Raw genomic sequence first — 105,745 nt, 5'->3', positions numbered from 1 at the left:
TAGTTGTAACATATCCTGGGGTGAAATGTAACACAATGAAATAAGGGTACTAACAAAACATTAACATGTAATCTTTGTTTATTCAACACATGAATGCACTTAGAGCCATTTATGTAGCTGTGTGTGTGTGTGTGTGTGTGTGTGTGTGTGTGTGTGTGTGTGTGTGTGTGTGTGTGTGTGTGTGTGTGTGGCAGAATGCAGAAATCTAGCTTTTGAACATATTCCAACCCCCCAAAAAAGACAAGTTATGGAATTTTCTGCAACTGAATATTTCATTAATTTTGGTTGGTTTTCCTCGAGGTTGGCCTCATTGGCTCAGTGGGCATTATAACCTACAACTCTTGCACCAATTTTGAACACAACAATGAAGCTGGAAAAATGTAGTTGTTCACCAGCATCGCAATTCCATTACTTTTTATCATGGCTTACCTTGGTGTGGTTTGCAAAGTGCTTCAGAAAGATGAGGAAATCTGTTTCTTGCACCCATCCTGATTTATTTCCACTACCAGTACTTCCTACTGGTCCATCTCTGTCACAGTGGTCTGCATAATGTATGTGTGGGAACACAAACAGTGGAGGAATTGTGTTGCCAATGGCATTAACCGCATATACAAATGTGACCAGTGAACCTCTCTCTGCTGATGTCGTTGCCCCAACTTGTTTAATATAAGTTAAAGTAATAGCGTGGTAAGTTGTAACATCTGCATTATTGTTACAACTAACCCAGACTGTTGCTGTTACAACTGACCCAGACTCCTATAGCCATGAACTAGCTAACATTACAGCCAACGGCTAAAACATTAGCACTAAAGACCTACACAGAATATATCCCCATAGACATACAAATAACACAATTTAAGTTTGATGAGTTTAACTGAAAAGCAGATAATGCTATTAGAAATTGAAATAAAGTAGAAAAACTTACTTTTTGCCATACAAATTACTTTTTTTCGTGTTAAATTGTCTGTGTTTGACAAAATGTGCTGATTTTTCACATGTGATAGCAGAACTGAATTGGGCATGCACAGGATGAGTCACATCATTTGAAACTTAGCCCTGACTGGAGAAATTGGAAGTGTTACAACTGACCCACGTTACAACTATCCCCGGTCTCCCCTACTTCAATGCCATGTCATGCTCACTGATGTGCAAACTAAACTATTTTACACGTTTTCACATTAGCGATCCGTACTACGAAGCAAGTGCAGCAGTCACCGACTCCGTTGTACTTATATGACTTAACTAAACCTAACAACCGTAATCACGATAAGGGCGGTAGTTATCAGCCCAGGTGTTCCGCATCAACCGCGTTTACATAAAGAGCGGTTTGGCGTCAGCTGACTAATCACAAACAAAGACAGATCTAGAGCTGCATATTTAACGCAAGGAGCAAAAACTGGGACGTTAGACGAGCATGAAGAATAAATTTTTTTTTAAATAAAATTCAATAAAAGCGACAAAAGCCAAGAGGAAAGTTGGCAAAATCCCCCACTTTGTAATCAATACCATTACATTAAGTCACAAATAGAGCTAACTCAATAAAACCATTACATTATTTAATTGCTTGAATTTATTATTTTGCGTGTAATTTTCACCTGTTTATTTATTCCTTCTTATTTCTGAATTAGAAAAACAATTCAATCCTGAAGTACAGGATTAAAACCACGGACAGGTCAAGGTGATCTATTAGGCAAAGTACAATAGTCTGTCTGCACTATTTGTATTAAAGAAGAGAGAGAGAGAGAGAGAGAGTCACTGGATCATTGCTTAAATTAATATATTCAAACAAAACAAAACAAAACAAAACACCTAACTAACAATGAATTTGGCGCTGCATAGCAGACACCAGATGTGTGCTTGAGATGGGTTTTCCTATGCAGAGAGCACTGTACATGACTCACGATCTCTGTAAACTCACATAAACTCAAGAGGCCTCCAAATCAACTACAAACACTTTAAATCTTAAAAGCCTAGTGTTTAAGCCTTTAGGTTAACTTTGAAAATTGTTGAATTAACAAACATGTTTCTTAATTTAAGCCATTTTTCCCATTGGAGCTATACATCCAGCTCCACTGAATATTTAGTGTCTTATAATTACAAGGTTCATAATTTGACATAATTGTTCCTTATTTAATTTACCAAACCTAGTTATTGATTAACTTGATTTTTAATTCGCTCTTATTGTACAATTGCCTTTTTTCAAAGCTACAGAAATATAGCCCACAGCCCAGTGAAAGGGAGACTGAAGCAAATTTTATTGCCACATAATTTTCTTCTGGTTTTTCCCCCTTTTTCATAGGTTACATTTAATTTCAGTTGCTCGAAAGTGGGCACATTTACTAAACCAAACCTTTACTCCCAAAAGTATTGATATAACTTTTTCTATTCCTCATATTTCCAAACTAAATATTTGTTACATTTATTTGAGTGAGGTGACCTTTCATTTTACGTTTAAAAAAATCTTACTTCCTAGGCTGCAGGCTATATACATAGTACTTTACTTATGATTTCCCTTAGCTTAATAACCATCTGCCACTTTCTTACAGTATTTCATCTAAATCGTGTCATATAAAAAGAAATCTGAAATTGAAAGGGCACCTTAACTCAAGTGGGCTGCCCATAGACATACAGTATGCTTGCATGCAGCCTGTTGCTTTGCTGCCACACAGCGTTTACCTTTCGGTTTGCATTTTCTTGAGCGCTGGAGCCAAAGCGTCATCAACCTGCGACTATGCACTCAAAGGAACAAGCGCCACACTTCTAGCGTTTTCAGCGTTGCGACATTACATCTAGAGTAGAAGGAAATTAGTGGTATGTATATCCCTGTAGGTATGAGAAGGCTTCAGTGACAGTGAAATGTTTAATTATGGTTGTTTAAAATTGTCACCAAACATGAAAATTTGTTTGGTTTTTTTTCCAACCCGGGAGGCACAGTGGTTTGTCAAGAGTTGCTTAGCTAATGTTAGCGAGCTCGTTTTTTTTTTCAAACGTATTTATTTTCACACACAGAAAGGTGTCATAATAGTGGCTTATAGGTTGAGCCCTATTTTGAATATCAATCGAAGTTAAATGACCATTTATCCTTTTATTAACGAGCCTGGTAGCGTGATTTAGTTAGCAGTGGCAAGTGATGTAGCTAGCATTTCCTTTAGCTGTCATGCTAAGTTTTGGTTATCCAGATGTGTGACTTCGTTATATCCTCAATAATAATAATAACAACGATAACTTGAGTGCAGTTATATATCGCTTGTAAGAAAAACTAATTTATTGTACTTGAATGGATGTCGTAATGTGTGCTATCCGGTGTTTCACACATGCAGTATTCACTTGTTTTCATCACCTGCTCAGTGGTTCATGGTATTGTTTGATGCACTGACAACTTTTGGCAGTTAGCGTGTTGTTTCATATAAAATCACTGTCTTTCTTTGTTCTCTCAGGGGTGGCTGACGTTAGTGCACTATGAGTTTGTTTGGAACAAGCTCGGGGTTTGGGACTGGAGGGACCGGGGTGTTTGGAAGCACGACTACAGACAGCCACAATCCCATGAAGGTAAAGCGGCCTACAAGAGCACAACATACACTATATGTCCAAAAGTATTGGACCACACCTCTTAATCTTTGAATTGAGGGGTTTAGTGCCATTCCATAGATATAAAATCTAACAGCTAGCCATTACAAACATTTTTGAAAGATTGAGTTGTTATAAAATACTCACTGAATTCAAGTACTGACTTGCAAGGAGTTCATTGACTTCTAGATATTACACGCTTGTGGCTTGCCTCCACCAGTGTGTGAATGTGAGAGTGAGTGAATAGTGGAATTGTACGGCGCTTTGAGGGCCCCGAAAAGCGCTATATAAATGCAATCTATTATTATTATTATTATTATTATTATTACAGTGGGTAAAAGTAGCCAATGATTTGCTGACCCACTTACTGCAGATGTCTTCTGACATTAACATCAACACAAAAACTGTGCATCAGGAACTTCACAGTATGGTTTCCATAGCTGTCGAGCTAACATCTTTTGGATTAACAACCCAGTCCCTCTCACCCAACATCAATGTTTAAACTCACAAATGTTCTTCTGGATGAATGGGCAAAAGCTGCAGTTGCACTCCAAATTTTGTTGAAAGCCTTCACAGAAAAATAGAATGTGTTACAGCTGCCTAGGGGGAACCAACTCCATGTTAATGAATGGGATCTCATCAAAGCTGCTGTAGCTAAAATGTATAGGTGGCCCAATAGTGTTGTCAATATGTTGTATGACATAAACTTTGTTAAATGTTAAAAGGAGTCGTTTAAAACTCTATCCTCATTTTGTCACTGGTCCTCCTCATACTTCTTGTTTTTTTTGTCTTGCCTTATAGGATGTCGAAGTGACTTCACCTCCAGATGACAGCATCAGCTGCCTGGCTTTCAGCCCACCCACCATGCCTGGAAACTTCCTCATTGGAGGATCCTGGGCTAATGATGTGAGTAATTTATTCACTCGTATTTATTGCCTATGGTGGAGTGAGTAAATGAAAGATTATTACTATAGATTTATTAATACTAATCGCTAAATCATGTTGCTTAGTCCTTATATAATGTGTAATTAGCCTATTTTAAAAAGAGTGACGCATAATGTATGAGCAGGATGTGAAATTCAACATTGTTCAATAAAGGCACTATGCCTAATATACACACTTCAATATTTGTTTATACTGGCCTGAAAAGGCCTAAATAATGGGTATAATGATGGTAGTTACCAACTGTCTCTGTTAAGCTCAGCGTTGTGCTTATTTTAAAACTCACTTCTGCAGTTATTTCTAATGTGATGGCCAAACATCAGAGCTCTGAAAATCTAAACTGGGTAGATTTAGACGCGAAAGGTTTCTGTCCTGTAACCTAATAAGAGAGATGTTATTTTTTTTATTGATTAAACCTGTATCTTTTGAGTGTGTTCTGTGTCCTTGTAGCTGCAGTTCCAGCAGTGTAAGAGTAAAGCAGCAGATTAGAATAGACTATGTGCACATTAGCATATGCTACTTCCGGTGCGGAAACTCCTGTGGGGAGCTTTGTTTCCGGTGTCCTATTCGCGCCTTGTTTACGGTCCAAAACAAGTTAAGCAAATGAATGAATCAAGCGGCGATTTACATTTCTATAGATGTCTTGGGCATTTACCCAATATATCTGTAAATGATAGTCATCGACTTGTCGATATTTTTCCCCCGCGCCTCAGAGCAAAACAGAAAAGGGATTCAAATGTTATATTTCTCAGCTGTCCCTTGTTTATTGCGGGTGTTATGTTCTAAAAATAACCAGCGATAGGTGAAATCAAGTAGCCACTTTTATTTTTTGACGGTGCAAAACGTTTCGTGGACATCGTGGACATACAGTACTGCACTTCAGAGTCACACTGCCAGCGATCGATGCAGCGATTCTGTACTGTACAGTAGAGACGTCACGGAGGAGATCGTCTGCAGCGATCAGGACGCAGGACACAATGTGATGTAAAAAAAAAAAAAAAGCATGCAAACTTGCACTAAAAAAATCCACGACACAGCGAGGTGAAAGGTGAACCGCGTTATAGCGAGGGACCACTGTAATTTTGAAGGTAAGTCACAACATACCCTTCGTAAATACTAATGTATAGAAACCGTTACCAGCAATCATTCATTTTTTTTCACGGTTTGTTAACATGCTGTGTGGGTGTGTACTTGACTAGCTGATCTCGACATAATGGGGGAAACATCTGGTTTGACTATTGTTCACCTGTAGCTTGAATGCTGAACATTTGCCTGTTTAAATCACAAGACCAGTCACTATACAGAGATGTGCTTCTGAATGTGGACGATGTGTCTTCTGCTGCAGTAATGCAGTTCTGCTTGTGTTGAGTGATGTAAACAACTGCTTGATCTAAACGTTTTAAACGTCAAAATTGATCATTAGATTTTTTTTTATGACACAACAGTGGTGAGTGTTCCCACCTTCTGCTCTTTGTAACTTAACGCGATCTTTCCGTTTTCGAGTTTTGGACATGATTTTGGAGTACATCTTCGCAGTAGCAATTGACTGCAAAGTAAAGCTACCCGAAATGTACAACCCCACATCCGGTCTCAAACCAGGAAGTTAGCATTTTCTCGTGCACAGGGTCTATTGTCACTTTGTCTTTCACATTCCAGCAGCAATGTGATGCACAGTTTGCACTGCTGTAACTTTACAGCAGGGCTTGTTTAATAGCTCGCACGTATAAAATGTATTCAACCAACAGAGTGTCTATATAACAATTAAAAATGGCTGTAAATAAAAGCATTGGTGAGAACAAAGTACTTCCAGCAGATTTGAAACAAGAATGCTGAACATAACCTGTTCCCAACAAGATTTGTGCTCATCGTAAGGTATCACAGTGATTTAGCCATGTAAAAAGAGAGCCACTTTTAATGACACAAAGTCTGACTTTAAGCTTGACGTAGCACACTTACCCATTAATGCTGCTTCATAGTATATCCCATTTGCTCTCTTCTGCTCTTTCTTTTTCCTCTTTGAGACTTTTATATACATCGTGCATATTTAACTTTTTGAAAATCTTAACAGTGGTTTATCGTCTGACTCTTAGGTCCGATGTTGGGAGGTGCAGGACAATGGACAGACTGTTCCCAAGGCCCAACAGATGCACACAGGTCCAGTGCTGGATGCCTGCTGGAGTGATGTAGGTTTAATGTCTAAAATGTAATCTTTGCAGTAGATGCTGTCTGGTTGTAGAGTAATTTATGATCTGCTTTTCTTTTTTTCTGTCCAGGATGGAAGCAAAGTCTTCACAGCTTCCTGTGACAAGACAGCCAAGATGTGGGATCTCAACAGCAACCAAGCCATCCAGATCGCACAGGTTGGAACAGAAGCCCAGAACAACTGTGTGGACACGAATGAAGCAGAATCCTGTTACAGTTCTCATTATTTCTCTCCATAGCACGATGGCCCAATTAAAGCAATCCACTGGATCAAGGCCCCAAACTACAGCTGTATCATGACTGGCAGTTGGGATAAAACACTGAAGGTAAAAGCAGCATCCATCACAGTAATACACAAACATGCCAAGTAGTTATATACAAACATAATAATAGAATTCCCCTAATCAAAATACAAGTGTCTGTAGTTAATTGCATCATAAGCCATCATTTAAATAAGATAAGATTCCACAAACAGAGTGTGGTCATCCAGTTCAGTCATTTAACATTACTGAGATAAAGCCTAGAAGACCACTTGGTTACATCTGTCTGTGTCAGAATCCACCTTTCATTAAAACCGGCCACTTTGAGCTAATGCAAATTTTATGTGATATTGGGTGTAAACAGAGTTTAAATGTTTCTGTTTTTATCCTGGCTGGCTCAATTTAGCTTTTGGGGGTCACCCTGAAGTGACCCTTTAACCAACCACATGTCTCATTAAGCATATACACACCTGTGGAGTGATTCCAAATAATTGAATTTGCTGAAATTTATTCAAAGACACAGATGTTAAATGTTGTTTGAGAAAATGATTAATTATAAACAACACTTAGAAAAAGCTCTCATTTTTCTATTTGTCTCTTTAGTTCTGGGATACTCGATCTCCCAATCCTATGATGTCACTGCAAATGCCTGAGAGATGCTACTGCGCAGATGTTGTAAGTGGTTTATGAGTATGACAAATTCTGATGCTCACAGAATAGACTGATTATTGATTGACTTTTTTATGTTTAATGTGCCCTGTGTAGGTGTACCCCATGGCAGTGGTTGCCACAGCTGAGAGAGGCCTGATAGTGTACCAACTAGAGAACCAGCCCTCTGAGTTTCGCCGAATAGAATCTCCTCTCAAACATCAGGTGATTTGTCTTTTCCAAATATGTGTATACCTTATGCCTCTCACTTTTGTAATTTTGTACACTGCTAAGATTCATTTTTAATCGGTGCTACATGCATGTCAAGATATTGGCATTACTACTCTTTAACCAACGTGACATCCTTGCAGCACCGCTGTGTGGCCATATTCAAGGACAAGCAGAACAAGCCTACGGGTTTTGCACTGGGAAGCATTGAGGGCCGAGTGGCAATCCACTATATCAATCCTCCAAACCCGTGAGTGACTAATACAATCCACTACTCGAATTCAAGTGTGCACCTTTTCCTTTCTTTCTTTTCTTTATAAAATTATTGTTCTGGTTCTATAATTGAAACTGAAATATGAATCGCTGTTCATTCGTTTCAGAGCCAAAGATAACTTCACCTTCAAGTGCCACAGGTCCAATGGAACCAACACAACCACTCCACAGGACATCTATGCAGTAAGTTGGTCTTAATTCTGGGCCAGTGCCGGCATTGTAGATAAATATATTTTGTGAGTTTGAGTCTGTTTGCTCTTAAAGGAGATATCATTTGATGAGACTATCCTAGTTTGTGGACTTTAGTAAAGCGCTTCAGTGTTAAATGAAGCTCTGATTTATTGTAAACATTATTCTTGTTAAAAGAGAAACATGGGATTCATTTTAGTAATGATATACTCTTGGTTAAACCAACTAAGATTTGTGTAAATTGGTGCAGTTTTTATGTTTGCTTTGTTTTCCATTTTGCACAAGTATAGGAGATTAAAATTTGGAATTTGTCTGCATTTCACAGAGTTAAACTTTGTAATTACAACATGCTAGTAAATAGGTGAATTTATTCAATTTATTATAAGTTCAACAGCAGGAGTGAGATCAATACAAAATTTAAAAGATACACTACAACCTGTCTTCATATAGTACAACTAAAATCCTTGCACAGTCCTCCCTTTCCTAATGATCTTAATAAGTAAGGTTTAAAAATGATGATGAAAGAACTGCAGTGTAATTTAAAATATTACATTCCATTATCTGCAATCGTTAGTGTTTTATTTAATGCTTTCTTTAGTCTTAATGTGGCTATGACTGATATCTCCATGCTTTGAGCTTTTAAATACAGTCATTATTATATAATTGCCTAATTATCTGTTGAATAAAGGCACAATTTTCTCTTGTTTTTTTGTTTTGTTTTGGGTTTTTTTCGGGGGGGGGGGGGGTCTAATATCTGTGAAATGAATCTCTTTCATTGTTACTTGTGTATAATTGTTCTTCCTATTTTATGTTTTCTCCCACCAGGTGAATGCCATTGCCTTCCATCCTGTCCATGGCACTCTGGCTACCGTGGGCTCAGACGGACGCTTCAGCTTCTGGGACAAAGATGCCCGCACAAAGTTGAAGACCTCAGAGCAGCTCGACCAGCCCATCACAGCTTGCTGCTTCAACCATAATGGCAACATCTTTGCGTATGCTTCCAGTTACGACTGGTCAAAGGTAGGCGCTAATAAATCGTTACAGTTGTTGGATCAGTACTCTAGTTAGCAAAGCTTGCCTTTTCACTCTGACTTCTACTCGTCATCATTCAGGGCCATGAGTACTACAACCCCCAGAAAAAGAACTACATCTTCCTGAGGAACGCCGCTGAGGAGCTGAAGCCTCGGAACAAGAAATGGTGAGAGAAGGGCAGTTAATGTCTATAAACCTGGAGACCGTGGTCACTGGACACGGCTGCCCTGTTTCCTCAGACTCTCACAGGGGCCTTTCAAGGGCATGCATGGATGTGTGAAGTAAGGATACTGATACGATTCAGATCTCAGCATCGTCATGTACTGCTTTAAGTAGCTTGTACAGACCATAAGTTTTGCTGAAGGTTTGCGTGGTTTCTGCTGTGATAATGTATTGAAGCAGCTTTTGCACCTGTACAATCAAAAAAGCACAGGATGAGGCCTGCTGGCTACTTTAGAGCACTGAGTTTGAAAGTCTTTAGACTTTGCAGTGTAATTCTCAGCACAAAAAAATGTATTTAAAGACAGATTTCATTAATTTATTAAATTATTGAGAGATTTATTAAATTATGGGCAGTGAAAAATGTATTTTTATAAATGGATTCATCAAAAGTTTCCATTAACTATGAATTGTAAATGTTGATTTATGCCTGTAGTGATGCATTTCTCTGCTGTATGGTGATGTATTTCTTGACTGTTATGTGCAAAAAGGAGCAAATTTTCAGAAATAAACAAAAAAAGACGAAAAGAAACCTCAGAATGTTCCCTGTCACTGACTGCTCCCTCCTGTCTCCAGATTCATCGTGCCAAGTCACATCTTTTGTGGAGAAATTCAGACGGCCTGCTGCTTTAGTGTGTATACGCTCGAGAAAGACTCCTTCCTTACGACAAACACCTGGACCAATGCCGTTGGGCTGTGTACTGTGCATGGACCAATCAGAAGGGCCTACCCATCCTGGCATTGATGACAGCTGCATGACAGTTGGTCTTAGAGGGAGAGGGCTTTATTTGGCATTCATCTGGATGTTATGGTTAATTTTTTTTTTTAATATGTCCAGCTTTTTATTTTTTACAGCTCTTCATTTTCTTGCGATTTGCTGTTACCCATGGTTTAGCTTCATTAATGAAACTCGGAAACTGTATAAATAAATATGTGTAAACACTTAGATTTGAACATGTTTATTCCAGCCTGAGGGAGAGCCCAGCTATTTTGCTGTCTCGATTGTTGAGAGTTTGGGGAACTGTACCCTGCATCTAAAAACATCACCTTCAAACATCACCACTGTCTCTAATACTTCAGCTGTTTATTTCTCTGTAGGTGTTGGGAATAATCATAAAGTTAAGATAAACTGAACATCTGGCTCACAGTGTCTCCTCCTCTCTGCCTATGTTAATCCAAGCTAACCAGCAGGTGGAGCATTTTGCCCTGTATGGTTTTAATTCCAGCTGTTACTTATAGAAAAGGCCAGGGAGCTTAAGCAGGACAAATGATATCAAAGTTAAACACTGAGGTTTTTGACTGAGGCACAAAGCTGGAAAAGGGAGGGATTTATCAAGAGGATATGAATGAGGTAGCAAGACGAGCTACAAAGGGCATGCGAGAAAAGTGAAGCAGTTCATAGGGGAGAAGGTGTGAATTAAATACCTTTTTTATTGAGGTCATTAGAGTATCATCTCACTGTCAGCCTGACCCTTGGTACTTAGCATTGGAACTCCAAGGCACTGAGGGCGGGAAGATGTGCTGCTGCAACAGTTCATCGGCTCACCTCGACTTTCATGACGTGATGCTTGTGACACTTCTCTGGGTCCTGGTTCCTCAGCAGTTCACCCGCTGCACCAAACTCTTTTGATTAGCTGAACAGAAAGTCCAAGTCAAATAAAGCGATTAACTGGAACTCCAAGGCAAAATGGCAATTTAAACTTATTGTATGAGGCCTGACCTGTTGCTTTCAGCACTTACAGCTGAAGGCATCACTGGGTCTGTTATTAGCAGTACATAGAGAATGCAACATCTGGCAAGACATTTTTACACTTGCCCCATTAATTTCTCAGTATACTATCAAAAAATACGGCTTAACCAGTCTGTTAACAGAATGCCCAACCATGTAAAGCTATTGGAGTCATGGCATCTGGCTCAAAAGAGTCAAAGACTATATATGGTAATATTATTAGGGGCTATTCCAGCCTTTTGAGATGTAAAAAAGTTTATAGTGATCATGAGACTGAAGCACTTTCTATGTGCTGTAGATGAGTGACTGTTTTATGTCGACTACATGATAAACATGGAAATCAGGAGCTTATCATGACCATGTAAGGCTCCAGAGTTTGTGTATGTGAGCTTAGCTGCTCTTTCAGCGGCCCCTTTTTTTCATGAGCATTGAGAGTTTAATCATTAGCAACTCTTTAACTTTTGCTATCTGCTCAGGCTATAGCTGCTACCTCACGATTCCAAAGTCAAACGAGAGTAAAATAAGCACTATTTTAAGCTCTGGGTTAGGTGTTTTAGGAAAGAAGCTGAATCCTTTACTTCCTCGTTACAGAACCATGTCTGCTACATGGTTCCGCGCTTTTTGCCGTAGTGTGCGGCTTTTTCTTTGTGTTTGTAAAAGACAAAAGCAGGTGCAGCACAGCGCCGGGAAAGGATGAAGGGGGAAACTAGCAGGAGTGAGCGCTGCCAAGGCCGGCACCTAGGCTGTAAGCCGATTGGCTGGCAGCGGAAGGGGGCGTGGCCCGGGTAACTGCACTATAAATGATCCCAGCGGTTCCTCTCAGCAGCGAAGCAGCAGGCATCCTCGACGCGAGTTCACGCGGACTGAGTCGTGGATATCATCAGGTTGCTGCAACTTTGAAAAAACATAAAAAAGAATTGGAGAAGCTCGAGTGAAACATAGCGAGACTGGGCTTGGTTTCTCTGATGCTGGGACTCTGTTAGCTCTAAGTCTTCCGCGTGCCAAGTACTGGTCTCCGGCTGATCCAATGCTTCTTCATCAGTATATGAACGGAGCCCTGGACGTCATGCATCCCACAGCGCTTCAGAAAGACACTACTTTTACCAAGATCTTTGTCGGCGGGCTGCCGTACCACACAAACGATGCCTCACTTAGAAAATACTTTGAGGCCTTTGGGGACATTGATGAGGCTGTGGTGATAACGGACCGACAGACCGGCAAATCCCGAGGATACGGCTTCGTAAGTAGAAGCAAAACTTTCACTATCATCCGCTCGCTTTCACGACATTTAGCGCAATCAAACCGTATCATCTATCAGCTAAATTCTGTTTGTGTCTACATAACAGCGATCTTTTTGTTTGCTGCTGTGTCTCTCTCTCTTTGAGTTTTGTGACTCCGCATAATACAGCATTCAGTCATTCAAATACATGTCAAATGCACCCCCACCACAACCCCCAACACACACACACACGCGCGCACACACACTGAGGCTTAACCGCACAATTGCGCAGCAGCATCTCCGTTTTTGCCTGGCTGGCTGTTATTTTAGCTTAATGAGGATGAGGGCTCACACAAGTTGATGGATAACTAAGAAGATTATAATTCAACATATGTCTGATGTTACCCCCCAAACCCACCCAATCAAGTCTCCCCCACCTCATTCACTCCTAAACAGCCTCGGCTTATGGCTCTTGGGTGTGTGTGTGTGTGTGTGTGTGTGTGTGTGTGTGTGTGTGTGTGTGTGTGTGTGTGTGTGTGTGTGTGTGTGTGTGTGTGTGTGTGTGTGTGTGTGTGTGTGTGTGTGTGTGTTCTTGCTGGCTTTATATGGTTATTTTGGAGCAGTGGGGAGGCTTACTTTGTACACCCTGCCCTCCATTGTCAAGGACCGGAGCACATGATTTACATCACATCTTGGCTGCTGAGAGAAATTCCAGCATCAGTAAATTTGGCTTTATCCCATTCCCCACATGTATGTTAAGTTTCCCTTTGATCGCATCATTCTGCAAGCTGAACTTGTTGACTTGTGCTTAAACCTGCTGTTTATGAGGTCATCGCATTGTGTTGATTGGAACTGTGTTTGGCCATAGTTGATTTACGCTGTGTTAGTGAGAAGTGTCAAAGAACCCCTGCAAAGCCCAGTGTAAAACTACATTAAGAGGTGAGTTGTCTTGTTCTCGCAAGACAAAGACCTGCACTCTTTCTGACACAAAGAACAGAAGCGCATAAGAAATGCAAATATTTACTAGAACTTGGAAAGCTGCATCAGCCCAAATAACGACCTCTCGGGCCAAAGAAGGAATGGAAAACGGTTATGTGTTCATGTTTACCTCTAACGGCACAATTGTAAGACAATTGCTCTCTTGTGTTTACACATCAGCCTTCTAACTGAGAAGAAAGCCCGTCCTGTGAGTCTAGCTGGTATCGAGCGGCTTCGCGAGGAGGCTGGTGTTTCAGGTTAGACAGGCTCAGGGTGATATGGGTGCTGCCGAGGATGATACACAGTGGCACGATGAGCACTTTATGCTGAGTTACATTTTTTTTTTTGTGTGTGGCATGAGGCAACCTGCTCACTCTATTTTTCTGAGGGTTTCAGTTGGAGCAGAGGTAGCTGGCAGCAGGGGAGTTGCCCAAAGCTGAGTACACCTCTTTTCTTTTTTTTTCTTTTTTTCCTAAACACACTTCAGAGGTGGATTAGTAGAACCCCCCCACAGCAAGGCTCTTCAGTGTAAACACGGCCTCGTTCCTTCCTGTGTGTTCACAACACAGGCCCTGAGTGGGCTTTGTTCCAGATCCTTCCACGATGAAGAGGCTTTTTTTTTTTTTTTTTTTTTTTAAATGGTCCACTTAAACAATGCAATCTGTGGCCTACATTCGCTGCTCGTTTCTCACACAGAGGTGACTCGGTGTTGGCAGAACATGGCAATCAAAACAGAAGGCCTCAACTAATGCCAGGAAGGGGTGGACTAATACCAATCTCCTTATTTTGGCCCTAATTGGATAAGCTCCTTGTTGCTCTCCCCAGATCCATATTTCAGCAGCTCTGCCCATGGCCGTGTGGCAGCTGAGTGGCCGGCTACTGCTGTTGTGGGCAGTTTTCAAAGATTATCATTGTGCTTTGTTTGTAGTTTCCCCTTCTTGAGAGAAACGGAATCATAACAGAAGAAAGCCTGTAGGGGTGGGGGGGCTTTCGTGAAGACCAAAACCTGTTTTGTTTTTTAATTTTTAAAGCGCGTTTTGGTTTTGTTTTGATTTGTCAGACCAAAGCCCTGAAGCTATTTGTAACATGACGCCTTTTTTCCCTCCGACTGTGCCACCAGGTGACTATGACAGATCGAGGAGCAGCAGAGAGGGCCTGCAAGGATCCCAACCCCATCATTGATGGCAGGAAGGCCAACGTCAACCTGGCTTACCTGGGTGCCAAGCCTCGTAGTTTACAGACCGGTAAGATGAGGTTTATTTCAAGACTTGTTGCAAGAAAACAAAAGTTATCAGTATCCATAAAACTGAAAGCGGGTGTGAGGTTCAAACTCCCATCAGAACTACAGATTGCTTGACAGAATGAGGTCACCATCATCAAAAGATTATTTAATACTTGTTTGAGTTCTTGGGAAGGCCTAGACGTCATCTTTACAAACTGATTAGCTAAAATACACCCCACCCCCATGAGGGCTAAAAACTATAATTAACTGTGCAACATGTGTTCTTAGCTTGCCACTATTTATGGGCCGAACGACACCCAGTTTCCCAAGTGCATACATGTTGGTACTGTTGCTCGCCACACATTTGAAATTGTTGTTCTGTGGCAGGATCGAAACAGGCGCTGCCTCTGTCTCCCCATGCCCTCTGTGTATTGTTCTCTAGCCCTCCTCTGTAAATGCAGATGTGTGTCTGACAGCCAGCCTCCTCTCTTGCAGGCATATCCATCGGAGTGCAGCCCATCCACCCAGCGCTCATCCAGAGGCAGTATGGGTAAGTGAGAGGGAGTGGGCGCTCGCTTAGCTCTGTTCGCTCGCATCACGCTCTGCGCAATGCCGCTAGGCTACCATTTCTTTGACAAACAGGGCCTCTGGGAAGCACACGTCAGTTTCTGTGTCCACATGCAACTCCACAAGTAGCCTATTAGCATATTTGAGTTTTGTAGGGTCGGGAGATGATTCGCATATCTGTGGTAATAGAAGTGCATTCCAGAGGTGAATGTGTGACTCACTTGTTAACTTCTGGCAGGAGCCTGTTGACTCGTGTACCTGCCTGACCGGGCTCTGTCACTGAGAAGACTTTCTCCAAGTGGCTTTGTTGTAGAAACAGCCTGGATAGCGTCTAGGAGCCACGGTCTGCTGGGCAGCTAATGAGCATTTCGCTAGAGTAATGACACCCCCCCGCCCCCCTACTCTAACCGACAGCTCTCAGATATCATCCTTAAAGCTACACCACTGCAAAACACTCAGCTGTCTGGAGGAAAATGCAAGAAACACAGGGACAGGTTTTGAAATAAATTTCTTATATATTAGAAAAAACAGTTCTTCCATGCTTTAGTCTTAAAAAGATGCAAAATTTTAAGCCCATCATTAACTAGCCTGATGCTTAGTTTTTTATTGTTAGGACTTTGTGGTGGTTTGAGAGTGATTTATCACAACTGTGTATGTGGTTTTTTGTTTGGGGGTTCTTTTTTTTTTTTTCTTTTTTTTTTTTTTATTGTTTTTGTTTGTTTTTTTTTACTTTGGATGTGCGTATTTTACTGGGTTTTATATGACCATTAACTACATATTTATGCTTTTAGATTTTGCTTTGTGGCTTTGGTTGGAGTTTGCTTCAGTTGTGATTGAACTCTTCTATAAAAAGGAACAAGAGCAACCATGACTTAGTAAAAAGCAGTGTGGATTAATATAGAAAAGTAATTTGTAAGTTGCTGCCCTATAAGGTATATGTGAGCTTCATGGAAATCCCAGGACAGTCCACAGGGACGATGACAAAGTAGGAAATATATTAGTGGTTATTGAGAACAGTGAAGCCGAAAGACTTAAGACTCTTATGAGGACTACTTATGAGCCATACAGCGTTCTGAAAGATATCACAAATTCTAAATTATAGGATTCCCATGGGGGGGGTGTCCTTTCATGTTCCAAGACCTTAAGAAGGCACAGAAAAGTCCCATGTCCACAGTCCTACTGCACAAAGCATGGATGGTACCAGACCCTGAGAGTTTGCCATATGCAGTGCTGGTTTGAGGCATGCATCTGACAGGTGCTGGTTCATGTTACAGTCTTGACACCCCCCTTAATTTCCCATGAACGCCACCCCAGAGACGTGGAAAGGCACACAGAGCACCTGTCCTCCTGAGTTTCTTCTGCATGGCACCCAGACTTCCCTAAGCTGCAGAGTGTACAAGTGGCTTTTCTTTCAGCCCCCCCCCCCCCCCCCCCCCCCCCCCACTTGACAACATATGGCACGAGGAGGACATGATCTGAAGTAGGATTTTTATACAGTACTCAGAGCGTCTCAGTGGCGGTGGTTACGGCTTGCTGCTCTGGATGTGTGTATAGCTGTGGTCAGCAGATGTGGAGGAGTGTGAAGCCCTGAGGGGGCCACTGAGGCCAGGGACATTGTTTTGATGGCGAGGAGATGAGTTGTCAATATGCTTGCTTCTCGTGCATCACACAATTTATATGTATATTCTTTTGCATTCTTTTTTTTTTTTTTTTTTTTTTTTTTTTAAACTTTCATTTCTCCCCTTACAGTGTTGCAACTGCCGGGGTGTCAAAAGGAGATATTGAAAACTGACACCTCTGTGAGACTGAGACGGGGTAAAAAGCGAATGAGGGGGAAGGGTATGGGAACCCTGGTGTTGTAGGCTTAATGCTTTAATGAGACTGTGCCTCCCTTGGAAACGCACCTCTACAGGTGTCAAACAAAACACGTTTGTTTTTTTGTTTTTCTTCGTCTGTCTGACTTCAAAGAACAACAGGTTCCTTTTAACAAAGAGTGGAGGCCCTCTTCAAGGTGCTGTAAATGGGTTGTTAATTTCTCGCCCTATCCAGTCCTGTCTGTTTCCCCACTCTGTGTTATGGTGAGTCACGCACTGAAACTTCACTTGTTATCATGTAGAAATATTTAGCTGCTCAGTGTGTGACGCGAGCGCAGGATTTTTCCCATCACATCGTTATGCAGCCTTCATTAATGACAGCGAGTTCAGCTGCTTATATTAGTAATGTTTACGGGCATCAAATGGTTTCTTGTAAGCTTGTCTCTCTGGTGTCTCAGCCTGCCATTCTCAGAGTGTCACTATGTGAGGTGCACACAGACTGGCTGTCAGCACAAAACCAGCTGACGGCCAGTCTGATAATCTTCGGGCCGTCATCAACATTCCCCCCACCACTTGGCATCTGTGGCCTCGTCCCTAACTTGCCTCGGTACCATCTTTTTTTTTTTTTTTTTTTTTCCCCCGCTCTCACTGTATGTCTATCCGTTCCTCTTCAGACACAAAAGATCTAATTCAGGACTTCTTTGTCTCTCATTTTTGTATTTCTCTTCACCTACACAAGGTCACTTGCCTGAGGCCAAAATCTGCCTCAGAACATGCGAACTCATTATGCACAAGGCGAGTGAAAGGGCATACATATGCCCCGCAGCATTAATGTATGGCTATCTTTGAAAGCTGTGTGCAGAGTGAATGTCTCTCTGTAGAATGCGCTCACGGGTGGGGGTTGCCCTCATTTGCTTATGCCTACTTGTTAAAAGCCACTGTTTTGTTTTGTGCTCAGACCACTGGCACTAGAACTCATTTCCCCTTCACTTGCCAGATGACTCATTTGTTGTTTGAATACAATACAAGTTTTATGGAGTTTGAATTTTCCATTTGAGATGATACCTGAAAAATGCTTCTCCCCCCCCTTTCTTTCTTCCCTGCATCTATTTAACCACACAATAGGACGTTAATGTTACTGCTGACAATAATCACTCTTATGCCATGGTTGCTTCCTGCTGCCAGCTGACCAGTGTGCCAGCAGAGGATGAGAGGATGCCCACAGTACTCGGACTAGTCCCGAGAAGGGATATGGCAGAAAATATCTACCCACCCGCCCCTCCTTCCTCCCTCAGCCAGCCTCTCTCCAAGGTGCCAGTGATGGCTTGAGAGTGAAGTGCCGTGTGCTGTGATGGACTGGAGTGCCTTTTTATCTTTACCCTTCTGTGTGATATGAAGTGAAGAGGTTATCCTGATTTGTACTGTGACTCTTTCCCTATTATGGCATGGTTTGGGGTTTGCAGTGGCAACGGGTGTTTGTGTTGGCGGGTGAATAAATGGGAAGGGCAGAAATATTGTGTGTGTGTGTGTGTGTGTGTGTGTGTGTGTGTGTGTGTGTGTGTGTGTGTGTGTGTGTGTGTGTGTGTGTGTGTGTGTGTAAATGAGTGTATGATGAAATCCCTATCCTGCATGCTTAAGTTTTTGTGTTTGTTTTTGGTTGCTTGATAGCTGTGTTTTAATACTAACCTTCATCTAATGCACTGAATCTGTGTGAGAGGGGAAAACGATAAGACTGAAACTTGAAAACAGTCCATGAGAGGAAGATTTTATTCAGCACTGAGATGTGGTTGAAGAGTGTAAGTCAATGTGACATTTTGTTGTTGCTATCTTGCCTTTGTCTGCGGATCCCCCCCCCCCGCCCGCCCCACCCTGCCCACCACACGACTGCAGGATCCGGGGTCAAGGCTCTCTCAATAGTCAGTTATATCACCATGTATATGAAAGAGGGGGGCTCTTTTGCTTGCTGCCATCACTAATCCCTTTATACAACAAACTCCAAAGATGTACTTCAAATCCTGAGTAAAAATAGACTAATCTAAAACCCTCTCCACTCCCATTTCTTTTGTGGATAAAGTGGCAAAGCAAAGACTGTACAGTCCCCAGACCCCACAGCTCTAATCAGCTACATCTGAGAGTCTGCCCATGTGGCCTGGCAGAGCCTCGCACCCAACCCTGATGAGCTCCCCTGCCACCATAATCCCCCTCCCCTCCCCAGCTAACATGTTCACCTGTTGTAGTGAGATTTTCAAACTAAGCCAGAACAAGAGCAACTGCAACTTCTGCCGTGTGTGTGTGTGTGTGTCTAGTAAGTGAAGTGCAGCAGCTGTTAAAACACTCTGCTGATGCCTGAGCTTGAAAACCTGCCAGTAACGGCTGACTCTATCATTCACCCCCTCCCTCCCCCGTCCTTCCAGGAGGGCCTATCCAACAGGTTCTGTAGCTTTTACTAACTGACACTGACGGAGGGTTGAGTCTGCCTCCCTCACCTCTTTTGTGTGATTATCCTTAATAACAGTGGATTTCTGTGGGAGTTCTCAAAGTTCTGGACACTAGAGTGTATATTTCTAACATGCTCGCCCTCTGGTCGCAGTGTAAACAATGGAGCCAGGTGTTGGATTTCTCTTGTAGTAGTTGTTTTAGTCCTCTGGTCTAACCCCCCCCCCCCCCCCCCCCCCCCCCCCCTTGTGTCTGTGTGCAGGTTGGCCCAGCCTTACATCTACCCGCAAGCATATGTGCAGCCCAGCCTGGTGCTGCCCACTCAGGTTTCTACTTCTGTCAGCACCAGCCCGTACCTGGACTACAGCGCAGCCTACACCCAGTACGCCCAGGCTGCCTTTGAGCAGCAGTACCCGTACGCCGCCTCCCCGGCTGGCTTCTTGGGCTACAGCTACACCGCCAGCCCCACAGCCACTGTTGGGCCTTCCACCGCCACCACAGCCCCACCTACCGTACATCCCACTCTCCCTTCTGCCACTGGCACTGGTGCAGCGTTCCTGCATTACGCCCCACAGCAGCACATCCAGCCAGACCGTATGCAATGAGCAGGTTGAGGAGCAGAGGAAGGGGTGCAGGAGGAGGAGATGGAGGTGGAGTGGTTGCAAGCCTTTGGACAGAGGATATTGAAAAATGCCCTACGGGGTGATCCTGCTGTTGCCAGAAGTAGCTTTCAGGAAAAAAGGGTGGGACTATTGCACTATATGATCAGGATGAGCTTTTGGCTCATTGGTTAAAGGGTAAAAGTAGTGGGAGGACTAAGGTTCAGGTTGAGAAGCTGAGCAGTATATGTGGCTGCTTCCGAGAGCTTCCAGAAGCTGACACTTCTTCTTTTTTCTTTTTTCTTTTTTTCTTTCTTTTTTAATTATTATTATTATTATTATTTTTTTTTTTATCCTTCTTTATTAATGTCCTTGTCCATGTTTTATTTCTATGCTATTATTATCAATGTTCGCATGTTTCTCTGCTCAATCAGTGGAAGTTGTATATGTCCATGGTACATGTTGATGTTTTGAGAGCTGTCGGGGACATGTTAAACCCCTGTTACCTCCAGATTCCCGTGGATCTGGGGTGGATATGAAGGGCAATGCTGCTTTAGGACACTGGGGGAACAGTCAGAGATGAGGGTGTACCCGGTGCTATACACAGTAAGGCAGAGCACTGCCCCATGAACAAACCTCCAGTGTTCAGCACCACACAGGAGGGACAACAAGAGAGTTCACCTCAAGAGGTAACAGAAAGTTTCAGTATAAGACTGTCGGAGCTCCATTGTCCCAAGATGATGTCAGGACTACACACTTATTTTATTTGAAGAGGCCTTAATTTAAAAACAATAACAACTCCCTCTTTGAAACTTAAGTGCCCCTCCCACACCAGAGAACCAAGTGCAGAGAGTTCCTTGAAACTGACCTGACTGTTTCCAGCAGTCACATTTATCTGACTTGGGTCTTGATAATTTCAGATGGATGTAGATAATCACAAGCAGTATGTGGCCGTACGGGGACCAGGAGCTTTGTATATCGATGTTTAAAGGTAGCTGACACTGAGCTCAAACACCAGTGTTGTTTCTTCTTTTGTCACTGAGATTGTCAAACTGTTGCTCTCAAAAAGGACATTCATGTACAGCATTTTAATGTTGTCTGTCATTAAGTACATTTACAATATTTATATGTAGGTATTTATAAGAGGTACTAAGTTAAAATAGCTTTTTTTTTTTTTTGTTTCGTTATGACTACAGTTATGGCACTTAGGTCATTTAACTTGCAGAGACACAGCTGCACCCCGTCAGTGGATTTGACAGCTGGCTCATTGATGCCCATTCATATTTTCTGGAAATGTTCTATTATTTTTTTTATTTTTTTCTCCAATAAGAATGTCTTTTACAGTTCCTTCAAAGAAGCCATACCAAAAAATAAAATAATTTGTACTTAAATATGCCTCCTGTTGTCTTCTGTCTTTATTATTAATGTGAAGTGTCAACGATGAAAACCAAAGAGCAAATTTATGTCATTGCATTTGTAACAAAATACACATCCTGGTGTGTGTGTGTGTGTGTGTGTGTGTGTGTGTGTGTGTGTGTGTGTGTGTGTGTGTGTGTGTGTGTGTGTGTGTGTGTGTGTGTGTGTGTGTGTGTGTGTGTGTGTGTGTGGGGTCAGGTCTTGCATATGAGTGTTGGGGGTGGGGGAGAGCAGGAGGCCCAGACTTTTATCAAGCAACAACAACACCTTCTCAGCAGAGCTGGGTGTTCCCTTGGACCATGCACTTTGCTTTCGTTCCCTTGCTGAGGCTTTAGTATGAAACTTAAATAAAAGGTGTTTGTCAGAAAGTGCTCTGAGGCCCATTATGCTGAGCTGCAAGTAACTTTTTTTTTTTTTTTTTTTTTTTTCCTGTCTCTGCTAAACAAGGCTGCCTAGCACTGTCTCCCAGCAGCATTTTTTTCCCCCTGTTTGTGCTTACATCAGCTTCTTTAGGGGATATGTCACTTCTAAAACCCCGCTAAGCCCGGGAAAACGAAATGCAGGCAGGGTTGTAAGAAACAAAAACACATCATTTTGTTCTCAACCTCAATTTTATCCATGCAACAATGATTTACAATATCATCCTGAGTTCAAGGGATGTTTTTATTTTTTTTTTTTAGGTGCTATTGTTTTTCATTGAAATCCATTCACACCTTATTCATGCTAGAGTTACACTTGGACATGTTTACCTTCAAGTTGTTTTGTATGAGTTTTATTGCATGTAATTATTTGCATACTTCTCTCTCGTGCCTAGGCTTTCTTTTCAAAAGCTACACCAAGTTTCTTTTAAATAATGCAGTGTAGTGTCATTCTTCCACCTTCTAGTAGATTAATGAATACAAAACAACTGTAACTGTATTAGGCTGACTGAGGCTGTAAAGAACTGCTAAAATGACTTAACGATGCTAACTCAGCACTGTTAAAATTTAACCCAAGCAAGAATCACAGAGCCACACAAAGTAGTGCAGTCTCTGTACCAAAACGGCCTTCAAGGCCACTCTAACCTAAAAGGGAATTAATCCCTACAGACATCTGTGTTAAAATACCCAACAGCATTAAAATCCATGTTTAACCTGTTATAAAAAAGTGTTGGTCTTTTCATAACACCTGTATAATGGCTCAATGAAGCATGGCTGCTTTGATTGACAGGTGTGCTGATAATGCTGTAGCCGGTCACTGCTAGGCCTCAGCTTTGGTGGTGCAGCCTGTTCAAGAAGCTTCAGTTTTGATTAGTAGGTGTAGTATTTTATTAGCATCGATTAGCAGGTATGGAGTGGGTTGCATGCATACAGTTCATAGATGCAGTTTGCTGAGCACTTACCCTAGCATGTCACCCTCGCATCTAAATATGGTAAATTATTATAAAGCCAAAACTTGAATGAGGAAGGTTTAAAATGCAGAAATCATGGGTAACATTTAAGTGGTTACATCTATCACTTTTTAAAATATGGTTAAAAAGCAGGATTTTTTTCCTATGGTCCCAGCTTATGAGCCAAGCTTGCTAGCATTAGCTGATAACTTAGCACTCCACTGTAGTGTCCAAACATATGGTCACATATGGCTCTAAAACACAACAAAAAAAATCAAAGATGGTAATGGTCACAAAGCGGTGGTGGTGACATCATAATAACCATTTCCATCTTGCTATTCTACACTTTGTGTTTTAACCGTATTCATCACCTTATCTTTGCAAGTTAGCATAATAGCATTTCAGTTAGCACCAGAGGATGAGCATTTTGTTTTTCACAACACTGGAGCAAGGGTGCTGTCAGGGACTAGAACATATTTCCCCCACACTGGCTCCCTGTTATATCCAGAATCAAATTTAAAATCCTTCTCATGCAAAGTCTTGAATAATCAGGACCTATTTTGCCTTAAATACCTCATATTAGCGCTTAGACTGCTGGGGGCTTCCTTATCACTCACCTCTTTTTACTTTCTATGTGTTTATACACCACTTTGCATTTAATCGTTACTTATGATTATTTTCTGGCTATTTTCCACAGTATGTATTTTGTTCCTCCCGTCATCCTCAACGGCAGATGTCCGCCCCTCCCTGAGCCTGGTTCTGCCGGAGGTTTCTTCCTGATAAAAGACAGTTTTTCCTTCCCACTCTCACCAAATGCTTGCTCATGTGGGGTCATCTGATTGTTGGGGTTTTTCTCCCTATTATCCTCGGGTCTTTACCTTATAATATAAAGCATCTTGAAGCAACTGTTAGTGTAATTTGGTGCTTTATGAAAGAATTAAATTGAATTGATGATAGCAAAATAAGTTTATGTTCAGGAATTGTGTTAAGGATCAAAATGTACCGACAGAGTAAGAAGCCATGCAATGTGTTTAGGACACACTGCAGACGATTCCAACACACAGAACAAGTTGCAGTTTTTATAGCTGCAACATGTCAGAGATTTTTAAACACTTGTGTTGAGCAGAATTATTATATCTGCTGTTGCTGTGTTTACTGGTTGCGACTGTAGTGAGGCAGCTCTGGTCCCACTCGTTTCTCTTTACTTCACTTTGTCACTATTAATCTTTCACTATCTCACCCCAGTCCTTCTGTGTTTGTGAACTCGCTCACACATTTGTTTACTCAACTTTTCTGCTTGTCATTTGTACTCCCCCCCCCCCCCCTTTCCTAACACCTCCCCATCTACCTCACTTCAGTGCTAGCAGTTCTGTTTCTCCTCACGTGCCGTTTTCCCCTTTTTCTGTCGCCCCTGTTTTCTCTCTCTGCCTTTCTCCTCGTCTGTTCTCATCCTTGCTTATCTTTTTCTCCTGGTCACATTCTTCTTTTGAATTACATGGCAGAAACAGAGCCTGGTGTCAGCTTGACGAACGAGGTCACGGAGGTCCAGCAGACCTCGTTATGCTGAGTCACCACGAGGCCTCTCTGTCTGTCTCTCGGCCTGTCTCTCTTTCACATGCACATACAAAATAAAAGGTTCAGTCAAATCTCGCTCTCCACTTGCTTCTCACTCTGCTGTGCCACTCTGACGTCAAGTGATTCCTCAGAAGAGTCATGAAAACAGTCCTATCTTATCATACCCCAGCTCAACTTTAATCACAAACTGCTCGCATCACCATGACTCTCAAATTAGACGCCCATATGAAAAAAAAGAACCTTTCTATAATTCAAGTCCTATGTGTGTATAGAATAAAATATCAATGGAAGGTGTAACAGCATGATTACTTGCACCTTATTAAAGAAAGGTAAGTGTTGTATTTTATTTAGAAACTATATGACAAGTGTGAGAATCAGGCAGCCCTGATTTGAAAGTTAATCTTTCATAGAGAGTCATAAATTACCCATTTTATGAGCGTGTTATTTAATATTTGGTGTATACTGTCTATAGAGCCTCCTGTGCCTGTGATGCTCGTCAGGGCGCAGCCCCGATGGGCCCATCTGGGCCTGGGGAGTGTTGGTGCAGTGGCGTCTGATAGGCTTCAGCTACTATATTTACCCTGCCTCTCATAAGAAAATACCAGACCCAAGAAACCCATCACATGTTCTCTCCTGTGGCCTTTTCCCACATCAACAACACATTGAGATAACATGGACAGGTCTGGAGAGAGTCAGGTTTAAATTAGAAGCAGAGACAGTCAGTAGGTCAGTGAGGGGTGGGGGACGAGTGATCGGTATTAAAGCATTAAAAGGCCAATCAACAGAACAGATGACTTAAACGGGAGAAGTGGAAAAACATCTCTGGACACTAACTTGTTTAAACAGGGTGTACTGACATTGTTTGTGTTGCACCCAAAATGAGAGACAGTCTAACTGTAACCAAGGGGAACAGAAGCTCATGACAACAGAATCCGATTGAGTGGATGAAGAATCTCCAGTTGGGACACCCGTGCTGTGCTTTAGCCGTACTTGAAGGTGACATTGTCAGAGCACAGTGCATAAAGGATCGCTTATCTCAGTAATGTGCTGGAGGTTGTTTTGCTTTTTAACCCAGTTTGCAATAGAAGAAGTGTGAAAGAAAACAACATGTATGATGCATGAAAACAAAAGAAACAGAAACCAGGAAATGAGAACTAAAAGCATTTCAACTGATTGAAAACTTGCCAGTAACCTCAAATTGTTCAAATAATTAAGGAAGGATTCAGCCTGCTGAACCTGTAAGACTGCACAGATAGCAGAGGTTTAAAGCAAAAGACTTCTATCTTCTAGATATAACAACGTTTTCTTCGAACTTTAAAAAGAATATTTGGAACTATAGCTGAACAGCAGTCAGTGTTATACATACATATTGTAACTAAATCCCAAGTTGAGAAGAATCAGCGATCTGAGGTTTACATAAGCTTGGAAATAGCGTTCATACTCTATTTCACTGTGCTTAAGTGATGATACCTGGATAGTGTAAGGTGGTGGGAAGTATGGTAATCTTTGAAAGTCAACAGTGTTTCTGGAAAGTGACTTGGAAAGTGTGCACACGGGGGCCGTGGTGTCTGTGGCTGATAAAGGCTGAGACATTTGTGGCTCAGTGTGAGTTTTCAGGGCTCTGGCAGAAAGTAGTGCTTATCCAACTGCAGGCCTGCGTCCTATCAGCTGCTTTTGGACGGCTGTACACGCCACTCTCACACCTGCTGATTCTTCTGGCACTTCCACAGAGGTCGGTGATAACGAGATGAGCCACACGAGATGGCCTTATGCAGGAGTCAAGCTTGTGCTGAAACTTCTTAAAGTCAAACAGGAGTAAATGATGAGGCAGAAAAAAACATACAGCTGGAAACAGCATGGTCCCCCATTGAAGGGAATTGGTTACATTCATGTCATAGTGCTGTGCTGTGCAATCGTGAACATGTGGATTGCAGTTTATTACCCTGCATGCATGTGTGTGTGTGTGTGTCTCCTCCTAGTAGTTGTTGCCCTCACTCGTGCTGTCTTCCCTCAGTTCTCAGGCCTGTAATGTGATCTGAGTGTGTCTTACTCAAGAAAGGGCCAAGGGGATACCCATCACAGCCGATCTGCAATCACAAGCTCAGGCACCCCCCCACTCTGCTCTCCCCCTCAACAACAACCACCCCCTGCCCACCCTCAACACATCTCACAACGCGAAGCAAGGGGCTGAGGCGCCACAGACGCTTCCAGCCTCACATCCCGTGTCCATTTCACACCACGCCAAACCACCAGTCTATAGAAGCGCTGGCATGCACACTCAGGGAAATGTTTTCACTCCCACTGAATGAGGAGCATGCTTTGCAGAGAGTGCCTGTTTGTTCTGTGCCTTTCTGCATGTGAGCACCTAATGTAGCATGGGTAACACCCTTCACGGGGTGAGAGAGAGAGAGAGAGAGAGAGAGAGAGAGACAGCAGCGGAGCCGAGCGCCAGAAGACAAGAGAGGAGGTGAACGGGCAAGAAATACTTAAAGTGCTGTGATGGTAATGCGGTAACAAGGTCCGGTCATCACGCCGCAAAATAACTACTTGTTTACTGCATATGTGTGTGCATATATGTATGTGTTTGTAACATGTTTAGCCCCCAGACGGGTAGGGCTGGCGGGGGGAGTGGAGGTGTTGGTTGTGTGCCATATTTCCTTATCTCTGGTCAACATGCTTGTGCTAAGGGAGCAGCGCCTCCACCTCGATCTCAAACCCAGCCTGCCACTGTTGGAGGGCAGAAAAGGGAAGGGAGAGTAAGAAAGAGAAGGGGGTTGAGGTTCTCTACAGCAGGAGCAGCAAATAAAGAGAGAGACAGACAGAGAGAGAGGCCCAGCACCTGACAGCTACTGACAGCTGAGCTTCCTCTCTCAGTGGGGCTTTCGTGACCACAAACTGACACACTCTCTCCCTCTCTCTCGCACACACACACACACAAAACACAATGATCGATCCACTTTAGCTTTAGACTGTCAGACTGTGCTTCTGACTGTGTGGCAGAAGCACACACACTATATGTGTGTGTGTGTGTGTGTAGAGGAGGAGCTCTTATATAACAAGTGTGTGACTGTATGAATGCAATGTTTTTGTGTGCTTGCCTTTCTGCGTATCAGCTCAGACGGTCCCTATGTCTGTAGGTTTAAAGTGTGTCCACCAGTGTCTTCCTGTGTGGTAACAGGCCACAAGAGGCAGGAAGCAACAGGTGTAAAAGAGGAATTAAGAAGAAAAGAAAAAAAAAAACAGGCCACTCCTTCCACCTCCACCCCTCCATCCTGTTTGCCTTTTGACCCTTTGCTGTCACTCCTGGCTTACTGTACCAGGGCAGCTGTGAAAATGACCTCTGCCTTAGCAGCGCACAGCAAAAACAAAACATCATACGTATCTCTCTCCTCGTGTCAAAAGTGAACTGTAAGTGTTCTGTTTCTGTGTCTCCCGTCCGCACGAACCAGCACATGACCTGCATCTCACTTGGGTTGTTATTTAATCAAAGGTGGGGGGTAGGAAGCAGCTGCTGATGTCACACCCAGGACAGGCCATTCCTGATAAGAGCGCTTCAGACAGACAGCAGCAGATATGGCAGTAAATCACATTAGTCACTTGCATCGGTGACACAGCTGTTGAATTTGTTAATTTGTCACAAGGGGAAAGGTCGCGTTTATGTTTGCTGGCTTCATCGTTTGCAAGCGGCGAGGCTTTTTCAAACAGTGGAGAGCTCCAGTTCTATTTTACATTTAAAAAAAAAACATCCTACCTTGTGCAACAGGTGTTTCTTGAAGTTCGGATGGATGGAGTCGTCAGTGAAACCGAGAGTTCAAGAAACATTTTAAAGGAATGTTTCTCATTGCCTTATTTTGAATTCTCTGCATTTGCTTCCATGCAGACTGTTAGCAATAAGGCAGGAAACAGGGAGAGGGCTTGGCTCTGCTTTTTCTTTTCTAAAGCCCACTAATTAATATGATTGTAGATGATGTGTGTTGTTCTCCATGGACAGAGCCCCAAAAGGTCAGGCGAGATCTTAGTATAAACTTTATAAAACGCAATGATTCTTAATGAGATCAAAAAATGGGCATCTTTTGATCGGAGGAAGGGAGATTGTGCTAACATAAGATGAAATATACAACCCGCCCTCTGAGATATTTTTAGCCACGAATTCATCTGTGGTTTCTTTCACAATCTCCTGCACGTGAACCGTCCCCCACCAGTTGCTCATTTCTCCCATCATTTCTTTTTGGTGGTTTCCTTAAACCTCTCCTATTTTAGTATGTTCCACCAAACTTGCCCTCTTGTGTAAAGACAAAAAAAATACCCCTCCAAGTTCCCCGTCCTCTGTCTCATAAAACAACATGGTCCTCTGTGTTTGCGCACACGAGTGTGTGTGTGTGTGTGTGTTTTCATGCACCGACGGTTATGTTCCCCATCCTGTAGGGAGTGATCTGAGCTCAGTACAGCGAGGAGGATAGCCTGCCTGGATTCACCAGCAGCTCTTTATAAGGACAAGGGGAAAAAGGCCCCGCTGTCTCTAAATTTAGATGGACTTTATTAGGCCTCTTGTCTTGTTTCCCCTGTCCCATCCCCTCCTCCTTTGCTGCTGTTAGAAATCTCTCACCAAAGCTATGTGGGAGGCCGACCCTCCTCTCCATCACAGTGAGGGGAGAGTTTGCCTGATAATGATCTGGGCTGATAATAATCACAGAGCAGAGGAAGCAAAAGAAACATGGGGAGAGGGTGACAAAGCAGCGGTGGGTGGTGACAGAAGCATTTTTCATTGTGTCTCCTTTGCTCCTCAACAACTATCATCGACACTGCCGGTGATGTCCTCTCGCTTAGAGTCTTAGAGGGAGACCCGTAGCAGGAAAGTGGTATGTTTATTTATCCAAGCCCAATAAGGAAGAGTGTGACAATTCTCCAAATCCCACATCTATAAGAGTGGTTTCCGTATTCCAGAAGCAGTTGCATTAAATCTCTGTGAAAATATGTGCATATTTATCAATACATAGCCCTCTACATACCTCTGCTATCAGGCCTTATCTCCACTGCAAAACATACTTCAAGAGCTTTGAATGCTGTTGTCCACATTTACTGCCAAAGATAAATAGCCTCCTAACAACTCCACACTCTGTCGTTCTTATCTCACTCATTGCCTAGGTGATTCAAACAAAGAACAGCCAAACACAAATTGTCACAGTGCTTAGGAAAATTCGCTACCAATGCAGAAGGGAATGAGAGAGATCATGGACCTGTAATGGCTTGAGTCTCTCAGAGGAGAGACTCTGTATGCAGAATTTAGCATCAGCACTTTATCGTGATTTATCTTGTAGGTCTTGGATCTAACAGAAGTTAAACCTCAGCTTATGTCATTTATTCTGATCGAAACCAGATATGCATTTTTTTTTACATTTCCAAAATACCACAAACACAATCTCTCATATACCCAAACTTAGACTACTCTGATAACAATTCTTCTTGTACACCTAAATAATGAGCAACACCCTCACAGTTTAATGTAAAAGCAGCGAGTCTGTGGTGCTCATATTCTACAAAATACACCAGAGGAATTACAACAGGGCTGGAAGAAGTAGCCCAAGAATATTTATTTCTACTTCACCAATGAGCAGACAGCCCAGGAGCCTGGACAGGTGGGGATGATCAGGGCAGAAGAGAGCGATTTGCATTTGAGCTGCCAAACTCCGGAGTCACAGAAGAAAGGCATCAACTGCCACGCAAATGGGAAGCAAATGAGATTCAAATCAGGGCGGGTTAAAGGAGTGGCCAAAAAGATGAGAGCATATGAGAGTTTTGTGTACTGGTATGCAGAACTATTTGCAGTGTGCACCATCCAGTCGCTTCTGGCCTTGTGCTAAAAAGCCTTTCCAGTTTTACCACAACAGCACCAGCAGCAGCAGCAGCAACCCTCTGGGGAAGGACAAACCATGACATCAGAACAGTGGAAGGAGCACTGGAGACAATAGTTCTCTGTGCAGGAGAAGGGCCGAGGCGTGGCCTGGCTGGACAGAGGGTCTTCTCAGTGGACCAGCCAGCCTCAGCAGCTGTCTCAACCTCTGTCTATATCTCTGTCACACACACAATTTCAATTCAGCATGAAAGCTGACATAGCATTAGGACAAAGAATCAACAGATTTATGTTGAAACCCTCCAGCTCTATGTATCTCTCCTTGTGCTTGTGCGTGCTTGTGTTTGTGTGTGTGTGTGTCAGCCTTTTATGCATGCTCAGTTCCAGCTAAGGAACGCAGGCACGGAGGTGGAGTAGGAGAGCCACAGAGAAAGAAATATGGTTGGTACACAGTGGCAAAACAAAGAGGCAATGGAGAGAACGCCCTCCTCTGATCTGGGGTGATAGTAGCATGGGATAACTGTGCGTGTGTGCACATGTAAACACACGTCGCCCCGCACAATGTCTGCTCACATAACAGAAATATATTTATTATAGTCTGTCTGTTGATGTGCAGCAGATGCATATCTCGTGCCAAACTTATTTACCCACACCCTCCAGTGGCGGGTCCTCTTCTTCAAACAGCCGTAAAACTTTACGGGCCATGGCAGAGAGGAGTGAAGAAGCTCACCACGTAGCTGAATTTCACACGGGGAGAGGGGACTGGAGATGGAGCCTCGCTGATCCGGTGAGCATCGGGGACACACGCACCACCTGGGTTGTCAAAAGGAGTCTAACTAGCCCTTTTTTCCTCTTTTCTTTCTTTCTTTCTTTCTTTTTTTTAAAAAAGAGGCTCAATATGTGATGAGCAAACAGAGGACGAGCATCATTGAGCATGTATGAGCAGTGTATTAACACAAAACCCACCTGCCCTTCAGTTTAGGTCTAATGACAACAAATGCAACAAAAGACCTGTGTGATACGCCCGGCCTCGAGGGGCCACCACAGCAATCTATTCAGCCTCTCATTCACCTGTGAGGAGGACTCAATAGGTTTGCATGTTATTAAAAGCTTTCATACACAAGGGCTGATGGCATTATGGATCTGCATAGAGGACACTCGCCTAAACTGAGGAGTTTTTAAAATAATGACTGTTTGCACCATTGTTAGAAACTCCAGCTTTCTGAGCATGAGGGGATTTTTTAAACAACATGCCAGTTCCTGATTTTATCTTCTGGGTTGTATTAATGTAGATTCAGTAAGTTTCCATTAACGGTCTTGCCATTACACACAAACACACGAGCAAAACACTCACACAATGTAATAAACAGGGCATTATTGCCACCCTCCCCCCCCCGACAGGCTGCTGTTAAATTCGTAATGATTCAGCCGAGTTTTAAGGTGTCGCAAGATGTAAGCTGATTTGTTCCTGACAAACCTGCACTGTGGAGCTCAAGGCTATTTAAAATACAAACAAGCGACCTGACTACATGTAGTTCAAAGCCTGAAATCTGTCATGTCAGCAATGCTTGGGGATCTGACGTCAACCTAAACATGTTGAGAGAAGAGGAGATTTTATCTGTGGGGTTTTCACATGCTTTGTAACAGATTTTCAACAGAGAGAGTTTCACTGCCTTGATCGTGACTTGACCGACTGACCAAGTTATAGCAGTTTCATCAGGAAATAGCTCTGTGTCATAAGATTGTACAGGCCTCACAGATTAAAAGAGGTAGCTTTAAATTAACCAACACTGTCTATTTTTTTTAGTAGTTTCATCTTAATGAAGGGAGACAGAATATAATCCAGAAAAAACACATTACCTAAAAGCTAGATTAAAGTTTCGAGTTGATTTGGATGTCATTGAGTGAAATAAGTACTTGATCCCAAAAACATGACTTAATACTTGGTGGAGAAACTCTTGTTGGCAACCACAGCGGTAAGACATTTTTTGTAGTTGTTCATCAGGTTTGTACACATCTCAGGAGGGATTTTTGCTCCCTCCTCTTTACAGAAACTTTCTAAATCCTTTAGGGATTTTTTTATTACTGCTTGGAAACCCAAACCTTCAGCTTCCTCCACAGACTTTCTATAGAGTTGGGGTCTGGAGACTAGCTAAACCACTCAATGACTTTAATGTGCTTCTTCTTTTGCCATGTCTTTGTTGCCTTGGCAGTATGTTTTGGGTCACTTTAATGCTGGAAGACCAAGCCATGACCCATATTTAGTGTTCTGGGTGAGGGAAGGAGGTTCTAGTCCAAGATTTTATGGTATATGGCCCGGTCTTTTGGCCACTCAGTGCTGTGAAGTCGTCCTGCACCCTTAGCAGAAAAACAGCTCCCATATCATAATGCTTCCACCTCCATGGTGACTGTTGGGATGGTGTTCTTTGGGTCATACACAGCATTTCTCTTCTTCCAAACACGACGGGTTAAGTTGATGCCAAAGAGCTTGAGTTTGGTTTTAAAATGACCACAGCATTTTCACTGGTAAACTTCAGACGAGCCTGTACATGTTTCTTCATGAGCAGGTGGAACTTGCAGACGCTGCTAAATTGCAGCGTCTGCAAGTTCTATTATGTGTGTTATAGTGGTGTTTTTGGTCACTGCTCTTCCCATGTTGTTCTGTGCTGCTTCACCGCCTTTCTCATGATCCTCTTCGTATCATCAGGCAAAATCTTGCATGAAGCTCCAGATTGAGGTGGATTGATGGTCATTTTGTATTTGTTCCATTTCTGAATAATTGCACCAGCAGTTGTCATCTTCTCATTAAGCTGATGGTCAATCTTGTCCCTGATGTCCTTTGACAAATCTTAGGTCTGATTCTGATTTGTCAAAGGACTGAAACTGATTCTGTGCGCAGGCGTGCTTTATATAGGTACGAAGTTGAGATTAGGAGAATCTATAATTGACTGACTGATTGTAATCTTGTGTTACATCTTGTCACACAGGCAATCTGTGGGAACCTGAATTTTGGCTGTGTTGTAGGGGATCAAATACTTATTTAATATTTTGCCTCTCTTCATTAAAATGAAACTACCACAAAAAAATTAGAGACAGCAATGATAGGACTTTGTACACATTTCTAATAAAGCGTCCTGAGTTTGAAAGTCACATGGACGAGTCTTTTCTTATCACACACATCAGGAGAAAGAATCACAGAAAAGCTGTTTGAAACTGCTGAGAATGACAAAGAAACATGAGCATGGCTGCGGTCTTTTCAAAAGATACTTTCTGAATCCGTCTGGGTGAACAGCAGTTTGGTGGTTTTTGCTGTGACCATCTGACAGTTTCTTAAGGAAACTGTTTCTTACTGGTGACATTTCTTTGGGTGACTGTTTCTCTGTAGGATGAACTGTGTGACCCACAGCTGCACACTGAGCAACAGTCTCTTACTTTATCCCCAAATCCAGATCGGTGAGGATCATAAAGTGAAAGATGGACATATACAATCACCAACAAAGAGACACACACAGTATTGCAATTATGTCAACCATGGGCTATGTATAGAAAAAGGCACAGACTGCCATCTAGTGGTGCCTCTGGATCCTGTTACTTCCACCTACCCTGCAGGAAATCTGGATTTGCAATGTGCAATGTGGCTTATTAATGAAGACATGTAGCTTTTATGTACAGCAGTTTAAAAAGATTTTAAGAACATCCTCCTAACCAGCAAAAAAACTGGTGACAAACAGAATAACTTCCAGTCTAAGAGTTGAGACTGGAAGAGACTTAATTACTACTGCCATTGCTGGAACAATGTGACTGTATTTTATTCTACAGCCCAAAAGCCTCATGGAGAAAATATCTTGTTTTCCTTTTAAATGAAGACAGTTTTAAGCATTCCTTAGAGACCTACAAAGAATGGTTCTTCACCGTATTAGAAGTACTTAAGTATGTGATCAGGTAAACCTTTTCCACCCGCTGGATTTCAGCATCAGTGACTGAAAACTGAATATCATGCAGTGAATATATCTTTGAGATACAGAGATGATGGACGTTACCACCTCTTTAATCGTAATGCACTGTGTTATGCTGCTGGGAACAGTTTTCTGTAATCAGAAGCTCACGTTGCTAGATTACAGCATCGGGCTCCCCTCTTCTTCTTGGTGTGCGGCCCATTTGACATGTTGGTCACATTGTTTCTCTCACGTTTGTGTTTTTATTTGATTTTATTCTAATGTATTGTTAATTATGTGGTCAGCATTTTTTAAACATGTTGCTAATAAATAAACTGACTAAGAACATAAAGAAAGCAAAAGCACAAATATCAACAGATGTAACAGTTTTATTGTTTTAATAAGTAGCAATGGTCTATGTCTTTTTTTGCTCCTGGTGGACCCACTGTTAGCACTGAAGGGAAGAGATGTTGCTGCACACACTGCAGCATCTTGTCTGTTTTTTTAACATATACAAAACCTGTTCTTAAATTGTACTGATGTATTCTTTTCACAGCATGACAATGGCAGATGAAATTTAAAAAACGTAAAAAAAAATAAAAATGAACCAACAAAAGAAAAACGTTTCAAACAACAGTATAAAAGTCAGTGATGCATGCTGAATGTTACTGATCCGATGATTGCTCTGCTGTACATCACATGGAACAAAAACAACTACAGAAACGTTCCTACCTAAATCATGCAGAGCTGTAATAAACGGTATGTTACATCACTGGCCTCTTTCACATACCTTCCATTTAACTGCTGGAATCTGAACGTGTGGCTTCATACATCAGTGAGGAGCCTGCATTGCAACAGTAATGCCACTAGATCAGGCTGAGCGACACAAGTGAGACTGTTTGCTGCAGAGTTAACATGACTGCATGTGCACAGTGCATATTTGCGAGTTGCTCAGCCCAACCCACTAGAAAATACCATGCAATAACAAGTTATATTAATTTCTATTTACAGTAAGAATAAAGCCATTTTGACCATTTCCAATTCCCAAAAGTCAGCATGGTCTGTGTTCTATCATGAAGCCGGCGTGTCCAGATGCCGGCAGGTCAACGGAGAGAGAAGCCTGAAAGAGGCCTTTGATGCAACTGACAGCTGTTTGAGCTGTGTGTTAGGTTGAAGAGGTTTCTTCCAATATTTTTTTCACCACAGAAACTGTGGTTTCCTCTATCCATCCAGTAATTTGAGAATGCTTTCCCTCTCCTTCAGTGCTTTCCAGGCCTGATCTTTCTCCTTCTTAGTTGGGGTACGTTTCTTCTGCCTGGCTGCCATGATTCGCCGGAACGCCTCCATCACCTCATTGTCAGACACCCTGACTCTCTGCCTTAACTCCTGTTTGCGCATCTCCTCTTTTGCCAACCTGTGAAAAAACAGCAAATCCAGAGTTTCATGTGATCAAAGATCTCTAACACATGTACAGTTTCACTTAGGTGGCAAACAGAACCACTGCTGCTCTCTGTCCTCACCGTAGCAGCTCCTGCTTTCTGGCTCGGTTGTGAGCGGTCAGGGCTTTGAGTTCTGCTTGTCTCTTCAGCAGCTCTGCAAGGACCTCATCCTCAGAGTCTCCTCCCTGGCCAGGTCGCTCCTCGGAGTCCAGCAACCCCTGGGCTACCAGCTCCTCTTTGATTCGAGCCTCCAGGGAGCGCGTATGAGGAACGCTAAAGATGGCAAAGATCATAAGAAATATGCAGATGCAGAGCGGAAAACACCACTAAAACAACCAATGTTACCACCTTAAATCTAGAACCAATTTTTCCCTTTAAATTTAATGGAGAGGAATTAACATCCACGTTTGTGTGTGCAGGCACAGCTGCATGAAAGTAGACAGCAAATTGAGGTACTTTGAAGAGTTAGCTGCTGACCTGCCAAAACATCCTAAAAAAGATTGAATGCGGTTTTTCTTTTGTTTCATGCTGAGGATACCGAGGTCTGTGTGGATGAGGAGATGTGTTTAAAAATGGCTGCTATTTCAGGAGGTTCTCTCATGTAATACATCAAAAATTTATTTGATGCTGACATTATACCTAAAAGCTTTTCCTTGGCTTCGGGGTGAAGTCCCAGCACCATCGTTAGCATCCTTTCCTGAAATGTCCGGTATAGGAGAATCCTCCATGGGGGATATAATGTTCTCCTGGAAGAAACCATGCTCATGTATTTATATGTATATTATTATTTGTATTTTTTACAACGCAATAATGCATTGTTATAAGCGTTATCAGGGCAAAAGCTGGTCACAAAATGATGAGTCTGACCTCTACAAGGGCCTGCAGCAGACGCTGTGTGAGAGGACCAAAGGGACAACCGTCTTCTGGAGATTCGTGTTGGGATTCTGACTTTTTCAGCAGCGAGTCCACATCTACAGCAAGTGAAGATAAATGTTAGTGTTAAGGTGGAGTTACTAGTTCATGCACAGTCACGTGTAGGCACAAGTGAGCCTTCCCCTCACCTTTTGCGTCCAATTCAGAAAGCGGCCCTCCCATGACGCTTTTCTTTTTGTCGTTGGCTCGTGCTCCTTCCCTCTGCTCCTCCAGCAGATCCTCCTGAGCCCACCGCTGAGAGTAGTGTTTTCCCAATGCTGGAATCTACCATTAACACAGATCAGCCCCAAACCTCAAAACACTCTTATTCACTGCATTGCATACAGTTATTTGTAACATAACATTGCGTGCATGGCTCTATGTCATACCTTGAAGTAGTCTGCTTCATCCTCTGGTGGTTTAAGAAGCTCCTCCAACAATCGTACTTCTTCATTTGTAATATCTGCACAGTATGGCTCCACTGAGGCCCAGAATCTTAAAAACAGAAATATTACAAGGTAATATAAGAATAAAGTTCTTTTCTTGCTAAAACACACATCTAAGAATAACTTGAAAATTAGAAGGAAAAAAAAAAGAAACATCAAAGAGAAAATAAACTAAGCAGATATATTTTGTAAGTTGTTGCGGACCTGTTGGGAGCATCATTTTTAGGGTTGCGGGGAATGTCTTGAGGGTCATCTGTAAATTCATACTCTTGTACTTTTGGCTGCAGGTTTTTGGTTTTGGGTCTGCCGGGACCTTGGCCTGGCCCATGACCCCCTTTACCGTCCAATTTCTGCTTCTTTGGTTTGTGGCGAGATGAGGCAGCGGGGTCTGGGTCTTTTCCCAGCTTCAGAAAGCGTTTATCTCCCTTCTTATCTTGCCAGTCTGTAAGGATCTGAGATAAATAGAGAGGAAAAAATTATGGTAGCCTTTAATATACAAGGCTGCATCTAGATGCTTAGAGATGAAAGCCTTATGGTTAAAAGAAAAGTTACATGAAAGAAGAGCGGTCACCAGCTTGTTCCTACCTGTCTCTGCTCTTCCAGTGCTCGGAGGCGGCGGGTAGCTGACGACAGCAGTGTCTCCAGCTCCAGCTGCAGGGTATCCAGCTCTTCGATGCCGATGCCATCATCCTCTGAGCGGCCCAGCACAGCAGTGTAGCGGGGGCATACCTTGACATGCTCCACGGGCTTAAAGTCGTAGTATTTCAGTGGGGGGCAGTCCTTCAGCTCACTCATGATGTATTGCAGCAAAGACCTGACAGTGATTTTACTGGCATAAGACAAAGTACTCATTAGATTATCAGACTGGCATACAATGTGAGTCCAGCTCTGTGCTGTAGCTCTCACACACAAATTCAGAAACACTTACGTACGGCCGCACGTACAGTCGGGACTGCTTTAAAGAGCGCAGGCTCGCTGGGCCCGAAATGCTGGAGAATACGTTTAAATTCTAACAAGGGTTTCTTTTATATTCATGATTTGCGCACAGACGCTTTAAATATGGGCGTTTTAAACCCACACCACACAAATATAGCGCACAAATTATAATGTGTATAATATTTTAGAGCAGCGATAGTTACCTTCACTGAATGGCGTCCATGATGGGTGAAACCATTGTGGTAAGAGGGGGGTGTGTGTGAAAATTATTCACCTAAAATGATGTCCCATTTTATATATAATGACGATTCTGAGGAGAAAAAATAAGATAGTTAAATTTTTACAAAACCTAACCAGGCATTTTAAGTCGTAAAAGCAATTTAAAAAGTGGCAAGTCTGAGAATACAGAGTCTGGAGACTTGGCGCTTCATAGAGCCTGTTGAGTAGTCTATCACAATGGTATCATCGGATGATACCAAATCTAGGCGTATTAAAAATATTTGCTGCCAAGCTTTTAATTTGGAAGTTAGACAGTATAGTTTGTGTACGTTAATCTTGATAATTGACATCTAACTATGAAAACCATATAAGGTAAAAATAAAAACTCGTGAGACAACAGCCGTTGTCCCCTCTTCATAGTGCAGAATGGGAACACCCTAGGGTGTGCTCGTTTTACTAAAAATACACTCCACCTGGGCGGAGAAATAAACGCGAACATTTACGCTGGGTGGGTAAAAACGATTCATTAGACTAACCCTCGCATCAAAACGAACACACCATAGATTTTCTCGACTATGTAGGATTTACGGAAGAGTCGTCCCAGGCGTGGCTGAGGAACTTCCGTCTTTTACAGCTCAAAAATGGTAAGTCTCCAGCACAACACTCAGCTTTATATTTAATTATTTAGCCAATTACCCCAAGTAACTACTGCCATATTTAACTTAAGATTAGCTAGCTAGCTGTGTGTTCCTTGTAGACGTGGTTTCTGGTTGGCTGCAGCAAAATGAGATTACGGGCATCCTTGATACGGTTTGCAGAAACAGATTGACTGAGCTGTCTTTTCCTCTCGTTTCCTTTTCTGCTCGTTTCTGTGACCTGTAGCTTCACCACAGTTTGTCCTTAAACCGTGGAAAAGCGACGTATATAGCTGGCATAAATACAGTAAATAATTTGGATGAGCTGCAGTGTCGATCACCTGAAGGCATCACATCCTCTTCTGCATTCATATCGCAGATAGATCTACACGTAGCTACGTAGCATTAGTAGATACTTGTTCATTCTGCCTGTGATAACAGATAGCTGTCAAGTGAGACTTGCACACGGATTATTGTCATGCGTAGCCTTAAACACAAGTCCCTGCTGGGCGATTTACCTTTATTCAACTGGAAGGATCTCATTGCATGTGGCCGAATCCTCCCAGGTATTGACTTTTTATTACTTTTCTCTTCAGACAGCGACTCTGCGCCCCTACTTAAACGCTGTGAGGGCCACCTTGCAGGCAGCCCTATGTCTGGAGAACTTCTCCTCTCAGGTGGTGGAGCGCCACAACAAGCCAGAGGTGGAGGTCAGGTATGTTTAGCAGCACTCAATTGAGTCTCACTGGTTTGTCCCCTGCTGCTTCCCACCCTATGCTTCCTCATGTTTCTCCTGCCCTAAAGATGTGTGTATTATGATCAGCTGCTGGCAGACGAGTTCAGTCATGTGCAAACTTGCATAAGAAAATCAAGGAGGGAAGAAAAATGGCTACAAGCAAGGGCAAGGCTTTAAAGTTGGACTGAAGGGACTTGCCTCAGCTTGTTCGCAGGTGTCCTCCCCGTTCAGTGTTGCGGGGTCTCGAGTATAACGTTGAGTTTTACTGTGTTTAGAAGGACTGTTTTTGCTGTTGTTACAGGAGCAGTAAGGAGCTGCTGCTTCAGCCGGTGGTGATCAGCCGTAATGACAAGGAGAAGGTTCTCATCGAGGGATCCATCAACTCCGTCAGAGTCAGTATTGCTGTCAAGCAGGTCAGTAGAGCTAGAATGGCTTTAACTTTTATTGTGGTTATGACTTTCCAGAATATTCTAACGCTCTTTAAAAACTACTATGATTGACTGCAGGCCGATGAGATCGAGAAGATCCTTTGCCACAAGTTTATGCGCTTCATGATGATGAGAGCAGAGAACTTCTTCATTCTGCGGAGGAAGCCAGTAGAGGTAAGAGACAGCGAGTGACAAAAGAGAAATCAGTACTTATTAACAGTATCAGAGGAAGAATACCACGTACAAAACGAGGAAGTGTGGGAGCTAAATGAGTCATAAAGGTCTTCATGCATGCATGTTTTAGAAACATCATACAGACAGTAAACACCTCAATAAAGAAGATCTAGAAGACGGTTGGTGCAGCAGGGGAGGATGTTAGGGATGGGGGGGTTGGAGGCAGATGATCCGCTGTTGACCCCTAAAGGGAGCAAGCAAAAGAAGGAAACAACATTAAATATCTCAGTATTTACAATAGCTTTAATGCAGTAACACAAATGGTGTCTTTTATTTTTTCCGCTCTTATTTTAGGGATATGATATTAGCTTCTTGATTACCAACTTCCACACGGAGCAGATGTACAAACACAAGTTGGTGGACTTTGTCATCCACTTCATGGAGGAGATCGACAAGGAGATCAGTGAGATGAAACTTTCGGTTAATGCCAGGGCCCGTATCGTTGCCGAAGAATTCCTCAAGAATGTAAGTAACTTGTTCGCTTCCTGCAGCGGCTCCGCTTTTATTATTGCCTCGTGTTAATTTGATTCTCTTGTCTTTACAGTTCTGATGGAAGTGTTAGTGTTTCCCCCGTGCCACCCTGGGAATGTTCCAACTGCCACTCGGCACAAGAGTGGAGAGTTAAAGGAGTAAGCAGCCGACCCGAGAGGAGAGGAACGTAACCAATCTGGCTTTGATGCCCTTTATTTACCCTTTACACCCGAGTGTCTTCCTGTACTCATGGATATCAATGACTGTACATAATGAAATATTTACAGTTTCATTTTCAGCCACTTAGAACAAATCCCCAAACAAAGGCGGGTCCTTAAAGTATTAATCAAGTTGATAACCATGAGTACAGGAGCACTGAGGCTGTGCTGTTCCAAATGAAACTCAGAAGAATTTTGTATTTTTTTTGTGTTCTGTCGCTGTCGTTTTAAATTGTCTCCAAATTTTCTCTGTTCAGGACATACTTGTTTGTGGAAGTGTTAAGTCAAACGTAGAAAGAGCTCACTGTAAAGAAACTGCCATCAGTCATGCAAGAAGATACGGAAATATAATAATAAAACTCAGTTGTTTATACCTGTTTGTGTTTGAAAGCTGACGTTTTTGCTGCACTGTTGCTGTTCCTATAAATGGATTTGCTCTGTTTCAGAGGAAGTTGTTCTGAGCCTGCCCTTTAACCACATTTTGCCTTATGCGTGTGTAACTGCTGTGCGCCGTTTCAGCCGCCAGGAAGGGGAAGTGCAGGCAGGGTGTGAGTCTGACGGTGTTTGTTCACATTCACAAGTTAATCCGAATCGTTCGATCCAAATCAAGACTTGAGTGTGCTGTGAAGAAAGCGCCATTTTCACAATAACCTTAAGTATTTCTTAAAAAAAAAAAAATCCACTTTAATTTGAGCAGCTGTACTTACTACACGCACACATGCTTCACAAAAGTTGTGACTCGTGGAGGCTGATACTGCCGTCACACGCAGGGAGGAAGAGATTTGTGTTTCTGTCCTGGCTCGAAGAGGACGCAGCCAAATTAACTTTACAATAATGGCAAGATAGCTTTGCAACTTCCTAAGTTTCCATTGTGATACCATGGTTCATGCATTTGACTGTACAGTACTGTGCATAAGTGTTAAATCACCCCATATTTATATTTTGCTAAGAAAGTAGGAAATGCAGCAATTGATTGGAAGGTATAAACGCACATAGAAATACTTTTTTAAAGGCAGAACAGCTTGTAAGTCAACATTTGATTTGATCACCGTTATTCTTAATCACAGCCTGATGTCTTTTAGGTAAGCTCTCTTGTCATTTTTTAAATGAGTCTTCAGAAATAGTTCTGCAGGCTTCTTGAAGGACATCAAAGATGATCCCACACTGCTCAATGTTGATAATCAGATTATCTTCAGATGGTATTTCCTGGTTGATCAAAATCTGATTAATCTGTTTAAAATCCCATCAATTTTAACAAGATCTCTAAAACCACTGGCTGAAATGCAACCCTACACCATGACAGCCCCTCCACAGTGTTTTACAGATGGCTGTAGGCACTCACTGTTGGACCTCTCTCCTAAACACCTCCGTACATATTGACGATTTGACGTTTTTGATTTGGCTCCCTCACTCCTGGAGACCTGTTGCCACTGATTTTCAGTCCAGTTGAAAATCAGTTTCCTTAAAATTTTTAAGCACACACTGCACAGCATGTTGGCCACACAGAAAGGCCCCGTCCAGATGATGGAGTCAACCTTAGGACCTTCTTGCTGTGAGGCAACAGTGCTAACCACCGCGCCGCCCACAAATAATCCCATTATCAAGAAATAACCACAACACGAACAGTACTGCACAAAACCCTCATAAAGAAACCCATCACAAGGTATGCAGTCACAAAAATCTCAAGTGAGAAGACAGATTGGAGTGGTTGGCTTAAAAAAATAACATCTTTATTATTGTGTAGTTGGGATGTACATTTTTTTTTAAATCTTAACCCACAACACCAACTTCAAGCTAATATTGTGTTCTTTGTTTCTGTTTTGCATGTTTAATGCTCTGATGTGTTCTCCACAGAAATGAGTGAAAGCATGTGAGTGTATTTCACTGAAGGCCCGTCGTGTGTGGAATCATCATTTACATAAAACATCAGTTTCAGCTGACACTGTACAAGCAGATACAGTACACCACATAGCTAAGGAAAGCTATTACACCAGCCAGCCCTACAAAATGAAATGGCTACTTGTTTACCATTAAAAATGAACGACCCAGTCCTTTAATCTATTACTGAATCAGCACTTTAAAAATAGTAAGCTGTTGTCCGAGTAGGTTTGCAGCCTACAAAGTGCACATTATCACTGAATACAGCTTCACATCCGATAATGACTGCACGTTACAGTTGCATATCAAAAACATGGAGCGGGAAAAAAAAAATATCACAGGGTTAATACTTCAAGACACAAAACAGTAACTTTCAGTGTTAGTGCTACTGCTGCGCAAAATCAACACAATGAAACCACACGGAGTACAGTAACAGGCAGACAGGAATCTGCTGTGTGAGCCAAGCGTTTAACTCCCTGCTGTGCAAGACAATACTTTGATTCATAAATAATTTGGAACAGCGATGCCGAGGGCCCGCTGAACACTGAGGCCCGGACACTCGCAAGTTCCTCAAAAAAATATGCTTAAACAAGGGGTAACAGAGAAATGTGTGCGTGTGTATGGCGCTGGTGGAGGAGGAAGAAGGAGACACATTAACCTGCTGGTCACCAGTGTGAGGAGGTTGTGCACATTTGGAAAGGTGGAAAAAAAGGAAGAAAAAGGAGGAAGGGGAAAGGTCCAGCTTTCAGCATCACCGGGTTCCAGCCAGCAGAGGTATCAGAGATGAGGAGGGACGGTCTGCAAGGCGTCTTCAGCCGTACGTTGGACGTTCACGTTCTGGAAGAAGGAATGCAGCAGCGTCAGTGTCCTGAGTGAATATACATCAACACAAGCCCACTTTTATCACAAGTCACCAAAACAAGGACTCTTCTTTTACTGGGGTGAAAAAAAACAAGAAAGCCTTTTTTTCTCTCTGTCAGTGGATGTTAATGCTTTTGTCTGCTGCTGCTGCAACTTCTTCCATCAGTTTTCCATCTACGACTTTTTGCATTTCTTTTGCCCAAGGCACCATCTGGAGAGCCCCATCACCATGACAGTCACTGGCGTGAGCAGACTGCCAAGTAATTGGTGTCTGGAAGTTGGTAACTACATGTTTCTCTAAACCTCACAGCAGCACCTGAGACTAACCTAAAATGCTTGTTACTACTTTTTCTTTACTTTAAATGTGATTTTTTAAAATTTCCTCTTATTTTGTTTAATTTTAATCAGAGAGCCTTGTTAAGTCAGTGCAGACAGAAATCTGTGACTGGCACAGTGAGCGTTTTGTTTAGCTGTTTGCTATTCACCCCAGTGGAGTCTTTGCATATGAATGACCAGGAGAAATCTCAGTCTCCTGGTTTGCACTGCACTGAACGTTTCATGTGTACACAGAAGAAGATACGAAGGAAATTCCAGCGTTTGTTTGATCTCCCTCTGATATCAGTAAGAAACACCCAAGTCATTTTAAGTCTTTAACAATTCATTAATATCAAACAGTGAAGCAGATTCATGCCATGCTTTCTAAAATGAAGCACAAAAAGAGTGTGATAAAGATACATGATATGGAAGTGTAGTTTATTTAAAAACAGTCAACAGAAATAGCTTCCTCTTAGTTCTGATCAGTAACGTGAAAAACACTGTGAGAGTCTTCACATTGTTTCACAAGAAAAGTGTAATTTCATATTTCCAGCATTTTCATTAGACAGTGTTAGGACATCTTAACAAATTAAACAGGAGCTTATGTGCAAGAGTTTATGTGCAAATATAGAGAAACTGCACCACTTGGCTACGTCACAAAGCGCTAACCTTAAGAGTTTCCTGACTGCTATCTACAAACATATAAAGTGATGGCACACCGTTAAAAGTTAACGTGGTTAAAAATCAGTTCAACAGACAGAATCAAATAAACAACGTATTCACTGACTGCACTTCAGAAGGTGCTGGAGTGTCACTGTTTCACAGTCGGGAGTACAGCATCAGCTCAAAAACACCTTCATTTGATTGTTTTGCTTTTTTATTCATTCTCCAAAAATAGGAGAATGAGCTTGTCACAAGGTCCGTGACAGGATTAATAAATGAAAAATTACAAACTGGATTCCAGTCGATTACCACCATCATCACATCTTATTATTACAAGAGAAGGAAGAACAGAAGACATGAAGAGTGGAAAGAGACTCAGTCAGGGATTTTTTTTCCCTGAAGGTACACTGTGCATCTGAAGGGTTCTGTGTGGGTAATGAAGGACTAAAGGAGGGGGGAGGGTTGGGGGTGTTGGGAGGGGAGGGTACTGCCTCACTGGTGAGATGGCACTGTTAGCAAAGCTTCCTCTGACATCCGCGACACGTCTACGTTCTGTTTGATAAAAAAAAAAAACAGACAAAAAGGAGGAGGGATCAAAACACAAGGGAGACATGAAATCCACTGGGCACACACCATGTCAACGACTTGGAATAATGCATCACGTTTAAGGTTTCAAGGATTTATCTGTTTTTCCACTTGTGTGACAGCATCAAGAAGAAATGAAAACCACTGTATGCACATATTTATGGTTTTGCCAATCTAGTTCAAAAGTTAAAAAATAAAATAATGTAAGTGCTCAACCATAAAACACACGCAGAGCATAAAACATTCACTGTTGTAGTATTTGTTATGCAGAATTCATCGCTGTTCAGTATCAACTCCTGTTAGAAAAAATAATAATAATAAAACAGTTAAAATGGTCCACTTGGAGGACTATTTATCTAAAGGAAATGAGGGAGAATGTGAAGAGCAGTTAGTCAGTGTTTCATTAATCTGTAACCAGAGGTGGGCAGTAACGCATAATCTGATTACTTTTTTCAAGTAACGAGTAAAGGGATTACTATTGCAAAAACGGTAATTAGATTACCGTTACTTTCCCGCAAGCACGCTGCGTTACTAAAACCGTGATTTTTTTGCGAGAATGTCTCATGACAATGACGTAAGCGAGTATGACGTTCGTGGCAACAGCTGTGTGCAGATCAACAATGGATCATATATCGAGTGCGGGAGAGAGTATGAGCGTGCAGCGTTTAAAGCGTGGAAGTACTGACCATTTACCATTTACTTTGAGTTTGATTCCATAAAAAGTGACAAAAACATTAGTGTCCGTGGTACGTGGGAAGAAAACTTCTTTTTACAGCGAAAAAAAAAAAAAAAAAAAAAAAAACCCTAAACAAGCACCGAGTACGATGTAATGGGAAATTCACAGAGAAACTCGCGGATTCTTCAACTGACCGCTGCGGCACACCTGCACCAGGGTAAACCTCCGCCTATGCCACTCCTGCTATACAGGTGAAAATAGAGCAACAGGACTGCTAGTCTTTGATTTTATTTGTTTTCTGCTGTGTTTTACTTGCATCTATTTGAAAGAGTGAGTGTAAACACAAAAAATATTTTATTTTATGTGCTGGAATGTGTAGAAAATAGGTTTAAATGTTAAACTAATTTCTTCAAGTCAGAGAATGGTGCAGATAATTTAATTTTTGCTTGATGCATAAAGTTAAAAGATTAAAACTAATAAAACAAGTTTTATAAAGAGACTTTTCCATTTGATTACATTTTGTATGATGGATTATGCAGAAAAAGTAGAATTGGGCTGAAAGATATATCGCTTTATCACCTATTCAGGTTGTAAGTCGTGTTTTTAAAAAGTAACTAAGTAATTAATTACCGTTGAGAATAAGTAATCAGTAAAGTAACGGGATTACTTTTTTGGGGAAGTAATGAGTAATTAGTTACTGATTACTTTTTTCATAACTTGACCAACACTGTCTGTAACCAACACAGGATCTGCCAAACGAGCCAGCTCTGCATCGATTACGAAAGCATGGAAATCAGAAAGGAGCACCACAGTGAGCGACCTTACCTGTGAGAAAGCAGGCTCTGCTGTATGTGTCTGTTTAATGTGTGCGTGTGTGTGTCATGCTACCCACCGCTGGCCTCTCTCTGTGCGTGTTCACTGCATCCACGTTTAGGCTGATGGACTCCACTTTACAGCCTAAGCGTGCAGAAAGAAGGTTTGTTTGATTAGTTTATGTGGCAGCAGATGTATATTCAGTTTGTACATTGCACATTGGCACGACAGCGGACCTACCGTAGGCCACCGGTGTCAGCTTCAGCACCGTGTGTAGTGGGCACTTCAGATATGGAAGCTCCTCTGTATGGAAAGATGAGTTCATTAGAGCACCACCGTATAAGTACACACAGTGCTTTTCACATATTTACATTCTTTTCATAGTGGGAGCAGGTACTCGTGCATGTGCATGCTAAAGGAGTCACATGCGCACTTTTTAAAATGAATTAATAAAAGATATGATTCATCAGGTAGTAAACAAGTATTTTGTGATGAATAAAGAATGGGTCCAAATAGGGATGGGTACCGGTGTCCGGTGCCATGATGGCACCGGTTCTGACATAAACGGTAGTAACCAGACCGAAAAGCAGCGCACATTTCGGTGCTTTTTTTTCCTGAGCTGTGATACACTTTAGATTCTAGCCAATCATTTTACGTTTCCGAGGATAGTAGGCGGGGCCAGGTACGTACGTTCTGTTAGAGCAGAGCTACAGATTAAAAATGTCCAAGGCGAAGTGGTCAAAAGTCTGGCTGTACTTCATAGCAAAATATGCAAACTCAGCAGCCTGCAACAAGTGCTTTAAGCTGATACTGTGATACTGTCAAAGGAGGTAACACCTCAAATCCGATGAAACACCTGGCGACGCATAGCGTTTTTTTTAAAAAGCCCAGAAATGCGCCGTATTTGATAGCTTGCTGCGAGACCTCACACCGAGCGCATCTACTGCGGGTGGGTTGCCTGTTATGCAACATCCCCCAAAAACACGAAGAGGAGAGTCCTGGCCCCTAGCCCTGCCAGTGTAGCAGAAATGATGACGGATGATGGTGGCAGCAGCCGTTCTTCTCTGCGTGAGTAGCTAATTTACGTTTCAATTCAATTCAATTTTATTTATATAGCGCCAAATCACAACAAAAGTCGCCTCAAGGCGCTTCATAGATACAGAGAAAAACCCAACAATCATATGACCCCCTATGAGCAAGCACTTTGGCGACAGTGGGAAGGAAAAACTCCCTTTTAACAGGAAGAAACCTCCGGCAGAACCAGGCTCAGGGAGGGGCGGCCATCTGCTGCGACCGGTTGGGGTGAGAGAAGGAAGACAGGATAAAAGACATGCTGTGGAAGAGAGCCAGAGATTAATAACAGATATGATTCAATGCAGAGAGGTCTATTAATACATAGTGAGTGAGAAAGGTGACTGGAAAGGAAAAACTCAATGCATCATGGGAATCCCCCGGCAGCCTAAGTCTATTGCAGCATAACTAAGGGAGGATTCAGGATCACCTGGTCCAGCCCTAACTATATGCTTTAGCAAAAAGGAAAGTTTTAAGCCTAATCTTGAAAGTAGAGATAGTGTCTGTCTCCCGAATCCAAACTGGAAGCTGGTTCCACAGAAGAGGGGCCTGAAAACTGAAGGCTCTCCCTCCCATTCTACTTTTAAATACTCTAGGAACAACAAGTAGGCCTGCAGAGCGAGAGCGGAGCGCTCTAATAGGGTGATATGGTACTACAAGATCATTAAGATAAGATGGGGCCTGATTATTTAAGATTTTTCAGCGTCACTCTGAGACAGGATATTTCTAATTTTAGAGATGTTGCGCAAATGGAAGAACGCAGTCTTACATATTTGTTTAATATGTGCGTTGAAGGACATGTCCTGGTCAAAAATGACTCCAAGGTTCCTCACCGCGTTACTGGAGGCCAAGGTAATGCCATCCAGAGTAAGAATCTGGTTAGATACCATATTTCTAAGCTTTTCAGGGCCGAGTACAATAACCTCAGTTTTATCTGAATTAAGAAGCAGAAAGTTAGCGGCCATCCAGGTCTTTATGTCTTTAAGACATTCCTGCAGTCTAACTAATTGGTGTGTGTTATCTGGCTTCATGGACAGATAGAGCTGGGTGTCATCTGCATAACAGTGAAAATGTATGCTATGTCTTCTAATGATGCTGCCTAAGGGAAGCATGTATAATGTAAACAGAATTGGTCCTAGCACTGAACCCTGTGGAACTCCATAATTAACCTCAGTGTGTGAAGAGGACTCTCCATTTACATGCACGAATTGGAGTCTATTAGATAGATATGATACAAACCACTGCAGTGCAGTACCTGTAATACCTACAGCATGTTCTAATCGCTCTAATAGGATATTATGGTCAACAGTATCGAACGCTGCACTGAGGTCTAGCAGGACAAGCACAGAGATGAGTCCACTGTCAGAGGCCATAAGAAGATCATTTGTAACCTTCACTAAAGCTGTTTCTGTGCTGTGATGAACTCTGAAACCTGACTGAAACTCTTCAAATAAACCATTCCTCTGCAGATGATCTGTTAGCTGTTTGACAACTACTCTTTCAAGGATTTTTGATATGAAAGGAAGGTTGGAGATTGGCCTATAATTAGCTAAGACTGCTGGGTCTAGAGATGGCTTTTTGAGTAAAGGTTTAACTACAGCCAGCTTGAAGGCCTGTGGTACATAGCAGATTATTAGAGATAGGTTGATCATATTTAAGATCGAAGAATTAATTAATGGCAGGACTTCTTTGAGCAGTTTTGTAGGAATGGGGTCTAAAAGACACGTTGAGTAGGCTAACCACGTTATTACATTAATGCATGTAAGGTGAACTAGCAAACAATCATCATAGCTACATGCGGCTGTCCTCTTGTTTGATGGCAGATACTCCCTTCACCCTGGCTAAAAAGGCTAAAATGACCAAAGAAAAAGTGGAAAACAGTTAAACATGAGAGGTTTAGGACAAAGTTTGTGTTTTTTCCGTTGTTTAAGCACTACTTCCAGCCAAGAGTTCTCTCTGCTTTCTTTGGGGCCATCGTGGTTCAAAGAGTTGGCAGTTCGTCCTGTAACCGGAAGGTTGCCGGTTTGAGCCCCGGCTCGGACAGCCTCGGTCGTTGTGTCCTTGGGCAAGACACTTCACCTACCACCTACTGGTGATGGCCAGAGGGGCCGATGGCGCGATATGGCAGCCTCGCTTCTGTCAGTCTGCCCCAGGACAGCTGTGGCTACAACTGTAGCTTGCCTCCACCAGTGTGTGAATGTGAGAATGAATGAATAGTGGAATTGTAAAGCGCTTTGAGGGCCCCGAAAAGTGCTATATAAATGCAATCCATTATTATTATTATTATTATTATTTTCTAGCAGATGGACTCCAACTCCATGTTCTTGGACCTGCAGTTTAGTTTGTGCCGCCTCACAACAAAGACTGCTGTCACAGGCTGCACTCATGAGAGGTTGCTAATGATATCATGAACTATCTGGCTAACAGCAAGGTAACTTTCAAAATAACAGCGTCTGCTAGTAAACTCATCATGGATCGTTATTTTGGAGGGGTGAAAAAAACCCATTAATCGCTAAATACAATATGGCAGTTTTTAATACCCCTCAAGTACAGTGTGAGTGTGAGACAGTGACACAGTGAAGAATTCTGAAGTGGAGGAATTATTGAAATAAAGGAAAAACAGAAATGAGGTCAGTCAGCCACGTACGTCTCCAACTGCTCACTTGAAAAATGAGCTTTATGCAAAACACGTCAGCGCACAAACCTCTCATCCAGCATCTTAGTTAAAAAGACTCTAACCCAACCAAGAAGGTCTGTGAGGTGCACAAAAGTTAGTCTGGCATGTGAAGCTGCGGAAGCAGCCGGGGACCGGACATGCACAATAATTCATCTATCACTCTGCCTTCAATAGATGTGAAAATGAAACTGAGCAGATAGCTCCAGGATCTACGTGATCTACAATAAAAATGTTGTGTGTGTTTTACACTAAAATGTGTTTCCTAAAATTATTTTTCTCTTACACCTCTCAGGTTTCTTGACATTTCAGTTTGAAAACTGACCTGCTGTTTTGTCCAGAAAGTATGCCAACAGGCAGCGCAGGACAGCTTGATGACAGATGACCAGCACGTTCTCCTGCCGCTCCAGCTCCATGATGACGGGCTCCAACCGCTGCACCAGGTCCTCATAGGACTGAGTGGCACAAAACAACGGAAAAGGCAATCGTGCGAATCCCCAAAACAATATAAAAAACTGAATGTGTAAAATAAGACTTCCACTTGACATTGACACATCCTGCAGAGTAATTAATTCACAGGTGAACAGGATGACATCTGAGCAAATGGAAAATCCATACAGGCTGTGTAGACTAACATAGGCTTTAACGACATTTCCGAAAGCATGATGTCACCGCCCGACTGGGCAACCAGCTAATGCCCATATCCATCTTCCTGTTACAGATTAATGGAGAGGTAATGGAATGAACTAAAGGTGAGAAAGGACCAGCAGGCACCTCAAACCACCTGATCACATATATCTGGCACACACACACACACACACTGATGCTGAAGCCTTTGTTTACTGTGATCTAGTGTTAAGCCGATACTGTCTGAGAAGCTGAAGCTCATTAGCACAGAGTAGGCTGCCAGAAGCCATTAAGATAAAATTAGATCATGTTTGTGGTTATCAGAAAGAAAAAGAGCACTTCATTATGCCCACAAAGGAAAATCCTGTCTGCATTAGCAATGTTCCACATGTTAAAAAATAACCACTGACCTCTCCTTTTGGATAGCGATAGCGATATTTGTCCTGGTCTCTTAGTGCAAACTCCAGAGGGTAGTTTCTTTGGATCTCCTCATACATCAACTCCTCACACACACCCTAAAATGCACATACGGGTTCAACTTCAACACAGAAGCACAAAGAGGTAGTCAACAGTGATGTGCAGAAGCCAAGAGAGCACCACCTACAGCATCAATCTCATTCAGGACCTTCCACTGTTCATAGGGCACATTGAGGGCTTCGGCTGTCTGGATGGTTCTCTTCATCTGACTAGTCCATACCTTGAGGTCGCTAATGTTTTGCTCCTGGATGAAGTGGCTCAGCTTCTTAGCAAACTGGAGAAAGAAAAACAAAACCTTTATTTATTTTCACAATAGCTCATGCAGTCAGGAGGAAGACAGGTAAGGGTTTAGAAGACATTTTTTCTTTGATTGTAAAGTTTCGTTGTACCTCCTTCCCTCTAATCGTCAGACCCGAGTCTCCTCCGATACGACCCTTGACGTTTAGCTCGCTCTCCCCGTGGCGGCACAGGTAGATGGAGCGGGGTGTGATGTGGATGTTCATGAGGTAGTAGACAATCCGGCTCTGGATGTGGTCTAACACTCTATTGACCAAGTACCGCTGACCAACGTCCATGATTTTAATGTAGGACAGATCTCTGAGGGGAGAACACAGATAAAATACAATAAGAAAATGTATTTTTTAAGCCGGTTACTCCCATAGTTTTGCAATGGGGACACACACACCATCACCAGGTTCCACCTCACCTGTCCAGTACCTCATCCAGTGTCTCGTACGAGTTTTCATAGCACTTAATCCGCTTCATGAAATCTTCCACTGCTTCTTCTGTGTTGCAGTTGGTGTAGTCCGGGCTATCCAGTTTCACTTGCTAAAGTAGAGCAACAGCAGAGGAGTGAGCCCTGCATCTTCTAACGAGTCAAAACAGTGCCAACAAACACAGACACTCACCACTATGTTCTCCTGTATGACATCTGGGTCTTCACACACAGACTCCACAAAGAACACCTGAAGGAAGACAGAAGACAGAATCAGTGTGACCGCCAGCAAAACCCGAACCCTCACTTTGAGCCCGCCAGGTTACCTTAAAGCCATTCTGCTCCGCAAACTCCAGGATGGTCTCCCTTCTTTCTCGGGTAGTGTTTGTTGCATCGAACACCTGTAGTAACACACACATTATATGAGCTTTTTTAGCACTGCACCCCGTATCTGAGCTGAAGAAAATATCTCAGCCTGTGTGATAATTAACACATGACCCACCGCAACCTGGCCTCCGTCTTCTGTGAGGTACTCCCGCACATCGTTCAATGCCGCTGAAGCACACTTTCTGTGAAAATCACAGACAATCGGCCATAAAATGTTACATAATTAGTGATTAAATAACTTGTTAAGGTAGCATGATGCCAAAAGCACCCTTACCTTCTGATCTTTAACCCCTCCTCGTTGTCCGGACGGAAGAACTCAAAGGACTTGTAGATCTTTACAAACTCTCTTCTGTACTGTCCAACATTAAACTCTAAAGAGAAAAAAAATGGAGGCAAAAGCTATTTATTATAATTGCACTCAAAACACTCTCACTGGTGCTTCTGCTCTTGTGCATAATTTTACTAAAATCTGATACACTCTGTTCAACTCTATGGCACATGTACCTCTGGTGGGCACTCCGATCCAGTTGAGATAGCGGGTCAGCTTCTTGGAGATGTAGGTCTTCCCTCTGGCAGGTAGGCCCACGGTAACAATGAGTGTGGGACAGTTGGTCATACATACTGAAATGAAAGAGATCAAGGAAGCTTCAGTCCGCAGCTGATCCCTTACAATACGAAAGTCAAATTTAAAAACACACAGTTACTCAATCAAGACTGTCAACAACCAGGTTTGGGGATAGATTAGGAGACTGGCTCCAAAATGCTATCTTTCATATTACACAATTTATAAAGATATAATTTGAACGTTAGATTGGCATTATCAGAATGTGTGCGCCTGCGTGGTGCTGATATCGTTCATCTTGATAAAGTCTCACCACCCTGACAACGTGGAGTGATAGACAGAAGTATAACAGAGGTCACAGTTGCTGCAAGATGTGTCGGGGGTCTTGTGAAACAGCACTTTTACTGCAACAGACATCTGGAGAAAGCCAGCACACTGAGCCACTGCGTACACAGGTGACTGGGCCAGAGAGCAGCCAACCACTGGCCACATGCTCATTATTTTAAACTCCGCTCATTCCAATAATCCTCTCCGAGTCAGGCCACAGTGAGGAGACCCTGACCGTGCTGCGGCGCGCTGGTAAAACTCAGCAGCACAGCCACACGGCGAATGAGCCGCATGACTGCGGGGATACAATTCATGTTTACAACCGGCGGTCGACACAGAGGGTCATCCCTCGGACCAGTCCTTTCTCCTCGATACGAGCAGCCTTCATGTGCGGCGAGCATCATGTGAGTCCTTACATAAGCGTGCGAACCAGATGGCTGCTGCAGCAGAGAGACGTCTGACCTCTGTGAACTGTACTCCCCGCGGTAACGGCAGCTACTGCCACACAGATATTAATGCATACTGACCCAGCGCTCATTATTCACGGCGGACTGGAAGCCTCTACACACGCGCTCACGCGCACGCGGAAGAGACAAAAGGGTTCCGGAGAAACTGTGAAGCACAACCATTGATACTCATATGACCACAAACGTTATATATTCAAGCTAACTGTTGTCGCCACGTCATACGCACCCTTCCTTTGACAAATGTGTTTTTCAGGAAGGCCGTTTTTATACGGCATCCAAATCTTCTTCAGGGGGTTTTGCGTGAGCTCCCGCGGATTTGTCGCTGCTTTGTCCTCCATTCCGTCTTGCGGTGAGGTGGAGGTTGCCGCGGCGGCAGCAGGAACACGGGGCTTCTTCCCGTGATGCTGCTCTGAAGTCGACCGGTGCTTCATCCGCGTTGGTGTGGCGGGATGGAGACGGCACGAGCGTTCTTTTCTCTCTTTCTCTGTGCCACTTGTCACGTGACCCGATCTGCCGATACCAACAACCGGCAGTTGGACGTAATGATCACAGCACAGGCGCAAAACAATTTTGTGATTAAACGTAAGTTTTATATGTTTTGCGCAACCACAAAACACAATCGTTGCATAATTACACCGATTACCCCATAACAAATAATTACGGGGCCAGTATTGCTGATATCAATATTGTTAACCTATAAAAGCAGCGTATTTAACAGGGAGCAGGGTGTCATGATTTATGACATGCATCACGATCAGTTTGCAAATTATGAACACGCTTTAATGACAATTAAATCACTGTGACGTTTACTCTCCACAATGACACACCTTTCAGCTTCTCGTGTATTTTGAAACTCCAAAACGCTTTGAGTCAACTTCTGTTGTTTCACTGTGCTATAGGCGAGAAATAAAATGGATGTGACAGTGAACACAAAAAGGTTCAGGGACTTTTATAGTGCAGTATTTGAGGTCTATTTTTTCATTTCCACAAAATAAATAAATAAATAGATAAATAAATCAGTGCGCTACATACTGAACCTAGAGGATAGAAACTAGTGTAAATCCTACTGCCCTAGTTTCAATCCAGCACCAATAGCAGCATTGACATTTGCATTGTCCCACCTCTAAATAACAGTTTTAAGCTCAAAAATATTTCTGGCTGGTCTTGATTCTAATGGTCCTCTTATAATGGTCCTCAGCAGCATCTCATTGGCTTAAAGTGCTCACAGTGACATTGGGTCACTGTTGTACCAACCAACCTCTCCTAAGCTTTACATAACGAAGGGCTGCTTTGACATTCTGCCATAAATCATTTTGATACAGTTTTGAATTCATTGTTTTTTCAGTAATTGCAAGGCACAGAGGCACAGAGACAGCAAAGGAGTTTCAAAACACGATTTCCACCACTGTGCTTCACAGTTGGTACTGAAGTTTGGCATCTGCCTTGCTCCACAACTTCAGCTTTCTTGTCATCATTTTTGTTGTCCACAGCATGTCCCAAAAGCAGTGCGTAACATCAGCGGAGGGAAAACTTAGACTTTGTTTCCATTGGTTTCTTTCATAGCATGCTTTCTCCAATACTCATTAATTAATACATTTATTAATAAGTGATAATTATACTTTCAGTAACAGGCCTTGTATGATGCTATGGTTAGTTTATTTTATTAAATTTCCTATATCGCCATCTGGATGAGACCAAAGCGCATGCTCGGCTCCTATTTATTGACTTTTCTTCAGCTGTTAATACTATCCAGCCACATCTCTTAGCTTATAAACTTCTTAACCCGTTTAAACTGGATTTTAATCTTGTTGGTGGGATTTTAGACTTTTGGACCTGTTGTAGATGAGTCTGCTTCTTGGTGTGATCAGTCATTCTTAAAGATCAGCAGCTTGAAAAGTAAGGACATGGTAATTGACTTCAGGAAGCCATCCCCCCATCCTGCACCAACAGTAGTACATGGTGCAGCAACTGAACTGGTGGATAGTTTTAAGTAATTAGGGGTTGTTCTTGATAAGGTTCTGTCCTTTGAGTCACATTTTGATGCTACAGTGAAAAAGGTCCAATAACGACCGTACTTTTTAAGGAGATTCTGAAATGATGACCCTTTTTTATAAAAGTTTTATTGGATGTATTTTAATGTTTTGTATCATTGCTTGGCATGGTAATTTGTCTTTGACCAATAAGACCAGATTTAGTAACCTTAGTAACCAAGAGACATAGAGTGCCTTTTATACCTGCTGCTATTGTGATGATTAATAACACTAAACCATAAGCATTGTTGCCATCACTACTGGACATTGGACTTTGTTGATGATAACATTTGGGCTGTTCTCTCTGGGCTGTTTTGAGTGTGTGTGTGTGTGTGTGTGTTGTTTCATGTGTGGACATACTGCAAATCAATTTCCCACTGGGGACAATAAGGTTACCATTGAACACTGTATACTACCTTTTCTCTAAACTATATACTTTGTTGCCTATTTCAGGAGTACATGCGATGCCCCCAGTGTAAACTTTGCAGGACACTCACTCCTCAAGAGTGGATCACCAGCTATCGATCCTACGTGCTGCACAATAATATTCAATACTTAGTATTTACTGTTATATTCACATAGATCATCGCGATGATGTTGTTTATTATGTTGCTCTCTTTTTTTTGCTTGTTTTCTCTTTTTTCTTTCTCAACAGGTGATCCAGGTGATTGATATATGTATTTTTTTTGTCTTTTTGTTTTGTTGGGGTTTTTTTTGCCCTTTATCACCGTTCCTCTTCCCCGCTGTTTTTCTTTCCCTACCTCTCTTTCTTTCTCCCTTTTCTTTCCCTCAGTCATGTCTGTCCCGTGTGTAGCAAGTGAAAATAAAATAAAATAAACAATAAAAGCAAAGGTGAATCAAATAGACCAATACGGCAAGGCCGGGATGGTCCATTTGGTAAAGTAAATCTACTGGGCATCTTTCTTTGCCTTTAGACAATAATTCTGATGCAAAAGAACCAAACGGGACAGACGGAAGAAAAAAAAATGAGTGGATCACCAGTCTTGAATTTTCTCTAGTTGTATAGTTTGCCTTATTGTGGACTAATCAATGCCCAGGTCTTTAGAAAAGCTTAATAACAATTTGACAAAGATCCTGTAAAAGCTATCACAACAGAAGCATGCTTTACACAACTAGTATTTCTTGAGAAGAGCAGACCTTGTCAGCACAAATTTTGTTTGCTTGTATTTAAATGGAGAGCAGCCTAACTCACATTTCCAGGTTTACATCCTTAACTGGAATGCTTGAAGGTAGCTTTTGGAAAAGTCATACCCCAGAGGTCCGGGTTACATGGTGAGTGCGTTCATAAAGGTCAAGTGATCACGTGTTGTTTATTTACTCTAGTTGGGTTTATAAATGAGATTTAGATGAAGGTCAGAACCCATTTTATAAGCAATTAATGCTGAAAAGACTAATTACAAATGCTTACTTTTAGCTGAAAGGTCATAAACCAATGTATAATGCTTAAAACAAACATAAGAAAAAACTTATGTATGATGATTAGGAGACTCAACAATATGTGTTATCACATAAAACCATATCATGTTTGTATTTCAAATGCACTCAGCGGAGTACTGATAAACAACACATTTCCTAGACATCAGGTATGTAAAAGTCATGCTGTCTTCCTTTCTTTCTTCTTCTTCTTCTTCTTTTAAGGTTTTGAACTTCTACATAAACTCACTAATGAAAACCTAAAAGTTCTACTTTAAATGGACCTCAATAGCCCTTTGTAGCCAAATAGGTGCTTTCACTTTTATCCATTCCTCTCATCACTGTCCAACCTGGCAACCACATTTTCAGCATAGTTCTTTCCACCTTTAACCTTTGACCTGATTCACAGAAGTCTAGTCAGCAGGAAAAACACTTTGTGTGTGTCTTTAGGAAAGATGTTTTCGTTTTAATTGAGTACAGGGGTTTGGTGTTTCCCGATTCAAATGTATGTGTCTGTAAAATGTAATAAAATAACAGTAAATAGTCCTGAAGCAGCAACTAGCCTGGTCATGGCCAAGAGATAGCCATGACTAGTTGCTGCTCCTGACTCCTCCTGACTCTTGAAAGTGTGGAGCAACAAGATGACACTGTGTATTATGTGGGATTATACACCACAGCACTGCTTTGAGTTTCGACTCATTAGTCATAGTCAGAGTCCACTTATTCTACTTTCATACTCACAAACAGACCTGTCCAAAAAGACCAGAAAAAAGTGTGTAGATAGTTACAGGCAACATTAATAATGTCTATTTCTGTTTCAGGGTTCTGCTGTTATGTTCACTGTCCCAATCTGAGGCTTACTTAGAAACTTGACTCAACCATAGTTTTTGCACTACATCAAACGTAAAGTGAAAAATATCTGCTTTTCTTTCACATTTTATATGGCAAACAACTTTTTTCCCCACATGCTCACACACTTCACTCCACTCCCTGACAATGTCCATGAGATGGCAGTATTGCACTCCATCTGTCCTCATCTGTAAGTCTGCACTCTATGAGTATATTAAACTTTGCTACTGGAATCAAACTCACTAGCCTGAAAACACATCTCACTGGTGACTCATTTTTGCAAGTCCAATTTTGTCATATATGCACAATAATATGTTAGGTCATGTGCTCTTCATCTCAGGTGAACAGAGTAAAGCAGTTGGGGGAGTGCAAAACCCCTGCAGTGGACACAGAACTTAGCACACCACACAGGCACTAAACATAAAAACTAAACACAGAAAGCTTCACAAAGGCAGAACGTATGCAGACCTGATCAGACCTGTATAAAAAGTTTACATCACTGCACTGGTGTACCTAATATGTTTTTCAAAGCTCTTTACACTCTTATGTGTTATAATCAGAGGTGGGTAGTCACTAATTACATTTACTCTTTTAAATATACCTGAGTACTTTGGGAAAAAATTCTTTTAGGAGTAGCTTTACTGCACTGTGCTTTTTAATTTTACTTGAGTAATATTATTATGAAGCTTTGCTACTCTTACTTGAGAAACATTTCTCGCTACTCTACTCAGTGTAACTTCACTGCATGAATAATAAACACATTTTAATCAAAAATGCATGAGACACTGACACAAACCTACAGTTTATGTCAAGTCGTTGTTGTTTTTTGATTTTCAGTCTTTCAAATACCAACATTTGCACTAAACTTTATATTTGTGTCTGTTTGATTATCTCATTTTTAAACATTAAATCAGATGTTATGATCAGTTACACAGTACTAAAGTAGCATTTCTTTTAAACTAAATTCTTTTTTACTGTTACTCGAGTAATTTCTTGAACGGCTACTTTTACTTTTACTTGAGTAAAACTATGTTGAGGTAGTGCTGCTACTATTACTTGAGTACAATTTTTTTTGGCTACCCTACCCACCTCTCGTTATAGTTATACTATTTTGGAGCACAGAGTCGATCGTGATGGGGTAGCAACAGGGCCCTTGACCTAAATATGCTCTGATGGAGGTTTTCTAATTAAATAGGCCCTACACGCTCAAATTCCCTGTCTGCTAGTAGACTATAATATATGTCAGGTTCATCAGGTCCACGAAGAAATGGCACAGTAACTCGTGGTTTATTTTTATATTTTCATCTGTCAAATAAACATGCTGCAGTGCAAAAAGTTTTGACAGAAACCGCAAAACTGCGTAAAAGTCAGCTAGAGAACATCAGATGAAGGATATTTGCATAAAGTTGTACACGGCCTATGAGAAATCAGCCACTGACAATCCTCCACTGACACTCCTGCTTGGCAGGAGGTTCTCGCACATTTTTCAGTGTCGTCTTAAAAAGCTCCACTGGAGAACATGAACAGGAAACGGAGCTGAGCCGGGCTCCTCCTCCTCCTCCCAGCAGCTGTCAGGCTCTGATTGCAGCTAACCGCCTGTAGCCTGTAACATACTGGACAAGTCATTTCCTAACATAGTAGTGGACATTAACATTACACTTGGTAGTAAAGTCGGCATTGGCCGTACAGGGAGTGTGAGGGAGCCCGAAGCTTATTACGATCGAGGATGAAGCAGACACGAGCGACAGGCTGCGGTTACATCGCAGCGGCATCTGATCAGTCACAACAAACAGCCATAAAACGCAAACCATCAGCCTCTCCAGCAGCACCACAGGAATCAGTGTAGGACCATGACAGCAATCACAGCCCGATGATGGCACACACCAATAACCTGGAAGATGTGTCGCACGCACGCGCCCAAATCTTAACATTGTCGTTTTGTTATTTTTTTAAAATCTATTTTATTCTAGCAGCAGCTCTAAAACACCCGCCCGGCAGTAGCTGTGAAGCTGCTGCTGTTCCAAATAAGTCTGCCAACTATTTAAGAGAAAAACCCAGAGACTGTCGCCAGCTGCCGTTATGTAGGGTAAAGGTGAAAGCGCCAGCACACCAACAGGCATCGACTCTTGTTTACGTCTTTAAGGGCTGCCCCTCGCCGTCCTACGCTGTCTGTCTGTTAAAGGAGAACAATTCAAAGTGCTGAACGAACGGATCCGAGGAGCGTGGAAATCGACGCCTCTTACCCGCTCTGTCCTGGTTCTGCGAGAGCTTGGACCTGCTGGAGCAGCCTCTCATCATGAGCGTCCGTCTGATGGAGCGCAGTGCCTGGCGGTGTGTACGTGCGTCCAACAGCAGCCAGCGCCACTGATGCTCACTGTACACACCCCCGATGTGCGCGCGCGCGCGTACGTATGCGGGAACCTGGAGTCAGGAGGACGGCTTTCGACAAAAATGGGTATAATGAAAGAGCGGCCTACCTGCCTTATGACCCTCCTACACCCCACCCACGTTTAGACTGTCCGGAACGTCTTTACCAGCCCAACCCTTACAGGCAGAGCAAAAGAAGAAGGACTGGATTGGCAGCCAACTTTGACAGGGATGTGATATTTCATTCAAAAACAAACAACACAAAACAAAACAAAAATACCTGCACAGCATAAACTCAAACCTATATATATCATGAACCGGTTTGGGAAATATCCATAAACGCGCAGTACGTTGGTTTTGTTTGCAGGTCTTCAGTGGGATCATGGTTTAAAGCCAGTCTCGCGACCAGGCGATGACCTTTTTTTTTTATTAAGTTCCACAGTCATATATATGAGGGGAAGCCGACTTTCCCAGGTCTGACTTGTGTTGGACTTGCACAGGCCCATGCACTCAGAAATCACTGTACTCTTGAGTCCGATTCTCTAAGCTACAGTTAACTATAATATTACCATGGGCTTGTTGTTACTATAACGTATGGTTATAACCAAACTGTATGGCTTAATTTCACTTACAGTAAAATTTATTTTCTAATTAAAAAAAAAAATACTATCAGTAAAACTGATTCTCAATCCAGCTCAGGGGGTACAGCGTCTGCACCTCTGGGACCACAACACTGCAGCTTATTGGGGCTTCACCTCATCTGCTTTCACGTGACACTTTTGGCTTATAAAATGCACAGTTCAAGAAAGAATCATTCAATTACACAAGCCTCCACAGTTCATACCATAACAATAAAAACTCAAAACTCATCCAGTGTATGCTGAATGTGCTCTAAAATTTCTTTATCCTACTTAGCCATATAGAATATTCTGCTCAAATAATACTAAAAAAAACTGAACCATGTCACTTATTTACTGCTGAATGTGAAAGCCAAATCCTTTTTTAAAAAAAGTTTAAAAGCTTTCCAGGAGCTGTCATACTTGCAGAACTTGCTCTCTGTAGCGCAGGAAGACTGCTCCTCCTTGCCTTGACGTAACTCAGCCAATACTGGTGAGGCCTGTTGTTTACAGTTCTGCTGCGTTTAATTGGACAATACACACAGGAAGACTCCTGGTATAAAATAGTTTTCGGAGAGTTATTGCACCTGTGACGGAAAGAATGGAAGAAAGACTACAAAATATGATGTGTGCAGTATGATCAGTGCAAGATGAATCACACCAAACGGTGTCCTGTGATCTTGGAGAGATTCTCGTGGTTCCAATGGTACTAACATTTATTTTTGTGCTTCTTTTCATATTTTTCTGTGACAAAACCCAACTTAATTTATTTAAAGTTCTAAGACAACAATTGTGAAAAAAAAATGAAGTCAAGGCGCATCTAAGTATCAGTTATAGCTGCAGTAAAGAATTCTCCGATCTTCCATACAATGCTATGAAACGAAGCACACATGCACTGAGCTACCAAGCACTGTGACCCTCTGGAGATAATATAAGCATCATGTGACATGCCTGTGAGGACTTGAGGCTATTTTGGTGGCAATGATGATACCCTTAACTATAATAGTGATGGTGAGACTAATTGTCGAGCAGGAGCCTGCAAATGCAGATCTGTGAATAAAGAATAAAGACAGCCTTGCATACAAACACACAGAAAAGATAAGATAGGACGACACCGGGGAAATGACGAGGCATGGGCAGAAAAACACGTGGAAACGGAAACGACCAGGACTCGGGAGGCTTCACGTACAACACAGACTATTCATGACGGGGTGGAATAGAAACAGTGGAAAGTCACGTAACTCTCCACCGACCTTCAGCACATTCCTCCCTAAAGGCTAAAGAGATCAAACCACTCACCCCACTCACCCTATGCTCCTGCTGTTAGCCTCGCACCCAAAACCTCTCACAGTACACCAGGATAACCACATTTTAAAAAACTGTGTTTGATAACAGCAACCAAATGACTCAATGAAAGACATAATTTGTGATCCCCCACTGAGGAAACAGACTTCTAACTTAAGCAGGCATGCTTTAATTTTTTTTATTGTCATCCTTTTGGTTTGCAACCCTTTGCTTTTGAGGAATTACGCAAAAAAAGGGAAGTGTTCAAGACACTGTTATGTCAACATCATGTTAGTAATTGAGACATAGTGGTACATCAGGACTGGACTTGTCTCTGTATTATGGAGCGATTAGCACAAAACATTCCCTCCCCTAATTCGTCACGAGGAAAAAAACATGCTTTGGAATATGCTGTGATATTTCACTCGGGGAAAGCTGAGACTTTATTGTTTTATTCTCAGAACTTCTAAACTTCTTACGTTCACAGAGGCCCGAAGAAGAGCTGTGCAGTCCTGCTGACAGTACGGCAACATCCCAAAGGCAGAAAAGCCAAGTAGCTTTTTATGATCAGCGTCCCCTTAACACTCTTGGCATCACATGATCAAAGTGGGCTAAAGGTTGCAATCATAAACATGAAAATTTTGACCTTTTGCAGTTGAATGACATGTCAGATGGCTGCGTCCCACAGAACTACTTCGCTGCTCCTATTAATAGCAGCCTGACAAAGCCTGAAATACACAATACCAAAAAAAAAGAAAAATGTTGCCACATCCACAGGAAACGTGTCTGTCACACGAAAACTTCTATTTTAAGTTTAGGAGCGTGTTTAGAACCACCACGTGGAAAATCTTAGCATCTATGTGAAGTGGATTCACCCAAGAGGTTTCCTTTCTCCCTGCTAAGGTTGTATTTTAAAGAGAAACTGTAGTCACAATTTACTGGAAGCATTTTATCACCACAGTGACACATAAGAAATTTCTCAGGAAAACTGACACAACTTGCCAATGCAACACAACCAGCCGTTAGCCCACTGCAGCTACAGGAAGCTGACAGTCTGAGTGCTGCTCTGTTAACAGGACACCAGACTGATCTGCAGCAGTGATTCTGTACAAAAAAAGTTTCTCAGATGGAAGCGATTGTGGAGGCTACATTTTATTAACATTTTAGGATTTTGAATCCTAAAAGGAAGGCAGCAAACGAAGGACGATATTAAGACAAAAGACAATAATGAGCCTTTTAGTTTCACAGTCTGTCCACAGTTAGTTTCTTTGAGTGTGATCTGCACACAACTGCATAGTTACACCATAGACAGGTAAATCCAGCATTCAAATACACAACGTATACCACTACAAATATCTCTACACACAGGTACTCTTACAAACAGCCCAGCCCCCTCCCCAAAAAAGAAAAGACATTATTACACAAAATAATTAAAAACAGAGATGCCTGCAGTGACAACAGACAGGTGATATCACGTCTCCACGTCCCCGAAATATCCAGGTTTAACTCTGGCGTTCCTAATGTCTCTTATTTTAGAGCGCACTTGCTTGAAGTTGAGTCTCTCAGAAGTCTAAAGCACCTCTTGAACCTTCCACCAAAGCTCATCCTTGCCTCACTGACTCTGGCATACCGTGGACCCACTCTTGCCCCCCGCAGCGGCCTTCTTGCGCCTCTTGTTGAGCAGAGGGTTGCTGGAGGTGTCGAGATCTTTGATCTTCACCTGGTCATAGTCCACACGCATGGTCGCTAAAGCGCTGGTCATCTCTTCCTGCGAGAGAAGAGGCAGATGTTGGAGGATTTAGCTGGCGCTTACGGATGTGGAAACCGTTTGCTTTTTTACCAGTGGCACATGTATGTTTCCAAAGAGCAGCCAGTTAGCTTAGCATAACGTCAAGACATAAAATGGAGAAAACAAGCAAGCACGCTAAAGCTAATGAATTAACGCAATATGTCTGCTTTTTATTTTCCAAACAAAAAGTATAAAAAGGAGAAGCTGCGGTTTTAGTGAGGACTGTTTCTCAGCAGGGAACAGTTGCAGGTGTTGGTCAAGAAACTGTGAGGACATAAAACCCAAAGAGCCTGCAACTTTTTTTTGTTTACACATCAGTATAGGTATGAATTTTAAAAAAAAAGAGACGATATGTTAACCAGAGAAGCTTTAAAAGTGTTGATAAGTGGAATTTATTGCTGTAGGATGGTGTCAGGTTAGCTGTTTCCAGGCTTTACACCACCCCAAAATAATTAGAGCTGACATCTATCCTCTCATTAGTCATTTTTCACACCATCAACTCTTAGAAAGGAAACAAAGGAGGATGTTTCCTATAATGTCAAAATCTTCGCTGCAAAGGCTTCCACGCAGTTCGCTGCTGTTCAAGATCTGTGCAGCAGGAAAAAACTAAGCAAAGGTAGAAAGAAAAAAGGAAACAGGCTGGAAATATTTTTATGATTTTAAAAAAAGGCCTGAACTCAAAATGAGTCAGAACAGACCTCAGAGAAAACTAAACCTTTTCCATTTACTGTGAATAAAGCTCAATATAAAGACTGTACCCTCCTGACTCTTTGCTTTTTGAGAAGTGGTCTTTTATGCAACGCTGTACCCAGTACCCACTGCAGAAACGAACAGTGGTGTATTGTGAGCGTATCATTTTGCTGAATGGTCTTTTCACACCTTATCATGACAAACCTGTTCATTCAGCTGTTGTGAAGGAATGTGCCATTCCACATGTTATTTACAGGGATTGAAAATAAGTGATTGCCTAAGTGAGACATTTTGTACATTTCTGCATGGCTGAATGAACTTGATATGAGGAAGTGGTGTTTTCTTTTGTTTAGTAGTTTAAATCAGGAAAAAATGCAGGAATGGCAAAAGGTAAGCTAAGCTTAGGTGTGTTTGGGTTAAATATTAAACTGCGAACACTTCTTCACCCTGCTGGTTGTCAGGAGATAATAAGAATGTAAACACATGAGGATGGCAGTTTTCCTCACATTTCCATCATTAGAATATTTAAAGGGCCACTTTGCTGTTTTCACACATGAAAATCTGTTTAGAGGTCGTTAGGGTTTTACTCCAACAGCTGAAATTGTTGTATATGTCCTCTGTGGTTCTGAGCTTTTTAATGATGTGATTGTAAGCGGCCTTGATTACATCATATGTATGCCTTTAGGTGCATTTCAGAGCGTACATGGAGGCTTGAGGTTTCAAGAGAAACCAGAGTAAACTGGGACATTCTCATGCATTCTGGAAAGTTACCAGTTCAATATTTTTGGAGTTTTCCCCCATACTGGTCTATAAACCACTGCAACGTTAACTGAAACCCTACCGCAAGCTGAACATTTCAGCAGCCTATCATTAACAAGCTGTAATGTCAAGATGTGACCAGAGGGGGTCGATGTTGTCGTGCTACTGACCTTCACGTCCTCCCACATCTCTCTGTCTTCTGTCAGGACCCGTGTGGTGTGCAGGGGAGTGGAAGGAACCATCATGGACTGCTGCAGAGTCAAAACACAAACACCGATGAGGACGTAAGCAAACAGATGCACAGACGAGCAGGAAACAGTAGATGAGGCGTGTACGGGTGCTTACATTGATCCAGGGGTGGTTCATAAACTGGGTGATGGTCATTCTCTCGTTAGGGTCTGTCTTCAGTAGTTGGTGGATCAAATCTTTTGCTGGGAGACACAAGGCAATGCAAAGTTTACAACTTTTCACATGATGTTTGCCTTGGAGATAAAATGTCCTATTTATAGTGGATTTTGATGTGTTGAATTCAAATGTCACTATTAAAACAGCTGCTTGTCTCATTGTTTTATATATTGGTAGATAAGTTGAAAATATGTGCTGTGATTTGCTGAAACATGGGCAAATGTACAGGGAAATACAGGATATAAGGCAAAAACAGAGTTTTTACAGTTTTAACAACCATCAAAGTGAATATTTTGCATGGCCACCTTTATTCTTTAACAAAGGCTGAACTCTTAGGCATGCTTTCTTGTAATTTCTTCAATTAGTCTCGAGGTTCAGGCTCTGGGGAGAACAGACTGATAGTGTTTTATGTGTCTTTCTATTATCTATTATCAGTGCATTTGGGATCCCTGTCATGCTTTACAGAGAAGCTGTTGCCAGATAGGTGCTTTCCAGATGGTATTTTTAAATATTCTATTTAAAAATCGGACTTTTCTGACATCAATTTTGAAAATATACCCAGTACCACTGTCTGAAATTAGCTCCATGGAAGCGGAATATAAAGAAATCCCATGTGGCTCAAGACTTTTGCACAGTACTGTATATAAATAAGACTTGATATGAAAAAAAAAAGGTTTTCCCCCCAGTTGTTGATGTTTCCACAACCAAACTTATTGAATTAACAAAATATTTCACTGGTGCATTTTCTGTGAGTCAAAGTACTTTCAACAGCACACTGTGAAGGAAAAGGAAAATATTACTCAGGGATATTATGCAAAAAAAAAAAAAACCCTTGTAACTTTAATTTGCATCATTACAAATTGGTTAAGGTTGAATCAAAGGTCAGAGCAGAGTTTAAATATAATACCAAGAAGAAGAAGGAGTCACTGGAGCAAACGGAGCCACATATTTAACACTGGATGCAATTTAAAGAGACGGTGACAATGGACAGAATATTCAACATTAGAACAAGATTTATTGGGGAAAGAATCCCAAACTACCTGGCTATATCTGAAAAAGTAATCCCCGCCTAAACCTAATAACTGGTTGTGTTACCCTTGGCAGGAAGAATTGCAATCAAGTGTTTGTGTAGGATTTTGGCCCACTCATCTTTGGAGAATTATTTTAAATCAGTCACATTGGAGGGTTTTCGACTACGAACCGCCTGTTTAAGGTCAAAGCACCTCAATCACATTTCAGTCCACTTTGACTAGACCACTTCAAAACCTTCATTTTGGTTTTTTGAGCCATTCACAGGTAGACTTGCTGTTTTTTTTACGGACCTCTGTCCTGCTGTGCACCTGAGCTTCAGGGCATAAACTGATGGCTACAGTTCAGGATTTTGTGGTAGAACAGAATTTACGGTTCCATCAGGTACAGCAAGTCGCCCAGATCACCTTTTGTCTCGTCAGTCCAGACTTATACCCAAGTCAAAGCCTTGGGTATAATCAAGATGAAGATGTGAGATGAGCCCTTGTGAGGTTTTTTTTTTGGTCAGCAGTGGTTTTCTCCTTGGACCTCCCCCATAGATGCTTCGTGAACTCTGACCTTAACTGAGGCACGTGAGGCCTGAAGACTTTTTTTTGAAAATTTCTAACATTTTGAGTTATTTTCCAGTGTTAGAAAATCAGCACTGCTCAGTGTTGGTCATTGTTAATCTTCAAAACTGACTAGGTTACTTTAAAAAAATATAACACTGTCAAAAGTGTTCATTTAACACTCAACAGTGTTATATTTAACACCCATTTTGGTGGACCCATATAGACACTCTCTAGTGTCAATTTAACACTGGAGATTTTGCTGTGTAACCTTTCTAAGCCTGATAGTTGTCAGTGACTTTTTAAATTAGGTCATGGCATGAAATGTTGCTTTTTGAGATCTTTTAGCTTGTTTCACTTTGTCAGGCAGTTTCTCTTTTAGCGACTTCTTGATTCGACAGGTCTGGCAGCAATCGGGCCTGGGTGTGACGGGTGAAATTAAACTCAGCTTTCTAAAGAAATGTGGTTCATCATTTATCATTCACTGTTAATTCAAGATTTAACAAGGGAGGGAATCATTTTTTCACACACAGCCAGGTTGGTTTGGATAGTATTTTTTCCCTTGATAAAAATAATCATCATTTAAAAACTGCATTTTTATTTACGTGGGTTATCTTTCTCTAATATTACATTTTTTATGATCTGAAACATTTAATTGTGAAAATATACACATATACACAAATATACACAAAACTAAGAAACCAAGAAGGGCCAAATACTTTTTAACCACACTGTAAGTAAAGTTTATATAACAGCGAGATGCAAACTGGGGCAAGATTATATCTTGCTGTATATGATTCTCGAAAATGTTTCTGTATGATAATATCTTAACTTGACATACATTGACATTTAGTAAATCTGCAGAATTGGCCTGAGTGCAGCCCCTGCTGTTTAAGGTTTCCTGTTTCTGACAATAGAGAGCAGACAAGCAGGCCATACATGCATGAATGCAGATAAACACTGCTGTGTTACACATGATTGCAAACATTTGTAAAACCTGCAAATGTTTACAATAAAAAGACAAATATATTAAAATTGTTTTTTTTGTAATTCTCTCACAAAAGCTCAGATGTTTAGCCTACAGGAGTTTCTATTCATATGGATTAAACAGAGGGAAGCTACAGACTTTTTTTTTGCTGCCATACAAAATTAAAAGTTGTAGAAAATTTGTACATTTTTGAAGAATGAAACATGTTTATGAATTTTGCATCTCTTAAACAGCACAGTGGCTTTAATTTGACACGTCTAAGGAATTTACAGTAATTTTAGAAAATTTTAGTTTTGTTTTTTATAAACAACCCTCCGTTTGAGATCGGATATTTTTCAATGGCCAAGTCTCAACCTCAACAAGCAGCAACTGAAGGAGGCTGCAGTAAAGGCCTCGCAGAGCATCTTAAGATAGGAAGCACAACATTTGGTCTGTGGTTTCTAGACTTCAAAAAGTATCTGACTGCAGAGGTTTTTTATCCAAGTATAAAAAAAAAATCCTTTTATTTAAAATTATGCTACTTTGTCCAGTTGAACCTCTGAAAATGGCAGACTAAGCAGAAAAAATGGCTTTAAATCTCTAAATAGTTTATACAAAATTTTATATATTATATAATTTTCATCAAACCCCTTGTCAAAGCTGTAAATCTGCACTTAAATCATCTGTTTGATTTAAAATCCACTGTGCTGGTGTAAAGAGGCAACCCTACAAAAACTGTCCTTGTCTAAAAACAAATAGACCTAACGGTAACTATGTGTGCTCGTTGCCTATATGGCTGCAAGCTAATATGCTGTTTGACAGTGTTTTAGTTTGAGTTCCTCACCTTCCTGTGACACCTCCGACCACTCTGGATTAGGAAATTCATACTGGCCCATCCTGATCCTCCTCTTCATCCCAGGAGAAATGGCTTGGCCTGTATTCGAGTAAAACGGAGGGAAGCCGCACAATCTGCAGAGACAAACAAGCCGTAATGATGACGACCATTTAAAAACGTAATAAAATTAAGCAGCTCTTCTTGTAACAATATCCAAATACAAATACATGCGCCGTACAATAACATCTGTGGTGAAATCAGCACTGGCCTCCACACAAAGACAGTACTCACAGGATGTACATGATGACGCCCAGAGACCACATGTCACATGACTTGTCATACTTCTCTGGACCCAGAACCTCGGGAGCTTATCAACAGGAATACACACATACAAACAATATAACAGTGGAGATTAGGGCACAGGCAAAAAGTGACTCAGCAGCTTATTACTGTCATTTTGAAACATCTGGCTCATTTGTTAATATGGCCCAAACCCATCCCGGGACAAAGTAAGACATCTTACCCACATAGTACGGAGTATAACAAGGAGTCTGCAAAGGATTATGCAGCGTGGTCTCCTTTGCAAAGCCAAAGTCTGTCAGTTTGAGGACCGCATTTTTCTCTTTACTTGTGTACAGCAGGTTCTCTGGCTGGAGGTGGAAGCAGCAGAGGAAAACAAGTGAACCAAGCTTTCACCAAACTACCCAGACATGACATCACATGCTTCACGATTTGGGCACTGAACTTCATCTCTGCGTACCTTGATGTCTCTGTGCGCGATATCAATGTTGTGGAGAAAATCGATGGCCGTGCCGATGTCCCTCATAATCTCTGATGCCTCTGGGAGGAAAAACAGGTAAGCAGACTCTCTCAAACCAGAAGCAATTCCAGTGTTAAAACAACAGGAGGCACAGATGAAAGAGAGCTCGCTTTAACTAGTTAACACGTCACCGTTGCTGTGTATCCATCACGTGGAGTCTGCCCTCCATCAGTCCTCACCTTTTTCAGTGAACGCCTGGTCTCCTCTGGCCTGGATTCTGCTGAACAGCTCTCCTCCCTCCATACTGGACACATAGACAAGCAGGGAGAGAACAGGGATCAGTGTATTATAGAATAGTACCCACATTTCTGTTAGTACACGTGTACCACTTTTACAAAGTGCTTCACAGTTGGGATAAAAAGGCTTTAAAAATAAGTGTACATATTTGTACAGAGTCAAGCACACAGCCTTTCATTCAATCCTGCATACAAAAAGCCACAGATAACAGACAAAAGATTCAAACAAACCACAGAGCCAACCATCAGCCAACCTGATAAGGAAGGCTGTTCCAAAGTTAAGGGTCTAAAGTGTGATCACGCCTGGTTTTAAAATAAGTGTGTGGAACAGATGGGTGACCCTGATCAGACGACAGGAGTCTAGAGCTCTGCTACAGGAGCCTGTCCATGTAAGGTTGTCTGTAAATTACACATTAGAGATCATTAAAGACCTGCTTGCCTTTACACCAAAATTTGAGAGCATTTTTTTTCCATCAGTAAAGGAAAGGAAGACCAAAAGAAATGTTGGTCTTCCCCCAAAGCAAAAGCACCAGGATTATTTTAAACTACTAGTGTTATTTTTTAAAGGGGGGATTCTTTTACTTAATTATGAACTATTTACTCACACTGCTAAATCTTTTGGAGTTTCTTCTGTGACGAAACGGTAAGTGAAATAATAAAAATACTGAGTGAAAGTGAAACTGAGACAGTTTAAAAACAGGAAGAAGGGAAAAACACCAAAGTCCTACTAAACAAAACTGTGTTTATACTGAATGAGTGTGCCATTATTAATTCATCTTGCAGTGATATAAACACTATTTGTCACTTCTGTAGTGTCATTAATGACTTAGCAGCACAATAAGAGGTTATTTTGCAATAACATAAACGTTTGGTTTCATTTTATATCTGAGAAACGTTCAGAGACTCACTACCAAAAACATCTTGAGCCAGATGCTTCCCACTCTCCACTTTCATTGTGTGATATAGAGAATCACTGATACCTGAAACTCCACCTTGAGTTCTTTGGAAAAATGTCTCCATAATTGCATTAAGTAAGCGCACTTACTCCAGCACGCTTCTTGTGGATCACAAGAGCTGAAGGAGGAACGGGAGCTGCTAAGCTACCCACAGCGAGCCGAGCAACTTCCTTCATACAGGAAGCAGCAGACATTCTCTCGCTGTGTGTGTACCGTCAAGGTCACTACGCACATATAACAAACACCTGCCATGTCAGTCAATGCGGTGATGACAATCACTCTTTAAAATTCCCACATACTGAGCAAAGGTGTCATGCCTATGGAGTTCCTTTTTTTTCCCTCTGAATTATTCACATTTTCTCCCTTAGAGAAATAAAAAGTCCAGAGTTCAAACATGTGTCAAAGCACACACAGTTATGCGTCCTTCACTCATATTCACCTTAACTGTAGCTACTTTCCAAACCTTTAACCTTCTCCTACCTTACAACATGCATTGACTTGGACAGTCACCATATGTAGACAAGTGTTTTTGTCCTTATAAGGAAAACACTTCCCCACAACATGAGTAATATCTGAACCACACACACGCACACACACGCACACACACACACACTTACACAAACACACAGACTGTTTAGCAATGGCGTTGAATTCATTACAAACAGTTTGTCATGACACATGAAGCCCAGATGAAATTCTGTCTCTATGTCAGCTTCAGAGCAGCAGCTCTTATAACTGACCTTTAACTTGTATAAAGTTAAAGGTCACTACGGCTCAGTGGGGCAGAGCTTATTATGTAACTAAACATGTGTTCTACATATTTAAAAAAAAATAGACCCTTTTCTCCCAGCGGCCATGTGACATGACGTAGCTGGAAAACGCAGGTGTTACTAATCACATAATTAAGGCTCGTAAACAAATCAGACTCCCTGGTTAATGACACCGGTAACACCTGTGTTACTTCGTGTCAACATGGCTGCCGTGACGTCTGCATAACGTTCGTGGGAATGGCTTCACCGGCTGTGCTGAAAGGTGATGTAATCTCTGATTTCAAATAAAATCCACAGATGACGTAAGCGTGTGCCCGGCTCTATCCTAACCTAACCTCAGTAAAGAACTAATGTTATTATTTGACAGAAGGAGACCATATACAGGACGGCCTCTTAATTCTGTTTATATTTAGCCCAACTAACACTTTGAGCTTGAGTTGCTGTTATCTGTGCAGTTACAGTGTCACAACAGCGTTGATAGTATCTTGTTGGAAAAACATGTGGGCATGTTGTAAGACCTTAATCACTGCTGAGCTCATTTTCTTTGTTTGTCATGAAGCAAGGTTAAAAAAAAAAGAGAGAGAGAAAAAGCAAAAGTGTAAGCTGTAAAAATGATGCAAGGCAACTTTAGCTTGTTATTTTTAATCTTTCACTTTGTTATGTTGTCATTTATTCAAAGGGCGTCATCTTACTCGGAGCTGTGACTTATGGGACTCTGTACCCACTCCGAGCTCTTTTTCACATTAAAATACTGATTCATCATTACGTCCTACAGAATGAAAACTTCTTTAATGTCATGCTTTCAACAAAAAGAGAGCAGACTTGCTCTAAGTTTCAAGACACTGTTGTTTTTTTAAGAAAAGCTTTAAATATGAAAGTACAGAGAAAGTGTTTGATTCAAGGAAGTGCTAACTGACTGGTGAGATCCTACCACTCCATGATGATGAGCAAGCACTTCTTCCCGTGATACATGTTCTCATAGAGGCTCAGGATGCGAACGATGTACGGCCCTCCTGACACTCGCCAGTGGAGCTCCACCTCTCGCCTCGCTTTGGGACTATCATAGAGAATCTGGGAGAGACGCAAAGAGAAGGACAGATCATGTCACGTTATATAATCATTTATGAGGAGTCATTCAACTTTAACATGGATAGTTTTGGTGTAGTGTAACACAGCAGCAGCATCATTTTATAAAAACATTTTAAAAAACAAAACAAAAAAACAAAAGCAGTTTTTGTTTTTTTCTGCATAATGTGATATACATGAGCCAAGCTGATAAGTAGATGAATCAATACTAAATACGTTGATGGTAAAAATAATCAACATCGTCTTAGGTTTTACATGTCAAGACATATGTGGGTCTAAAAATTTGGCAAATACGCTCTTGTATGAAAAAATTACATGATATATTACACTGTGTTGTTATTTTTTTTAACAAAAGGTCAGTCAAAAACTGTAAAAGCAGTGAGCAGTACATCCCTACTGCTTACAAAGGAGTTAAGAGGGTAAGTATGAGCCAGGTGTTGCTAGGCAGATGCATTCAATGCTATAAAAGCAGATGATTTTTGGCAGTTCTCTGGTCTGCACCATTCAGGTGTGTGTTACACAACGTCAAGACATCACGAGTGATCTTGTTGCTCATCAGTTTTGGTTTTAATCTGATTACTCACAACTAGGGATGGGTATTGATAAGATTTTCACGATTCCGATTCCATTTTCGATTCTGTTTAACGATTTGATTCTTTATCGATTCTCTTATCGATTCTTTTTAAAAAAGGAGAACACTAAGTTCGATTAGCTTAGAACTTTGTTTTATATCTTCTCTTTGAACAAGATAGAAATTTAGGAGTAACATGGCCTTACAAACCCAACAGTGAGATCTTAAGAGATCCAGCCTACGGCTCTTCAATGGGTGTCACAGGGTCCCCAGGAAAAAAAATTGTAAATGTAAAATAATAAAATAAATATTCTTCTGTAGCAATAACAAAGCATAACATAAATTATTCAGTAGCAATTACACAAGAATATCCAGTAATGTCCCTGCCTACAATTAAACACATTCACTTACCTAAAATTGGGGGCATCTGCTGTGGCAAATGGGTTCAAGCCAGTGTTTCCAACTTAGCGACTTTGTCGCTATATTTAGCGAGTTTTCAGACCCCTTAGCGACTTTTTTTTTTAGAAAAAAGGTCGCTAAAAAAAGGACGTGAAAGCGCGTATCGATTTTACTCTCAACAAGCAGTGGGTGCTGTAACGCAGTCAGTTCTTCTTTTACTCGTATGCTGTTTTGTGGCTCACAAGGTTTAAAACTACTTATAAACACACACACAAAGTAACTCCACCAGAGCGCCTATTTCAGGTCACTTTTGCCGGTCCAAGCCCGGGTAAAGGAGCAGGGTTGGAATTGTGACATTAAAAAAAACAATAATTGCTAAAATAAATTTAATTTGTAGTTCTAAATAAACTAAATGCATTTAGGAAGTTTTTTACTCACTTAATGTCTCTTCCACGATGTTATTTCTCTCTCCAACAACATAGGTTACAATTAGATTAGCATGACCAATTATGCAAATCAGGCGATGACATCATTTAGCGACTTCTAGCGACTTTTAGGACAGCCAATAGCGATTTTCCTTACTGAGGAGTTGGCAACACTGGTTCAAGCCTTTTACCACAAACTTAGTCACTGCTCGGTGACATTCGTCTATCCTGGCCTGAAAGGAGACGCTACCGGTAGACTGCAGCGAGAACTGCCAGCATCTGAGCCAGACTCTGTCTGTCTCATCATGGTCACCTAAATGCACAGTAATAGCAGGTTTTGTAATAAGGCAGATCGCGCTAACATAATATGCACTGTTAGTTGATTATTTACCTGCCGCATTAACGGGAGAGGACGTGCAAACGTTACCGCTGCTGCTGGGTTGAGATTCACGAGTCCGGAGCGGAATTAAAAACATGACATTCATTTAAGGTTATCACGTGTTTTGTGAGCAAATGCTTTTGCATATTCGTAGTGTTTCCTCCCTTAAATGAAGTATCTACTTTGCAAGTATTGCAAGTTGCCCTGTTGTCATCCGTTCTCGTAAACTTTTGAGCGTTTGAGCCGCTTACGCGCCGTGTTTCCTGCCAGGTAAACGACGCTCCGCAACGTGGTGACGTCATTCGGCGACTGGAATCGATAAGGGAATCGTTTGCAAAAATGGCAAACAATTCCAAGGAATTGAAACAGTGGGAACCGGTTCTCAACAAGAACCGGTTTTCGATACCCATCCCTACTCACAACTGGAAAACATTCAAGACATCAAATTGACCCCAAGGTCAGACAATGCAGTTATACCTCAGACTCCACAGGCTCAGTTGGTATGTTAAATTTTAAAGTTTGTGACAGCACAAATAGAAAAAGACTGAACAAATATGGCTTTTTTGAGAGGTGACTGGGGAAAAAAAGCCTCTTCAATCTAAAAGGAACATTTGCAGCATTTCTTAGCACTGCAAAGTTTCATATGAACAAACCAATGTGGAGATGTTGCGCCATATTTCACAGTGTTACGTTTGGTGAAAACCAAACACAGCACATCGGCACAAACACCCCACACCAACTGTCGAGCACGGTGGTGGAGGGGGTGATGATTTTGGTTTGCTTTCCAGCCACAGGACCTGGGTACCTTGCACTCATTGAGTCAACCGTGAACTCCTCTGTATACCAAAGTACTTTAAATTCAAAGGTGAGGGCGTCTGTGCAACAACTACAGCTTGGGCTAAACTGGGTCAATGATACTGTTTTAATCCCAAGCACAGCAGCAAATCCACGACAGAATGACTGAAAAAGAAAAGAAGCAAGGTGTTGACCCAGTCAAAGTCCAGATAAACCTGACGCAAAGGCTGTGGCATGACCCTAAGAGAGCTGTGCATAAACAAATACCCATAACATTGCAAAGAAAGTGGGCCAAAATTCATTCACAAAGATGTGAGAGACTGATACTCATACAGAAAACCATTATTTAAGGTTTCTGCAGCTAACGGTGATTCTACAAGCTACTGAATCGTGAGGTGTGCTTAGTCTCTTACACAACTTCCATATTTTAGCTTAGCTATTGTTTAATAAGTAATGATTTATAATCTCATGCTGCGTGCTGTTCCTCCTTTGAGGTGGCATTTAAATAGTTTTAACAACTGGTGAGAATCAGATGATTTTTTTGTTGTTATGTAAAACCAAAGCACGGAAAGAGGGTACTTTCTTTTCAAAACGACTGTAAGTGGATTGGTAGTTCAAGCTCTAATGTCAGTATAAGAACTGATGCCTATAAATACTGGAATACTGGAATAGCCGGGTACTCACACAGTTTGCAATACAGCAGACACACACACATACACACACATACACACACACACACACACACAGACGTACAAAGCAGGTGACAGACTTTGACATAGCACACAGTCAAGGGGTATTTTTGGATGTGACAGTGATGGAGCTATCCCCTGTTGTTCACAAGGCCGGTCTGCTTACAGACTGCGCCTGGAATACACAACACACACAGAGTTTGACTCACTGACGTATGACAGACACACATACATAAATCTGTGGTGTGTTGCAGGTGACTTTCGCAAGGCTCTACCCGAGCAAATTGGATTCAGCTGGTGGGTAAACATGAAATTTCTTGGAAACTCCAAAATGCCGGAAAGAAACAGCTCATCTGTGTAGCGCCTTTTTTTCCTCTATCTTTTTTTGCTTGCTAATGTCAAAGAGGAAGCAAAGGGTTCAGAGGACGGCAGTGTGTTAAAAGAAGAAGTTGAGGGTTTCCGGTGTCTGATCTGCTACTACATGTGTCCTATTTTGCTCACCCTCGCCCACTTGCCTTGACTTTAAGCGGAGCAGTGGGCAGGTTTTGCTTTTGCTATGTAATTTATAGCTTTATGACTCCAATCAAGAGCAGATAGTTTATGAGCTGGTTTCCTTAATTTCCTGCAGCGAAACAGAATCGGCTCTAATAAAAAGGGGCCTGTAGCACTGTAGTAAAACATAAAAAGGGTTGCAGAGGAAGGACTAAGAGAACGAGACAGTTAATCTTCAGGAGGATTTTGTTCTTATTTGAAAGGGCACGTAAACCAGTCAACGATGACTCGACACTCAGACGAATCAGATCTGTGTCAGGAGAAGCTTAAGAAACACTGAGACACACACCTTTAGCTGATAACGCCCACTAAATTTAACCACATGCTGCCTCCCACAGAACCTTGGTTAACACACACACACGCGCACACACACACAAACACACTTTAATTGCTCGAACATGTTTACACTCTATTAAATATTAGTGAATTTCAAAGTGCTGGTCTGTATATCTTCATAAAAATGTGGTTTATCTTTACAACATCTGCCAATAAAGATCTGCTCATAAAGGCTACAGCAAAGTGGTCTAGAAAGCAGGAGACTGTGTAAGTGCTAAATACTAATGTCAGCAATCCTAACATGTTCATATTCAGAGAACATCAAAGATTTGTTGGGTTGTTTCTTTTGCTTTTGGACCAAAGTGATACACAGACTGATGATACCAATTCTAGAATCACTTTTTTTTTCTTTATAATGATTTAAAAAGCCTGAAAAACTCACTCAAAATTGTAAATGGCCTTTTTCTTCTATAGTGCTTTTCTACTTGAACCTCAGTCATTCACACACTTTGCTTTCTGTCTGACATTCACACTCTGATGAACACATCAAGGGAACTTCAGTTCAGTATCTTGCCCAAGGATGCAGATGACCTGTGCTCACAGCCACCTCTTAGAAGACTTCTACTGCTCAAGTATAAAAATACTCACAATGCATTTTTGCATATAGAAAGTGGAAGTGAAGCAATGAAAACATAAAGTTCCTCTGTGCTGTAAAGGTACAGAGTGATCAGAGTGATCCCAACAAGACACTTCCAGCTCTGTTGGGTTGATGAGGTTTAAAAGCCTAAATCCTTCAATTCATTCAAGAGGACCCCAGAGACTGATTAACTTGTTGGAGGGAGCTTAACCCTAACCTATGAGATCTTACAGAAACTTTCAAAACAAAAGTCTTTTTTGGAGCTGCCTTTAACCAAAACAGTGGGCATTTCCTTTATGGTTTGGATAATTTACACCCTGAAACACACTCATTTGTGCAACAAGTGTGCCAAAGTGATAACCACAGAACCCAAAGCCATTGATAAGATTTTGACTATGAGTAAAACAGGCCTGCAGGCCATTTAGCTTCACTTGAAAAGGCCCAATGTTCTCTTAAGTGGAACAATCATTTGTACTTCTGTCTAAGCAGTTAATGGTGGAGGTCACGAACGCATCCAAACAGCACAGGGCTCTCTCTCCCATCCCCTGCTGTTAAGTAAGAAAAATCCAAGTTAAAAGAACCAAGATAACTTTAACTGCATTACACTGAAAGGATGGCTTTGTTCAAGCACTGCTGCAAAGTAGATTAAAGCCATAGCCATCTATTACATTCAGCGCTCAGAGCAACACTTAATTTAAAAACCCAATGGGCCGGTCATCCGACTCTACATCAGTCTAGCTTCTGTTTACTTTTACTCACTATTTAACTTGACATAACAAAATTAATCAAATTTACATAAACGGCTGTATGAACAAGCACAGTGCAAAAGAAAAACTGCAGCAGCTACAATAGAGAAGACAGACTGAGCCATCAGAAGTGTTTCTTCTGCCGTCTCTTAACACCTTTTAACAGATCTTCAGAGAGAAGAAGATGGTCAGAGGCTTAATGTGATGCGTTCCCTCTCTACTTGGGTCACAGCGATCTATTGCCGGCTTTCCCCTACGGAACAGTGTGGTTGCAGTGACACACACACAGTCTTTTGGCAGAACATTAAAAGACACAAAACTTTCTTTGTGTGTTTCAGTTCTGTCATTACTTCTGACAAAAGACAAAAACTTGCTGGATTCAGATTAGCATTTTGCCTGAAGATTTTTTCCGCATCGGAAGTCTTTTTCATTTTAAGTAATTCTTTCTGCTCATATTTCTAAGCAGAATTGTTTTCTTTACCGGTCCCACCCATGATGCTATCAAGAAAAGTATCCCCTTTCTGATTTTGGCATTCTATCTTTTTTTTGTAATATTCAATTTCCTGCTGCAGTTTATCTCATTTTTAAATCTTTAGCTTTAGTTTCTATCCCAAAGTTTTGGGTATGCTCTCCTTTTGACACTGCTGCCTGGCTGGCAGCTCAGATCCAGATGGATTACTGTAAACCAGTAAATCTCTCCGGGTCTGTGGACCAGTGGTGACAGGTGAAAACCTGACGACCTGTGCATGTGTGCAGATGAGTGTGAAGGTTTCTACCGCTCCCAGAATAAAGTGTCACCATCACAGTCCGTGTGTCTTTGAAGCAGTGTATCACGTGATATTTTATGGCTAGGTGACCACACACCCATTAACTTGGAACTGATTGCAAAGGGCTGACCTTCCAGGAAACACCACCAGATAAGTGAATGTGAGCTCGGGGAGAAGCATGTACAGTGCATGTCAAACCCAGTATGATCAGTAGGTATATATACATGCAAAACCAGCAGTCTATTCATCTATCTGTCTATGTCAAACACTGGTTTTGTTAGTAACCTTTAACCTTTCATGTTCCTGGAAAAAGAAAATCCTACTTCCATAAAGGTCATAGTTCTTGATTCTTGTCTACACAAGTTTCCACTCTTATATTTTAAACCCACAGTGCAAACAAACACTTTAGGATAGCTTATGGACCCTTATGTGTGTTTCCACACAGTTAGGTATTTAAACCATACTTGCATTAGATTAGGATCAAATTTAGAGGAGCAGCAAGTGATATAAATAAATACCTAGACACACCACCATAATCCAACATAATGGACTGACGCCTGTTTTTCCAAATGGATTGACCAGTCTGGACAGTCGACATCTATGTTATTACATCCAAACAAAGTGAGAGATAAACTTGTATCAGAAACAGGTGTTCTTTCAGCTGGGGTGATCTAGAGTTATCGCTTAAAAGCTATAAAGTCTGCAGTTATACTGTGAGAGTGTCAACAGGAGGGCCGGGGACAATTTATGATATACTCATGAGACTTCGATACCTTTAGCGCGCACTTCTCTCCAGTTTTCTTGTTAAAGCACTCGAGGACTTTGCCGTTGATCCCCAAGCCCAGAACCTGATTGGAGACTTTATAATCGTCCGTCACCGCGTTTCGCTTTATCTCCAGTTTAGGGTAAGTGGGCATGGGGAAGTGTGTGGACTCTGCGTCCTTCTTGTCGGCGGCTGGGAGAACTGCCGGCTGCTCTTGCTGCAGTTTCGGGTTGCCATCCGTGGAGTCTGACTCTGTCCCACCAGTATTTGGCGGTTGCGGAGCTTTTTGCTTTCCGTTTCCATTTTGCAGCATGTTTTACACCGGCTTGCTGTCAACAGCGGTGCACAGAGGGACAAACTGTGAGCAACTCTCCGGATTAACGCGATGAGTCCAGCCCTCCTCCGGTAAATGCGTAAAGCTGAGACCTCTAACGCATCCGCCTGTCCCGTGCGGACTCTACCACAGTGACTCCACTCTATCTTCACACAGGCTTACAAGTCAGAGTCCATTTGGGGAAACTACACTATAATTCTATTCTTTAAATGTAGCTCTCTGAACTTTAGCGATCCGGGGTGGCCCGTGAGAGAAAATCTAAAAAAGAATTTGAGCGCAAATGAACCATTTAAGAAAATTCCAGTCAGACGTGTTTGGGGGTAAAAAAAAAAAAAAAAGAGGCAGTGGTGACGATTATCTGTTGATCTCGGTTTCCCGCTGATAACTCCTTCAGCTGCATTCACATGGCCAGTCGCTGTCACAGTAGTTTAAGCGCCACCCTCCTTCAGTCAAGTCATATTTCTCAACTGACCTACGCGGCCGCCTTAAAGGAGCAGGACGGATATTCAAGCATCAAATGAGCGCTGCGGGGAGGTGAAACTAGTCAGTGGTAATAACGGTTGTATATTTGGCTGTGCAGAAAATACACACAAAAAAGGATCCAATTACCAAGTGATTTTAGTGATGGTAAATAAACACAGAGGATATTGCTTGTGAACAGTTTATTAGATAGATTAAAGTAGATAACCAATAACTAACAGCAATAACTAATAATAACTAATTTCTCGTTCAATAGTCCAGTGCACAGATGAGTGCAACACCCCGTTTGACCCAGTGCCTCTGGGTGTGATGTGTTGGCAACTCCAATGACACCACATAGTTCGTAGAGTGGCCGGTGGTGGACAGAGTCCCTGCAAAAGCACACAGAGCACTTCAGTGACTTAAAGACAAAAGTGTTTTAAACCATTTCTGTTTTTTCATTGCTACACTGAAGGAAGGATTTGTGAGCAGCCTAAGGTGCCAAGACGTTGGCATTGCGAGTGGAAAAAACTGAGCTGCACTTTCAGATCCTTCATGAAATTAGACCCTCACTGGAGTCTATTTTGGGTGAGGAATAAAACCAGCAAACAGGGATACGCACAAACCTATGACGGCACACCTACTGACTACAGATCATAACCTGAGCCAGAGTTTCACAAACATGGACTTTTCTTTTGTTTTTTCCTCACAAATTTACAAAAAACTCAAATTAATCTATATTATTTCTTATAATCTCTATACTAATCTATATCACTCCTCTATATACTGACCAGCTCGTGTGAGTGTCTTGTAGATAGGGCATACATAGATCCCTGAGGCTGGAGGCTTTCGGTTGGGTTTGGGGATCAGCCAGATGACGGCCATTTGGGTGTAGAGCTCCTTGGGTCTGGACTCTGCGAGCTGACCTGCCTTGTTATCCCAGCGAGCCCCCTCCAGGAATAGACCATGAATGTAGCAGCCTGTGTCTGGTGTTTCTGTTATCTCTGACACTGACTTCACTAATACCTGAAGGATAAATCATCACAAAAAAGTAGGTCAAGACCAGTGAAAACCTGGGTTAGGGTTGGGGTGGGGGGTAAAGTCATTATGAATGTAGCACTTTATATACATACAGATATGAAGCAATGTTCTACATCTGTAAGACTGTTCTTTAAAACATTGCTGCTAGTGAGGCAGCCTACAGTCTGACCTCAAAGTCAAATCCAATCGTGTCAATTGAGGTGCCGAAGCGACGGGCATAATTCTGGAGGGTTCCGGTGAGAAAAGCCTGCGGGAAAAAGAAGCCGCTAATCCAGAACGCAGGTGGAATGCCGTTAGAGATCCATCTCTGTAGGAAATTGATCCTCTGAAGCAGGTCTGACACCCAGGAGGCCAGAGGCTTCAGAGACGGGTAGGCCTGAAGAACGAGAACAGCGGAGTCAAACTGTGCATTCTCAGAAAGCACATTATTACATTTTAGGAGGAGAACAGAAATATCTTTATTTGATTTTCTGCCCAGTGAAATGGCACTTCAAATATTCAAGTCACAAGTGTGCACAATCTAGTGATACAAAAATTTGAAGAAAAAAAAGGATAACAACAGAGAGAAAAAAAGAGAATACATTCACATGTGCAGCCCCTGCTACAAAGTGAGTCACATGTAAAGTAACAGCTGTGTGTGCCTTGCCTTGGCTTTCCACATATCAGGCACCGCATTGTTGAATAAGCTGCGGGCCATAAGCTCGAGCGCGGATGACATCACCACTGAACCTTTCAAAGCCTTCACAATATCTCTGAGACTCAGAGAGATGACCTCCAGCAGCTTGTTATATCTGAAAGATAAAAAACAAACAAACACAATTACAAGTTACTAAAGCACTAATAACCACATGCCCACAGTTTGAGTAAAACGCAATTTTCAGGGCATGACTTACCAGAAATCTACTAATATGTGTGAGGTAATGAGACACTCCCAGATCAGGTTGATTAATGTGCAAAAATTTCTTTTTGTGCATAGTTCCACAAAAACAGATAAGCATTCACCTTGCAGAGGAATGATGAAATGACCCCGTATGTTTCATTCCTCCTCAAATTTCTTCGTGATAACAAAAAACCTTCACTTAATGGACAAAATATTTCTACTCTCTATATATACAAAAAAAAAAAAAAGTTTGCTGATCAATACGAATGACTCGGGAGATGCTAAGTCGGATTCTGGGACCTTCAGCCTCCAGACTCACTCTGGACAAATTTCTGACTAATAGTACAGCCTAATGTTACCTGATGACCTCCTGGATGAGCACAGTGTTCATGGACTCCTCGTAGAGCACCGGGTATTTTCCCATCACTTCTTCAATGTCAAAAGGAGGAGGGATCTTTTCAACGATGCCTGCCACTATCTCCTCCACTATCTGTAGCGAAGAAAGAAAAACAGATCATAGACAACACATCACATGCCCCGCACCTCTCAAACTCTATTTAATTACAAAGCAATCAATAACAATTAGTGCTAAATTGAATTATTAAGCAATCAATAACATGATGCTAGTAGTAATAATAAAGACATCTAAAGACAAATGAATCTGTATCGGTACCTCCTCAAGAGTTTTGCCCTCAGCAGATGTAGCTCGGGGCTGGAGACGAACCACAGCTTCTAACAAGCCAAAGGCCTCATTTTGAGCAAAGCTGATGTTAGCGTTGTCATGGAGACCAAAGATCTCAGGTGTGTCATTGATGGGCAAACCACGAATGTATGCCAAATAACCCTAGGGTCACAATTGCCATGACAGCGAGTCAGTCAAGCAGTCAGTGTTTGACATGATCAGAGTTAACATTTTACAGCATTTTTAACAAAATGTCTTGATTGGACTGCATTTCTAGTCTAAGCTTAAATCACAAGCTTTCAGGCTTTTCTGCAATCTGTGTTACTGCAGGCAAATACTCACCGCCTCTCTTGTTATATTTCCTTGTTTGAGAATGGCAGCAAGAAGAGAGAAAACAGTTTCTATTGTTGTGAACTTGTTAAAGAACAAACTCACACAAAGGGAAACACACTGTGGCATTGCAGCACAGTAATTCATGTGATAGTTTAACTTCTCTGAGCTGTGGAAACTTTTGTTCTCTATGACTGATTTGTATTTGATGGCTGTGTGACTCATGGTGTTTTACATGACTGATGTTTCCCCCCAGGCTTGGCTAACTTAGCCTTACTTCCAAAAAATGCATATAGCATGACTCTTTTCTGTTTTTTAAAACAAACATACTGTATGCCCCTATTTAAGTTTGATAAGGCACACACTTGCCTTTTATACTTTGCTTGGCTCACAATCAATAGCCTGTTATAAACTCAAAATTATGTATAGTAAACAGAGAGTTCTGAGTTTATCTAACCTTGATATCCAGTTTTGTGTCTATTTGCCGGTAGACTCCAGATGCACAGTAGACGTGATCACTACTGAGGACAGCAGGACAATAGAAGTCCTCCACCACACTGAGCAGACATCGTCTGTCCCAGTCATCTGTCACACGGCCACCATAATTAATCTCTCCTGCAGTGTATTTTAGAACCTGGACAGGTGGAGGACAGCAATGGGAGACAGACAAATGAACATGCTCAGCACAGGCAGATGCACACACATAATTTCTACCAAAAACCAGAACACAGGCGTCTTTCCTAGATGGCCTGTGTTTCTGCTTATAGCTTATACATCAACTATCTGTAAGAAACATTCTTATAACTGTAAGAAACAGTATGTATAAGTAGGAGCAATTTGAAACATCATCTTCAAATAGGTAATGAAACAGAGACAGAAGTGTTGCCTCCACCTTGTATGGGATGTCCTGGTACTCATCCAGGAACATTTTGAGCTGGCTGATACAAATGTTCAGGTCGCCATCAGTGAACTCATAGGGAATGTTGAAGCCCAAAGGGCCAAACTTTCGTCTCTCCAAAGCAATTCCATGGAACAGGCAGAGAGACAGCAGCAAAGACTTAAAGTCTGCTGTCTAGACAAGAAAGAAGAGTAGAGGAACCATTCATAGCAAATCTACACACTGGTTTGAGAAGACTTTACTATATGTTGTCAAACCAAAGCAGCAGGAGCTAAATATGGGAAACCAATCAGAGACACTAGAAGTACTTGAGACAGACCTTGGTGGAAGAGGAGAGAAAATCATTAGTGAGCCTCATGTAGGTTTTCTGTAGGTTGGCCTTGATGCCTCTTGGAGGTTCAATGGTCATCTTGGAACCATTCTGCAGAACAGACACCGGGAACTTATTGCTGGGAAGACTTGTGAGCCACAGGCGGAAGTTCTCGTGCACCTGTACAGGAAAAGAGACAGATTTTTCCCTTGGAATATAAAGGATGAAAAAGCTCTGTGTCCTTGGCTAGTCTAGCATATACACACTGAGGATCTGTTTTGCTTCTGGTTTATATTTGTGTCCTCTTGTTGTCACCTTTAGTGGGTTGATGTTTTCAATAAGTCTCTCCAGGGTAGGCATCCAGCTGGGTGCCAGATGACAGTTCTGGAAAAAAACCCAGTGACCTCTTTCCATGGCATCGTGCATCATACTCTCAGCCCAGGGGCCCTGAATCACACAAATGACAGCATTTCTGATAGGTTTAATCATTATTGGAGAAGCTGGTCTCATAAATAATATTTTGACTGTGGGCCTCAGTGCATCTGCCTACAACTGAAAGGTTTTGGACACTCAGTTGAAAGACAGAAATTGAGAAGGGGGATACAAAAAGCCTGACACGAGCCAAGATCACGTAATTGCAAGTAATGTGATGCTAATGTCTATTGAACGTCTAAAGTGTGCTGCTAGAAGAATGTTGCCAGCACGGTTTAAGGTTTTTGGACACTGAGTCTGCATTTATCATTCAAGCTTCTTAAGCTCATTTATGGCCCCTAGAGTACATTGTCCTGGAATGGTCATAAATAGTGAAAACAATTAGCACAGCGGTGCTCTCATTCTCATTCTCACCAAGACAAATGACACTGGCCTGGTTCAGTGAAAATGTGATTTACAGCAGATTCCTGTGAGTCAGAGTGTGTGTGTGAGAGAGAGTGAGAATTCCCAGGCCCCCCTTCTAAAACTGACCTGGCCTTGGCCAAGAGAGATGGCGCTCATTTTCTTGGAGAATTGCATGACATCAGCAAATTTGTAGAGGTCAGCAGCAGGGTCGGTGCCAGGGGACAGAACAAAGATCAGGGGAGTGGAGGAAGATGACTCTGCGAAGACGACAGACAGGTCTGATGTCTGCAGAAAGATGGAAAGAGAAATAAGCCATAATTGATGTTATCACATACTGTGTCATAGTGTCATGTTACTGCACACAACTGAGATTTACTATGCATTTTAAGACGGGAGAAGTACTTTACCTGAGGCTCTATGAAGCGCTGTCCTAACTCAGCAGCAACAAAGTCCTGCAGGCCTTGAATGAGGCAGTCAGCCCTCAGACAGCGCAGGACCAACAGCTTCTGGAAAGAGTCCAGGATGACATCCCACGCTCCTGGGAGGGGCTCCCTTTAGGCAAATATACAGACATAAGCACAGCTTGTTAGACACTCACAGCTTCTGCAACGTACAAATGAAGGTGCAAAGTGTGAATGTGTTAGCACGGTGTTTGGCTTTACATGCCTGTGAGGCTGGCTACTGTCAAAAATTTTCTTGAAGCCCTCCAGATGTTCAGGGAAGCTTTGCGCCAGGTTAGAAAAATTTTTCAGAGTGCTGAGGCCTAAAATGTCCTGCCAGGCACGTTCTGACAGCCAGCTTACTGCTGGGTTGGCCAGCTGTTGGACAGGCATTGCTCCAGACAACAGGTAGCGCCACTCGACCTGTCAAAAGGAGGCGATGCAGCTTCATCATGTGTATTTAGGCTGCTTAAAGAAGATGACAGATCCCCTTCTTGCCGTTACTCACCATGTCAATCTTTTTGTCGTTCATCATGATGCGAGCGCACAGGAGAAAGGCAAACATCAGTTTGTGTTTCTCAAACAAGCTGCGACATATATTACCATAGAGGCTGAAGGTGAAATATTCATTGATGTTCCAGATTCTCTCCTCCACTGTGTCTGTGTGAAACATGTCAAGAAAAAAGGTGCTACCATAACATTGTTCACATCTGGTTCTTGTGATTTTGTTATCTTCACACATGTAGTTCAGTGTATAATCTTGCTGACTACCTGCACTTCTAGAGTTGGCAATACCAGACAAAAAGATTCCCAGGAACCACTCCAGAGAGTACTGGTACATTGGGTCAACATTGGACAGATCTGACACGCAGAAGAAGAGGATCTGTGCACGCACAGCCACAGGGACATACTCCAGACGGGCAGCATCAATGTTCTGCTCTGTCTTTTCTGCTGCCTTCACTTTAGCCTGCCAGAAACCCCAACATCGAAAACAGAGCAAATGTGGCTTAAAAGTTTAATGATGCATCACCAACATTTTATGAACAAGGGTGTAAAGAAAATTATTTAAACACTTCCCCGATATACAATATTGGACACAAAACTTTTCCACTGCCTGACCTTGATCTCTCCAGCTTTGATCTTCGAAGCCTCCAACACTCGGATGAGCTCCTCATTGTCCACAGGATTGCCTTCTGTGGAGCTGAGTCGGAACAGTATCTCATCCTCAATTTCTTTCAGTTCCTGCTTCATCTTGGCATTGCTGGTGATTAGCTGGTTCTTTGCAACCTCCAAGTCTTGCTGCTCTTTAGCCACCACCATCCCCAACAACTGGTCTTGTAGACCACTGAATATAAATAGAATGCACAGTCCCACAAATTCAGACCGTATGAGTAAGTATCACTAACAGAAACAGGTTTGCAGGATTCAGGACAATGTCCAAGCAATTACATTTTAACATCCTGCCAATCTTTTCAGTTATGGACTAAATAAATTATAATCACAGCAGATACTAAAATTAAAATGTGTGTTACCTGGGTGACAGGGTGAAGTTTATGAGTGTGACTTTGGCAGAAAACTCTGGAGAGTAGTGTGGGTTGGGCAGCTTGGTTGTGAGGTACATCTTGAAAGACTCATGGTAGTCGATGAGTGAATCGCCCAGTTTCAGTAAAGTATGGCCTTGCTGCTTAAAAGTCTTAATAGGTGTGAGATAAACATAGTGGTGTGTTAGAAAGGTGAATAACACTGAAATAAAAAGAACCATTTGTTTGCAGCAGGTGTGTGAGTAATTACCTGTTGTAACAGGACAGGTTCTAGAGCAGGATCTAGTTCTTCCCCCACATTCTCTAAGAGGCAGGGTTTACCGAAGCGGATTGCATTCTCAAGCCTGCGCAGGAAGTCCCGGTCTGCAAAGTGGCAATCCCAGCTTCAACTCCTGCCAGTTTCTCTTTGGCTTTATCCAGATTTCGCTTGGTTTCTGCTAAGTCCTCTTGGGCTGCCTGGAGAGCTATCTGCACGCAAATTTACACATTTACTGTTTTGATGACTCTGTTATCTGAAAGACATATTACTATATCAATTGTATGTCACACATAAATAATTAACACAGTTTTACCCTTTTAGGTTCCACAGCCTTCGCCACAAAGTTATATGCATGCATGGCTCGCACCCACTGGCAAATGGAAGTGCAAGCTTTGGAAATCTTGGCAATGGAAGCTGGCTGAAATTCCTCATTATCTATATATGGCTGGATTAAGCTGATCACATTCTCTGGGATGTTATCCTGCAGTATAGGAGGCAGAAAAAGCTGCTTTTAATACACTGCAAACATCAAACACTGAAACTTGAAGAAATAAACTCAAATCTGAGAAAGTCAACAATAACGTTCTCGTCAATACATACTACACCTTATCATATTTGAAGAGACTTTCCAGAAACTTTCCAGGGTCCTGGAGCAGACCCTTCCCAGGCTCCCAGTAGTCATCAACCTTGGTGCCAGGTTTCTCCCCGGGTACCTTTTTGGGTTTGATGCCTTTCATAATGCACACTGAAGTAGTGACCCAGCATAGATCAAATGTAAGCACAAAAGTAGCCAAGGTAGTGTTTTTCCTGGAAATTTTAAGTGAAAGGATAAAGTAACTGCTTACCACTTTAGTTTAACAATGATTAATGAAATGTAACCGTGTAACTCATCAGCAGTCTGCACAGTATGGTCACATATTAAAACTGAAGAATATGTTGTACTTGTTGTAGTGTTTCATCATGGGTCCAGTTTTTACCCAGGTGCTTAAAGCCCTTCTTTACCCTCATGTAACACCAACAGTAATTTCCAACCACTATTTCCTGTTCCTGTCAGTCAAACAAACAGACGACAAACATCTTCTATAAACAGGAATAATGTCATTTTATCGGATTAGAAAACATCTAATCTAGCGTTGATATTACACTGCTGTTTAGTGTCTGGCTGATCTCAGTGTCACCAAAATATCTGCCCTACATGTCAAACAATGAGAGAACTTGAAACAGTAACATCACCTAGCAGCTTATTTTAATTAGTGCTAACGTTTTGTTTGCTGGCTAACATTGCTATTATTATAGTCACAGTTAATTGACTTTGAATAGCTTTATTTCAAAAGTAATTTTACAATTTCACAGCCATTTAGCTGTGTTAACTGTACATGCTGTAGGTCATAAGGCGTGCATGGATCATTTTTATAATCAGCCTCTTATCTTTTGTCCACCACAGGCTTTGCCATGATAAATTGGTCAGTTGACAACCAGGAGCCGTACACCTTAACCTCAGAGGCCAGGACATCCAGGGGCAGTGTGAACACGCACTTGCTTAAATGGGACGCAAGACGGACTATAGAGGGCCACCCGCTTGCCAGACAACCAAGTGCTGTCCCTGTCCACGGCCAGTGTGAGAAGGACTCTCACTAAAGTCAACCCACACAAAGCTGCTGGACCAGACAATATACCTGGACGCGTGCTCGGAGCCCGTGCTGACCAGCTGACTGATGTCCTAGCGGGCATCTTTAACATCTCCCTGAGTAAAGCTGTTGTGCCACAGTGCTTTAAAACCACCACCATCATACCTGTCCCCAGACCTTCCCAAAGCCTAATTACACAATGATTGCCTGAGCCTATTCTTGTTAAATGATGAAAAACTCAAAGGCACGTTTGGGCAGTGGATCTGTGTGAAATCAGCAGCTTGCAAAACTAAATCAAAATGTGTGCAATTGATTCTAAAAATAGAAATCACAATAAAGTTCAACATTTACTAAAACCACCATTCAGTCATCTGAGAGTCTTTACTCATGAAATTATAACGGTTAGATGAATGTATATGCAGTGATTTACTGATCAATGATAAAAGGGGAGATTTATGCAATAACGAAGACTGTCATGAAAAGTATTTGGCATCTGATCTCCTGTAACCTGCGGAGCTAAGCTGTTTTACCAGCTCTGCTCTCTGATTTTTCTTTTTTCTTTTATGAAAAAACACAAGTTGTCAAAGTTATTTGTTTGCAAATGTATTTCAGAAATATCGACATACTTTTTTTAATCAGCAGAAACTTTATGTCAGTAGTGCAAAAACCTGCACTGATCTGACCTCATTTCTTCCTCATCCTGATTCCTGACCTGGGAAGGGAGAGAAATATTTGTTTTTGTTTGTCTTCTTGTTTTATTTAATTCCTTGTGGGATTTGGATCCAACACGTAAAGTATGCATATTATGCACACACACAAACACACATGCAGCTATTACCCATTTCTTGTATTCTTGAATAAAGACATTGATTTGACACATTTAATTAGCGGCCAATTGTTTTTATTGTTCAATTATTAAGAAAAAAGAAAAGGTGGGGGTGGGTGGGATGGAAAGTAAAGGGAGAGAGGAGAGAAAACCCCAACAATCCCCTCTGAGCAAGCACTAGGCGACAGTGGATAGGAAAAACTCCCTTTAAAGGAAGAAACCTATGACAGAACCAGGCTCTAGAGGGGGCAGTCAACTGTCGGGACTGGTTGGGGGGTGATTGTGAAAAGAGGGGAGGGAGATGGGAGAGGTGTTAGTAGTTAAGGGGGGGGGGGGGGGGATTAAGCTGGAACAGAGGTGGGAGAGGAAGAGGCGACATTGGCAGTACTGAAAGAAGGAGTGTTCCTCCTCCAGAAGAAGCAGAAGCGTTTTTTCTTTTTCTTCAGCTGCTCTTCCACGAGCACCTTTTTCTCGAGGATGAGGATTTTCAGCTCCTCGATTGTTTCGGTGTTTTGCTTCTGCAGCTTGTTGCATTTTTTCTCCACTTCTTCTATTTCAGCTTGTTTTTCTTCCAACCTTTCTTTCAGCACTTTAGATGTTGCCTCCTGTTTCTCAAACTCCTGGAGAAGAAGTTTTTCTTCTCTCTGCTTACTGACCAGCTGTTCTCTCTCTTGAAGCAGGTCTTGATATTTGTGCAGTGTCTCTTCGAACTTTACCTGCAGCATCCTGTTGTTTCCCTCCATGAGCTGGAGTTGGCACTCCATGTCTCCCTGCTTTCTGTCCAGCTGCTCTTTCTCTTGCAGGATTTCTTTATTTTGTCGCAGAGCTTCATCAAGCTTTCCTTGCAAGCTTTCATTTTGTTGCTTGATGCTCTGCAGATTGGAATCCATTTCTTTTTGTTTGATTTCTTGTTCCCTTTTCTCTTGGAGAAGCTTCTCATTTGCTTGCTCTGTGCGATCAAGCCTTTTTTTGTCAACATTGTACATTAGCTCCATGTCTCGGAGATTGGAGTGCAGCCCTCTCTTCTTCGTGCTGTCTTTCATCTTCTCCTGGAGGAGTTTTCTATTTTGCCGCAGAGCTTGATCAAGCTTTCCTTGCAAGCTTTCGTTGTGTTGCTTGATGCTCTGAAGCTTGGAAAGCATTTCTTTCTCTTTTAACTCCTGTTGCCTTTTCTCTTGGAGGAGCTTCTCATTTGCTTGCTCTGTGCGATCAAGCCTTTTTTTGTCTACACTGTACATTAGCTCCATGTCTCTGAGATTGCTGTGCAGCCCTCTCTTCTTCATGCCGTCTTGTTTCTTCTCTTGGACAAGTTTTTCATTTTGTTGCAGGGCTTCATCAAGTTTTCCTTGGAGCTCCTGGTTCTTTTTGTCCATGTCATGGAGATCCTGTTGTTTCCCCTCAATAATAGCTTCCTTTTCTTGAAGCTGGAATGACAACTTTTTTAGTTGAGCGCTCTTTCGCTCATTTTCCTCCATCAAGAACTTAATCTTCTCTGCGTTTCTGAGCGCTTCATCCTCCAGTTCTTCCAAACGCTTTTCCTCTAGTTCCACTTGGTCACACCAGGGAAGAGAGGAAAGGGAAGAGTCTAGTGGCTCATCCCAGGGAAGAGCGTATGGGTCAACTTCTTGTCCCTTTGGATTTTTTTGAGACATGTTTGGTCTGGATACAGTTACAACTGCAAAGGATCCAAATATTTCAAAAGGCTTTTCTGGCGAACGGTTCAATGCTGCACACATCAAGGCTGCGAGAAACGGACTAAAAGTCGTTGCTCTTCACCCCTATTTATAGGTTTTTGGATCAAAGGAAAGAATGGTGGTAAGATTCTACGTGTGTGACGTCATAATTCTGTAAGGCAATGAGGTTGTCACGTGATATTTTTGGAGGAGGGCATTTTTCAACTTGGACAAATTATCAGTAAAGTTTCAATCTCTGTTATTTTCCCCAAAAAACGTGTTGTCGCAATAATGTTTTCTACTGTAATTGGTGCCAACAGATGGCGCAGTTTAAAGTTGGCTGTTACTCTGCCCAGGCTGCTACCATAGAAGAAGAATGTAGACCAATAGTACTTTAACGATGTCCGCTGATCGTTTCCGTGTAAATCTTAGCATTGCTTTAGCCGTCAAGCTAAAGGTTTAGCTTCATACTGCCATATTTTCAGAGTAACAAAATATTTAAACGGTCTCAGATCATGGTGAGTATTTGAAAAAATGTGTATTTAATGTGAAGCCTGTGATGTGGAAAGGTTAGCAAGCGTAATTTTGCCTATTGTGTTATACACGGGTGCTTACATCCGAGTAGTGTTGATCTTTTCTAAGGTCCATGGGTTTATCCAACGAGCAGCTAAGTCACCGTTATATCTGTAATTTTGTGTGCAACGTCTTAATGCAAAAAAAAAAAAAAAAAAAAAATCCCAAATCAACGCAACGAAGCAAAGACTAAACAAAAAACAAAAAAAACCCCACAATGCGTTTTTAAGCTCTCTCTGCGTTCACTGCCTCTGCAAGTGTCAAACTTCCTCGCTTTAGCTGATGCTAACCAACATTAGCGCTTACGGTTCGTATATAAACACAACTGTCAGCCCTTCACTTTTGGTGCCGACAACATTTTGAGCATTTTCTACAGTTTGTGAAATGGTCGCCATTGGCATTACATGCCAGTAGTGTTCGCTAATTGACTTTACCGGGGATTATATTTATTACAACGTTACTGCGTGGAAGTGATCATAGTGTATGCTTATGAACGTGAGTGGTAGGTGTTATTAGTGCGACTTTACCCTTAATTAGTTTTCCCACCGGAAGTAGAGTTGTTTATGCGACGTGATGGCTAGAGCAGTCCCAAACAATCGATTGCGTTTATTAACAGACCAATTCTCTCCAAACTTTTAGGGTAAGCTAGACTCGAGATATGGTTGCAATAATACGAACAAGAGCGCAACAGCATATTGACAATGGCGAGAACTTTAATATTTACATTGTGTTAGTGCACCCATCGCTCCGCATCCTTAACGCTACATTGATGTCGAGAGTCTCTGACACAGCTGTGCTCTGCAGCACAGACACCCTGCTTATCTGTGATTCGGCCAGACTGGTGTTGAACTCCAAAGACATGCGCGGGGTTAGGTTAGTTGGCTGTTGGTGTGAGTGGTTGTCTGAGTCTCTCTAATAACCCTCCAACAGACTGGCGACCTGTCCAGGGTGTACTTTTGCCCTATGACAGCTGAAATACAACCTGAATAAAATAAGTAGGAGAAAATGAATGATGTTTATGAACTGTAGTTAATGTAGTCAGACAATAAGTTACCGAGCAACAGGCCACAAGTCTTGGTGCAGAATCATACTAAGATTTAAAAAATAAAATGTTGGCACTGGTGTTTGAAACAGTATACTGTCAGTAAGACTGGAGCAACTGCACACATCTGGAAACTAATAACTAGAGTAGTTAGTAACATTTTGTTACTGCATCCATTTAGCCAGGTATAATTAGCATGTCTACATACATGTCATTTCTAATGTGGTCCTATGTGGTATGTTGTAGGACAGTGAAGTGTCTGACACTGACCATGTAGCAGTGCCTGAGAACACTGGTATGGAGGGGGAGAACGCACCTCTTTACTGTATTTGTCGGAAACCAGACATCAACTGCTCCATGATGTAAGTATATATCAGTTTTATATTTGCAGTATGCGCAGTAGGGGTGGGCGCTAGCTTCAGCAATGTTATCAGAGGTTTTTTTTTTTTAAATGAAGAGCTTCTATTTCGAGAAAACTACCAATAAGGATATATGCACAGATATAGAAAACAATACTGTAACATTTTATTGATGCTTGCAGTTTGGAGGCAGCAGTATTTGCAAGTGTAACTAAATTCCAGGCATTTTCCATCCTTCTTTTCCTATCAGCTTTTTTCTAGTTGTCAGTGTGAACCAAGGTGTCAGCAGCAGCATTATAGTGCAAAAGTAGTGACCCAGCATAGATCAAATGTAAGCACAAAAGTAGCCAAGGTAGTGTTTTTCCTGGAAATTTTAAGTGAAAGGATAAAGTAACTGCTTACCACTTTAGTTTAACAATGATTAATGAAATGTAACCGTGTAACTCATCAGCAGTCTGCACAGTATGGTCACATATTAAAACTGAAGAATATGTTGTACTTGTTGTAGTGTTTCATCATGGGTCCAGTTTTTACCCAGGTGCTTAAAGCCCTTCTTTACCCTCATGTAACACCAACAGTAATTTCCAACCACTATTTCCTGTTCCTGTCAGTCAAACAAACAGACGACAAACATCTTCTATAAACAGGAATAATGTCATTTTATCGGATTAGAAAACATCTAATCTAGCGTTGATATTACACTGCTGTTTAGTGTCTGGCTGATCTCAGTGTCACCAAAATATCTGCCCTACATGTCAAACAATGAGAGAACTTGAAACAGTAACATCACCTAGCAGCTTATTTTAATTAGTGCTAACGCTTTGTTTGCTGGCTAACATTGCTATTATTATAGTCACAGTTAATTGACTTTGAATAGCTTTATTTCAAAAGTAATTTTACAATTTCACAGCCATTTAGCTGTGTTAACTGTACATGCTGTAGGTCATAAGGCGTGCATGGATCATTTTTATAATCAGCCTCTTATCTTTTGTCCACCACAGGCTTTGCCATGATAAATTGGTCAGTTGACAACCAGGAGCCGTACACCTTAACCTCAGAGGCCAGGACATCCAGGGGCAGTGTGAACACGCACTTGCTTAAATGGGACGCAAGACGGACTATAGAGGGCCACCCGCTTGCCAGACAACCAAGTGCTGTCCCTGTCCACGGCCAGTGTGAGAAGGACTCTCACTAAAGTCAACCCACACAAAGCTGCTGGACCAGACAATATACCTGGACGCGTGCTCGGAGCCCGTGCTGACCAGCTGACTGATGTCCTAGCGGGCATCTTTAACATCTCCCTGAGTAAAGCTGTTGTGCCACAGTGCTTTAAAACCACCACCATCATACCTGTCCCCAGACCTTCCCAAAGCCTAATTACACAATGATTGCCTGAGCCTATTCTTGTTAAATGATGAAAAACTCAAAGGCACGTTTGGGCAGTGGATCTGTGTGAAATCAGCAGCTTGCAAAACTAAATCAAAATGTGTGCTATTGATTCTAAAAATAGAAATCACAATAAAGTTCAACATTTACTAAAACCACCATTCAGTCATCTGAGAGTCTTTACTCATGAAATTATAACGGTTAGATGAATGTATATGCAGTGATTTACTGATCAATGATAAAAGGGGAGATTTATGCAATAACGAAGACTGTCATGAAAAGTATTTGGCATCTGATCTCCTGTAACCTGCGGAGCTAAGCTGTTTTACCAGCTCTGCTCTCTGATTTTTCTTTTTTCTTTTATGAAAAAACACAAGTTGTCAAAGTTATTTGTTTGCAAATGTATTTCAGAAATATCGACATACTTTTTTTAATCAGCAGAAACTATGTCAGTAGTGCAAAAACCTGCACTGATCTGACCTCATTTCTTCCTCATCCTGATTCCTGACCTGGGAAGGGAGAGAAATATTTGTTTTTGTTTGTCTTCTTGTTTTATTTAATTCCTTGTGGGATTTGGATCCAACACGTAAAGTATGCATATTATGCACACACACAAACACACATGCAGCTATTACCCATTTCTTGTATTCTTGAATAAAGACATTGATTTGACACATTTAATTAGTGACCAATTGTTTTTATTGTTCAATTATTAAGAAAAAAGAAAAGGTGGGGGTGGGTGGGATGGAAAGTAAAGGGAGAGAGGAGAGAAAACCCCAACAATCCCCTCTGAGCAAGCACTAGGCGACAGTGGATAGGAAAAACTCCCTTTAAAGGAAGAAACCTATGACAGAACCAGGCTCTAGAGGGGGCAGTCAACTGTCGGGACTGGTTGGGGGGTGATTGTGAAAAGAGGGGAGGGAGATGGGAGAGGTGTTAGTAGTTAAGGGGGGGGGGGGGGGGGGGGGGATTAAGCTGGAACAGAGGTGGGAGAGGAAGAGGCGACATTGGCAGTACTGAAAGAAGGAGTGTTCCTCCTCCAGAAGAAGCAGAAGCGTTTTTTCTTTTTCTTCAGCTGCTCTTCCACGAGCACCTTTTTCTCGAGGATGAGGATTTTCAGCTCCTCGATTGTTTCGGTGTTTTGCTTCTGCAGCTTGTTGCATTTTTTCTCCACTTCTTCTATTTCAGCTTGTTTTTCTTCCAACCTTTCTTTCAGCACTTTAGATGTTGCCTCCTGTTTCTCAAACTCCTGGAGAAGAAGTTTTTCTTCTCTCTGCTTACTGACCAGCTGTTCTCTCTCTTGAAGCAGGTCTTGATATTTGTGCAGTGTCTCTTCGAACTTTACCTGCAGCATCCTGTTGTTTCCCTCCATGAGCTGGAGTTGGCACTCCATGTCTCCCTGCTTTCTGTCCAGCTGCTCTTTCTCTTGCAGGATTTCTTTATTTTGTCGCAGAGCTTCATCAAGCTTTCCTTGCAAGCTTTCATTTTGTTGCTTGATGCTCTGCAGATTGGAATCCATTTCTTTTTGTTTGATTTCTTGTTCCCTTTTCTCTTGGAGAAGCTTCTCATTTGCTTGCTCTGTGCGATCAAGCCTTTTTTTGTCAACATTGTACATTAGCTCCATGTCTCGGAGATTGGAGTGCAGCCCTCTCTTCTTCGTGCTGTCTTTCATCTTCTCCTGGAGGAGTTTTCTATTTTGCCGCAGAGCTTGATCAAGCTTTCCTTGCAAGCTTTCGTTGTGTTGCTTGATGCTCTGAAGCTTGGAATGCATTTCTTTTTCTTTTAACTCCTGTTGCCTTTTCTCTTGGAGGAGCTTCTCATTTGCTTGCTCTGTGCGATCAAGCCTTTTTTTGTCTACACTGTACATTAGCTCCATGTCTCTGAGATTGCTGTGCAGCCCTCTCTTCTTCATGCCGTCTTGTTTCTTCTCTTGGACAAGTTTTTTATTTTGTTGCAGGGCTTCATCAAGTTTTCCTTGGAGCTCCTGGTTCTTTTTGTCCATGTCATGGAGATCCTGTTGTTTCCCCTCAATAATAGCTTCCTTTTCTTGAAGCTGGAATGACAACTTTTTTAGTTGAGCGCTCTTTCGCTCATTTTCCTCCATCAAGAACTTAATCTTCTCTGCGTTTCTGAGCGCTTCATCCTCCAGTTCTTCCAAACGCTTTTCCTCTAGTTCCACTTGGTCACACCAGGGAAGAGAGGAAAGGGAAGAGTCTAGTGGCTCATCCCAGGGAAGAGCGTATGGGTCAACTTCTTGTCCCTTTGGATTTTTTTGAGACATGTTTGGTCTGGATACAGTTACAACTGCAAAGGATCCAAATATTTCAAAAGGCTTTTCTGGCGAACGGTTCAATGCTGCACACATCAAGGCTGCGAGAAACGGACTAAAAGTCGTTGCTCTTCACCCCTATTTATAGGTTTTTGGATCAAAGGAAAGAATGGTGGTAAGATTCTACGTGTGTGACGTCATAATTCTGTAAGGCAATGAGGTTGTCACGTGATATTTTTGGAGGAGGGCATTTTTCAACTTGGACAAATTATCAGTAAAGTTTCAATCTCTGTTATTTTCCCCCAAAAACGTGTTGTCGCAATCATGTTTTCTACTGTAATTGGTGCCAACAGATGGCGCAGTTTAAAGTTGGCTGTTACTCTGCCCAGGCTGCTACCATAGAAGAAGAATGTAGACCAATAGTACTTTAACGATGTCCGCTGATCGTTTCCGTGTAAATCTTAGCATTGCTTTAGCCGTCAAGCTAAAGGTTTAGCTTCATACTGCCATATTTTCAGAGCAACAAAATATTTAAACGGTCTCAGATCATGGTGAGTATTTGAAAAAATGTTTATTTAATGTGAAGCCTGTGATGTGGAAAGGTTAGCAAGCGTAATTTTGCCTATTGTGTTATACACGGGTGCTTACATCCGAGTAGTGTTGATCTTTTCTAAGGTCCATGGGTTTATCCAACGAGCAGCTAAGTCACCGTTATATCTGTAATTTTGTGTGCAACGTCTTAATGCAAAAAAAAACCCCAAATCAACGCAACGAAGCAAAGACTAAACAAAAAACAAAAAAAACCCCACAATGCGTTTTTAAGCTCTCTCTGCGTTCACTGCCTCTGCAAGTGTCAAACTTCCTCGCTTTAGCTGATGCTAACCAACATTAGCGCTTACGGTTCGTATATAAACACAACTGTCAGCCCTTCACTTTTGGTGCCGACAACATTTTGAGCATTTTCTACAGTTTGTGAAATGGTCGCCATTGGCATTACATGCCAGTAGTGTTCGCTAATTGACTTTACCGGGGATTATATTTATTACAACGTTACTGCGTGGAAGTGATCATAGTGTATGCTTATGAACGTGAGTGGTAGGTGTTATTAGTGCGACTTTACCCTTAATTAGTTTTCCCACCGGAAGTAGAGTTGTTTATGCGACGTGATGGCTAGAGCAGTCCCAAACAATCGATTGCGTTTATTAACAGACCAATTCTCTCCAAACTTTTAGGGTAAGCTAGACTCGAGATATGGTTGCAATAATACGAACAAGAGCGCAACAGCATATTGACAATGGCGAGAACTTTAATATTTACATTGTGTTAGTGCACCCATCGCTCCGCATCCTTAACGCTACATTGATGTCGAGAGTCTCTGACACAGCTGTGCTCTGCAGCACAGACACCCTGCTTATCTGTGATTCGGCCAGACTGGTGTTGAACTCCAAAGACATGCGCGGGGTTAGGTTAGTTGCTGTTGGTGTGAGTGGTTGTCTGAGTCTCTCTAATAACCCTCCAACAGACTGGCGACCTGTCCAGGGTGTACTTTTGCCCTATGACAGCTGAAATACAACCTGAATAAAATAAGTAGGAGAAAATGAATGATGTTTATGAACTGTAGTTAATGTAGTCAGACAATAAGTTACCGAGCAACAGGCCACAAGTCTTGGTGCAGAATCATACTAAGATTTAAAAAATAAAATGTTGGCACTGGTGTTTGAAACAGTATACTGTCAGTAAGACTGGAGCAACTGCACACATCTGGAAACTAATAACTAGAGTAGTTAGTAACATTTTGTTACTGCATCCATTTAGCCAGGTATAATTAGCATGTCTACATACATGTCATTTCTAATGTGGTCCTATGTGGTATGTTGTAGGACAGTGAAGTGTCTGACACTGACCATGTAGCAGTGCCTGAGAACACTGGTATGGAGGGGGAGAACGCACCTCTTTACTGTATTTGTCGGAAACCAGACATCAACTGCTCCATGATGTAAGTATATATCAGTTTTATATTTGCAGTATGCGCAGTAGGGGTGGGCGCTAGCTTCAGCAATGTTATCAGAGGTTTTTTTTTTTTTAAATGAAGAGCTTCTATTTCGAGAAAACTACCAATAAGGATATATGCACAGATATAGAAAACAATACTGTAACATTTTATTGATGCTTGCAGTTTGGAGGCAGCAGTATTTGCAAGTGTAACTAAATTCCAGGCATTTTCCATCCTTCTTTTCCTATCAGCTTTTTTCTAGTTGTCAGTGTGAACCAAGGTGTCAGCAGCAGCATTATAGTGCAAAAGTAGTGACCCAGCATAGATCAAATGTAAGCACAAAAGTAGCCAAGGTAGTGTTTTTCCTGGAAATTTTAAGTGAAAGGATAAAGTAACTGCTTACCACTTTAGTTTAACAATGATTAATGAAATGTAACCGTGTAACTCATCAGCAGTCTGCACAGTATGGTCACATATTAAAACTGAAGAATATGTTGTACTTGTTGTAGTGTTTCATCATGGGTCCAGTTTTTACCCAGGTGCTTAAAGCCCTTCTTTACCCTCATGTAACACCAACAGTAATTTCCAACCACTATTTCCTGTTCCTGTCAGTCAAACAAACAGACGACAAACATCTTCTATAAACAGGAATAATGTCATTTTATCGGATTAGAAAACATCTAATCTAGCGTTGATATTACACTGCTGTTTAGTGTCTGGCTGATCTCAGTGTCACCAAAATATCTGCCCTACATGTCAAACAATGAGAGAACTTGAAACGGTAACATCACCTAGCAGCTTATTTTAATTAGTGCTAACGTTTTGTTTGCTGGCTAACATTGCTATTATTATAGTCACAGTTAATTGACTTTGAATAGCTTTATTTCAAAAGTAATTTTACAATTTCACAGCCATTTAGCTGTGTTAACTGTACATGCTGTAGGTCATAAGGCGTGCATGGATCATTTTTATAATCAGCCTCTTATCTTTTGTCCACCACAGGCTTTGCCATGATAAATTGGTCAGTTGACAACCAGGAGCCGTACACCTTAACCTCAGAGGCCAGGACATCCAGGGGCAGTGTGAACACGCACTTGCTTAAATGGGACGCAAGACGGACTATAGAGGGCCACCCGCTTGCCAGACAACCAAGTGCTGTCCCTGTCCACGGCCAGTGTGAGAAGGACTCTCACTAAAGTCAACCCACACAAAGCTGCTGGACCAGACAATATACCTGGACGCGTGCTCGGAGCCCGTGCTGACCAGCTGACTGATGTCCTAGCGGGCATCTTTAACATCTCCCTGAGTAAAGCTGTTGTGCCACAGTGCTTTAAAACCACCACCATCATACCTGTCCCCAGACCTTCCCAAAGCCTAATTCCACAATGATTGCCTGAGCCTATTCTTGTTAAATGATGAAAAACTCAAAGGCACGTTTGGGCAGTGGATCTGTGTGAAATCAGCAGCTTGCAAAACGAAATCAAAATGTGTGCAATTGATTCTAAAAATAGAAATCACAATAAAGTTCAACATTTACTAAAACCGCCATTCAGTCATCTGAGAGTCTTTACTCATGAAATTATAACGGTTAGATGAATGTATATGCAGTGATTTACTGATCAATGATAAAAGGGGAGATTTATGCAATAACGAAGACTGTCATGAAAAGTATTTGGCATCTGATCTCCTGTAACCTGCGGAGCTAAGCTGTTTTACCAGCTCTGCTCTCTGATTTTTCTTTTTTCTTTTATGAAAAAAGACAAGTTGTCAAAGTTATTTGTTTGCAAATGTATTTCAGAAATATCGACATACTTTTTTTAATCAGCAGAAACTATGTCAGTAGTGCAAAAACCTGCACTGATCTGACCTCATTTCTTCCTCATCCTGATTCCTGACCTGGGAAGGGAGAGAAATATTTGTTTTTGTTTGTCTTCTTGTTTTATTTAATTCCTTGTGGGATTTGGATCCAACACGTAAAGTATGCATATTATGCACACACACAAACACACATGCAGCTATTACCCATTTCTTGTATTCTTGAATAAAGACATTGATTTGACACATTTAATTAGCGGCCAATTGTTTTTATTGTTCAATTATTAAGAAAAAAGAAAAGGTGGGGGTGGGTGGGATGGAAAGTAAAGGGAGAGAGGAGAGAAAACCCCAACAATCCCCTCTGAGCAAGCACTAGGCGACAGTGGATAGGAAAAACTCCCTTTAAAGGAAGAAACCTATGACAGAACCAGGCTCTAGAGGGGGCAGTCAACTGTCGGGACTGGTTGGGGGGTGATTGTGAAAAGAGGGGAGGGAGATGGGAGAGGTGTTAGTAGTTAAGGGGGGGGGGGGGGATTAAGCTGGAACAGAGGTGGGAGAGGAAGAGGCGACATTGGCAGTACTGAAAGAAGGAGTGTTCCTCCTCCAGAAGAAGCAGAAGCGTTTTTTCTTTTTCTTCAGCTGCTCTTCCACGAGCACCTTTTTCTCGAGGATGAGGATTTTCAGCTCCTCGATTGTTTCGGTGTTTTGCTTCTGCAGCTTGTTGCATTTTTTCTCCACTTCTTCTATTTCAGCTTGTTTTTCTTCCAACCTTTCTTTCAGCACTTTAGATGTTGCCTCCTGTTTCTCAAACTCCTGGAGAAGAAGTTTTTCTTCTCTCTGCTTACTGACCAGCTGTTCTCTCTCTTGAAGCAGGTCTTGATATTTGTGCAGTGTCTCTTCGAACTTTACCTGCAGCATCCTGTTGTTTCCCTCCATGAGCTGGAGTTGGCACTCCATGTCTCCCTGCTTTCTGTCCAGCTGCTCTTTCTCTTGCAGGATTTCTTTATTTTGTCGCAGAGCTTCATCAAGCTTTCCTTGCAAGCTTTCATTTTGTTGCTTGATGCTCTGCAGATTGGAATCCATTTCTTTTTGTTTGATTTCTTGTTCCCTTTTCTCTTGGAGAAGCTTCTCATTTGCTTGCTCTGTGCGATCAAGCCTTTTTTTGTCAACATTGTACATTAGCTCCATGTCTCGGAGATTGGAGTGCAGCCCTCTCTTCTTCGTGCTGTCTTTCATCTTCTCCTGGAGGAGTTTTCTATTTTGCCGCAGAGCTTGATCAAGCTTTCCTTGCAAGCTTTCGTTGTGTTGCTTGATGCTCTGAAGCTTGGAATGCATTTCTTTTTCTTTTAACTCCTGTTGCCTTTTCTCTTGGAGGAGCTTCTCATTTGCTTGCTCTGTGCGATCAAGCCTTTTTTTGTCTACACTGTACATTAGCTCCATGTCTCTGAGATTGCTGTGCAGCCCTCTCTTCTTCATGCCGTCTTGTTTCTTCTCTTGGACAAGTTTTTTATTTTGTTGCAGGGCTTCATCAAGTTTTCCTTGGAGCTCCTGGTTCTTTTTGTCCATGTCATGGAGATCCTGTTGTTTCCCCTCAATAATAGCTTCCTTTTCTTGAAGCTGGAATGACAACTTTTTTAGTTGAGCGCTCTTTCGCTCATTTTCCTCCATCAAGAACTTAATCTTCTCTGCGTTTCTGAGCGCTTCATCCTCCAGTTCTTCCAAACGCTTTTCCTCTAGTTCCACTTGGTCACACCAGGGAAGAGAGGAAAGGGAAGAGTCTAGTGGCTCATCCCAGGGAAGAGCGTATGGGTCAACTTCTTGTCCCTTTGGATTTTTTTGAGACATGTTTGGTCTGGATACAGTTACAACTGCAAAGGATCCAAATATTTCAAAAGGCTTTTCTGGCGAACGGTTCAATGCTGCACACATCAAGGCTGCGAGAAACGGACTAAAAGTCGTTGCTCTTCACCCCTATTTATAGGTTTTTGGATCAAAGGAAAGAATGGTGGTAAGATTCTACGTGTGTGACGTCATAATTCTGTAAGGCAATGAGGTTGTCACGTGATATTTTTGGAGGAGGGCATTTTTCAACTTGGACAAATTATCAGTAAAGTTTCAATCTCTGTTATTTTCCCCCAAAAACGTGTTGTCGCAATCATGTTTTCTACTGTAATTGGTGCCAACAGATGGCGCAGTTTAAAGTTGGCTGTTACTCTGCCCAGGCTGCTACCATAGAAGAAGAATGTAGACCAATAGTACTTTAACGATGTCCGCTGATCGTTTCCGTGTAAATCTTAGCATTGCTTTAGCCGTCAAGCTAAAGGTTTAGCTTCATACTGCCATATTTTCAGAGCAACAAAATATTTAAACGGTCTCAGATCATGGTGAGTATTTGAAAAAATGTTTATTTAATGTGAAGCCTGTGATGTGGAAAGGTTAGCAAGCGTAATTTTGCCTATTGTGTTATACACGGGTGCTTACATCCGAGTAGTGTTGATCTTTTCTAAGGTCCATGGGTTTATCCAACGAGCAGCTAAGTCACCGTTATATCTGTAATTTTGTGTGCAACGTCTTAATGCAAAAAAAAAAACCCAAATCAACGCAACGAAGCAAAGACTAAACAAAAAACAAAAAAAACCCCACAATGCGTTTTTAAGCTCTCTCTGCGTTCACTGCCTCTGCAAGTGTCAAACTTCCTCGCTTTAGCTGATGCTAACCAACATTAGCGCTTACGGTTCGTATATAAACACAACTGTCAGCCCTTCACTTTTGGTGCCGACCACATTTTGAGCATTTTCTACAGTTTGTGAAATGGTCGCCATTGGCATTACATGCCAGTAGTGTTCGCTAATTGACTTTACCGGGGATTATATTTATTACAACGTTACTGCGTGGAAGTGATCATAGTGTATGCTTATGAACGTGAGTGGTAGGTGTTATTAGTGCGACTTTACCCTTAATTAGTTTTCCCACCGGAAGTAGAGTTGTTTATGCGACGTGATGGCTAGAGCAGTCCCAAACAATCGATTGCGTTTATTAACAGACCAATTCTCTCCAAACTTTTAGGGTAAGCTAGACTCGAGATATGGTTGCAATAATACGAACAAGAGCGCAACAGCATATTGACAATGGCGAGAACTTTAATATTTACATTGTGTTAGTGCACCCATCGCTCCGCATCCTTAACGCTACATTGATGTCGAGAGTCTCTGACACAGCTGTGCTCTGCAGCACAGACACCCTGCTTATCTGTGATTCGGCCAGACTGGTGTTGAACTCCAAAGACATGCGCGGGGTTAGGTTAGTTGGCTGTTGGTGTGAGTGGTTGTCTGAGTCTCTCTAATAACCCTCCAACAGACTGGCGACCTGTCCAGGGTGTACTTTTGCCCTATGACAGCTGAAATACAACCTGAATAAAATAAGTAGGAGAAAATGAATGATGTTTATGAACTGTAGTTAATGTAGTCAGACAATAAGTTACCGAGCAACAGGCCACAAGTCTTGGTGCAGAATCATACTAAGATTTAAAAAATAAAATGTTGGCACTGGTGTTTGAAACAGTATACTGTCAGTAAGACTGGAGCAACTGCACACATCTGGAAACTAATAACTAGAGTAGTTAGTAACATTTTGTTACTGCATCCATTTAGCCAGGTAT

At 41.9% G+C, this 105,745-nt stretch overlaps 8 protein-coding genes across 15 annotated transcripts; 3 read left to right on the top strand and 5 right to left on the bottom strand.

The window, feature by feature from the left end:
* The first annotated feature begins 2,654 nt into the window (after positions 1-2,654).
* Positions 2,655-10,506, top strand: rae1 (ribonucleic acid export 1). Of its 2 annotated transcripts, XM_026168740.2 has the most exons (13): positions 2,655-2,811; positions 3,438-3,549; positions 4,369-4,473; positions 6,600-6,692; positions 6,783-6,869; positions 6,951-7,037; positions 7,575-7,646; positions 7,737-7,844; positions 7,991-8,097; positions 8,228-8,303; positions 9,135-9,329; positions 9,422-9,507; positions 10,137-10,506. In XM_026168740.2, coding segments are annotated over exons 2-13 (1,107 nt in total). In that variant the 5' UTR covers positions 2,655-2,811; positions 3,438-3,459; the 3' UTR covers positions 10,138-10,506. The 2 variants fall into 2 exon arrangements, with proteins under 2 accessions (XP_026024525.1, XP_026024524.1); XM_026168739.2 differs by lacking the exon at positions 10,137-10,506 and having other exon boundaries at positions 9,422-9,511.
* A 1,595-nt stretch (positions 10,507-12,101) lies between these two features.
* Positions 12,102-21,515, top strand: LOC113022858 (RNA binding motif protein 38). Its single transcript, XM_026168745.2, has 4 exons — positions 12,102-12,529; positions 14,607-14,730; positions 15,204-15,258; positions 19,788-21,515. The coding sequence occupies exons 1-4, from the start codon at positions 12,317-12,319 to the stop codon at positions 20,128-20,130; spliced, it is 735 nt and encodes a 244-aa protein (XP_026024530.1). The 5' UTR covers positions 12,102-12,316; the 3' UTR covers positions 20,131-21,515.
* A 13,128-nt stretch (positions 21,516-34,643) lies between these two features.
* Positions 34,644-38,511, bottom strand: tada3l (transcriptional adaptor 3 (NGG1 homolog, yeast)-like). 3 transcript variants are annotated; one of them, XM_080301407.1, is made up of 9 exons: positions 38,207-38,511; positions 37,653-37,896; positions 37,272-37,519; positions 37,011-37,116; positions 36,771-36,906; positions 36,577-36,680; positions 36,349-36,455; positions 35,791-35,982; positions 34,644-35,684 (listed from the first exon to the last, which is right to left on the bottom strand). In XM_080301407.1, the coding sequence occupies exons 2-9, from the start codon at positions 37,860-37,862 to the stop codon at positions 35,492-35,494; spliced, it is 1,296 nt and encodes a 431-aa protein (XP_080157533.1). In that variant the 5' UTR covers positions 37,863-37,896; positions 38,207-38,511; the 3' UTR covers positions 34,644-35,491. The 3 variants fall into 3 exon arrangements, with proteins under 3 accessions (XP_080157533.1, XP_026024515.1, XP_080157532.1); XM_026168730.2 differs by lacking the exon at positions 38,207-38,511 and adding an exon at positions 37,996-38,197; XM_080301406.1 differs by lacking the exon at positions 38,207-38,511 and having other exon boundaries at positions 37,653-37,978.
* A 155-nt stretch (positions 38,512-38,666) lies between these two features.
* LOC113022860 (actin-related protein 2/3 complex subunit 4) lies at positions 38,667-41,317 on the top strand. The gene is made up of 6 exons (XM_026168748.2): positions 38,667-38,866; positions 39,454-39,572; positions 39,895-40,006; positions 40,100-40,195; positions 40,550-40,720; positions 40,800-41,317. Exons 1-6 carry the CDS (start codon positions 38,864-38,866, stop codon positions 40,803-40,805), a joined length of 507 nt encoding a protein of 168 aa, XP_026024533.1. The 5' UTR covers positions 38,667-38,863; the 3' UTR covers positions 40,806-41,317.
* Positions 41,318-42,652: 1,335 nt separating this feature from the next.
* Positions 42,653-60,756, bottom strand: pfkfb4a (6-phosphofructo-2-kinase/fructose-2,6-biphosphatase 4a). 5 transcript variants are annotated; one of them, XM_026168715.2, is made up of 14 exons: positions 60,599-60,756; positions 53,191-53,307; positions 52,961-53,057; positions 52,802-52,868; positions 52,626-52,700; positions 52,493-52,549; positions 52,291-52,412; positions 51,974-52,181; positions 51,712-51,858; positions 51,518-51,622; positions 50,806-50,935; positions 46,976-47,038; positions 46,815-46,879; positions 42,653-43,659 (listed from the first exon to the last, which is right to left on the bottom strand). In XM_026168715.2, the coding sequence occupies exons 1-14, from the start codon at positions 60,651-60,653 to the stop codon at positions 43,600-43,602; spliced, it is 1,368 nt and encodes a 455-aa protein (XP_026024500.2). In that variant the 5' UTR covers positions 60,654-60,756; the 3' UTR covers positions 42,653-43,599. The 5 variants fall into 5 exon arrangements, with proteins under 5 accessions (XP_026024500.2, XP_026024498.2, XP_026024502.2 ...); XM_026168713.2 differs by lacking the exon at positions 60,599-60,756 and adding an exon at positions 54,269-54,540; XM_026168717.2 differs by lacking the exon at positions 42,653-43,659 and adding an exon at positions 44,410-45,213.
* Positions 60,757-63,759: 3,003 nt separating this feature from the next.
* Positions 63,760-81,344, bottom strand: mapkapk3 (MAPK activated protein kinase 3). The gene is made up of 10 exons (XM_026168734.2): positions 80,523-81,344; positions 73,359-73,498; positions 70,645-70,709; positions 70,406-70,485; positions 70,169-70,295; positions 69,937-70,012; positions 69,655-69,779; positions 66,207-66,292; positions 66,032-66,112; positions 63,760-64,391 (listed from the first exon to the last, which is right to left on the bottom strand). Exons 1-10 carry the CDS (start codon positions 80,823-80,825, stop codon positions 64,236-64,238), a joined length of 1,239 nt encoding a protein of 412 aa, XP_026024519.1. The 5' UTR covers positions 80,826-81,344; the 3' UTR covers positions 63,760-64,235.
* A 149-nt stretch (positions 81,345-81,493) lies between these two features.
* Positions 81,494-88,500, bottom strand: LOC145428750 (dynein axonemal heavy chain 1-like). Its single transcript, XM_080301404.1, has 17 exons — positions 88,256-88,500; positions 87,843-88,068; positions 87,495-87,690; positions 87,232-87,383; positions 86,946-87,146; positions 86,691-86,831; positions 86,410-86,568; positions 85,762-85,893; positions 85,456-85,626; positions 85,131-85,310; positions 84,696-84,872; positions 83,900-84,070; positions 83,586-83,716; positions 82,993-83,137; positions 82,516-82,722; positions 82,097-82,331; positions 81,494-81,697 (listed from the first exon to the last, which is right to left on the bottom strand). Exons 1-17 carry the CDS (start codon positions 88,483-88,485, stop codon positions 81,576-81,578), a joined length of 2,976 nt encoding a protein of 991 aa, XP_080157530.1. The 5' UTR covers positions 88,486-88,500; the 3' UTR covers positions 81,494-81,575.
* A 67-nt stretch (positions 88,501-88,567) lies between these two features.
* On the bottom strand, positions 88,568-89,531 carry LOC145428776 (dynein axonemal heavy chain 1-like). Its single transcript, XM_080301516.1, has 3 exons — positions 89,129-89,531; positions 88,837-89,004; positions 88,568-88,732 (listed from the first exon to the last, which is right to left on the bottom strand). Exons 1-3 carry the CDS (start codon positions 89,258-89,260, stop codon positions 88,568-88,570), a joined length of 465 nt encoding a protein of 154 aa, XP_080157642.1. The 5' UTR covers positions 89,261-89,531.
* Between the last annotated feature and the right edge of the window lie 16,214 nt (positions 89,532-105,745).

The sequence above is a fragment of the Astatotilapia calliptera genome, chromosome 5 (genome assembly GCF_964374335.1).
Source record: "Astatotilapia calliptera chromosome 5, fAstCal68.1, whole genome shotgun sequence".
Classification (NCBI taxonomy): domain Eukaryota; kingdom Metazoa; phylum Chordata; class Actinopteri; order Cichliformes; family Cichlidae; genus Astatotilapia; species Astatotilapia calliptera.
Note: the sequence above shows the minus strand (reverse complement) of the source record. Positions and strands in the feature narration are given on the sequence as shown.

What these genes read in the sequence shown, in the direction of transcription:
- LOC113022858 (XM_026168745.2), top strand. Translation starts at nt 12,317, where the DNA reads ATGCTTCTTCATCAGTATATGAACGGAGCCCTGGACGTCATGCATCCC. An exon ending in AATCCCGAGGATACGGCTTC is followed by an intron (nt 12,530 to 14,606) that starts GTAAGTAGAAGC and finishes CTGTGCCACCAG; the next exon opens with GTGACTATGACAGATCGAGG. An exon ending in CTCATCCAGAGGCAGTATGG is followed by an intron (nt 15,259 to 19,787) that starts GTAAGTGAGAGG and finishes GTCTGTGTGCAG; the next exon opens with GTTGGCCCAGCCTTACATCT.
- LOC145428750 (XM_080301404.1), bottom strand. Translation starts at nt 88,485, where the DNA reads ATGGTTCTTTTTATTTCAGTGTTATTCACCTTTCTAACACACCACTAT. An exon ending in TGCCAACTCTAGAAGTGCAG is followed by an intron (nt 87,384 to 87,494) that starts GTAGTCAGCAAG and finishes TGTTTCACACAG; the next exon opens with ACACAGTGGAGGAGAGAATC. An exon ending in GTAGCCAGCCTCACAGGCAT is followed by an intron (nt 86,832 to 86,945) that starts GTAAAGCCAAAC and finishes GCCTAAAGGGAG; the next exon opens with CCCCTCCCAGGAGCGTGGGA.
- rae1 (XM_026168739.2), top strand. Translation starts at nt 3,460, where the DNA reads ATGAGTTTGTTTGGAACAAGCTCGGGGTTTGGGACTGGAGGGACCGGG. An exon ending in GAGGATCCTGGGCTAATGAT is followed by an intron (nt 4,474 to 6,599) that starts GTGAGTAATTTA and finishes TCTGACTCTTAG; the next exon opens with GTCCGATGTTGGGAGGTGCA. An exon ending in GATGCTACTGCGCAGATGTT is followed by an intron (nt 7,647 to 7,736) that starts GTAAGTGGTTTA and finishes TGCCCTGTGTAG; the next exon opens with GTGTACCCCATGGCAGTGGT.
- pfkfb4a (XM_080301405.1), bottom strand. Translation starts at nt 54,473, where the DNA reads ATGAAGCACCGGTCGACTTCAGAGCAGCATCACGGGAAGAAGCCCCGT. An exon ending in TGACGATTAGAGGGAAGGAG is followed by an intron (nt 51,859 to 51,973) that starts GTACAACGAAAC and finishes TTCTTTCTCCAG; the next exon opens with TTTGCTAAGAAGCTGAGCCA. An exon ending in ATCGCTATCCAAAAGGAGAG is followed by an intron (nt 50,936 to 51,517) that starts GTCAGTGGTTAT and finishes TGTGCCACTCAG; the next exon opens with TCCTATGAGGACCTGGTGCA.
- LOC145428776 (XM_080301516.1), bottom strand. Translation starts at nt 89,260, where the DNA reads ATGAAAGGCATCAAACCCAAAAAGGTACCCGGGGAGAAACCTGGCACC. An exon ending in GTCTCTTCAAATATGATAAG is followed by an intron (nt 89,005 to 89,128) that starts GTGTAGTATGTA and finishes CCTATACTGCAG; the next exon opens with GATAACATCCCAGAGAATGT. An exon ending in AGGCTGTGGAACCTAAAAGG is followed by an intron (nt 88,733 to 88,836) that starts GTAAAACTGTGT and finishes ATTTGCGTGCAG; the next exon opens with ATAGCTCTCCAGGCAGCCCA.
- LOC113022860 (XM_026168748.2), top strand. An exon ending in TCAGTATTGCTGTCAAGCAG is followed by an intron (nt 40,007 to 40,099) that starts GTCAGTAGAGCT and finishes GATTGACTGCAG; the next exon opens with GCCGATGAGATCGAGAAGAT. An exon ending in TGCGGAGGAAGCCAGTAGAG is followed by an intron (nt 40,196 to 40,549) that starts GTAAGAGACAGC and finishes CTCTTATTTTAG; the next exon opens with GGATATGATATTAGCTTCTT.
- mapkapk3 (XM_026168734.2), bottom strand. Translation starts at nt 80,825, where the DNA reads ATGCTGCAAAATGGAAACGGAAAGCAAAAAGCTCCGCAACCGCCAAAT. An exon ending in TTATACTCCGTACTATGTGG is followed by an intron (nt 70,013 to 70,168) that starts GTAAGATGTCTT and finishes CCTGTTGATAAG; the next exon opens with CTCCCGAGGTTCTGGGTCCA. An exon ending in GGCGTCATCATGTACATCCT is followed by an intron (nt 69,780 to 69,936) that starts GTGAGTACTGTC and finishes TTGTCTCTGCAG; the next exon opens with ATTGTGCGGCTTCCCTCCGT.
- tada3l (XM_080301406.1), bottom strand. Translation starts at nt 37,919, where the DNA reads ATGAGTACTTTGTCTTATGCCAGTAAAATCACTGTCAGGTCTTTGCTG. An exon ending in CACTGGAAGAGCAGAGACAG is followed by an intron (nt 37,520 to 37,652) that starts GTAGGAACAAGC and finishes TATTTATCTCAG; the next exon opens with ATCCTTACAGACTGGCAAGA. An exon ending in AAAAATGATGCTCCCAACAG is followed by an intron (nt 37,117 to 37,271) that starts GTCCGCAACAAC and finishes TCTGTTTTTAAG; the next exon opens with ATTCTGGGCCTCAGTGGAGC.